Source organism: Bufo gargarizans, chromosome 9 (assembly GCF_014858855.1).
Source record: "Bufo gargarizans isolate SCDJY-AF-19 chromosome 9, ASM1485885v1, whole genome shotgun sequence".
Taxonomy (NCBI): domain Eukaryota; kingdom Metazoa; phylum Chordata; class Amphibia; order Anura; family Bufonidae; genus Bufo; species Bufo gargarizans.
This window is the reverse complement of record NC_058088.1, coordinates 175,786,210-175,908,105: the sequence shown is the minus strand read 5'-3', so window position 1 is coordinate 175,908,105 and position 121,896 is coordinate 175,786,210. Positions and strand designations below refer to the sequence as shown.

Below are 121,896 nucleotides of genomic sequence, written 5' to 3'. Positions count from 1 at the left end.
ACCTGTGACGTTATCTCGTGAGGGGGCCGCCCACGAAAACACAGAAGTGTAGACTATAATGTGCATACAGGCACGCAAATCCAGATTTACAGATATAATGATATAAAGTATATAAAAAGTTTGTGATTATATTACTTATCCTGTATTATACTCCAGAGCTGCACTCACCATTCTGCTGGTGCAGTCACTGTGTACATACATTACATTACTTATCCTGTACTGATCCTGAGTTACATCCTGTATTATACTCCAGAGCTGCACTCACTATTCAGCTGGTGCCGTCACTGTGTACATACGTTACATTACTTATCCATATAATACTCCAGAGCTGCACTCACTGTTCTGCTGGTGGAGTCACTGTATACTTACATTACTTATCCTGTACTGAAGCGGAGTTATAGCCTGTATTAAACTCCAGAGCTGCATTCACAATTCTGCTGGTTGCTACTGGTAAACAGTCAACGAGCTTGTTGTCGGACACAGCCCTAACAGCTTGTTTGTGCTCCCATAATGCAGGGAGAGAGCAAGGCCTCCCCAGCTCGTTTGGCTGGCTCCCCCATACACATGCATGCTTGGCTAAAGGGGAAAGAGCCACTCCCTCTGACAGTGGCTTATGTCCCCGAGAACAAAAGGATCAGGCATGCCGACATTCCACTGCCTGATCCTCATCTCCCGACGGCAGAGAGCTGGAGGTCCTCATCAGTTCAGCTGGACATTTATCTAATCAGGTCTTGTGCAGACACTGAACATGCAAGAAATGCTGGGAGATGTGAGCTCTAGCGTCTTCAGACTTGTGAAGGCAGCCCTGCACTATAACACAGAACGAACCTTTGGATCCGTACATCATAAGCAATGCAATATGTTCCTGTAAAAGGCACATTGGTCTGCATAGGAGCTGTATACACAAAACGGTAGGCTAGTTTATCAATTAGGACTATTGGCAACGTTGCTTCATTTAGATGGATTAGTGCAATTACCTGGCTGTGCAAAAGGACACGCCCTTCAAAGAAAGTAGATAAAACGAAGTGTGCTTATTGCCTGGATTAAAGTGGTAAAGACTAGGACTCCACAGCTCCACCTATGAGTTTGTGGTCAAATGGAGGCATTACAGCAATGTCTATGTTTTCTTAGTGGCAATGATCTAGTGTTAGCTTCCCTCTAAGGCATGGGGGGGGGGGGGGGAGAACACCCGCACGTGGGCTTGCATTGGGTGGCACATGCATTACGTGACCCTAGGATGCAATCCCTGCGTAAAGAACAGCTCTTCGCCCTCTTAGCTGTGAGAAATCTGGAACCAAGGAACTGGAAGGCTGAGGGTTTACCAAGCTGCACTGACACACTGGAGCAAACCCTCAGCAGAGGAGGCAGATTTGCATTCTTGCTGATGCGTTCACCTCATAGGAGGTCTGTCTACTCTGCGCGGAAAATCTTCAGGGCCGTACAGGATGTGTACTTCTAATATAGCCAGAATGCTTCCATGTGATGACAGCAAGCAGAGATCTTGAAACTGGCATGTTTTTCCATTTAAACCCTGCACTATGGCTACGGCGATAAATAAAGGAATGATAGTTAAGGTGCAGCGCCATTGATGAGGCGGGCACCAATTATCTGTATCATGGTCATGGAGCAGTGCCATCGATTAGGCGGGCACCAATTATGTGTAATCAGAAGGTGAAATTTACCATAAAATTGCCATTTTAACCCCAAATTGACATGGGCGTCCAAAGAGAGTCTGGGTCATGAGGTGGGTTTGGACTCTCTTGCTAATCTGCATAGGAGGAGCAAGAGTTTTTAGGGGCTGAATACTTTTGCAATAGAAGTCGTCCCGCACAGGTACTGCCACATGGCACAGCACAAGTCGTCTATACTCCCTTTGGAGGTACCTGTGCGGGACGCATCAAGGAAGGCAAGGGTAGGGCAAAAGTATTCAAACCCCCCCAAATTTAATTCACATTTTCTGGACTAAACCCTCAATATGTTTCGGAGGACAGAAAGGACTCCTACCTAAACTTGGCACCACATTCGGTGTCGGGGGGGGCTATAAAGTGCATGATTATCTGCGTTATTGTGGTTTGCTATATCCTAGCAAAAATTTATCTTTAAAAAAAATAAAATAAAAATCATAGAAATAAAAAAAATAATGGCTGAAAGGTGGGAGTGGGTAATAGGGGCTACCCTGCAGGTACTGGTGAGGCTGCGGGCTGGACACACCTTGACAGCCTGCGCAGTGATGGCTGCCGACCCTGCGCAGGAATGTCCTTACTCGGGCTGCTCAGCTTTCTGTCCGTCTTCGCCGCCGGACACCTCCGAATCTTCTCCCAGGATCTGGCACAGTTCGCCGAGCCGCTGCTGCATTTTCGGCATGCCGGCCAGCTGCTGCTCCAGCCTTTGCTTCTCCTCGGTGAGCGAGAGGCGAGCGGCCGTGTCCAGCTTCTCAAACTTCCAGCCTCCTTCGCCGTCGAACTGCAGCAAGTGAGTGTGGTACTTCCTACAGGGGAGAAGGTTAAGGAGCGGTCAGTGGCGCACAAATACGGTCGCAGGTACTGGCCGCCTGTCCATGGCTCAGCTCCATTCAAGTGAATGGGACTGAGCTGCAATACTACGCACGGCCTGTGGACAGGGGTGGTGCTGTTTTTTGGAAGAAATCAATTTAATAATAAAAAAATATTAAGAATAGTAAAATCAGCTATGTTTTTATAATCCTGGACAACCCCTTTAAGACAGGGCCTGTATCAATCTCCTTGGCCTATCGTTCCAGGCAATGTTAATAGAGTCATCAAGCGCAGAGACATGGGGATGTCAGAGGCGGCAGGACAGTGAAGGGCGAGAGGAAGCAACGCGGTAAATGCCCTCATCTTCCCTGGGTAAGGTCACTGTACGTACTGCAGAGGAGGCCAAGAACAAGCCTCCATTGTCCCTGCGTCCCCTTCGTGGAGGCCAAGGCTGGAGGCCATCCAAGTTCCCCATCTGTGACGATAGAAGGGGACAGAAGTGGGGCACAAAAGGGCAGCTGGGGGGGGGGGGGACCGCATCTCTGAGAATGGCCATACAACCCTTACTTAAAGCAGCAGTGATGCCGTTTAACCCCAGTGCTGCCTGACGCGCTCACCCCTCATAGTACTGTGATGCCGAGGCGCTGACTTCACAGGCTCCGCACATAATGGCGCCTTGTGCGTATGAACATCTATTATTTCCTAATTAAACACAAGTAGCGAGGGAGAAGGAAGGCACTGGACCTTCTCACATGCTCCGAATTCCTCCCAATGGTCCAAAGTTTTGCCACAAGGCCTGGAAATAATACCGCCTGCTGCGCTACATTGTGCATTGTATGAGCCAGTGCAAAAGCTGAATTACAGACGTACCCCATCTACCCTGGACCCCATTTCTTCTGGTACCAAAGTGACTATAAACTGTTTCTCCATGTGACTTAAGCAGACATTAGGAGGGTTGTCAGAGCTGCACAAAAAAATTGCCCAATGGGGAATAGATGTGATAAAACTAAAAATAAGCATTACTTCTAAGTTATGCCCCGCTGTTGTGGTCCTCGACATTAGTCTGTTTTCTTGGCTGCAGTGGTGACATGCCCATACATCCGTGAGACACTGCAGCGGTGGGCGGCCCGAGGATGCTCCTGCTGCAGCGGTGGGCGGCCCGAGGATGCTCCTGCTGCCGCGGTGGGCGGCCCGAGGATGCTCCTGCTGCCGCGGTGGGCGGCCCGAGGATGCTCCTGCTGCCGCGGTGGGCGGCCCGAGGATGCTCCTGCTGCCGCGGTGGGCGGCCCGAGGATGCTCCTGCTGCCGCGGTGGGCGGCCCGAGGATGCTCCTGCTGCCGCGGTGGGCGGCCCGAGGATGCTCCTGCTGCCGCGGTGCGCGGCCCGAGGATGCTCCTGCTGCAGCGGTGCACGGCCTTAGAGGCACCAGCTGTATGGAGCATGAAACGCGCCAGCTGTGGCGGTGCACAGCACGAAACGTGCCTGCTGCAGTGGCGCACAGCGTGAGGCACACCTGCTACAGCCGTCATGTGGCTATATAGGCACATCACCGCTGCAGCCAAGTAAACATAGACTGGCTGTAACAAAGGGGAATAAATACATGGCTACAGAATTCATTTTTTTTATTCATTTTTAATTGTTTTAACCTGCAATTTTAACCCAACCCAGGCAACCCCTTTAAGGCCGCTGTTAGGATAATTTTAGCCCTGACGCAAATATGTGCAATATCGCACGCCACACGTGGAGAACAGCCAGCTTACCACAGAGAAGGTCGGTGGGTGATGGACAGCAGGGCGATCCCGGCATCCTTTGCCGCTAGGAAGATCTTGCCTTCTACGTCAATGCTGACGGCGCTGGTGCACTCGTCCAGGAGGGCGTACTTGGGTCTGCAGAGAGAGGAGCATCAGATGGTTGATTGTCACAGGCAGCTCTCATCCCATCGACAGCTGACTGACCCCTGAGGTCGGGGCGCTCAAAACGCCAGGAACATCATGTTCTGCCTTCTCCAACAACCTTATTTTCACCATGTATGAATTGAGGAATGCATCTGGATTTCATGGTGATCGTATGACCTGAGGAGGTATGATCTACGCGGTCCTTGTAGTGGAGTAACAGAAAAATGTACCCCTCACTCCGCCTGACATGTCCGTTTTACATCCCCCATGTAAAAACTATACTGCAGCATCTATTCTTATGAGTCTGTGTTGGGCCATTCCTCTAGTATTCCTGCTAGAAGATATAAATTCATTTCCAGCAGTTTGCAATAATGGTCCAGGTGGGCGTTTCCAATTGGGAGTGTGTCCCTGCACAGTCAGACTCTGCAGGGACACCCCCCCCCCCCCCCAACTGGTAACACACATCTGGACCTTCATTGCAGACTGCTTCCACGTCATACATAACTTCTAGAAGGAATAACGGAGGAATGGCACAGCACAGAGTCGTAAAAACAGAATCCACAGAACTGTTCTTACATTGGAGGTGAGAGCTCCTCTTTACATTAGCTACTAGGTAAGGATGGGGCTTTAACTTTGAATACAAGTTCCACAATGGATCTCCTAAGGCTCTGTTCACATGGGTCTTGGTCACAGCGCTGGATCTACCATACAATGGAGTCCAATGGCAACTCGTATGCAATGGACAAGTCTCACTTGCATACATGAACAACGCCTTATATCGTTTATACACCTTCGATAGCCGCCATCCGACCTCGCCCTCTCTCATACACATGCAAGCTTGGTTCAGCTGGGGATGCACGTGTCCTGAATGGGGAGAGGGGAGTAAACCACTACCAGAAAAAAAAAAAAGGAACAGCCATGTAAAATTCAACATGCCAGGCCCTTCTTTGCTGGCATGAGAGTCGGGATACCCCCCCTACACATGACGGTTGGCCAGCCCCACTGAACCGATAGATAGGTCATCAATATCGGATCAGTGGGGGTCCGACTCCTGGCACCCCCACCAATCAGCTGTCTTCAGAAGCTGCGGTGTAGGACTTGAACAGCTCCACACGCTGTGTAGTGGTCGGGCCTGGTTACTGCATTTCGCTTGACCTTACAGCCCTGCAGTAACCAGGCCTGGAGTGTATGGACCTATGTAGTTCAGATGCTGTAGCTCCTAAAAATCACTGAGTCAGACCCCGGCCAACCGGATATTGATGACCTCTCTTATCCCTTTCAGAACCTTGTGATTTTCCATTTTTTATTCTCTGGCTTCCCGGGGTCATAACTTTTTTTTATTTTTCCGTTTACATAACCGTATTAGGGCATTTTTTTTTTTATGGTGTTCACAATGTGGTAAAAACGGAACAGTTCCCTTCATTCTCTTGAGCAGTACGATTACAGCCATACCACATTTATTTCGTTTTTCTTGTGTTTTAATACTGGAAAAAAAGGGGTTAAGGATAGCTCATCAATATCTGATAGGTGGGGGGTCTGACACCCGGGACCCCTGCTGATTAGCTGTTTGAGAAGCCTTCAGCAATCGCAGTAGCACCGTGGCCTTCTCTCAGCTTTCCCTAGGCCAAGTGACGTCACGTTCAATGGTCACGTGACCTAGGCGCAGCTCAGCCCCATAGAAGTGAATGCGGCTGAGCGCGATACCAAGCACGTCCACTATACAATGTATGGCGCTGTGCTTGGTAAGCAGGGAGAAGGCCGCAGTGTTTAAAGGAGCTCAGGTGCCTTCTCAGCTGATCGGTGGGGGTCCCAGGTGTTAGATCCTCACCGATGAAGGAAAATCCCTTTAATTCCAGCTCATCTATAGATAGGGGATGCAATCTCTATTTGTTCAAATATGGTTCCCAAGGGCAAGAATTGGAGCCATATTGAAAGGGATATCCTAATGATAAGCTGATCAAAGGGAGCTCCACTTCTGGGCCTTTCAGTGGTGGAAAGTGTGTGGTTACCCTGCAGTGCCACCGCAGGTGAAATGAGGTATTGCACGGTGTCCATATAGACAATAAAGGGGTTGTCTCATCATGGATAATGGGGGCATATCGCTAGTATATGCCCCCATTGTCTTATAGGTGCGGGTCCCACCGCTGGGACCCGCACCTATTCGAGAATGGGGCCCTGCAAGTGAAGGAGGGCGCAGCTGGCCTCCATTCATTTTCAATGGGGCCGGCGAAAATAGCTGAGCTCTGGCTCGGCTATTTCCGTTTGCCCCAAAGAAATGAATGGGAGCGGAGCCCGCGCATGCGCGGTATGCTTTCATTCACTTCTATGGGGAGCAGGCTTGGTGGTGGCCGGACCAGAGTCTTCCAGCCACCACCTTGCGGGGCTCCGTTCTCGATATAGGTGTGGGACCTGCCCCTAGTGAAATGCCCCCCATTGTCCATGATGAGACAACCCCTTTAATGTGCCTTTGGTGTGATACACGGACATGCCAGGTCCTCCAGCGTGAGAGGCGCTCTTCCTATAGGGTCCTCCTCAAAATTCCCCCAATAGGGCAGACAATCCACAAATCTGAGCCCCTAGTGGTGAAAGGTGCCATAGGGACTTTGGAATTTTGGAAAAGTAAGCAGCACAGAGAAGAGAACCTTGGTGCTCCATATTAGGCTACGTTCACATCTGCGGTTTCCTTTCCGGTTTTGAGATCCAGTAGAAGCTGTAAAAACCGGAGGAAACGCTTCAGTTTTGTCCCCATTCATTGTCAATGGGGAGAAAGCTGAACAAACCGGAATGGAGTGAGTCAGAATGCGTTCCGTTCCCGCGCCGGACGTAAAACCTCTGCAAGCAGTATTTTTGTGTGTGGTGTGAGAAACTGAACATGCCGGATCTGGCATCAAAAAACATTTAAGTCAATGGTGCCGGTCCGAAAAGAACGGTTTCGGCACCCATTGACTTACAATGGTATTTGATGAAGGATCCGGCACGTTCGTTTTTGATATAATACAACCGGATCCGTTCTGAACAGATGCAGCCAGTTGTATTATTCATACGGATGCCTTTCCCTAGGGTTTTGCGATCTTCTGGCGAATCTCAAAACCGGAAAGAAAAGCGCAGATGTGAAAGTAGCTTTAGGGCTCATGCACGCGGTCCGCAAAACATAAATATGCAAAAAAATTAAAATAATGTATGACATCCGAGTTGCATCCGTTGTAACAATGCCTGTCCTTATCCGCAAAACGGACAAGAATAGGCCATGTTCTATTTTTTTGGGGACATACAAATACGAAATGCACACAGTCATTTCCTTTTTTTTTTTTTTTCAAGCCCCATTGAAGTGAAGGGTTCTGCATATGGACCTGTAAAAAAAAAAAAAATATATATAAAACGGAACGGGAAAAAAAAAACAAAAAAAAAAACGTTTGTGTGCATGAGCCCTTAGACAGATGGAACACAGACGTGTGCGATGGGGACGTGTGTCAGAGAAATGGAGGATTCAGATGGGACTGAAGAGGACAGGTTACTTACTTGTGGTAAAACATGCGCGCCATTCCAACGCGTTGCTTCTCTCCCCCGGAGAGAACGTCTTTCCAGTCACTCACAGAGTCCCAGCCTGTACGGAAACACAAGACAAGTCACATAGATTTGATGCAACATATACCTTAGATTCAGTGGCTGGCGGCTGCCAAAAACGGTTGATCAGTTGGGGGGGGGGGGGGTGTACCGGTTGTCAGACGTCCCCACCAAGCCATGACCTACCCTGGTGATGGGTTATCAGCGTTGGCAGGCTGGAAAACTCCTTGAAAGTGTTCCTCTCCTATAGGGACCCCAGAGCAGGACTGACTATGCCCCCCCCCAGCGAAATTTTTATTAAAAATGGAGCATTTTTTTAATTTAAAAACAAACAAAAAATAGTAGAACAGGTGTTTCATAAGTGCGGCCCTCTTCCTGAACACCATATTTCTCAATGCCCAAGGGTCCATTCACACGTCCGCAATTTTGCGGAACAGGCGGGGACCCATTCATTTTCAATGGGGCCGGAATGTGCTGTCCGGATCCGCACTTCCGTTCCGCCAAAAAAATAAAATAATTTAACGTGTCCTATTCTTGTTCGCAATTGCGAACAAGAAAAGGCATTTTGTATGAGCGTGCCGGCGATGTGCGGTCCGCAAAATGCGGAACGCACATTGCCGGTGTCTGTTTTGCAGATCCACAAAACACATACGGACGTGTGAATGGACCCTTAATCAATACACTGATAAATCTCCCATATACGGCTCTAAATCCTCTGCTTCCCTTCATGTAGAACATGATAAAACGGTCTGCCGGCAGTCACCCCTAGGGGGAGCTCAGGGCATAGCGATGTGTGCAGTCACCATAGATATTAATAGAAGCTGTAAAAAAAAAAAAAAAAAAAAAATTCTTTGCCATGAGCTCCCCCTGGTGGTCAGTGCTGGAAAAATGCAGTGGATTGATGCCGGAATCAGAAGGAAGAGTTTAGTACATCAGTCGTGTGGTCTGCCTCCATGGTAAACTATGCCACAGGTCTGGGACTCCATTTTTCTGTTACAGAGCGACTGCCGGCACCCTGCCGATCAGATGTATGAAGAGGCCGTGGTGCTCAGGCCTCTTCCTAGACCAGTGACATCACATTAGTCACATGGCCTAGGCGCAGCTCAGCCCCATTCAAGTGAACAGGGATGAGCTGCAATACCAAGCACAGCCACTATGCAATTGACGGCGCTGTGCTGGATAAATTGTGAGGAGGCCTTGGCGCTCACTGGAGCTCTGCGGCCTCCTCAAGTAGCTGATCGGCGGGAGCTGGACCCTCACCGATCTCATATTAATGTCCTATCCCGAGAACAGGCCATCAATATGAAAATCCCGGAGAACCCCTTTAAAGGGCTATACCAGTTCTCCCCTATCCACTGGATTTGGGATAACTAATTGAGCACTGGGATTCTGACTATAGGCAACCACTCTGATCCTGGGGGGGGGGGGGGGGTCCCGTTTCCCCCGTTCTAATGGTCAAGCATGTGCCCTATTTCTCCATTCATTCTCTATGGGACTGCTGGTGACAGCCGAGGGCTGTACTGTCCCAGACTGGGGCCACCACCGATCATTTAGTTATGCCCCATCTAGTGGATAAGGAATAACTTGTAGTACCGGAAACCCCCTTTAAGTGAGAGCTGTGTATATCTGCAGTGAGCTCCCCCTAGTGGACCCTTATAAAAATGCATGATCAGCAACTGATTTTACACCTCCCCTATGGGTGCACATTTTTGGCCGATACTTGTCAATCAGCAGAAGGTAAACTAACAGTATATATGTGGAATTCCCCTTTAAATACATATCCCTGCCGTCACAGAATGCCCCTGTGGTTGCCATTAGCCTCTTCTACTAGAAATAGTGTGCAGAACCCCATACCATTCCAACCATGAGTGATGGTGACAAGAAGGCAAGCAGCGGACCCTCCTGTCCCTGGGTGAGGGGGTGCATAGGCCCCCCCTGGATTTAGTCACCGGCCTCACATATCATCTGCGGTCTCTTTGTTGTACGTGCCAAGACAGAAAGGCCCTGGCACGGGAACAAGAAAAAAAATGGATGACGTGATGGAATAAACAGGTTGTTGTTGATGCCTGCACAGATAAGACGGGCGAGACAAGCGGGCGTGAAAAAGACGGGGGCGCTCTCTGTGTCTAGACTTGAATGTTAAAGAGACTTAAAAAGGTGGACGGGAACAAATAAAATAAAAACTGGGCGCTAATGGGAGTCTGTCAGCAGAAACATCCCTATGCAAACAAGCCCAGTGCCAAAAAGGTCCTGCTCACCTGATAATGGAGCCTTTCTTTAATCCATCCATGGCGCCCTTGTAGAGAAATGCAACTATTAAGGAGTTAAGTGGAACAGGGGCGGCGCTGTTCTTCTCATTGCACACAAGCTCCTCCCCTTTCGCTGCCCTGTCCCTCCTTTGGATCGTTGATTGATGGGACCAGGCAGTAGGTAGGTACTCGCACCTGGCCCTGTATTCTCATGCATGTTCCGTCCCTTTTTATATCAGCGCATGCGCAGTGGAGCACCGATTCTCAGCCAGGATTAAAAAAACAATGCACTGTGCATGCGCCAATATCAGAATGAATAGTGCATGAGTGAGAATACAGGGACAGGCAGTAGGTAGGTACCCTCACCTGGCCCTGTGTTCTCGTGCATGTGCAGAGCAGCACATAGTCTCTGGAAGGATGAAAACAAGTGCACTGCGCATGCGCCGATATAAACACAAATGGTGCATGTGTGAGAATTCAGGGCCATGCAGTGGGTATGTAATCTTGCACCATTCCTTTTTATACTGGAACATGCGCAGTGCAGCATGGGGGTAAATAAGTGCACTGTGCATGCGCTGATATAAGAGCAAATTGCCCATGAGTGAGTAGACAGGGCCAGGCGAGATTACTTACCTACTGCCTGTCCATGTTAATCAAAAATTCAAGGGAGGGGCTGGGCAGATAAAGGGGCGGAGCTTGGGTGTGACAAGAGCAACAAATCGGTCCTTGTTGCAATAAATGCCTCATGCACACGGCCGTATTTTGTTTCCTTGTCCGTTCCGTTTTTTTTGCTGATAGGATGCGGACCCATTCAGTCTGCATCAGTATGTCCGTTCCGTAGCCCCGCAAAAATAAAATTGTGCATGTCCTATTTTTTCAGTTTGCGGTCAAGAATAGGCATTACAATGGATCCGCAAAAAAAAAAAAAAAAAAAAAAAAAAAAAAGCCATACGGACGTCATCCGTTTTTTTGGGCAGATCCGCAATTTGCAGACCGCAAAACACATATGGTCGTGTGCATAAGGCCTAAAACTTCATTGTGTATTTCACTGCGAGGGAGCAACGGATGGATAAAAGAAAGGCACCCCAATAACCAGGTGAGCAGATCTTGGTTACATAGGGATGTCATTGCCGACAGTCTCCCTTTAATATCCCATTTGTCTGAAGGTTGTGTCCCTTCACAGCCTGACACTGACAGCACTGATTGGACAGAGTATGTAGGGACACGCCCCTTTAGAATGACAACACCCAGCTAATTTAATTGCACATTTCCGGTAGGAATAACAGAGGGACGGCACAATGCAGAATTTTTTTTTAAAGAAAAGATGTTCCTGATTTGCTGTTTCAAGCCATGTCGGGTCCTCTGTAAGACATGCCCTCGCAGGCCTGAGGTTCAGGGCTTTAGGAAAGCTGGGTGACAACCTCATTGAGCGTTGCTATGGTGGCCAAATTAGAAATGGATAAGGGGACGTGTATCCATATGCCAGTCTTGATCTCCCTGCGCTGGGGTGCAGATGCCTCTTAACAAATCAGGCGCAGCTCTGCCCTGCCGTGCGCCAGAAACTGAAGTCTACGCCAGCTACAGGTTACGCCACTTACTGGTGAAAGTTAGGCTACTTTCACACTAGCGTTTTTCTTTTCCCGCATAGAGTTCCGTCAAAGGGGCTCAATACCGGAAAAGAACTGATCAGGCATATCCCCATGCATTCTGAATGGAGAGCAATGCGTTCAGGATGCATCAGGATGTCTTCAGTTGTTTTGACCGATTCGGCAAAAGATAAAACCGCAGCATGCTATGGTTTTATCTCTGGCCCAAAAAACGAAACACTTGCCTGAATGCCGGATTTTTTTATTTATTTTTTTTTACATAGGAATGTATTAGTGCCAGATCCACATAAATAAAAAAAAAAAGTGAAAAAAAAATAAAAATAATCGAAACTGATCCATTTGTCCGTATGACAAACGGACAGACTGATCCGTTCTTGCAATGCATTTGTAAGACTGATCCGCATCAGTCTTAAAATGCAATCAGTTGGCATACGTTTTGCCGGTTCCGGCGACGGAACTGCCTGCCGGATTCCTCTGCCGCAAGTGTGAAAGTAGCCTTATAGTAAATGCGGCGCAAAGGCCCGCTAAGCACCCCCCTTTTATAGGGGCACTTCAGAAAAGTGCAGAGAAGCTCAAAAAGCTCACACATGGCATGCACCATCTGCAACTTTTTTTTTTTTTTTTTTTTTTTTAACACCACAATAATGGCGTTAATAGCTTGATTAGTGTCCTTCATAGTTATTTCTTAATTGCAGCCGCTTTAACCTATTCAAGCCCGGAGTTTTTTTTTTTGCATTTTTGTTTTGCGCTCCCTGCCTTCTCAGGGCCATAACTTTTTTATTTGTCTGTTCACATAGCCATATTTGCGGGACAAGTTGTACTTTCCAATGCCACCATTTAATATTGCATATCATGTAGTGGGAAGCGGTAGAAAAATTCCAAATGGGGTGAAATTGCAAAAAAAATAAAAATAAATTCCACCACAGTTTTACGGGTTTTTTATTATTTACGATGTTCCATAAAACTGACTGGTTACTTTTAGGCTAGGTCTACACGACGACATTTGGGCGCAACATTTTGTTGCACTAATGTCGCACGACAATTTTTATAATGGCAGTCTATGGACACCATCTCGAATGGATTTTCTGCGACTGTTGCATTGCAGCCGCAGCATGTCGCTTGTTGCAGTGCGACACCATAGACTGCCATTATAAAAATTGTCGCGCGACATTAGTGCAACAAAATGTCGCGCAACAAATGTCGTTGTGTAGACCTAGCCTTATTCTACAGGTCAGTACGAATCCGGCGATACTTTCACACTTGCGTTCGGAGTGGATCCGTCTGGTATCTGTACAGACGGATCCGCTCCTAGAATGCAAACAATGGTATCCGTCTGCATTATATTTCAGAAAAAAGTCTAAGTGTAATTTACATTCAGACGGATCCGTCCAGACTTTACATTGAAAGTCAATGGGGGACGGATCCATTTGAAAATTGCACCATATTATGTCACCTTCAAACGGATCCGTCCCCATTGACTTCCATTGTAAGTCTGGACGGATCCGTTTGGCTCCGCACGGCCAGGCGGACACCCGAATGCTGCAAGCTGCGTTCAGGTGTCCGCCTGCTGAGCGGAGCGGAGGACAGACGGTGCCAGACTGATGCATTCTGAGCGGATCCGCGTCCACTCAGAATGCATTGGGGCAGTACGGATCCGTTCGGGGCCGCTTGTGAGAGCCTTCAAACGGAACTCACAAGCGGAGCCCCGAACGCTAGTGTGAAAGTAGCCTCATATGTATAGTTTTTCTTGCACTTTGATAGTGATAAAAAAAAAAACATTTTTTTTGTGGCTATATTTTGAACTCTATAACTTTTTGGTAATTATGTATACGGGCTCATTTTTTGCGGGGCGATCTGAACTTTTCATTGATATCATTCAGGGGTGTGTATGACTTTTTGATCACTTTTTATTTATTTTTTACAGAAAATGAAGCGACCAAAAATGGCAAATCGGCCATTTGGACGCTTTTTTCCGTTTTGCTGTGTAGGGAATATATTTTTATACTATGGGCATTTTCACACATCGCGACACCCATGATGTGTATTTTTATTTTTTTAGTTCTTTTATTTTGGGAAAAGGGGGGTGATTAGAATTTTTAGGTTTTTTTAATTTATTTATTTTTAAACTTTTTTATACTTCCCACAATGAACTATAACAATCAATCATTAGATTGCTATCATCATAGACTCCAATGCACTAGCATTGGAGTCTGAGGATTACACTACTTTCCTATGGAGCCCTATTACAGGCAAGGGCTCTATAGGAAATACTATACAGCAGCCTCCTGTCATTCACAAAGACAGGGGCTGCTGCACACACACTCCGGCTCCTCTGATAGCCACACGGGGGAGCCGGTGCACCACCGAAAGTGCACACTTTCGGTTTCAGCGTGCTCAGATGCAGTGGTCAGGATTGACCACGGCATCTGAGGGGTTAAATGTCCGCGATCGCCATTACATGTACGGCACTGGGCGTGAAGGGGTTATTAAAAGGGGCTGCCTCGCTTCAGCAAGTGGCATTTATCATGTAGAGGAAGTGAATACAAGGCACTTACTAATGTATTGTGATTGTACATATTGCCTCCTTTGCTTGCTGGATTCATTTTTCCATCCCATTATACGCTGCTCGTTTCCATGGTTACGACCACCCTGAAATCCAGCAGCGGTGATCGTGCTTGCACACTAAAGGAAAAAGCGCCGGCCTCTCTGGTGGCTGGGACCATGAAACGGCGCCCAACCCTTCCAACCATACTGTTTAAGGCATACTGTGATACAGTTGAATATAGAGAGATATTTCCACAGCCCTACCACCGCCCTCACTTGTCTCTGGGTCTTGCCGCCTGAGGAAATCGCCTCACCTGTCCTCATTGGTGGTGCACCCCTGATTGCGGGACTCCCATAGAGCTGAATGGACAGGTGCGCTATCCTTTGCTTCGAGAGTTCCGTTTCGAGACATAGGTGTGGGACTTGCGCCTGACATTAGTGGCATAGCCTAGCGATATGCCACCAGTGTGTGAGATGGGCCAACCCCTTTATGCACTTCTGCCCTTTTCATGTGAAAAATTTAAAGAGGTTCTCCAGGCTACTATCCTCAGGATAGGCCACCAATGTGAGGTCACTGGGGGGGGGGGGGTCAGTTACTTGGCACCCCCCCCCCCCTCCATCTACTGGTCAGCCGCGGCACCTAGTGAACAGAGAGAAGGCACCTGGCTCAGTACACGGTGTAGGTTTTGGTACCAGTGGACTGCGACTCAGCAAACATTCACTCCGGCAGAGGATCTCAATACCGGAATTTTTTTTTAAATATATACGCTTCCGTTTAGTCCTCATGCATTTTGAATGGAAAGAGATCCGTTCAGGATGCATCAGGACGTCTTCCGTTCCGGCAGCATTCAGTTTTGTGGCCGGACATAAATACAGAGAAAAACGGATCCAGCACTGAAAACATCCGTTTTATATGGAGCCTAAAAAACTGGATCCGTCACCCATTGACTTTCAATGTATTTAGTGACTGAGCCATTATTATTTTTTTTCGTTTTGATTTCACACAACCGCATCCTAACGGAACGGATACATCCTGATGTGCAAAATTAAAACGGATCCGTTTAATTCTGCCAGCCTTACCTCAGATTCAACAACTCAAAAGCAACTGATCATACAGCCAGCATAGGCCATGTATGGCCCACCAGAGAATTGATGACTGACCCCTTTAACCGGGACCAAAAAACGATAATTAATATTGTATAAATCTCATAATCAAAGTAAGAAAATGGTGGTCCTATAGCACCATCTGCTGGCGGTAGTGAGGTACTGCAGCCTATGCTTTTCGTATGGAAGGTCAGGCTACTGAATCCTGCTCACTCACCTCCCTCTCGCGGCACCAGATAGTTCAGATTGACGATATTCAGGATGGCTTCCAGGTCCTTGTCGGTGAAGCCTTTCACCTTCATGTCACTGGCTGTGTCAGGGTAAATAACCTGATCTCGGAGGGTGCCCACAGACATGTAAGGCCTGCATGCAAAGAAAAATGGGTCATCGTAAGCATGGGCACACGTCACATATGCAACATACAGACCTAATATTAGTCGCCGCTTTATATACTGTATGAGCAGCTCCTACAGCAGGAATTCAGCAGTGGTCGCTATAGAGCACGGCATCTAAGGGGTTAAAGGTCCCCGTTTGTGGACATTGGTGGTGCGCGTCTGCTGTGTAAGACATCAGGCACCGCTGTTTATGGTGCCTGCTCAGCTCCTGATCAGGCGCCAATTTTCGGCGGATTTCAGGAATGGGTTAAAAGGGTCTGTTCACTTCTCTTCCACGAACTTCCGTCGGGATCTTTTTGGGACATCCGTTTTTTTCTTTACAACGAAAGTCTATGGCAACAGGATGGAGTTTTTTCATGACAGTTTACAGGATGTTTTTAGGACTCATATACACAAAACGTATTTTGTTTCCGTGTCCGTTCAGTTTTTGTGGACCGATTGAACTGAATGGTTCGGCACCACCAAAATGATTCCATGTGCATTCCATTTCCGTTCCACAAAGAGATAGAACATGTCCCATTATTGTCCGCATTACGGACAAGGATAGGACTGTTCTATTAGGGGCCGGCTGTTCCGCAAAATACGAAGTGCACACAGAGGTCATCCACATTTTTTGCGGATCCGTATTTTGTGGACAGCAAAATACAGACGGTCGTGTGCATGAGCCCATAACAAGATGAAAGGGGTTGTCTCACCTAAACATGGTGGCATATCACCATCTCTAGTATGGAGCTCCCAAAGTGAACAAGAGCGAACCGCGCATGTGCAGTTACAAAGTAGTGAATGGAGCACTGGCCGCGCTTGCGCGGCACACTCTGAATTCACATCATTCCGAAAACAGCCGAGTGTTCAGCTATTTTTGGCACTGCGACAGAAATGGAGGGCGGCCACGCATGTGGGGGGGTGGGGGGGGGGGGCGCTCTCCTTCGCTTTGGGTACTCCGTGCTCTGCACCTATCTGACATTAGTGGCATATCCTAGCGATGAGGTGAGGCCACCCCTTTAGGAAAGCCTAATGGAGTGCTTCTAAACATTATATTCCTGAATGCACCACAGTGCCATCTACTGGCGAGAAACTGAATTGCGTCAGGAGTTGTCTCGCCACAACTTCTCATCACCTTCCCACGCTCAGGCGCCTGCGCTGCCGTTCCATTCATTCTCTAAGGGACTGCGGGTTTAGTTGAGCAATGTGCTCCGTTATTTGAGTCTCATCAAGAATGAATCAGTGGCAGTGCACATGCGCGGTCATTGCTCCATTTAACCAGGGGAGCACAGTTTCTATGATCGGTCGGACCTGCACTGATTGGACACTTTTGACCTACCTTATGGATAAGTCCCGGCTCTTACTTTATGTGAGAATAACATTTTTACCCAAAAATGTGAACAGGAGATAATGGAACCCCTCCCAGTAAGGAGTCACAGATGCTAAGGAGTTAAAAAGGGATATTCCGATAGGTACAAGTTATCTCCTATCCACTGGATAGAGGATAACCATCAGATCTTAAAGGGGTTATCAGAGACTAAAAAATATCCCCCATATGCCAGACCCTTCACACTGATTATACTTACCTGGCTCCCCGCTCCTGGTCCCCGCACTGCCGCTTCTCCCCGTGCGCGGATGAAAACATCCGGTGTTGGGGAGGAGCAGCCAATGGCAGGCGACGACACTAGGCAGGCTCGTCCACGTCCCCGCCACCATGTGCGCGGCCGCTCCATTCATTTCTGAGGGAGTTGCGGAGATATTGAAGCGCTGTACTCTGCTATATCCGCAACTCCCATAGAATTGAACGGAGCGGCCGCGTGTATGTGCAACCAGCTTCTCCGGTCATTTTAGGGGAGCAGCAAGAGGCCTGCAGGGGGTACGGGGCCCCCATTCTCGTGATCGGTGGGATCTGATAGTTATCACCTATCTACTTGCCGTATGTGCCATTCGAAGGGTCTGTTCACATTTACATCGCAGATTCCATCACAACCGACAAAATAAAATACTGCTGCGTGCAGCGCCATTTCTCCTGGCAAAATAGACGCCTCGGCGGACCCCATTATATATATATCAATGGGAACCACCAGGGTCCATCGTGCAATGGATCCAGCACGGTTGTGGTTTCTGTTACAAATGGAGGCCGCAACGCTGATGTGAACAGAGCCTTACGTGATAACTGTGCTCGTGAAACGCTGGGAACACGTCCAGATAAAATGGCTACTGTACCTCTGTGGTATGTAAAACATGTGCTGCGGAGGAGGCTTGTACAGCACGCCGCTATATGCAGGCCACAGACCTCCCAATATGCGAAACAGGGAGCTTTTCCCGCAGCCATTGGGTCCAGTGATGAGAAGGTGCATCCCCTCTTCTACCTACAGACAGATGGGGGACAGAACACGAGGATCATCAGTGACAACGCATTTGGGAACCCCCCAAAACATCCCGAAAACACGACAAATGTACGATTATTTGTTCTTAAAATAGACTTTCCACGTTCTAAATCTCGCCATCCAATTCAGACCACCAGCGCTCCCAACCCCTGATGGCCGAGCATGCATGTGTTCCGATGGGCAGACGACGATAAGCCGCTTGTAGAACACCTCTAGCGGGGAGTTATAGGCAAGGCCTACTGAAATCCATCTACCCGATCCTTCTCTTCCCCGACATCTGTTATCGGGAGAGAGTTGGAAGCCCCTTCACACATAAGGTGATGGGGGGCGGGGAGTGGGTTCACTGCAAAATGTATGTGTTTGGGCAACATTAAAAGGGGTTGTCCAAGTTATATTTATTGATGACCTATCCTCAGGAGAGGTCATTAATATCAGATCGGCACCCAGCACCCCCGCCGATCAGCTGTTTGAAGAGGAGGCGCGCGCCGTGCCAGCGCTGCCTCCTCTTCATAGTTTACCTCCTCGCCGTCGCCTCTGCAGCGGTGAGCAGGTATAATTACACCCAACCCGCCCCATTCATTTCAATGGTTAGGTTAGGTGTAATTACACCAGCTCACCGAAGGTAAACAGTAAAGAGGAGGCAGCGCTGGCACGGCGCGCGCCTCCTCTTCAAACAGCTGATCGGCGGGGGTGCTGGGTGTCGGACCCCCGCTGATCTGATATTGATGACCTATTCCTGAGGATAGGTCATCAATAAATATAACTTAGACAACCCCTTTAATCTAATGTACATGATCAGCTTGAAGGGCATCTGTCAGCAGTTTTGTACCTATAACACTGGCTGACCTGTTACATGTGCACACGGCAGCTGAAGAAATCTGTGTTGTCCCATGTTCATATGTGCCCACACTTCTGATAAAAATTATGTTTTAATATATGCAAATGAGCCTCTAGGAGCAACGGGGCGTTACCATTACTCCTAATGGCTCTGCTCTCTCTGCACTTTGATTGACAGGGCCAGACAGTAAAAACGTCATCACCCTGGTCCTATCAAAGTGCAGAGAGCGCGGCAGTTACAGAGAGAGCAGAGTCTCTAGGAGTAATGGTGACGCCCCCGTTGCTCCTAGAGGCTCATTTGCATATATTAATACATTATATTTCTCAGCAGTGCAGGCACATAGGAACATGGGACCAACACAGATGCCTTCAGCTGCCAAGTGTACATGTAACAGGTCAGCCAGTTTCACAGGTACAATACTGCTGACAGATGCCCCTTTTAAAGGGATATTCCAGGATTGTAATACTGATGTCCTTTCCTCAGGATAGGCCATGAATATGTGATTGGTGGGGTCTGACGGTCAACCCCCCCCCCCGATCAGCTGTTCTGCAGTAGCTCCAGCAGCAGAACTCCACAGCTCCATCCACTGTGTAACTGCAGTGCTGCTCCCATTCACTTTGATGAGAGCGGTGCCACAGTTGGCATCTCCATCCATTGGTGGTAACAGCAGCGGAGCTACTCAGAAACAACTGGTCAGCAGGGGAGGACCCCCACCATTAAAATTCTGAAATACCCATTTAAAAGAAATCGTCTGATCTGTAGGCAGCACGTTCTAGCGCTGGAGGAGCCGAGCAGATTAGATCCCGTATAACCTGGATTATATTCATTGAAGTCTCTGCTTAGGAGTCCAGTGGGCGTTCCCCCCCAGTGAATGAGTCTTCATGGCTGCGGATAGGACTACACGTGACAGGTTGCCTCTGACACTGGGCAGTCAGCACAAATGACATAGATAGAGATATCTCTATCTCAGACCTACTAGAAATGACTACGCTGCGGTGATTCGGTACCAAGGTCACAGCTCTTGTATAAGGGAGAGTCCTGCGCTGCCAAATCTACCGGGTCCTTGGACGTTTGACTTTGCCTCCTCCCTATCACTGGTTAATAGACGATAATAACAAGCCGCGACATTCCTCTATAGAGATACCGGATGGAGTCAGCGACGCGGCTAATTAAGTTCGTTAACCAGAGGTAAACTGAGTATCGGGTTATCTGCTTATCAAGATTTCAGGGAAAGTTATCTGCAGCGATGGGATAAGGGAAGACAAACATGGACTGTGATTACTGCACCGGGATCAATTCGGGGGAAAGGTCAGGGCAGCGGTATTTCAGATCATGGCTGAAGTACGGCGCTACGTCTCCATGGCTCAATGTAGAAAGCGTTCCCTCCCGGCAATCGCCTGCTCGTTAGCGGAGGAGACCACTGCTATTAAATGCAGCCATCTCCTCCACAGTACGGGGAGGAGCGATCACTAACGCCATTGCTTGTCCCCATACAGAATCATTGCTTGCCAGCAGCAGAGGATGTTTAGATGGCACAATCTGCCACCCGGCAATCGCCTGCTCGTTAGCGGAGGAGACCACTGCTATTACGTGCAGCGAGCTCCTCTGCAGTACGGGGAGGAGCGATCGCTATTGCCATAGCTTGTCCCCATACAGAATCATTGCCAGCAGCAGAGGATGTTTAGATGGCACAATCTGCCACCCGGCAATCACCTGCTCGTTAGCAGAGGAGACCACGGCTATTACATGCAGCGATCTCCTCCACAGTATGGGGAGGAGCGATCATCGCTATTGCCATCGCTTGTCCCCATAGAGAATCATTGTTTGCCGTCAGCAGAGGATGTTTAGATGGCACGATCTGCCACCCGGCAAGTGCCCGGTCGTTAGCGGAGAAGTGCTGCCAATTCATGCAACGATCTACTCCACAGTATGGGGAGGAGCGATCGCTATCACCATCACTCGTCACCATAGAGAATTATTGTTTGCCGGTGCAGAGGATGTTTAGGTGGCACGATCTGCCGCCGGCAAACGACGATTTAGGTGACCACAAGAATAATTTCAATGCTCGTTCATCAGGTAATCGGCGGCACACAGGCAGATTGTCGCTAACTACCATCCATACGACCTCTCGTTAGCGATAATCTACCTGAACATCGGGCAATATAAAGGGGCCTTAACTTTAGCGGCAGACTACCAGTGTGTCTTTCGCCCAATCATTTTGTTCTCCCAGAAGCAGGGTTGGACTGGCCTTAGAGACCCTATAGGGAAATTTCCCGGTGGGCTGCCCGAGCCCTCCTCATGGCCATTAGATGGGTTCATAACCATTTGACGCTCTAAGCATCAATTAATGCTACGCTCCTCAGGTACTTCCCACAGGAGCCCTCCCGAACTCAGCTGTATCACCGTCCTCAGGATTGTGATGAAGGCTTGCCTACTTGTGTTGCCCCCGCCTTCTATCAATTTGGACCCGCCTAGAGCTATGCCCCCATTGTCTCAGATGGGAACCCCCCTTTAAAAAGGTATGTGTCATCTCGTTTTAAAGAGACGTCTCTCTGAGTCTTGCTAAGGAGAGTCTGTCCTCGGTCTTCAGCGTTGTACTGAGCACTGAGGATGCCTGTGTGTAACACGTCAGATAGGCAGGGTGATCGATCGGGCACATATAGTGAAGCAGGGGCTGGGGGATTGACGAGATCAGTAAAATCCTGAAAACTGAAGACAGACTCTCCTTAGCAACACCGATAGAGCTTTCATAAGATGACTCATTACACCCAGTTTTCTAGTATGAAAAAGCTTATTTCTATATTACAAAAATGTTTAACATCCCTGTGCCTGCTCTATATTAAAAATAAACTGAAATGACAATTGCATCTGTCAGCAGTTTTGTACCTATGACACTGGCTGACCTGTTACATGTGCACTCGGCAGCTGAAGGCATCTGTGTTGGTCCCATGGTCGTATGTGCCCGCATTGCTGAGGAAAATGATGTTTTAGTATATGCAAATGAGCCTCTAGGAGCAACGGGGGCGTTACCATTACACCTAGAGGCTCGGCTCTCTTGAACTGCCGCACCCTCTGCACTTTAACAGGGGTTACCTGATCACAACTGGTCCTGTCAATCAAAGTGCAGAGGGCGGGGCAGTTGCAGAGAGAGCAGAGCCTCTAGGTGTAACGACAACGCTGTTATATTTGCATATAATAAAACAACATTTTTCTCAGCAATACGGACACAGATGCCTTCAGCTGCCAAGTGCACATGTAAACAGATCAGCCAGTTTCATAGGTACAAAACTGCTGACAGATGCCCTTTTAAAGGAATATTCCAGTATTGTAATACTGATGTCCCATCCTCAGGATAGGCCATTAATATGCGATTGTGCCCTTTAATATCATGAGTAAACCTATAAACTGCTGCTCTTCTAAGCACTTACCCGAATATTGAGTCTGGCAACGACCACATCGCCTGTTGGGGTGACAATGGGAATATCCTCACATATGATGCCGTTCTCCACATCCACAACTTTTCCTGTAGAAGAAGACAGAAAGGACATTAATATACAAGTGTGATAAGGGATAGGGACAACCCTAGGGCTCTATTACACTGCGAGATTTAGCGGATGATTGTCCGGAAGGAAGCGTTTTTTTCCCCCCAACAACCGGCTGCTCGTCAGTGACAGAAACCATTGTTATTATTACATTCAGCGATCTCCTCCACAGTATAGGGAGAAGCGATCGCTAATGCCATCATTCGTCCCCGTACAGGATAACTATGTGCCGGCCGCAGAGCGTGATTAGACGGCGCAATCTGCTGGCATGCGATGATTTTTGTGACTATATAAAAGATGTGATTACACAATTAACAAGCGTTTGCGCGTTCGTTGGGTAATTGGTGGCACCTCTACACAGGCAAATTCCTATGAACGCTTGTGAGAGATGATCTGGCCAATGCCACAGTACTAGTTCCAGACACAAAGCACCATGTCATGCAGCCACCACTAGAGGGAGCTAAGCACCTGACTGCACACTCTTACTATTGATGTACTACCATATCCTGCAGCCACCACTAGAGGGAGCTAATCACCGGACTGCGCACACTATTATTGATGTACAACAGTATGCCGCAAGCTCCCTCTAGTGTTGGCTGCAGATAGTATGTTTTTAACCCCTCCAGCGCTATTGTACTATGCATTCTGTATTCAGAATGCTATTATTTTCCCTTATAACCATGTTATAAGGGAAAATAATAATGATCGGGTCCCCATCCCGATCGTCCCCTAGCAACCGTGCGTGAAAATCACACCGCATGCGCATCACTTCTATGGGGCCTGCGTCGCGTGAAAAAACGCACAATAGAGAACATGCTGCGATTTTCATGCAACGCACAAGTGATGCGTGAAAATCACCGCTCACGTGCACAGCCCCAAAGGAATGAATGGGTCCAGGTTTAGTGTGGGTACAATGCAATCAACTCACTCATTGCACCCGCGCAGAAAACTCGCCCGTGTGAAAGAGGCCTAAGGGTTATCGAAATACTAGAGACGTGGGCATTAAATGTGTAGAATAATTTTTTGTGCATTTTTTATTATTCTTTATTTAACAGTTGCCAGACTTTCATTTGGCAGAATTATATTTTTTTTTTTCTATTGCAATATACTGGCAGACTGATCATATAGCGCCCCTGTGTATTGAAGTATGCATGGGCACCTGACCTGCTAGGGCTTGCCGTTGGCCCCCCGCCTTTGCTGAGATCAGGCACTGAGAGGGTTAAGTGCCAGGCGTTGCGGAGGGAGCACTGCCGTGTGTTAAAGCCATCCTCCCGCCTGAGCTGGTGCCACTGTGCCCAGGCAATCACCTTGACATTACATGAGGTCAGGGTGTGCCAACAAGCCGTTGAAGGTTCTATAACGTCAAGATGCCGGAAGGGGTTAAAACTCTATGCCCTCGCAGGGGATTTGGAACCCAGAGCTCCAGCGGCGAAAAAGATACTTTAAGAAAAGTAAAGTAATCGGCACAGAATTTGGGACCCGATGATGACCTACTGACAAAAGATGGCGATTCACTTAAAGGGGTTGCCCATGGCTCTTTGCTTCCAAAAACCAGCACCACACCAGTCCACAGGTTGTGTGCGGTATTACAGCTCTGCGCCCATGGACGTCAACTGAGCCAAGGTGCAATACCAGACACAATCCGTGGATAGGAATGATGCAGTTTTTGTGTAACCTTGGACAACCCCTTTAAAACTTTCCAAAAAGATGCGTCATAGGAAAGAAGGCCACTTCAGTGTGAAGAATCTCATCAGATCTCAGTGGAAGGGCCCTCACAGCACAGAAACTATTTTGGCATCGATCCTGCTTTCGATCATAGTTGCTCAGTGCCAGGCTCCGCACAGCCTGATGGCACTTCTTGTCCCCCGGGCACAGACCTCACTGATCACGTGTCCTGTCCATAAAGATGGTCATAAACTGCAATGGCCACTGCCACGTTATTTGGACACCTGGTCTGCACAAGTAATCCATCCCATGATTGATCAGCTAAGTGTCATCCTCTTTCTGTCTAGTGGGACGACATGTCACCCTGGTGGGCAAAGGCTGACCACCATGGTCAGAAGACATGTCGTCATGCAGAGGAGGATGCAAATCGCAATGGGGATCTGTCGTGGCGGGAACTGAAGGTCTCCATACACATCGGACTAGTGTTGGCAGCACCCGCCTTTTAGAACAAATGTTTTTTATTGCATTTTCCTTCAAAATACAAGAGTACATTAACATACAGAAAAGAAACAAAACTAAGAAAAGCTGTTAAACAACAGTAAGCTGTTCTAAGAGAGTTCCAGCAGTGTGAGTATAAAGTAGGAGCATCAACTACTTGGGATGATTGCATGGCTCGAAGCTAACCAAAGTTTCCAATGGCTTACATAAGAGCTATAAGAGCAGTTCATATATGCCATCGTTTTTTCGTACGCACAAGAAGTGTTCAGCAGTGTAACCACTTCCTGAGTGGGGGGGATAGCAGGGGATTTCCAATACCGCGTTAACACCAATTTGGTAGAGATTAGGATATGTCCCATTAGATACCTATCTTGCAACGGATGATCCGTTATACCCAGAAAAACTAACGCTAGTTCAGGGGGAAGGTTTTACGCTTCTTCCCAAAACAGAGGTAATGAGAGCAAAGCTTTCACTCCAAAAACTTGTAATTTTGGGGCAGGACCATAGGACATGTAAAAGAGATCCCCTGCCTCCACACCCCCTCCAGCAGAGGGGAGACGTTCCTGGATAAATGTGACTCAATCTATCCGGGGTTAAATACCATCTTAACATGGTTTTGATAGCTGCCTCGTAATGTGAAACACATATGAAAGTTTTGGAGATAAAAGAAAGTGAGGCGGACCAGTTTGGGGCGGTGAATTCCTGGCCTAATTCTTTCTCCCAGGATAAGAACGGAGCTGATTTCACAAATTCCTGTTTGGAATTAAGTGCGGCATATATAGGACGTAGGCCAGACGTGGCGTGGGATGGCGTGTTCCAAAGGTCAATAACCTCTTTACATGCATGCACCCGAAACGGGTCCTTAGAGTTCAGCAGGTGGCGTATTCTAAGATATTTATAAAATTCTCTATGTGAAATGGAATACTGCGAGGTCAAGGAGGAGAATTGCTTCAAATGGGGGCCATCAAAGAGAGACGCTATGCAGGAAAGTCCGCTGAGCTGCCATTTAGTTAAATTTAGATCGGGGACGAAGAAATCTAGTGTCTCTAAGGGAGCGACGTTCTTAGTCGAGAATTCCACCTTGGCGGCTCTGGAGTGAAATGACCTCCACGCAGATACCGAGGAGGATGGGAGACTTGGTAGAGATCCCAAAGAGAGTGAGGGGTCGAGAGCTGCTATAAGAAAAGCTTTCAAATTACGTTTCGGAGTCGTAACCGTCTCAATATGAATCCAGTGATGTGCTAGGTCTCCACGCCACCACTCCCTCAGGGAACCCACTTGTGAGGCTAAGTAATAATCGTATACATTGGGCAGGCCCAGACCACCAGCTTTCCTAAACTGGTTCAATAAATTGCCTGCAATACGTGGTTTTTTGGGTGACCAAAAGGTAAGTATTAAGTAGTTTATTAATTCGATGAAAAAACGATGTTGGGAGAGAAATGGGCACCGTTCTAAATACGTACAAAATTTTTGGGAGGGTCACCATCTGAAAGGTTGCTATGCGGCCTACCCACGAAATTTCGTGTTTGCTAAACTGAAGCAGATCCTTTCCTACTGTATCTAGCAAGGGGAGGTAATTGAGTTTATATAGGAGCTTGGTGCTTCTGGCCACTTTAGTCCCCAAATACTGTACCCCCTCAGCCTGCCAATCTAGTTGGAATGTAGACTGGAGATCTGATAGAGGACCTGCTCTAACGTTAATAGGTAGCGCTTGAGATTTCTTCTCATTAACTTTATAGTAGGAGTAGGTGCCGTATTGCCGAATTATATCCATAACTGCGGATAGAGAGGATGTCGGGGAGCTGAGTGTCAGTATGACATCATCAGCATATAAGGATAGTTTATGTGCTCTACCTCCAATTTCAACCCCCTTCACCTCCTCCGCATTGCGAATAGCTTGTGCTAATGGTTCAATGGAGATAATAAATTTGAGAGGGGAGAGGGGACATCCTTGGCGGGTACCATTAGTTATCTTAAATGGTGATGATAAAGCGCTATTTACATATACCCTAGCAGAGGGATTGCTATAAAGAGCCTTAACAGCTCCAAGGAATGGGCCACACAGTCCCATAGTTTGTAACACCGAGAAGGCGAAGGACCAATTAATACGGTCAAACGCCTTCTCGGCATCCAGGGTAACCAGCAGCGCCTCCACGCCCGATCCCTCTATGTAGTCCACTATGTTCAGAACCCTTCTCGTGTTTCCGTTAATTTGTCGACCTTTAATAAACCCAGATTGGTCACAGTCTATTAAGGAGGGAAGAACCGGGGCTAATCGAGCAGCTAAGGCCTTTGCGTAAATTTTTAGGTCTGTGTTTAACAGTGAAATGGGCCTAAAATTTTGCGGGACATCAGGCGTCTTGCCCGGTTTCGGGATGGTGACTATAACTGCTGAGAGCATTTCAGACGGAAAGGATCCATTTGAAAAACCTTCCTGCAGGGCATCTTTCATATATGGAAGGAGAATATCGTGAAACGTCTTATAAGCACCCGCCTTTTAAAGGGCATCTGTCAGCAGTTTTGTACCTATGACACCGGCTGACCTGTTACATGCGCACTTGGCAGCTGAAGACATCTGTGTCAGTCCCATGTTCATATGTGTCCGCAGTGCTGGGAAAAATGATGTTTTATTATATGCAAATTAGACTCTAGGAGCAACGGGGGCGTGGCTGTTACACCTAGAGGCTCTGCTCTCTCTGCAACTGCTGCGCCCCCTGCACTTTGATTGACAGGGATCACATTTTCACTACCTGTCCCTACCAATCAAAGTGCAGAGGGTGCAGCAGCTGCAGAGAGAGCAGAGCCTCTAGGTGTTAGGGCAACACCCCTGTTACATATATTAAAACATCATTTTTCTCAGCAATGCGGGCACATATGAACATGGGACCAACACAGATAAGTTCAGCTGCCAAGCGCACATGTAACAGGTCAGCCAGTGTCATAGGTACAAAACTGCTGACAGATGCCCTTTAATTCTCACCTTAGTGTGCCTTTGGAAATTAAAGAACAGGGACTAAAGTAAAAAATGCTGTCCAGCAGGGGACGCCGTGAGAAGATTACAGGGCTTTACCCTTTGGGAAATGTTTGCCTACGTCAGCTCTAATCAGGCTGAAGACATAACTGCACACGTGCTATAAGCCACTTAGCAGTCCATGTGATGCTTGTGTTATGCTCATTTATTCATGCCTGAGGGTTAAAAGCGTAACGTGTAGGCAGCAGCGATTACAGTTACTTTGCATGCCCTCAGATATACGCCCTGAGTCACGGGTCACACAAGAACCGGAGCGATGGCCTCCATTCAGTTTCTTGAAAAGCTGGATTCCCGGCAGATGTGTCAGCGGCATTCCCTATGTGTCAGCTTAGGACAAACTGGCGACCGAAAAGGACAACAATATAAAATTTGTCATTTATCGTTTCCAGTGTCACGTGACGGGCCCACTCCGGTATTAAAATAAAAAACCTCCAGCGGTCAGCAGAGAAACCAGGCTACAAGCCATCTACTTTCCCTACAGCACCTCCGCAGGACAATAGGAGTATTACATACATGGTGTCCACTGACATAATTGGGCTGGGTGCACATGAACATGCCTGGTCCTCCATTCTATGAAGTCGCTTGCTAATTGATGGAGGTTCAAATGAGAGACCCCGCTATTAAAGTACGACATACTTGTAGGAGACTAATTTTTTTTATTTTTTCAAGACTATTTCTTTTGCCACCATTTTGAGGTTAGTAATTCATTTACATTCTGATGGAAATTAAGTTTTTTTTATTTCAGTTTCCACTGGACCCAGAGCTATCTGCGTATGGGCACAGATATCCCGGTGATGCGATCAAAGGGGGAGTTCTCCTTTCTTTCCCCTTGTAGGTCATGGTCTGCTTTGAATGCGACACACGAGGGGTTAAATGACAGATAAGAGGTTGTAAGATGTCTGATAGAAGGTGGGACCCGCACCTATTTTGAGAGTAAGGCCCCTGCTCATAGAGGTAGTCACAGAATGCCCTCTATGGGACTTCTGAAAATAGGCGAGTAGGCTATTGTCTATTTTCAGAACTCCCATATAAATGAATGGACAGTGCGAGACAAGACCCTGTTCTCAAAATATCGGGTATATATGCGCCATAGAACGCCAGCTTTCTTCCAATCAGTAGGAGCACACAGAACATCTCCTTACCTTTTATCTCCAGCGGACCTTCAATTCGAATCCCATGCTGAATCATGTTTCTTTCGTTGGGATTGACTCCTTCAGATTCTCCGAGACGCTTGTAGACGCCATTCTGTACATCCTCAAAGACCTCGAACATCTCGTGAACTCGTGCCGTGTAACCGGCCAGTTCCGTCACCTGCCAATAACAAATTGGGGCGCGGTGAGCTAATGGAGGAGGGCAACACCCAGGAAGTCAAGGAACACTCACAAAAGAAGGAAATTGGAAACGGTCCATTTAGGGTCCATCAGCTGTATGAAGAGAAGGCACGCGCGCCGTACTCACTTGTCTCTTCCTGCCCACCATAGACATAGCAGCAGCGAGCAGGAAGAGAGACGAGGGACGGCACATGCGCACGGCGCGCTCTCTCTTCAAACAGATGATTGGCGGGGGTGCAGAATATCAGACCCCCACCGATCTGATATTGAACGGTCATCGATATTAAAATCCCCTTTAAATGCTTGATCTTACAGGCCAAAGCCTGAGGCTGCCCAACTGAGAGATTGTCATGACTATATAACCGCTTCTTTTCGTCTGACGAAATGCGACTCACCTCTTTGTAAGAAGACATCACTCTCTCTGTTGCGTCAGCCGTAGCAGTCAGCAGATTCCTTGCGGTGGTGAAGGCTTCGGCGCGTTCACTTATTAGTTCCTCTTCTTTCTTCTCCATCGCTGCCTTCTTCACTTCCTCTGAGTCTAAGGTCAAAAAAGGAGAACGTCAGCTTCAGTCTGTTATGCATTGAGCACCCTTCACCCACATTGAGCTAGGGTTGTTTCGATACCAACATTTTGATTCGGTTTCGATACCATAAAAAAGTATTGCGATACAACGCAAAAAAATGCCGCGTGCATTCCATGGAACGTCCGGCCCAAAATCGAACAGTCCGATCCAGATTTTTAGGGGGACAAGGCGCCACCAATGATAGTTAACGTTTAATACAAATACAGCCGGCGGCAGAAGCACATTGCCGGCACCCGACCTCTGGCAGGGGTTAATTGCCGCGGATCGCAGCGCCCTGTCAGAGGTCGGGTGCCGTCAATGTGTTTCTGCCGCCAGTATTTGTAATGTATTAAACTCCTCTTCGTTCCCATTGGTGGCGGCAACACAGGGGGAGGGAGAGACTGCTTCCTTCTCCCCTGTGCTGCTGAGGGAACATGGCTAGCACAGCCTAGTATCGATAAAAGGCAAATCCCGGTATCGTATCGATACCAGGACAAAAGTATCGATTGGGTATCGAAAATGCGATACCCGAAACAACCCTACATTGAGCGTATGCTGCCACGTTGCTTGCATGACGTCACCGGCCCAGGGGTGCAGAGATTCATCTGATGATAGGCCATCAATATTCTGATCCAAACCCCTTTAAGATGCCCAATGTCTATAGCCCTAATGTCGTGGAGATGCAACCTGGATGTCCTCCACAGAAGTCTACCAGATCCTTACCGCTCTCAGAATATCCAATGGCGGTGATGATGGGCACTGCCACCATGACAAGGCCAGACGCGCTCCACACGTACTTCATGAGAAACTGCTCCAGCATCACATACCACAGCCTCTCCCACAGAATGAGGTTAATCTGCGAGGACAAGTCCTTGTAGCATTGCTGCAGAAGGGATAACTCCACCTGCGAATGGAAAAGACAAAAGGAAAAAAACTGAAGCATTAGTGACCGGAGGAGAGGACAATAAAGGGTTCTTTTCCATGCCGACCGCAGAATATGTATAGAGATAACACCGTGAACTCACCTGAATATATTGAGATATATTGAGTGATCATAAATGGGGCCGAGACGCAAAAAAAAGTCAAACGGGCTGATCTGCAATACCAGGCTCGGCCCACGGACAAGAGTGGCGCCGTTTCTGGAGATAAAACCCCAGCTTTTTATTGTAACCCTGACAATCCCTTTAAAGGGCATCTGTCAGCAGGTTTGTTCTCCCTTGTATTAACATGGGGCGTTGGCCATGTGCTATGATGGTAGCGTGGTGACATATATAATATTATATTATATTATATTATATATGAAAAAAAATAGAAAATACAGCAGCACTCCTATGATGCCGGGTGCAATTCCTAAATTGTTCCTAGGACCTGGAACGATGATTATAAAGGAAAAAGGATAAGGCAGCACTTCGGTCTTCCAGCGAATAAGTGGATACTTTATTACACCCAACAGCCGGGGGTGTAATAAAGTATCCACTTTTTCACTGGAAGACCGAAGTGCTGCCTTATCCTTTTTCTAATATATATATATATATATTAGTGGGATCTCGCTCTGGTAGATAGGGTAAGCAGGCGCAGTACAGAGGCAAAATATAAGTTCTTAACTCAAAACGTCAGTGTTTATTCACACGACACAAAGCCTCAGATCCCCAAAAACAGAGACATCTCTGCTGAGCCCAGCTGCCTATTTAAGGACAGCCAGGTGCTGCCAAAACCTGGACTGGCACTTAAAATCCGGTCCAGTATTTAACCACACCTGGCTGGAAACCAGCCCAGCCGCACATGCCGGGAATAAATATAATATATATATGCGCTTCTAGGCAGCACCACCAAACCAAAGTACGACCGGAAAAGTAGTTCTCACTTGTTCCCAAGTTGCAATGGAAGCACGGATAATCGCCAGGAACTGAAGCTTCCAGACAACATATAGATGCTTTAATAAAAAAGTGCTAAAATCCAGACATGTACATCAGGTCTACCACCCGTACATCTAATAAAAAAAATAAGAGTACTGCGGCACTTCCAATAAAGTGACATGTGCTTTATTCACCAATAGGCACGACATTTCGGCATTTCGGTTCACTCCATGGAACCTCACTGCTTGAAAAAGGTTCCATGGAGTGAACCGAAATGTCGTGCCTATTGGTGAATAAAGCACGTCACTTTATTGGAAGTGCCGCGGTACATTAATATATATATATTTTCACACCTGGTAAATATTTTTATCACTTAGCCTGTGTAAGCCTATTTATTCTCATAATATGTTCAAAAGGTCAGGCAATGTAAACATGAACACACCTGGTCCTGTCGAAAGGGCAGAGGACGCGGCAGCTGCAGAGAGAACAGAGCCTCTGGGTGTAACGGTAACGCCTCCATTGCTCCAAGAGGCTCATTTGCATATATTAAAACATTCTTTTTGTCTCAGCAATGCGGACACATATGAACATGGGACGAACACAGATGCCTTCAGCTGCTAAGCGCACATGTAACAGGTCAGCCAGTGTCATAGGTACAAATCTGCTGACAGATGCCCTTTAATACTTACCCCCTCCATTCTTTAACACTGCTGTCATACAAGGAGGATATCACAGGCTTGTGAGTAAAAGGCCATATATCAGCATAGCACGACATGGCTGAAGGACTCCGATTCACATAATGTGACAATGCCTGTCACCAATGACCTGGATATTTCTCCCTCAGCAGTAACCTTGGATGAACATGGACACATCAAGTGCAGCGCTGCCATTTACTACATCCCCTCAGGGCCCAGGACTGGGTTATAAGTCGGTGCCAACTCCGTACACAGACACATAATATCCGCTATAATGAAAGGGGCATTTGGCATGCTCTAACTAGCTAAGCTACCACAGGGTGCACCACACTGCTGATCCAGAGCAATGATCTCTCTAAAGTAGGGGTCTGCTGCTCCTGCTCTGATCTCTAGAAGACAAGGGATGGGTCACTGGTCAGCGCTGCGCCTCCTAAGTGCCCGCCAGCACTTTGAGTAATGGTAGATCACTAGAACAGGGGTCAGCAACCTCCAGCACGCCTGGTGTTGCGAAACTACAATTCCCAGCATGCATGCTTAGCTGTTCCGTAAACTCCAATAGAAGTGAATGGAGCCCGCTGGGAGTTGTAGTTTGACAACAGCTGGAGTGTCTGAGGTTTCTGTCCCCTGAAAGCTACCATATTCCATCACTTTATGATTTGTGAAGGGTTAGGGTCCCCTCTAGTTTATCACTGGGTCCCTGCACAGTGGCACCCAGTCTCCCGCTGCTGCAGTTCCCTGTACAGCCGGGTGTGCTGGGACGGTTTAGAAGGGCGACTAGTGCCGCGGCCCCTACAATGTCAGGACCCAGAGGTCAGAACTCAAACAAACAAACAATCATAAAACGATGGCGCAGGGGTCAGCATCCATCTCTACAACCCTCAGCATGCCCCATTGCAACAGCGGCTGCTGTGCGCCGCTGTTCCCCTACTTACCACCGCAGTCCCGGGCACAGTGTTCAGCGGTGATCTGCGAACAGTGCTTTCCATTCACTGCTGCAGTCCTGGGCTCTGTCTGTGTGGGTGCTGTTGTTCTATGAGCCGCTCCAGTTTGCTCTCAGCCCTGGCCACAGCATGCTTGCTCCTAGTTTCCTGCAGCACTTCCTTAAGAGCTGGCGCACTTCACTTCCTGGGCTTTATGGGTTAGGTCATGTGATCTATTCTAGCCCACCTGCGCATATATAAGTGGCTCAGCCCCCTTCCCAGATGCCTCAGTGTCAAGGTCCTTGTGTCCTGCTAAGGTTCCTGGTTATCGCTAGTGTTCCTGACTCATATCTGTATTCCTGGATCCTGCTACCTGTTAGATCCACATGTGCGCTTGCCTTGACTCTCCTGTTGCCGATCGGGATTGCCTGACCTGTACCTGTGCCGACAGCGCTGACCTTTTGCCTGTCTGACTACGCCTCTGCCTCATCCTTTGGCCCTGCACATCTGGTACCTTTCTCAGGTACCGCCTGGACCAGCGTCCTCAAGAGGTAGCGACCTGGTGTTCCCCTCGGAAAAGTCTATCCCCACCATCAGGGGTACTGTGAAGATCCAGGGGTTCAATTAGACAACGTGCTTAGAGGAGGTAGGACACGTGGCACACTGGGTTCACACTCGCTGGTTCGTGACATCCATTCACTTCTATGGGGGTCTCAAGAACAGACAAGCAATTGTGCATGCTGGGAGTTGTGAAACTACAACAGCTGCAGGTTGGTGATCCTAGTCCTATACCACCACTTTATAAGATGGGGATACCCCTTTAATCCAGGAGGGATGCTGTTGGGCCTTAGCCATGGAGATGTCTACGAAGTTTGGAAACACACAACAAGAGTAAGGGTCAGCAAGCGCCAACACTCCAACTGCTGCAGAACTACAACCCTCATCATGCACCATTCACTTCTATGGGACTTCCAGGCACAGATGAGCAAGGGCGCACGCTTGGAGTTGTTGTTTCCCGCCAACAGGCTGCTGACCTCTAAGAGAGCAGTTAATCCCCTTTCTGCTGCCAGTCATGTGACCTGTTATCTGAGATCCCATACTGCCCTGCTAACCGGAAGCCTGAATTTAGCTTTAGACCTGAACAGAGAGCAAAAACCATCACAGAACTGAACCAGGACTAAAAAGAAGTAAAGGGAAAAGCTCAACACGTTATCCAAAATGTAAGTATAATTTTACTGTAGAGTTCCCCTTTAAATACTATGTCAAGTGCTTCTTTGTTTCCAAAATAACTTAAGGCACAGCTCCGCTTGCAAGTCACTCCCCCCCCCCCCAAACATGACAGCGTGAGAACTTTTGCATTAGCTTTTCTTCTTTTTATGCTAAATGGACGAGCATAGCAGATCGTGACGGCAGTGAACTGGTTAAGCAGGCCGGCGTCGGGCCTTTTTTTGCTTTTGTTTAGCGTCTTAGTAACCAAAACACATCTGCAGAAAGCCGTTAGAGAGCAATGTCCTGTAGTAACCTTCCCTCCGAGCCAGAATTGTTCCGCAGAGATTACAGGCTGCAAAATACCAGCGCTTATCTGAACTCTGCTGCAGGGAACAAACCTCAGGGCCTCGAGCGGCCGAACGTCAGCGCAAGAGAGCACTCCAGACCATGAGAGCGTCATGAAGAACAGTCAGCGCTCCTCGAGGCGTCCTCCTTCTGTCAAGTTGTTAAAATCAGTTCTTTTCTTAGTTATAGCTCTTAAAGAGTGATCACCAATATGGCCGCCACCGGGGGGGGGGCCATACGAGGGACAGATCAATGCGTCAAATGGTAGATTTGTCCCTTGGGAGTCTGGAAAAGTTGGGTGACAAGTCCAGGTGTTGGTGCCATAAAAATGGAGTTTACAAAACTGGAAAACTCAACTACTACTCCGAGGGTGGATTCTGATTTCCATCCACAAAACACGGACGTATCTGGGAGGTCTGTATGGCGGCAGTTTCCTTTTTCTCGATTCATTCATTTAAAGGGCATCTGTCAGCAGTTTTGCACCTATGACACTGGCTGACCTGTTACATGTGCACTTGGCAGCTGAAGGCATCTGTGTTGGTCCCACGTTCCTATGTGCCTGCATTGCTGAGCAAAATAAAAGTTTTAATATATGCAAATGAGCCTCTAGGAGCAACGGGGAGGGGGAGATCCCGCGCCTGCGCACTGCCTCGCCGGGCCATGCACACTGCGATACCCATTGTGGGCATGGCCTCAACCACTGCGCATGCCCCCTTGCCGCTGGTTTCGTGCCGTTCGCCGCTGCATGCGCAGTAGTTAGTGAGATTGGTGATATGAATATAGATTTGTCTCCCCCGAGATCAGCTGTCAGGAGCTCCCCACACACATGAATGTGTTGACCAAACCAGTGTTGGGTATGGCCAGCTTAAGAATGGAACTTCCAAAAGAATCACAAATAGAGCTCAGGAGCAATAAGGATCTGAATATGTCCAAGGACATTAAAGGGGTTCTTCATGAATACAAAAAATTTAACGCAATTATTCACCCCTCATGGCAAAATTTTCGAAGAGAGGGTATATTAGGAGTTTACAGCACATGCTGGATTCTTACCTGAAAGCTCATTTTTGCGGTACCAAAGGGGTGTATCAGCCGCCAGTCTACTTCCCGGTCCCTCCTGACACACATGACTGTTCACCAATCACTGACCGAGGCAGGTGACCTTTGTGGTCAGGGATAGGCTACATTGAGTCGAAAAAAGCAGTAGAGAACGTCAGCGGATCGGGGAGTCCCGAAATGGGAACAGCTGGGGGTTGGTTAGTTGAGCATGACTTATTTTCTCCTTATCCGAGTTAGTTTTTTAAAAAAAATTCACAACCCTTTAAGATAAAATGTGATGAGTCTGAACTAACCTTAATATCAATGTGTTACTAGTGGAGAGCAACTTCTACTGAACAACACAGTGAAAGGGATGGGCATAGCACTCACTGGATTACTGAGGTCCCTTAAATTTACTGGTTCTGGAGAACAAGGGGAAAATCGGACCCATATCAGAAAACCCTTAACATCCCTCAACTAATAGTCTTCACTCCTCAAGCTCAGATGTTCTACAAGGAACAAATGGTCAAGACGGTGGTGAATTCTGGAGGCTCCCTTGAAGCCGCTGTCTACTGATCGGTGATTGCTAAGGGCTTTTTCACACCTGCGTTCTTGTCTTCCGGCATAGAGTTCCGTCGTCGGGGCTCTATGCCGGAAGAATCCTGATCAGTTTTATCCTAATGCATTCTGAATGGAGTGAAATCCGTTCAGGATGCATCAGGATGTCTTCAGTTCCGGAACGGAACGTTTTTTGGCCGGAGAAAATACCGCAGCATGCTGCGCTTTTTGCTCCAGCCAAAAATCCTGAAGACCTGCCGCAAGGCCGGATCCGGAATGAATGCCCATTGAAAGGCATTGATCCGGATCCGGCCTTAAGCTAAATGTCGTTTCGGCGCATTGCCGGATCCGACGTTTAGCTTTTTCTGAATGGTTACTATGGCTGCCGGGACGCTAAAGTCCTGGCAGCCATGGTAAAGTGTAGTGGGGAGCGGGAGAGCAGCATACTTACCATCCGTGCGGCTCCCGGGGCGCTCCAGAGTGACGTCAGGGCGCCCCACGCGCATGGATGACGTGATCGCATGGCACGTCATCCATGCGCATGGGGGGCTCTGACGTCATTCTGGAGCGCCCCGGGAGCCGCACGGACTGTAAGTATACCGCTCCCCACTACTACTATGGCAACCAGGACTTTAATAGCGTCCTGGCTGCCATAGTAACACTGAACGCATTTTGAAGACGGATCCGTCTTCAAATGCTTTCAGTACACTTGCGTTTTTCCGGATCCGGGGTGTAATTCCGGCAAGTGGAGTACACGCCGGATCCGGACAACGCAAGTGTGAAAGAGGCCTAAGAGTAAACTGGTGAGTGCAGTAAAACGTTACATCTTCAACACTTACTCCCAAAGGTCAGCGCCAATTTCCGAGCCAAGTGGGTGAAAGGTGAAGCAGCTCTCAGCTTCTATGTGTGACAAGATGTTGCAAGTTTCATATCTTGATTTGGGCTCTTCTGCTGGTTACAACTGCTCCTGCATAGCTTGACCAAGAAAAGGCCTGGAATGGTTCCAACTATAGAAGGTCACTCAAGCCTCCAGGTCAAACCTCTCTACTTGTGAACTTCACCATGCCATCAACATGTTGTATGGAAGGAACGAGACATAACGCTACGACTATACATCACAAGAAGATATGATGATGTCATGTGTAGACATTGTATCCATCAAATGGCGCAGGTTACCATTTCACCCACCATGTCTACTCTAATTTTTTAGAAAGAGTATTCCCCTATCCACTGGATAAGGTAGAACAGCTAGATCGGTGGTCTGACAGCTGGGATTCTTCCTGAGCGGTCACTGTAAGGGTTCCAAAAATGATGGCAGGCAGGGCCAGCAATACCATATTGTGGCACATTATACCACTCCAACAGGGCAAAATACCACAGTCCATCACAAAATACATCCCCAAAAACTTCCACTGGCCGGCCCCCTCGGCATCGGCTCTGTAAGGTCTATGGCCAATCCACCCCCTGTCTGGGACACAACGAGGAAGAGTTGCTGCCGGAAACTTCAAGGAGAGCGAACTTGCTAGCTCAGCTTTCTCTGCCGCTTCATTGACCTGTTTGTTTTCCCCAAACTGCTCAACCTCACCTTCTGGGACACAAGGAGGAAGAGGAGCCGCTAGAAACTTAGAGGACACTGGCCTTGCCGGCCAGGCTCTCTTTTGCTGCTCCTCCACCCTTCTCGTACTCCATCAACTGCTTGGCCTCACCTTCTGACTGCAGGGAGTAGGACCTACCCAGAGATTTGGAGGCTACCCAAAGTAAAGCACAGGCACATGAGGCACGCTATACAAGAGGCTCTTTGGCATCCAAACTTGGTGGGGACCGATCAGTCGCTTTTGGTTGTAGCCATCTAAACAAATAATATATGTGGTGCTACTATAATGTGAGGTTTTATGACCCAGTAGACCACATGCTATAGTAGCACTCTACATGATCCCCACAAACAGCACCACTCTTGTCTACAGGCTGTGTCTGGTACTGAAGTTCAACCTCATTTATCTACTAAACCATAATGAGGGATAAACCCTGATCAGGACATAGTAACTACACAGATCGTCACTCCCATATACATAAACATCACTAATGTGGACCTATAATCTGCCAAGATGGTCATATTTCCGTCTTCTTTCGGCAGTCCAGACAGATGGTGATGGATGAGATATAAATGCAGAAAGTCAACAGACTCTGGCACTCCACAGAACGAGGGCAGCTTTCCAGACAGTGAGTCAAATAAACATTACTCCTATTCTTATCAGCCGAAGTAAAAGTTCTTGAAGATTCCTGTAATATCTTTTTACCTTGTAAATCACTCAATGCATGAACCCAAAAAAATAGTAAATGCACAATTAATTTTTGGCAAAAATGTGGTCGACAGGAGAAAAAAAAACGGTTGAGTATTCTGCCGCAGCTCGGCACCAATGAAGCTTCTGGCGATCTTGGTGTATCTAGCTACCTAATCAAAGGCAAACCATTTCAAAAGGCAACTGTGGAGGCAATCACCTGGTGGACTCATGTCCTGGGACTTCCAGAAAACAATGAATAATTCCACTATCCTCATTACCAGAAGAAGAGATTACAGTATTAATTGCTAAATGCTGAAAATACTGGAGCAAAAGGCTATATTCACATGAGGGATGAAACGTCCACGTTCCACTTGCTAAAGAGGGACGATTTTCCATCTGCATGGAATCGGTAATGTCTGACTGTGCGTAGAACCTTTTACCGAGAAAAGGGTTTCCGAGATTTTAATACAGATTACTTATTATCTGGATAGGTCATAGGTATCTGATGTGACACCCGGGACCCCACCAGCTGTTTGAGAAGGCACTGGCGCTCCTGTAAGCGCCACAGCCTTCTCCATGCTGACCAGACACAGCGCCGTACATTGTATAGTGGCTGTGCCTGGTATCGCAGCTCAGCCCCATTCACTTCTATGCGGCTGAGCTGCCCCTAGGCCACGTGACCGATGAACGTGTCCTCATCATTTCTTCTTTATATTTCTACACTCTGAAGCCAGGGGTCTTTAATATAGAGGTCAACTAGATAAGTGGCAGCAAGACTCGCCATATGTGGTTGGGCGAGTTCTACTATATTTTGCATAGTACCTGACCTGTCATCACTCGGCCTAGGGAAAGTTGCGAGAAGGCTGCGGCACTACTGCCTTCTCAAACAACTGATCGGCAGGGGTCCTGGGTGTAGGCCCCTACGGATCAGTTACTGAAGACCTATTCAGAGGATAGGTCATCATTATTAACATCTCAGAATGCCTCTTAAATGCAGCTGGGCGGCAAAGCTATAGCTTCTGGCAACGCCGGACACAGACGTTAACAAGCGCTTGTATGAAACTAGACTAAGGACTTCTTTTTTAAAATCTCTATTTTCTCTCATTTTGGGATGACCTTTTAGGGCTTTGGAACCAATTACTAGTTTTCCAAAGAGTTATGGACTCAAGTTACAATATTTTCAACTTACAATAGTTGTCCAGGAACCAGCCGTTTGACAGGGGGCAGAGATCCTTCAAAACAGCTGATCATCAGTGGTGCCGGTAGTTGGCCCCTTACCGATCTGATATTGATGGCCTATACTGGAAAACTACTTTAGGTGCCTTTCATCTGCTGCTTCTCGATCTTCTATGGTGCCTTGGTCAAGCTGTAGAACTTTCCTTCAGATACGTCAGCAACATAAGAAAACCAAACATGTATGCCGAAACATTTGGGCAGTCTGAGTGTTCCTGGCTACAAAAACAGCTTAAATGAACGACCTGGTGGTGGTGGAAAGATCTGACCATGGCTGAAGGCTATCACTATCTCAGTCGCTAATAATGGGATCATTTAAATTAGAAACTATAAAAGATTTCAGACTTTTAACGAACACAGAAGCAAATTATGTATCTACTAAAGATTAACGAGCGACATTCATTACCGCTGATAACCTCTGGGTTATATCTGGTCAATGCGTCACCTGAACTCTCCAAGAACATTCTGTGATCTTGTCCAGGGTCAAAGAGACCTTTCGTGGATCCAAGTTCTTTGCTTTTAAAAGTTTAAAAGGGGGTTGTCGCTTTTGTTACATTGCTGACCTATCCTCAGGATAGGTCATCAATATCAGATCGGCCAGGGCCCTACTGCTGGCATCACCGCTGATCAGCTGTTTGAAGAGAAGGCAAGGCTCGTCGTCATTGAAGGTCCCGGGTGTCGGACCCTATCCAGAGGAGAGGTCATCAGTAAAACAATCTGATAATAAACGCTTTTAACCCTTCCATCCTAATCGTTAAACATGTGTCTATCACCACCTAAAGTGGTTGTCCCCCAAAAAATATATTCTACAATTTTCACACCAGTACCTGAATCTGAATACTTTTGTAATTGCATGTAATTAAAAATGTAGCATAGCCACTGAGTTATACAATAAAAATGTATCTGTATAGCACCACTTGCTGCTTTTACTTATTTCCTTGTCCACCTCAGTGAGCTCTCTGAGGTGGTCGCACATGGCAGTTTTTTTCCTGCCACCAGCCATATCTGCTATTAGAAGCTGTAACAGTTACAGGGAAAGAGCTGCACCAGAAAAAAGACTACCCTTGAGCTGTGACAGTTACTGGGAGAGAGATGAAGGATACACCACCTAGGCTGTAATAGGAAGAGTGCTGAAGCAGAAAGGACACACCCAAGAGATGTGATAGAGAGCTGCAGCAAAAAGAACACCCCTCCTGAGAAAGGATGCGCCCTTAAGCTACAAACCCACAGAACTGAGCAGAGCAATGAATGCAGGGGGAAGGGGGGGGTGTGAGGTACAGGGCTGGCTCTAGCTTTGTAGAAAGATATTATCATGTACTATACCATTTCTGATTTTTATATATCAGGGGATAACCCCTTTAAGGGCTTGGGGAACCCATCCAAATTTGACTGAAGACATCTGCAATTGTATGGGTAAGTATGAGGTCAGTCTACCAGTACCTGACGCCTACTGTCCCTGGGTCAGCCAAGGTGGCCAAACATATCAGATAGCTTTTGGGTCATCTCTCCTGACTTCTCCATACACTTACAGGTGTCCCTATTGGGAAGAAATCTGCTGGCAGACATGTCTCGTGGTGACTCATCTTCCCAAGATTATAAGTATTGGGCCTGTTGAACTCCAACAGCCTGAACCTTTTCTCCCTCAACATGAGCCGTCAATGGAAGAGTCTAGAGGCCCCTATACTCTTTAGATGGTCAAAACTGGCCACCATTTATCTAATGGTGTATGGCCAGCATTAGACTTCAACCACTCTGACCCTTCCCCGTGACGTAGGCAGCTCATTATCTGCCTCCACCTGTTGAAATACCACGCTCATTCAGCCAGACCAAATGTGCATCGTATGGGCAGCTGGTCCTATCACAGCCTGGTCTTCCACAGTAATCATCTTTATGTTTCAGAGTGCTAAAGTTTATCGGTGATAACCTATTTACAATAACAGTCCTCTGCCAGAAAAAAAAAAAGATAAAAAGTTTACGAAATGGAATTTGTCCTTGGTAGAGAGATGAAGAATCAGCTTTAACCTGGAGCACAGGACATACAGTCCATGAAAACAGCTAAATGTGGCCAAAAGAGCAATAAATAATGTCAACTATAACCACCCCTGGTGATATGTGAACCTCACAGAAAGTCAGAGGGCAATAGGGGGTTATGATGAGACTGTGTGCCCAACAACCTTCTATGATGGTGTCTCTATGAAATCCCTGGGCAACTGAGGCATGGGCCATGGGTGCTGGCTGCTAAAGTGACATCAACAGGCCACTTTGCTTGGGCATTAAAATACAGAGTGAGCACCAGGGTTGCCAACATCTTAAATTTTTGGGGGAATTTTCTTTGGACAATTTAACCAAATAGCAAGGACAGACCAAAATTTTTATGGCCATACACCCCACCCATTTTAAAAAACAGAGGTAATTATATCCTGTCCTTAGAGGAGTTGACCGAGATTTTGATACTGATGGACTAGCCTTAGAGTCATCAATATCTGATCAGTGGAGGTCAGATTACCAGCGCATCCGGCGATCAGCTGTTTGAACAGGCCGTGGCTAAGCACAGCGCCATACATTTGAATGGGACTAAGCAGCACCTAGGCCACGTGACTGATGAATGTGACGTCACTGATCTAGGAAGAGCCTTGCAGCACTGGAGCGCAATGGCCTTCTCAAACAACTAATCATTGAGGGTGCTGGGAGCCAGACCCTCACCAATTAGATACTGATGACCAGGGCCGGTGCTACCATAAGGCAGACCAAGCGGCCGCCTTAGGGCGCACCCTGGGGGAGGGCGGAAAAATGTGACATGGAGGGGGAGAAATGTGACATTGGGGCTGATGGCTGGGGGATGATGTCTGACATGGGGTTCTGATCTGAGGTCTGATTAACATTGGGGGTCTGATTGCTGGTCTGACCTGAGGTGTAATGGAAAATATTTTTTTCTTATTATCCTCCTCTAAAACCTAGGTGTGTCTTAGAGGGCGAAAAATATGGTCCTTAAACCAGCCATTGTCTCAAGCAGAGAGAAGATACCAGGACCACAGAGAAGAGAAGCGTGGGGGGGGGGGGGGGTGCGCCAAAATGTTGCTTCGCTTGTGCTTGTATCCCTATCTACACAGTTATGGCATAGCCACAGGAGCTTTCAATTCTCCATCTCCTATGGTCTTAGCAATTCTTAGGTGGAGAATCTCTTTTATGAGACATCTTATTAAGGTGGCCATACGTATTAGATAAATGTTGATCAAACCCACTGGTTTTGGTGGGACTGGCCAACCACCTAAATGTGAAGGCTTTGTCCTGACTCTTCGGAGAAAATGAATGAATATGTTAGTTTTCAAAATGCTTGACCCTTTGTTCTTAAATTGAAAACACAGCCAAGCATGGATGTGTATGGTCAGAAGGAATCACAGTTGGTCACTCCAAGGTTATTACAGGGTCAGTGTGCTGACAGTATTGTGGTTGGATCAGGCTAGGACACCAAACTGGGTTAATTAGTCCTTAGACTGTAGCAATTTATAGCTTCTTTTTATTCATCAAAGCTTTCATATGGCTCCTCAGCTTCAGCCAGCTGCTGGTAAAGCCTGAAGACCCCAGCTGAACGCCACAAACGTTTCAAGTCTCCGGTTCCCACAATATTTCATTTCTATGAAGCCACCACAAGAGACATGAGCAAAAGGCTCTGACAAACGTCAAGCTACTTTCACATCGGCATCTGGATAAACACTCCCTGCTGTCTCCTGTTTTAGTCCCTAAAGGCACAGTTTAGAAGGTCAGAGGTTGGCATCGCTACAGTGGACTGGTTATGGAAGTTTACGAGATTGCACTGCAAAGTAATGAAGGTATAAGAACTTGATGGAGCAGCTAGAGGTTCTGAGGTTCTTCAATACCTACTGGAACATTAAGTAGCCGGCTTGGTCATTGCTAATGCGTTTTTTTAAAACATCTGGGCCTGACCAGAAATCAATTAAACTGGCCGTACATGCAAGTTACTCCTTGACCGAAGAGATGTATATATTTTATGGAAAGAGAAGAGACCAGCGGCTGATAGACACCTGGAGTTCCATCATGTTAGATCTTCTTCCAATAGGGACACCAAGAGTGTGACTATGACTGCAAACTTATGGTTAGACCGGTCTAGGAAATTAGGGCACATCTCCATGAGCAATCTTTCGGAAGTTTTCAGTCAAGGGCTTCTACGGTCAAAAGGCGTTTGGCGCTCTACAGAGCACCATGGCAGTCGATTAGGCAATCAAAAGTCGCCTGAGCTCAAAGGTCTGCAGTGATAACCCTTCTTGCGTGACACAGTGATGTGGTACAATATAAAATACTATAACAATTAAGATTCCTGGCTTAATTATTACAAATGCCTTTTTTTCGGTTTCCCTTTAGGACTTTTTTCACTTGGTTTACCGTTACAACCATTTCCTACAGACCCCAATGACTCCATTGACTTATAATGGGTCAGCCTTTCTTCGAGACCTTTGCTATGGGACTTCTGAAGATAGCAGAGCGCACCTGCTTTGCTATTTTTGAAATTTCCACAGCAGTAAATGGAGACAGCTGCGAATGCACAGTGAGCCCAGAGGCGAGACCCACACCTATTGGTCACTCATGGCATACACTATCGATATGACAGAAATGTCCAGATAGTACGACCCTTTTAAGATCTGGGTAGGTGAGGCAAAGGATTCTACGGAAAATTTTGCTATCATTTATTCGAACATTTGAAAACTCAAAGGGGCTGTCCCATCTCTGGCACTGATGGCATATCACTAGTATATGCCATCAATGTCAGATACGGGCAGGTCCCACCTCTGGTACCCGTTGCTATCTCCACAATGGCCCTCCACCCCGAAGGGAAAGTAAGCACACAGCGCATGTGTGGTGTACTCTCCAATCACTGCTATGGAACTTCCAAAAATAGCTGAGCGAGCATGTGACAATATTTGGACCTCCCATAGTGGTGAACGGAAGGTGGGCTTGCATTAGGGCTGCAATGAGTACTCGACTTAATCAAGTAATTTGACACAAAAAAAAAAATCCTCAATGCAAATTTTTTGCATCGAGGATTCGTTTGTGTCACGTGACCACAGAGCGGGAGTGAAGAGCTTGCTGTTACTCCCACTCCGCAGTCTCCCGCTGCGCTCTGAATACTCACCTTTCCAGCAGGGGGCCTCCGGACACTCCACAGCACGTCAATGGACCGACCTTCTGACATACACACGTCGTGACCTGACGTGCTGTGTGACGTCAGGCGCAGAGCAGTGCGCAACAATGGAGCGTCGGCGGTGGCCCTGCTGGAAAGGTAAGTTGGTGTGACTAAGGCCAGGCGCCTGGAGTGCACAGCGTCATAGCAACCAATGACGCTGTGCACTCCGGGTGTCGGAGGAGCAGGGGTGGGGGAGAGCTGATGGCACTGGTGTGGGGGAGAGTGGAGCTCATGGCACGGGGGGGGGGGGGGAGACAGCGGAGCTCATGGCACGGGAAGGGGGGAGATAGTGGAGCTCATGGCACGGGGGGGGGGGGAGATAGTGGAGCTCATGGCACGGGGGGGGGGGGGATGGTGGAGCTGATGCACTTGGGCTGATCAAACAGTGAGGAACGAAGGGTGTTGGGGACTGATGACAGGGGGTCTGATGAGTTTTTATAAAGGAAAACAGTTATTAATTCATTTTTTCTTATTGGAGTACTCGATTAATTGTAAAAAAATAATTGATAGAATACTCGACTTCTAAAATAATCGCTTACTGTAGCCCTAGCTTGAATGCCCGGCTGTTTCCCCTTCACTTCAGGGGGCTCCTAGACAAAAGATTGGGTCTCAAAGGTGGTATCCTAGCAAAATGCCATAATTGAGATTGGAATACCCCTTTAAAAATCAGTGAGGAATGTGCCTAGCGCTGTGGTCATTGTATATCCAAAGGCACTGAGCGCCCAATGGTTATGGCCGTATTCTTCTCATACGTCATTGGTGGTATCATTTTATAGGGAGTCTGTCAGCATTTTTGACCTCTGAAAACTGCTGACAGTGCCATATAGGTGATGGGAAAGGCAGGGCTTGTGTCCAGTCAGGAGACCCCTAAAGCAGTCACTCAGAGCAAAACGGAAGACCACCACTTTAGATATGTCTGTACTACTCTCCCCAGTCCCTACCTAATGCTGTCAGCAGTTCTGAGGAGTCAAAACTGCTGACAGACACCCTTTAAAGTGAGATCAATTCCTGGTAGAGTAACCCTGCTATGACAGAATATAATCTGGCATCTATAATGCTGTTTACCACCGTCATCGGTGCCACGTTCATTCTCACTTCCCAAAACTGACGGTGGTACAGTTGTCATAGAAACAAGACACATTCTACATCCCTCCTTAATTTATATTCTGTACCTGAAACACAACTTCCATACTACACAAAAGAAACATCTCCTATGGTGGAGGCTTTTTGTTTTATTGGAGGATTCAGCCCTTAAAAGGGGTATTTCCAATTTAGACATAAATGCTGATAGGGGTTCTACCTGTGGGACCCACACCTATCTCCATAACTCTGGTCCACTGACCTCCTTGGTGGCTGCTCGTGCACGGCTCTCTCTATTCACGAATGGTTCCATAATCCCAACCATCTCTTCATTCATTCACAACCTGGACTAGGCTACCTGGGGCTGCCTCACTGGGTGGATCGACTTCAGTTCTCGAGATAGGTGTGGGTTTCAGAGATGGAATCCGCATCTATCAGACACTTATGGCCTACTCTATGGATAAGATGGGAATACCCCTTGAAAGGGGTTCTACTGTTCCACCTGTCCTACTCAGAAACCCAAGGAATTTAGGTAGAGGTATGTAGGTACCCGTGTAGGCCACAAGCAATGGACACAGCTGGTTAACTCTGGGTGGACACTTATGGTTTATTCTTTGGATAGATGGGAATGCCCCTCGAACGGGGTTCTACTCTTCCACCTGCGTCCATTCTTGCATGTGTCCTACTCAGAAACCCAAGGAATTTAGGTAGAGGTACGTTGGTACCTGTGTAGGACATAAGCAATGGACACAACTGGTTAACTTTGGGTGGAATCAACCAAGGAGACAGACTTTTGAAGACGACCCCATAAACCACTGCCCATCTTACCTTATGACCTCCATAGAAGGCAATCTCTTCGGAGTTGGCCACCACTCTTGAGTGCATATACCGCAGCTCTCCTTTCCTTTTCGCTTCTTCTGCCACAAGCTTCCCAAACTTTGGCGAGCAGCTCCTCAACACTTTAGCTGTAATGACAACCACTAGTCCTGCAATGGCAGATGGCCACCTGGTACCTGCTCCCTTAGATTTGGCCGTATTGATCAATGTGTAAGTGGTCACGATTACGTCCAACACAGGTTTAGTCAGGTTGGAGTAGAGATGGGCCACGGAGGTGGCGAAGGCCACCACATCTTCCGTCAAAGACTGGTCGGGGTTCCGCAACCGCCCGTCCATGTTGCTGACCCGGTAGTAAGTCTGGTTTCCAAAGTACAACTTGTAAGCATGGGACACCAAACGGGTACGGAACGCCAAACAAAGCTGACCCTCCAGGTAACGTATGACGCTGTTGACGAAGGTGGCGGGTAGGGCGATCAGCAACCATTTGAGCAGCTGATATGCAAAACTGGCCGGCTGCTTCTTCACGATACATCGGGCCAATCGTCCGTCCAGCTGGGCCACATATACCGAGAGGAAAGTCCTAGAGATGAGGGCTGCCGAGTGCAACACCAGCAACCCAAACTCTTTGCAGGCCAACTTCGGGAAAAGAAGCCGAAGTAGACGGATCAGTCTACGGAAAAACACCTTGTTGACCGCAGTTTTCTCATACACGGCTTGGGGCGTGGAAGAAGACGACGCTTCTTTACCTTTTTGGAGTCCATTTGAATCTTTATGTTTCTGAGAGGAGTGAAGGCAGAGATGTCTCAAGATGGGGTACAGCCGGCGGGCTCCATAGGCTGCCAACGCCAAGGCAGCCACCCGCTTCAAGACAGCGGCCCGGGTGACAGGGGACGGGCAAACCTGGATCATTGTACGGCTGAGTGTATACCCTGTGATTTGTATGGGGGGGGGGGGGGGGGACTTTCTACGCCTCAGACTACAGATTTGTGTAGGTACACATAGTGCACACGAAAAATCTGTGAACATGCAAATCCTTCCCTGTGACTTTTACACAGGAAATGTTTGTGCCTTAAGTGCTGATCCCTATAGTATGTATGTTAGGGATGTATATACGCCCCCCCCAAGACTTCACATGTACTATATAGGTGTATATACAGACCCCTAGACTTCACATGTACCCTATGGATGTATACAGGGACCCCTAGACTTCACATGTACTCTATAAATGTATATACAGGCCCCTAGACTTCACATGTACACTACAGAGGTATATTCGGACCCCTAGACTTCACATGTACACTATAGGTATATACAGACCCCTAGACTACACATGCACACTATAGAGGTATATACAGACACCTAGACTACACATATACTCTAAGGAGGTATATACAGACCCCTAGACTACACATGTACACTATAGAGGTATACACGGACCCCTAGACTACACATGTACACTATAGAGGTATACACGGACCCCTAGACTACACATGTACACTATAGAGGTATACACGGACCCCTAGACTTCACATGTACACTATAGAGGTATACACGGACCCCTAGACTTCACATGTACACTATAGAGGTATACACAGGACCCCTAGACTTCACATGTACACTATAGAGGTATACACGGACCCCTAGACTTCACATGTACACTATAGAGCTATACACAGACCCCTAGACTTCACATGTACACTATAGAGGTACATGCACAGCCATAACCATGTGCATATAACCTATATGTTATAAACCAGCTGCCTATGTGAGGTATATTCTGTCTAGAACTGGACCAAAGAGCTTGCAATCAGTTGTCTAGAGTGCACTACATGTGACCTAAGTGCTCCCTATATACACTGTATAACATGCCACACACATGTCCCCTGCCAGGTCTGGCAGCTACAACTAGAGACATGCATGCTTGTAGGGATGGGTCTCAGTATACAACCTGTAGGTGAATGCAAGTCCTCCCGCTGGGTTACCTGTCCCCTGCCGCCCTCCTGCTCTCAGCAGCTCCGGTGTCTGGAGCCTCAGGTGTCACCACTTCCCGTTTTTGTCCCCGCGGCCGCTGTCACCGTCACTCACTATTGGAAGCGGTAAGCAGGAGCAGGCAGCTGGCCACGCCCACCCAAGCAGCTGACAGGAGGACTAGCGGATGAGAAGCGTCGAGGGGGCGGAGTTGTGGGCGGGGCCTCCGTGACTTCTGCTTGACCGGGGTGCAGATAAGAAAACAGTCCCGCGGACTTTGCCAGTCAACATGGCGTCGTGTTTGGCTTCAAAGGCTCCGCCCAATTATTCCAGGTCTTGGGGGGTGAAAACACGTCACTTAACTTTATTGAACAGAAGTGTTGAGCAACAGGTGACGTCACGGTGGAGGCTTGCAGGCAGTGAGTAGTCCTAGATAAAAGTCTCAGAATCATCTGGAAATGGGAGAAATTGTCTCTGGCTGAAGGGACGTTCTAGAAATGTCGCAGGTGGAAACACGTGGTGCTACAGAGACTGTAAGCTGAGGGGGTCCACCCTCTGCATCCCACTTGCACCATTTGCAGGGGTGCACTTTTCACTTTAAAGGGAGCCACATGGTGCCTCTATGGGCGCCATAGATTTCACCATCTCTCAGAATGGGGGCGCATGCGCAGCATCCTCTTTATTCACTACTATGAGGCTTCAGAAAGTAACGAGCGTCGACGCCGCCATTCACTTCTGTAGGACTTCCGAAAATAGGCCATTTTTGGAAGTCCCGTGTCAGTGACTAGAGAAAGCATTCATGGCGGGGCCCATGTCAGATAGGAGCCGGGCCCAGAGGTCCTGAGGATAGGTCATAAGTATGAGATTGGTGGGGTCCGACTCCCAGCGCCCGCGACAATCAGATGTTTTCAGAAGCTCTGGACGGGTAGGTTATCAGTTAGTCCTGGGCAATCGCTTTCACTTGTGATTAGGGACGAGCGAATCGACTTCGGATAAAACGAGTTCGGGAAATGTTTTTTTTTTTTTTTTACAGTACAAATTAATTTCTGAAGTTATTGCGTGAAGTCTCATCGGAGCCAATACTGTACGGAACTCCTGCTCCGTGCAGTATTAGAACAAGGTTTTATGCGAATCGACTTCGGATGTTTCATCTGAAGACGATTCGCTCATCTCTAATTGTGATGTGTGAAGGCTTTGGCCTGGATTTGTGGTCTGAACTTTGAGAGAGAGAGAGAGAGTCACTTGTGGAGTTAACTGAGAGGTTACTTACGAGTTGCTGTTTTTTTTCTGAGGTTCGTTGCTTGCGGGTCCAGGATTTGGAGCTTTCCGGTTCCATACGTCCGACTTCACCTGGTTCCTTGCGGGTCCCGTTTTGCCCGTTAAACTGTGAGTCTTGTCATACGGTACAGCACAGGGCCTCACGGCTGCCCCTGTACCAGCTCGTTCATTTCACCTTTTTCTTGTCAACCATGTCACAGTTTCACTCCAAGTCACGGTTTTCATGTTTGCTACATTTTCCGATCATGCATGCACACGGTCACCACACCACATCCCCACTCCCAGCGCTGCCAAAACACGTTGTACCAGGTTCCCATGGCAGCCACCAACGCCGTTCCCCTCCTCACCATCATCCCACACTTTCCTTCCCCTCACACCCCTCGCCCAGCTCAGCGGCACGCCCGCCCTCTCACTGTCACCAGTTGCTCGCCGCAACCCGGCCGCTCCACGCTCCCCCTCCACATACTACACCAGTGCCACGGTCCCCCTCTTCCCCGCGTCTCCGTCCTCCTGCCGCGCTGCCAATGGCGTCCGTCGCGTCCCGACGCCCGGTTTGCGCATGCCGAGGGGTGCCGCATACACACCCCTGCACCAAGCACCACAAGATCCAGCACCGCTCCCCTCCATCAGCCAGCACATTCAGAAGGGGGGCGCAAGTCAATCATCCCAAGCCTGCGGCAGGGAACACACCCGCCACGCCACATCCATGTACCAAAAATCCACCGCAATAAAAGCCTTCAAAAACGCTTCACACAAACCACCTGTACGACCCGCATGGGAAAATAGAAAACCATGTAAAGAAAAAAAAAAAAAAAACAAAACCGCCATATGGGAAAAAAAAAAAAAAAACGCCACATAAAAAAGGTAATCCGCCATATGGAAAAAAAAAAAAAAAAACAAACCGCCATATGGAAAAAAAAAAAAAAACGCCACATAAAAAAAAAAAAAAAAAAAACCCGCCATAGAAAAAAAAAAAAAAAAACCCGCCATATGAAAAAAAAAAAAAAAAAAAACGCCATATGAAAAAAAAGGAAAACCATGGGAAAAAAAAAAAAAAAAAAAAAAAGCCACATGGGATAAAAAAAAACCCCGCCATATGGAAAAAAAAAAAAGGAATCATCAAAATCAAACTACCCCCGGTTTCATTTCTACATTTCATACTACATCCACCATACCGGGTCACCATTGCAACTCACGGCGCAATCCTCTCAGGTCATGCTAACGTTCAGACCGCTGTCAACTCTCGTCATAACACTTCTGTCTACCCCTCTTTTAGGCGGTCAAGCTCATTCTTATTTACGCTGCACGTATCCTGTGATTTTTCTTGCTACCAAGTACGTACACCTGCTCAATCGTTTATTTTTCCTACATTTCACTCCATCCCGTTAGGGTCAGCGTGCTGGCATTAGGGGCGTCGGAATCCCACTAGAGTATCCCCCTCTTGGCTCCGCCATCAGTCAGTGGTCCGCGAGGCCAACACCCCGCCTCACACGCTCGGAGGCAGCCGCCCATCGCGCCACTCGTTAGTAAGCCGCCTCGCTGTTGCATAGAGAGGGCCTCACCTGTCACTCCCTTTCCCTAGTCCTGTCTTACAAGTCACCGAGAGGCCTCACACTCCTGCCACCACGTCAGTGGCCTCATCAACCCCTCGCGCCAACTCATAGATGGTGCCTCTCAAGCCGCTCGGCAATTAGCAGGGCCTCATCTGTCACCATCTTAGGCTTAATTATTTCGCCATCCGGCATAGCTAGCTTGCCAGCACGATCCTGTGTTTCCCCACACTAACAAACTATTCTGTTTTAGCATGTCTCTGGAAGGAATTGAGAACTTTTCCCTTCCGGGCACTCCGGCCAGATCCATCACCTTAGCCCAGGGAGACGATCTTGCCAGCCCAGCATCCATCAGATCCTGGACAATTCCGCGTATCACGACGGAATTGAGGAGACGGCAGATTCCCTTCCCCGCCACGGCAAGGAAAGCGGAGCTTTTCCGACTACTGCGCACGTCAACCAGTAACGCGGAGGCAGGGGAAGGACCCAGCCAGTCCAGCACGGGGGACATACACGCCATGCTGGCCTCTTTGACGTCCATGTCCAGGGTCAACGACAGGTTAGAGAGGCTGGAGTCGGTCACCACATCCCTCTCCTTGGCAGTGCCACCACCGGCAGTGCCACCACCGGCAGCGCCACCGGCACCATCCGGTTTGCCAGTGGGTGTGCCATCCATCAACCCAGATGACCAAGAAGTCAGCCCGGCGCACATGATACCGGAGCACTTGAAAAGGGACATTCTGGAAGGTAAGGATGTGAACCTGGCCTCCCTCCTGATTGCCTCTCAAGACATTGTCGAGAACAAAACGTATGCCTACGACGATGTCTCGGTTGTGGTCAAATCTAGGGATGCCCGCCTCAATAGAAAACTGTCTATTCCAGAATTTGTGTTGGCTTTCGGCATCTACAGGGAGGTCATCTGCACGGTCTACCCTAACAGAAGGGAGGAGCTCGACCTCTACATGCACAAGCTGGTGGACCTGGGCAACAAATATGGAGGGTCGGCATTCTATGACTACCATAGATCTTTTTCGGCAAAGGTGGCAGGGGCTTTCTCCCAGTACGGAGTCCGCTCCAACTGGGCTAGAATCGACACTGTCATTTTTTGCCGACACTTCGCAGGCCTGAGGACGCCAGCTTGCGTGCACTGCTCCTCCACGGCCCACACCACCAATTTCTGCCCGAACGCGGCGGACAGACAATCCCCCTCTCAAGCGGCCGGCCCCTCTGGGGTCACGGAGAAATCAACCCGGGACAAGCTGGGGCGGCCAATCAAGTTTCTGGGCAAGTCCCAGATCTGCAACAATTTCAATATGGGATCCTGCAATTATAGCGGGTGTAGGTTGTTGCACATTTGTACCAATTGTTTCCGGGCACATGCTAAGTCAATGTGTCCAAATAAAATGTTTTCCAAACAGTATCTATCGACCATAAATATGCCGGTTTTTACAGCATTCATGTCTCAGCACCCATCCAGACATCTCACGGATTTCCTCGTGGCGGGTCTGACCGAAGGCTTCCACACGGGCATCCTGCACATGCCGACAGGTACCCTGGAATGTCCAAATCTCCTATCCGCCCAAGGCAACCCCACCGCAATTGACGCCCTCATAGCCCTGGAAGTCGCAGAGGGCTTCGTGCTGGGACCATTCAAGACACCCCCATTCACCACATGGCGCACCAATCCCATTGGCATCGTCACCGGGAAGTCTTCCCAGAAACAGAGGCTGATCATCGATTTATCGGCACCACACGGTTCAGCCGACCCCAGTCTCAACTCCCTCATTCCGTCGGAAGAATTCTCACTCCAATACACCACCATAGATCACGCCATCACCGCCATCAGGCAAGCAGGGGTCGGAGCATGGCTCAGCAAAACCGACATCGCCAATGCGTTCAAATTGCTACCAATCCACCCGTCGCTGTGGCACCTTCATGGCATCAAGTGGTCCGGAAACTATTATTTTTTCTCCCGGTTGACCTTCGGATCCAAGAGTAGCCCGGCCATTTTTGACACATTCGCGGAGGCACTATGCTGGTTGCTCTTGAACGTAGCAAGATGCCCGATGGTCTTGCATTACCTTGATGACTTTCTACTCGTGGAGGAAAACATCTCCCCTCCCGCCAGCCTCAGGGCCACCATCAAGCTGTTCGGGGAACTTGGGGTACCCATCTCCTCCGAGAAAACAGAGGGGCCGGACACAATCATCACCTTCTTGGGCATTCAGTTGGATTCGGCCTCCATGCAAGCCAGTTTGCCACTCGGGAAGATCCAGGTTATTCTCAACCACATAGACAATTACCTTCAACTCGGCAACTGCAATCGCAAGGAGTTACAGTCCCTATTGGGTTCCCTGAACTTTGCCATGCGCATCATTCCCCAGGGTCGCTCGTTCATTTCACGGCTTCTGCACCTTTTTCTCCACGACTCTCACAGGCTGCCCCTGGATGCCCACGCCACTGCAGATCTGGGTATGTGGAGGAGATTTCTGTCCGCCTGGAACGGCAGGAGCATGTTCCTCCCTCAGCTATCGGACTCTTCCCCATCTATCTGGTCGGATGCGGCATCCACCACAGGCTTCGCGGCCATTTTTGGGAACGATTGGCTGTGGGGTAGCTGGCCTCCTGCGGTCCAGGGTTTGGAAGGATTCTCCACTACCTCGGCTCTGTTCGAGATCTACCCTATCGTGGCGGCCGCCGTGGCGTGGGGTCATTCATTGGCAAACAGGTCGGTCCGATGCTACTCAGACAACCAGGCAACCTGCCAGATCATTAACAAGGGTCGGTCCAAATCCCTCACAATCATGAGGTTCCTGCGCAAGCTTACTTGGTTGGCAGCTTGCAACAATTTCTTCATACACTGCTTCCACGTCCCGGGAAGGTGCAATACGGCAGCTGACAATCTGTCTCGTTTCCAATTTCAGGCATTTCATCAGGCTCTCCCGTCAGCGTCACCCACGGCCTCCATCACCCCGTCATTTCACCAGCTCATTTCTGGATTAGATGTCATCATGCGCCATAGCCAGTCATTATCCCATTCTGCACTATCAGACAACACACGCAGGTCATACAACAGAGCATTCGCACTGTTTAACAAATTCCTGTTGGAACACAACATCACGCACCCATTTGTCATGACTTCCCTGCTGGGGTTTGCTTCCTTTTGCCACCTCAAGCTCAAACTGTCATACAACACCATCAAGCTCTATCTCACCGGTATCCAACATCACATGCTAATCATACTCCCCAACAACATCAGTTTCATGGCCTCACACCAGATCAAAACCATACTCAAGGGCATTCAGAAGACAGAACCCGCACGGCCGACACAGAGGACTGCCCATTAACAGTCACATTTTCAAAGCACTATCCGACTTATTAGACTCCAGTCCTTTTGAAGCTGATACCAACTCCATCATCAAGACAGCGATGTACCTGGCCTTCTACGGATTCCTGAGGCCCGGGGAATTCACCACGACCTCGGCGACCCAAACCACACATTGTCTGCTAGCCTCCCACTTGACGAACACGTGGGATCATTATATCCTAACCTTACCTCACTCCAAAAGCAGTCAGCTCTCACCCGTGAACATTCCATACTACCCTACGCAGAACATATGGTGCCCAGTCGGGGTTCTGGACGCGTACAAACAGCATCACAAGTTCCTACCCTGTCAGCCACTACTTCAACTGCGTGGGTCTGTACTCACCACCACCACCTTCATGACCTATGTCAGGTCATCCCTCACTCAACTAGGCCTCAACGCATCCAACTACTCTGGGCACTCCTTTCGGATCGGGGCCGCGTCCACGGCCTCCAGTGCCAACATCCCGGCTCATGTCATTAAGAAATTGGGGCGCTGGAAGTCATCCGCTTTCGCACGTTACATCCCCAATCCAACACGGGAGTTAAGGAATGCTTTCCAAAACATGTCGGGTTGAGTTTTCCTGTATATCGAATACAATAAACGGTTTATCTCATTTTTGCCCTCTTCTTTCTCAGGCCTACCTCATCCTCGGTTTCGGCACACCACAACCGACTACGCTTATTCCCTGTTTCCTAGGTTCTTCACTGTACTACCGTAAGTGCCTCACAAGTGTGAAGGCTTTGGCCTGGATTTGTGGGAGGGGCTGAGGTCCGCCTCCAGCCTATTTAGGGCACCCCTCTACCTGACTCCTGCACCGTCCGAGGTCTGAACTTTGACCCTCCCACCACTCCACTCATTTAATAACTCATTTCTTCCACATCTCTTTCCTTGGGTGGGCCCTCTTCTTTCTCAGGCCTACCTCATCCTCGGTTTCGGCACACCACAACGACTACGCTTATTCCCTGTTTCCTAGGTTCTTCACTGTACTACCGTAAGTGCCTCACACAAATATACAAACATCGTAATAGTCAGCCATAGATGCAGGACACGGTTGCCAACATCATTCAGGACCCCCCAGCTGTCTCGGTTCCTGAGTTATGATACTTTTTCTTAATATATAAATTAGGCCGTTGGTGCAATGAGGGCGTCATCATTGCTCTTGTACGGCATACATATTAGGACATCCTCAGACATCATCCACAACTTCCTCCTCCCTCAAACCAAACTCCCTCGTCCCTCAGACATCAGTAAACAAAATACCTCCTCCATCAGCCCTCAGCCTAAACTCCATCAGGTGTCAGCCGTCAGACATCAGGTGTCAGCCCTCAGCCCAAACTCCAGGTGTCAGCCCTCAGCCTAAACTCCATCGGCTGTCAGGGGTCAGACATCCGGTGTCAGCCCTCAGCCCAAACTCCATCAGCCGTCAGACATTGGTTGTCTGGGGGAGGGGGGGCGGCACAAACAGTGGCGTACATATAGGGGTCACAGTTGCGACTGGGTCCGGCCGCCTGTTGACTCCTCTGGCCCCTGCAGTCAGTGTTCCCTCTAAGGTGCGCGGGTGGGCGGCCGTGCAGCAATTATTGTGGCCCCCACTCACAACTTTATAATCCCCGCTCAGCTACATCGCGCCGCTCAAGCTGCAGTGCAGTGACAGTGTCAGAAACGTGGCAGCAGACTCGTCGCCGCGCCGGCAGCTTGAGCCTAACATCTCTCCCTCCGTCATGCGCCTCCTGCCCTGTCTGCCGGCTCCTCCCACTTTATGAATGAAGCAGGCAGGCGGGCAGGAGGCGCATGACGGGGGGAGAAGCTGCCGGCGCGGCAACGAGTCTGCATGCCACGTTTCTGTCACTGCACTGACTGCTGGCATTTTGGAGTGCCGGGCCCGGTCGCAACTGCGACCCCTGTATGTACGCCACTGTTTATGCCTCCCCCTCCCCAGACAACCAATGCCTGACACCTGACCCCTGACGGCTGATGGAGTTTAGGCTGAGAGCTGACCCCTGACGGCTGATGGAGTTTAGGCTGAGGGCTGACCCCTGACGGCTGATGGAGGAGGTATTTTTTTACTGACGTCTGAGGGACGAGGGACTTTTTAGTTAGGGGGAGGGAGTTTTGGCTGACGTCTGACGGAAGAGGGAGTTGTGGATGATGTCTGAGGCCGTCCTAGTCTTTTCTTTACCACTGCCTGTCCCTGTCAGTCAATGCAGAAGCAGTGTGTCCACCATAGATGCCTCCATAACAGTGTGTCTATCACAGATGTCCGCATAACAGAAAAAAAAAAATGCCGGATCCGTTTTTCCAGATGACACCGGTATTACAATGCATTTGTCATACGGATCAAGATCCTGATCCGTCTGACAAATGCCATCAGTTTGCATACGTTTTGACAGATCCGACAGGCAGTTCCGGCGACGGAACTGCCTGCCGGAATCCTCTTCCGCAACAGTGAAAGTACCCTTATCTGGATCGGAAAGTGCTGACATGTGTGGGTTGGCCCTAAGCCCTCATAGCACTTCTGACTGACACCTGGACCCCTGGTGCGAAAATACTGCAGCTCCAAGAATAATAGCACCCTGGGTGTCATCCAGCTCTCCCAGAAGATGAGAAATAGAAAAGTTTTCTGTTACCTTTGCAGGTGATGAGACCTCACTGAATGCATTGGAACTACTGTTTTCTACAGAGAGCTTAGCGCGCCACCTGGTGGCTTACTGAAGGTAATACAATTCTTTGTCAGCCACTGCATTGGATTCATGGAGATGCTAGATAGTGGCTCATCTCTCTTCAGAATAAAGGACAGGACATTCTGGAAATCAAGATGTCAGCAGATGTTGGGGAGTGATGTCAGGCTGCCCCCCCCCACAGATCAGATGATGATGACCTATCCTGAGGGTAGATCATCCATATTTAAAGGGGTTGGCTTATCTCACACTTGTCCCATAGGTGCGGGACCCACACCTCTCTCTAGAACGGGACCCCCAAATCAAAGGAAAGCGCAGAGCACACGCATGGCGTGCTCTCCATTCACTTCTTTTGCAGTCCCAAAAAAAACTTCCATAGACGTGAACAGGTAGCGCACTGCGCAAGCGCGACCACCTCTCCATTCACCTCTATGGGAGTTCCAGAAGTAGCCAAGCCACAGATTGACTATTTTTTCGGCCGTGCTTCCTCGTTCACTTTGAGGGCCCCATTCTAGAGATAGATGCGGGTCCCAGAGGTGTGACTCAAAAGTTACTCAACTGGGAGGCAAGGTCCCCGAATTGCGTGATTTTGTGACAGGCGCCCCGATCCTACCCAGATCAGCCTGATCGACAGGTGTATAGGGAGAGAGACATATCAGTCTTAGGCCTCTTGCACATGACCATATGGCTTTTTCAGTATTTTGCAGTCCGCAAAAAACGAATCCGCAAAAAATACGAATGACGTCCGTGTGCATTCCGTTTTTTGCGGAACGGAACATCTGGCCCCTGATAGCACAGTACTATACTTGTCCTTTATGCGGGCAATAATAGGACATGTTTTATCTTTGAACGGAACAGAAATACGGAAATGGAAGGCATACAGAGTATTTTCAGTTTTTTTTTTGCGGATCCATTGAAATGAATGGTTCTCTATACGGAACGCAAAAAACCGGAACATAAACGGAAAAAAAAACCGTTCCTGTGCAAGAGGCCTCTTTTACACATCTGTGGACTCCACGTCACGTTCACTCTATCGGGTTTTCCGTGGTCTGTGGGTCTGTGATGCCATGCCAACACAGAAGCACCCCCTATTTTGTCCGTGATTACGAATCCCGTATGCACATTATAGTCTATGGGTCCGTGAAAACCACCTACACAACACGGATGCCATCTGTATTTTGGTTCGTTGCTAGGAGAGGCTCTGGAAATTAGTTTGCAGCCTAGCAGTGTCGATGAAACACGGACTGAAAATCACGGATCCAGGGATGAAACACGGACATACTGCAGACACAGACACGCTAATGAGGCTTTAGTCTAATAGAAGTCATATCGCGCATGATTGTACTGACAGGCTCCCTTTAAAGGGGTTGTCCAAGAATTTGATACTAATGACCTAGCCTTAGTGGTGGCGTCTGACACCCGGGACCACCGCTGAGAAATACTGTGGTCTCTTCACAGCGCTGTCCATTGTATAGTGGCCGTGCTTGGTATTGCAGCTCAGCTCCATTCACTTGAATGGAACTGAGCTGCGCCTAGGCCATGTGACCAATGAACGTAACGTTGTTGGCCTAGAATGAAGCCTAAGTGCTCACGGATGATCAGCACGGGTCCCCAGAGTGGGACCCCCAACGATACGGTACTTATACTGAGGATAGGTCATCCGTATCAAATTCCCGGATAACCGCTTTCAGCGCTGAACCCGGACATACCCTTATTTTCACCCAGGCAGCCCCCCTGATGTTGGCATCAGAGCATCTCATGCTCTGATGCGCTCCCTTGCCCTGCGCTAAATCGCGCAGGGCAAGGTCTCTTTTGTTTTCAATAACACACTGCCGGGCGGAAACTTCCATCCGGCAGTGTGTTCGGTGACGTCAGCGGCTCTGATGGGCGGGCTTTAGCGCTGCCCTAGCCGTTTTACTGGCTAGGGCAGCGCTAAATCCCGCCCATCAGTGCCGGTGACGTCACCGGGCATCCTGGCAGCCCCATGGAGAGCCCCGGTACGTCATCGGATCTCCAAAAAGAGCCTGAACTGCTCCGATGCTCAAGTCAGGGGGGCTGCCGGGGTGAAAATGGAGGTATGGACAACCCCTTTAACTGAGAATATTTTAACCATGGAAAAAAGTGGAGTTCCCCTTTTAAATAGACACACTCAGGCACTACACGCACAATGGCATCGCTGAACACTTTATTGTCAGTTGACGTGTGAACATCTCAAACACACCCGCATGGCGGTCCGTCCATTATATGCAGATAATACAGAGATCCTACCATCTGAGCATGAAATAAATTACTGCAGAAGCGTGATTATAAGAGGTAATGATATACTGCAGCTAATAGTGCCAGTCCACTAAGGGTTAAGCTGGCCACGCACATTAGACGTATGCCGTCCGAACCTGCTGTTTGTGGCAGGAGCGGCCGAACATTCAATGTGTGTGGCAGCTTCTCAGTTGGAGGATTGAGCATGTTGGATTTCAACATGCCTGATCTTTTCCTTCTCGGGGAGAGGAGTCTGGCAGCGTCTTCCTCCTCTCTTCCTACCCATGGAGGTGCAACTGAGTCAAGTGGATTGGGAGAGATTGCTTGGTGAAATGAGTGTATGTCCAGTCTTAAAGGAGTTTTCCGGGTTACAGATATTGAAGGACTATCCTCAGGATCTGATCGGTGGGGGTCCGACACCTGACAACTCCACCATCAGCTGTTTCAGGCTGCAACGGATGGAAGCAGAAGGCTCCGTCTACCATGTAGTTGTCCAGTACCCATTCAATTGAACAGGAGCCGGGCCGCAGTACCTCTGCACGGCCACTACACAGTGTGTGGCGCTGTCTGCCTCCAGCTCTGTACGCTGTATAGTTTCCGTCTGCCCGAAACAGCAGATCGGTAGGAGGGCCGGGTGTCGGACGCCCAGTGATCTGATATCCTGAGGGCAGGTCATCAATATCTGTAGCCCGGAGAACACCTTTAAGCTACCCAGCAGATTCTGTTGCAGTGATATTATCATCCGTGGCCCAGGCTAGGTGCCCAATAGGGAGGGTGTGAAAACTTTTGCACAATGTCACTTTTTTCTTCAGCTGCATGCTGCTAGTCAGTGTAAGGGTCCATTCACACGTCCGTGAATGTGTCCACACCTGTTCCGCAATTCAGCGGACCCATTCATTCTCTATGGGGCAGGAATGGATGCGGACAGCACACAGTGTGCTATCCGCATTTCCGGAGAGCTCCCCCGATCTTCCGGTCTGCAGCTCCGGAAAAAAATAGAACATGTCCTATTCTTGTCCACAGTTCTATGGGGGTGCGGCCGGGTGTATTGCGGATCCGCAATACACTACGGACGTGTGAATGGACCCTAAATGTCAGGTTATAGTTACACTGACTTCCACGATATCGTGACGTATACTGTACAATGGATGTGACCAATACAAGCTAATGGGCTATGGCTTCCGCCGGCGAGAAGCATCACATGGCCAGTCCCCGGCTAGTCCAGGCCTATATTCTGCACTGACGATTTCTGTGACATCATCAGTGCAGTGCAGTGACATCATCACCACAACAGACAGCTGAGTAGTTAGCAGTTGAATACTTTGGTATTAGACATGTAGACGGTGTGTTGAGGCTCTCCCTGCAGGCTTAGGCGTACATGGTGATGTATTTTGGCTCCATGTTTCCAAAGTATGTTCGCTCCCACTCACTCATCAGGTCAAAGTGCAGGGGGCGGTGGCAGAAGTTGCATTCGGCAGCGGATGGCGACTGCAGTGGCATCCCAACTTCCTTCCATGTTTCAACCAGACACTCTGCGGAAGAAGAATGTGAGCGTTAGGGCTTATGCACACAAACGTATTTTTTTTCCGTTCCGTTTTTTTCCGTCTGCATGCAGAACCATTTACTTCAATGGGGCTTGAAAAAAAACGGAGATGACTCCGTGTGCATTCTATGTCCTCATGTCCCTTCCGCAAAAAAATAGAACATGGCCTATTCTTGTCCGTTTCGCGGACAAGGACAGGCATTATTACAATGGATCCGCAAAGAAAAAAAAAACGGATGTAACATGAACGTCATACGGATGTCATCCGTTTTTACATGCAGTCGTGTGCCTGAGCTCTTAGCCTCATGCACACGACAGTTGTTTGGGTCCGCATCCAAGCCACATTTTTTGCGGCTCGGACGCAGACTCATTCACTTCAATGGAGCCGCAAAAGATGAGGACAGCACTCCGTTTTTTGTCTGCATCGGTTGCTCAGTTTCGTGGCCCCGCAAAAAAAAAAATAGAACATGTCCTATTCTATTCGGCATTTCTATTATGGGCATTCCGCACACAGACGGCATCTGTCTTTTGCAGATCCGCAATTTGAGGACGGCAAAACTCAGCGCGGTCGTGTGCATGAGGCCTTAGTGTAAAGGTGCCTATACACCTTCAGTAGCTGCCGGGTAACACCCCCGTCCCATGGGGTCAGAGGAAAAAGCCACTGACAAAAAAACTGGCGAAAAAACACCCGATCCCGTCAGAGGAGATTCGGGAGCTTCCTATACAAATTAGATTGTTAGCTGGTCTATGAGTTTCCATGGTTACAGACTACAAACAAATCCAGTGTGTAGTCTGATCCTGCAGTCACACTTCCTTCCATCAACCAGCCAAGGCATTGGTGATCATTACTTACCCACGAAGAAATTCATCATGTCAGGAGTGTGGTGTGGGGAGGGAGCCAGCCTCAACAACTCCTCTCCGCGGGGAACGGTCGGGTAATTGATGGCCTGGACGTAAATATTGTGTTCAGACAGAAGGATGTCGCAGATTTTGGAGTTCAGTGCGGCATTGCCAACCTGGCGGGGGACAGAATGAGTTATTGATCCGTACATGATGGAGATATACAGAGCACCATACGTATCATTGTGTGTAGGTCTCTCTCTCTCTTACCCGTATAGGGATGATGTGGCTGGGGCAATTGATGACGGGCAGCCCAGCATCCATGAGCAGTTGGCGCATGTGCTTGACATTGCGCTGGTGGGCACGGCGCAGTGCTTGCCCTTCCTCACTTTTCAAGACGCGCACAGATTCCAATGCTCCGGCGAGCACCATGGGGGGCAGGGAGGTGGTAAAAATGAAGCCGGCAGCGTAGGAGCGCACTGTATCTATGAGGGCAGCTGTGCTAGCCACGTAGCCACCCACGCAGCCGAATGCCTTCCCTAGTGGTAAAAGAGTAGCGAGTCAGTGAAGAAAACAGATGACAAGTCTAAAAGTCTTGGGAATAGTATGCAGTATGATTCATCATGGTTAAAGGGGTTGTCCAAACTTGGTGACGTCAACCCTTATAGTCTGGACCTGTGCACCTGAACATAAAAAAGCAGACTCATCTGCATGTGGTCTGACCGCTGCCCCATACCCGGACGCTTTCCAGTCCACCTGGGACCAGGAAGCGGCTGGGTCCTGTGACGGCTGCGGTCAATCACAGGCCTCGGCGGTCACAACATCTTGAAGGTTACATCACGGCTGATGTGACTGCTGACTGGTCACAGAACGGACCAGAGTCAGGACCACAGGCAGGTGAGACTGCTTTTTTAAATTTTTATATCCAGATGATAGGGGTGGTCGGCTCCAGGGTCTCGGGAGGGGGGAAACTTTTTCTGATTGTGGAGACACCAGCTGGGAATCGTACAGGCAATGCTCCCTGGGAAACGGTATGCAAAATAGCTCTCCTCCAGAAGAAGGAACACTGTCTCTCTAGTGCCCCCTATGGGTAGGTCCCCTGTAAGTCGGTGTCCAACCCATAAAAGAGCCTGGAGCAGAGCTATTTGCATAAAAGGGTTATCAGATAGACTTTTATGACAATGATTCAGATGCGTCCTACAGGCAATCAGTATCTCTGTATAGAGAGTCCATATTCATATCTTATAGAATCTCCGTAACTCACCCAGTGTTCCTGAGATGATGTCTATCTTGTGCATGACGCCATCTCTTTCTCCTACTCCCGCACCCCGCACCCCATACAGCCCCACTGCATGCACTTCATCAACGAATGTCAGGGCGCCATATTTGTGTGCTACATCACACATCTCCTCCAGGGGGCAGATCGCACCTGTAAAGGATATGAAAAATGTGGATTTACCAAACCAATGAATGCAAACTCGCATGACTACCACAAAAGTGTATGATAGAAATATGGATAGACTCCCATCTTAAAGGGGTTGTACAGGAAGTAACCGCGCATATGCTGACACCCCTCGGCTGGGGCTGGGGCTGGGGCCTGGGATGGAGACTGCAAAGACTTAAAGCAGTTAGCCCTTAGGATACCGGAGTTTTTTTTCATTTGTCTATGTTTTTTTTTATTTTTCTTCCCTATCTTAATGGAGCCATAACATTTTTTTTTTTATTTATTTTTTTTAATTTTTTTTCAGTTCACGTATCCATATGACGACTTGTTTTTTGCGGGACAAGTTTTACTTTCTAATGCCACCATTTAATATGGCATACAATGTAGTGGGAAGCAGGAAAAAAAAAATTCCAAATGGGGTGGAATTGAAAAAACAATAATGCAATTCCTTCACCGGTTTACGGATTTTGTCCCTACAGTGTTCCCTTTGCGGCAAAACTGACCCATGCCCTTCATTCTCTGGGTCAGTACGATTACAAGGATACCCCATATGTATAGGTTTGTTATGTCTAAATACTGTAAAAATAAATGTAAACTTTGGGGGGAAAAAAAAAAAATTTAAATCACCATATTCTGACCCCCATAACTTTTTATAGTTATGTCTACTGAACTGTGTGGGGGCTCAATCTGTAGTTTTTATTGATACCATTTTGGAGTGTGTGTGACTTTTTGATCAGATTTTATTACACTTTTTGGGTAAGAGACGCAATGAAAAATGGTGAAACTTCCGTTACACCATACGTCGTATTGGAAAAATATTTTTTATATTTTAATAGTACGGGTGTTTTTGGACGCAGTGATGCCCATGATGTTTATATTTTTTGTTATTTTTTTTTATTCTACGGAAAGGGGGGTGATTTAAATTTTTATATATATATATTTTTTTTTATTCTATATTTTTTTCCTTCCCTTTTTAAAAAAAATGTTTTTGTAGTTAGTATTTGAGGCTCACTCAAAACACTCACAAATTTTTCAATATTTCCATGTTCCATACAGGAGCATGGTAATATGTGAATTGCTCATTTCTTATGTTGGCCTGCCATCTGCTGGCCAACATAAGAATTGCAGCTCTAATACGCTGGGTCTCTTCAGAGAGACCCAGTGTATTAAAGTCAATTGCTGGCATCCCCTTTGGCCACAGGGGGATGCCAGTTTTTGAGTGTTTAGATACCGTGATCACACCTGGTCATGGCATCTATAGGTTGTAAGGACCGCAATCGGCATTATTGCCATGAGCATTTAGGCCTCTTCCTATGCCAGTGGCGTCACCGTGTATCGGTCACGTGACTTAAGCACAGCTCAGTCCAATTCAAGTGAATAGGGCTGAGCTGCAATACCAAGCACAGCCACTATACATTGGACAGCACTGTGCTTGGTTAGCTGAGAGGAGACCACAGCGCTCACCAGAGCTTCATTTAGCGCAGCGGCCTCTTCCAACGGCTGATGAGTCAGGAGTCAGAACCCCACCGATCAGATATTGATGGCCTATCCTGAGGCTATGCCATCATTATCAAATTCCTAGATAATCCCTTTAAACTTAAATGGCTGCTGCATGAAAAGCCATGCAGCTTTCTCATATACTATATGTTTCAGTTCCTCACCATTTCACGATCTCTGTTTACTGCCAATGAATGAGAATGTTTTTATTTACACCAAGGGCAAGGGACGGATTGGCCATAGACCTCACAGGGAAATTTCCCAGTGGGCCGCCTGGGCTCTTCTCATGGCTGGACTGTCTTGTTCTTGGGATTGGTGGAGTGGGCGGAGGAGGTGGCGGTCCCAGACCGTGGACATCTACAGGTCATTTATTTACATCGTCCACCATGTTTGAGTGGACAGTAGGAGAGTATGAGGACTTACCATCCATAGAGTGGACAGTCTCAAAGGCAACAATCTTGGGTGTTTTAGGATCTGATTTACGGAGCTGTTCTTCAAGATGGGCAGGGTCATTATGACGGAAGACATATTTTGCCACACCACTGTTCCGGATGCCCTGGATCATAGAGGCATGGTTTCCTGCATCCGAGTAAATCTCACAGCCTGGAAATAAAGACAAAAGATGATTACAAGCAGCCATAATTAAAGGGACACTATATTACTATACGGAATGAACACCAGGGGGCACCATTATCATGACATTTACAGAATATGTCACAACTGGAGTATTTCTGTAGTAAACTTCAAAAGCAACTCATTTTTATGCTGAATGATAATAACCAAACATTTAATGATGGCACAGCCCTTTAAGCTTCAAAATTTACATTTAGTGACCCTTTTATTTGCATATTCAATTTACATTTTGGATAATTAAGGAGAGCAGCAACAAAGGGATCTGCTAACTTGGTGTTGCAGAATGGCGACCACTTGCCTAGCACACCTGTGTATGGGGAGAGTATAATAGCTCTTATAATGTGCTAAAGGTGAAGATACCAGCATATCCACATTCACTCCCCTTTATTCTTTCCTCCCATCCTATGCCCTCTCTCCTCCTCTGTTCCCTCCTCCATTCTTCTCTCTTCTCCACTCCTTCCTTCGCTCCTGTACACACTTCTCTCCTCCCTTCTCCTCGCTACTCTACTCCATGCATCCCTGTTCCTCTATTCTCCACTCCTCCCTTCTCAACTCAACTCCTCCTCTCATTTCTTCTGTCTTCTCTCCTCATTTCTCCTCTCTACTGCACTCCTCCCTCTCCTTCTCCTCTCTTCTCTCTTCTCCACTCCTCCCTTCTCCTCTCTTCTCCACTCCTCCCTTCTCCTCTCTTCTCCACTCTTCACTTTTTGGTTCTCCTCTCCTCCCTTCTCTTCTCCTCTGTCCTCCCCTCACTTCCCCCCTCTTCTCTCCTCTCATCTTCTCTCTAGCCCACTCACTTATTTTCTCCCCCTTCTCCACTCCTTCCTTCTCCTCTCTCTTCCCTTCTCCTGTCTTTTCTATTCCTCCCCTCCCTTCCTCTCTCTTCTTGCCGCTCTTCTCTTCACTCCTCCCCTCCCTTCTTTTCTCTACTCCACTCCTCGTTTCCCTTCTCTCTCCCCCTCTTTATGACACTCCTTGTTTCCCTTCTCAACTCCTGCCTTACCCCCTCTTCTCTCCTCCATCGCTGTCCCACCCTTCTCCTCTCTCCTACTCTACTCTACACGCCCCTCCCTTCTCCTCTGAAGAAATTTCAATGTAGAAAATACCTGAAAAGTATGAAGAATGCATTGTCACTACTTGTCACTGCCATTGCATAAATAGGATATCGGTAAGGGGGATAACGGTAAACAGTGTTTGGGTGCAACACCTTTCATTTTACACTTTGCTGTAAACGAGAAACCGCAGCCCCCAAATCTTTCCTGCTGCCCCACAGAGAAGTCCCATTCTGCAAATGTACTTTACCCACCTGGTAACATCTTTGCCAAAGTGAAAAGAGTGGAGTCGTTGGCAACAAAGCAGGAAGAGAAGAGCAGGGCCGCATCCTTGTGGTGCAGATCTGCTAATTCACATTCCAGGTCCACATGGTATTTGCTGGTGCCAGAAATGTTCCTAGTTCCTCCTGCCCCTGCTCCGTTCTCTTTAAGAGCCTCCCTGATAAGAAAAACATGGAGGAGATTTAACAATATTACAGCTATCATTACAGATCACTTGCTTTCTGGCACTAAAGGGGACATACAAAAACGAACACACGCTCCTGAATGTTCTACATTTCTTAGTTTGTACAGTATTTTAATTGTTAGTGCATCAGATTGTACTCCAGAGCTGACCTTCCTGTGTGTATGTTTGGTCACCTGGCCAATGCACACATTTTGTATCAAACATATAAATCAAAATTCTTGACAATTCCTCCTGCTCTTTGTTGCACCTCTGTCAATTTTGGATATGTTACTTCCATTGTACAAAAGTACCTAGGAAGATGGCTGAATTCACAATTCTTCTGGATGCAGAGCTGAAATCTTGGAGCAAACGTTTACATAAATCTTAGTTTGGTGATATGTTTTTTTTATGGAAGTTGGAGATATGTTTTTTTTAATGAAAGTGTGGTCTTTAGATGAGGTTCTCTATACTTATCTGATGTAGAGGAACCTAACTTTTCCACCTAATTACAAGAGCTAAGCTCTTATGGGCATGTCTGTCAACAAGCTTGTCGACTGTTCCTGTTGGCAATCAGCAGAATTTTGAATGGACTAGAATACAGCCTCTCATGGCCACTTTTTATGTACAGTCTTCTTGTGTATGGATTGGGAACTGGCCTTCAAGGGCCAAAATACACTTTTGTCTTTTTGTACTTACGAAATAGCTTTAATCACCCGAGGGTGCCTGCTCATGCCCAGGTAATCATTGCTGCACCAAACGGACACTTCCTTCTTTTTTCCCTGGAGGTCAGAGAAATCCTCAGCAAACGGGTAAGCGCTGGCCTTACGGTTCACAGTCTTGAACACCCGGTATGTGTAGTCCTGTTTCTTCTCCTCAATCCTCCGGTTGAAGAACTCATCGTAGCCAAAGGCAGCTCCACCTGGGGAAGTATATGAAAGGGTCTTCAAGACCTGGATACTGTAACTTGACAACAATAGAACAATTTTTTTAGAAGACCTGTAACGTACCTGACATGTTTTCTTTAATCAGATGAGTTGGAATGAGAGGAGCTCCAGTTCCAAGGTTAACTTTTTTAGGGGAGTCACCACAGAACTTCTTCTTCAGGTTTGACTTGACTTCATACAGCAGAGAACTAAGAGCATCTGATAAACAGATAATTATATAATGATATAATTACATTTTGACCTAATCGGTTCAATTTGATCTAAAGCCCAAGAACTAGATGTCCTTGAACGTTTGGATCGCCGGTCAGCTGTGTGAAGTTATAGGAATATTTTCTATTGGAGTCAGACTAGGGTTCCTTAGGCCAAACAGAGATAATCAATCTTAGGCTCTACTGACTCTTTGTATAAATACATACAGTTAGGTCCATATAAATTTGGACACTGACACAAATTTTGTCTTTATTACCTGTTTACTAAAACATATTCAAGTTATAGTTATATAATGGACATAAAGTCCAGACTTTTAGCTTTTATTTGAGGGTATCCAAATTGGATGAAGGGTTTAGGAGTTGGACAAAGTAATTGGACAATTGACTCAAAGGCTGTTTCCTGGGCAGGTGTGGGCAATTCCTTCATTATTTCATTCTCAAGCACATAAATGGCCTGGAGTTGATTTTAGGTGTGGTGTTTGCATTTTTGCTGAGAAGTAAACATGCGGTCAAAAGAGCTCTCTATGCAGTTGAAACAAGCCATCCTTCATCTGCGAAAACAGAAAAAACCCATTCGAGAAATTGCTGCACTATTAGGAGTGGCAAAATCTACAGTTTGGTACACCCTGAGAAAGAAAGCACTGGTGACCTCAACAATGCAAAAAGACCTGGACGCCCACGGAAGACAACAGTGGTGGATGATCGCAGAATAATTACCATGGTGAAGAGAAGCACCTTCACAACAGCCAACCAAGTGAACCACACTCTCCAGGATGTAGGCGTATCAATATCCAAATCTACCATAAAGAGAAGACTGCATGAAAGGAAATACAGAGGGTTCACTGCACGGTGCAAGCCACTCATCAGCCTCAAGAATAAGCAGGGTAGGTTGGACTTTGCTTAAAAAAAAAAAACAACTTCTGGAAGAACATTATTTGGACAGATGAAACCAAGATCAACCTCTACCAGAATGATGAAAAGAAAAAAGTATGGCGAAGGCATGGTACAGCTCATGATCCAAAGCATACTACATCATCTGTAAAACACGGCAGAGGCAGTGTGATGGCTTAGGCATGCATGGCTGCCAGTGGCCCCGGGGCCCTAGTGCTTATTGATGATGGGACACAGGACAGAATCAGCCGGATGATGTCTGGGGTTTTCAGAGACATACTGTCTGCTCAAATGCAGCCAAACTGATTGGTCGGCGTTTCATAATACACATGGACAATGACCCAAAACATAAAACCAAAGCAACCCAGGAGTTTATTAAAGCAAAGAAGAGGAATATTCTTCAATGGCCGAGTCAGTCACCGGATCTGAACCCAATAGAGCATTTCACTTGGTAAAGACTAAACTTCAGACAGAAAGGCCACAAACAAACAGCAACATGATAACCGCGGCAGTAAAGGCCTGGCCGAGCATTAAAGAGGAGGAAACACAGCGTCTGGTGATGTCCATGAGTTCAAGACTTCAGGCAGTCATTGCCAACAAAGGGGTTTCAACCAAGTATTAGAAATTAACATTTTAGTTACAATTATTTAATTTGTCCAATTACTTTTGAACCCCTGAAATGAAGGGATTGAGTTTAAAAAAATGCTTTAGTTCCTCACATTTTTATGCAATCATTTTGTTCAACCCACTAAATTAAAGCTAATGTGTGAACTTCACCTGCATCTGAATGGTTTTGTACAAAATCCATTGTGGTAAAGTACAGAACAAAAATTAGAAAAATGTTGTCTGTCCAAATATATCTAGACCTAACTGTATAATCCATAAAGTGTTGGTTATTTGTAAAATAGACCCTGGTGGCAAGTGTTTGTGGTCATAGTTGGGAGACACCACCCGATCTTCATGTCCTTATAGAGATCTGGCATTGTCACTTACTACACTAGATCTAATCAGCAGCATTATTATGTCCCACCATTCTCAGCTTATTGGTCAAGTATCAACCATTAACCAATCAAGAGGACGTGCATCCTGTTTTGGATACAGCCATAGCTGACTATGAGCTACATCCAGTCTCCACTTGCAATGTTTGTACCTTTCTTGAAGGCCTGTAGATCCTCTTGAACTTCAGGACCAGCCTTCTGGACAATGAAACTGCCTTCTTTCTCCATCTCTGTCTCGATGAAAGGGCACTTGGTATTGGCCGTGGCAGCTTGAGGAGCGGCTTGTGCCAAGGTGCGCCTACTGGAGGCTCCAGAAGAGACTGGAATGGTAAAAGTTGCATTATATCCCCAATCATGGAACATTCAAATGTGGATGCATCCTAAAGTACTATGAGATGTCTTTAAAAGAGTTGTGAGACTGCAGACAGTCATCTGAGTACAATAGAAAGAGTCCCAAATGTGCATTTTCAGAATGATAAGTCTTACCTCCAGGCGACAGTGTGGTGTCCTTGACTTTCTGCTGAATATTGGTAGAAGTAGCCAAGGCGCGGGTCACCATGACTGGACAGCGCTCCGCACTGCGCAGAATCATTGGGTGGGCGAACCGCAGGAACACCGAGGGGTCCCGGGTGTAGAAGGGACAGAGTTTGATGAGAGAAGTCATGTTCACACGTTACGGTGTCTGCAATGAGAAGCAGTGACAACATTGGAATCCTTCAGTCACTTGCAGACTTTTTGGAGTCTTGAGTAATTACAACCATTGAGAAAACACAAACAGTAGTAGAGGAAATGCCTCTATTGCTCCATAGCAGCTCATGGCCACACATCGGGGGTTATTAGACCGAAAGATAAACTACTCTGTTTCACAGAAAGAGTTTGAAAGACGAGCTGGGCATAGTGAGAAGTTTCCACTGGGTAGTCCTCCTCCAGCTTCTCTCCAATGAGCACGGCAGGTCTTTCCCTATACGCAAACAGAGAAAGACCCATCACGCTGGCTGGGGAGAAACCAGAGGTGAGCTGCCAACAGACTTCTCCCCGAGCCCAGATCGTTGTTGTGAGATGAGGGACCCTGCCTATGGTACAGACAGCATGATACTGCTGACAGGTTCCCTTTAAGATCTCACTAATATAGTGTCCTCTGGCAGTGGCTTATCTCACACGGGATCGTGCATGTTGACATCCAACATGCCCAATCATTCTTGCTCCCAATATCTGCCATCAGGAGAGTCCGGACACCCACATATACTGTACATAAGACAGGTTTGGACAACTTTTGTGTAATCATGAATTATAATATGTAAAAAAGAGTTACCCAAAGAGGACAACCCCTCGAAATTTGTAATATACCAAACACGTGCATTCCGTAGTATGCTGTGTATTGTCTATGTATATATCTATAGATGTGTATGTATAAAAGCATTACCCCATGTGCTTCTCTGCACTCCGAGATTCACACTCATCAGTGTTGGCCTTATGTCAATAAGCTGGAGGACAAGATGTCTGCTCCTTGAATTTCTTGGGTCATTCGCTCAGTAGGCTGGGACTATCTTAATGGCAGAGGCAGCAGTTTTCACTCGGCTATAGAGAGTGTCCATAAGAGATAACGTACTCTAGTGGTGTTATCTGTGGCACTACCAAGTCACACCCAGCAGATCACGGGCGGTTCTGTACAAGATGCTCCATGACCAGACGTGAAGAGGATGGAATACTGGAGACCAAACACTAAAGCGTCAAACCAAGATAGCAGGCTCCATCGGTTAGGTGATCAGCACCAGACAAACCTTGGCAGAACCAAGAACCATAATAATCTTAGGGAAATCTTCTCTATAGAGTGTGATAGACAGGAGACCCACTGTGACCATTCATGAGGGAACATACACCTAGATCCAAAGGATTCCAAAAGCATGGCTGCTTTCTTCTAACAGCACCACACCAGTCTACAGGTTGTAAGTGGTATTGCAGCCCTCAATGGCCATTCATCACCCATCCACAGGATAGGAGATAAATGTCTGGTCGGTGGGGGCCCCACCGCTGTGCCCCCCATTGATTACTGCCCAGCCACAACGAGGAGGAGTCTGCATGCAGTGGCGGTTGGGCATTTATGCTGCTCCTTCATTCAGGGTTTGGCTACATGGTAATTTTGGACCCGACAGCTGTTGAACGACCAAAGATCACAGAGTAGTGGGACTGCCATGGAGAAGAATGGGGTCTCAGCGGGCGTCTCGAAATGCAAATTACCAAAAATTCAACACTGCTGCATCTTTTGCTATTTGAGTTTCACGGTTGCAGCAAACATGCAAGTCGTGCTGCAACTTCCATTAATTCATTCGTCAGTCCTGCTGCAGTATTTGGGTGGGATGCGATCACGTGACACATGTCGCGCCCAAAATGGCCATGTAGCCGTACCCTCAACGTTCATTGGACTAAGGGATGTAATCGAGACAAGGTCTCCACCTCGTAGACTCTAAATGGAGAAGAAGGGTGCACGTTTGACCACTGCTGCATTCAAACTCCTCCTCACTGTGGTCGTGGCGGAGGAGTGGATTCCCTTCAACTGATCATGGGGGTCCCAGCCCCTATCCTGTAGATAAATGACGATTTTGAGACAATCCATTTAAAGGGGTTTTCCTGATGACCCTTACTGAGGATAGGTCATCAGTATATGATCAGTGGGGGTCCACACGAACCCCCCGCGATCAGCTGTTTGAGAAGGCATCGGGGCTTCTGTGAGCACCACAGTCTCATAACTTTTCCTAGGCCAGTGACGTTCATCGGTCACATGGCCTAGATGCAGCTCAGCTCCATTGAAGTGAATGGAGCTGAGCTGTAATACCAAGCACAGCCACTATACAATGGACGGCGCTGTGCTTGGTAAGCAGGGAGAAGGCCGTGTCTCTGGTGCTTTCTCAAACAGCTGATTACAATAATAGGACATGTTCTATCTTTGAATGGAAATACGGAAACGGAAGGCATACTGAGTACCTTCCATTTTTTTTGCAGATCCATTGAAATGAATGGTTCCGTATATGGAACGTAAAAGGGGGAAAAAAAACGTTTGTGTGCAAGAGGCCTAAGAAATGAGGGTCCTGATGCCGATAATAGGAAATTTGTAAGTTTTGGGGAATTTTAATGCCATAATCCCTCTGCCCAGTGTACGTATAATGTCAGAGGTGACTAATCCGAGCCGCGATCTTGAGTGTTCAGTTTAATCCGGTACCTTGCTCAAGAGGAATGCGGCCACAACTTACTTCCAGTTACAATGACGCAAGAGGCTCCCACCCCCCATGTGATTACGGAGCTGACAGCACAAGAACCCTTCTAGACGTGACAGAGCGTTGCCACCCAAAATGGTCATATGGGTGACAACCTACTGTATATGGTGACCATTGTCATCACCCAGCTTTCCCAGTGTCCTGCATCATTCTGCTCCAGAACTGCAGTACCATCCTCCCACACATGCGACGTAAACACAAAGTACATTATGATTATGCGACATTTAATAAATTTGTCGCAATTTTCAACATTTTTGTTAAATCAGGCCTTCTTTTGATTCAGTAGATAAATCTCAATGCGGTTAGTTTTCATGTGTTTTAGGGTCATGCACACAAACGTATTTTATGTCCGTGTCCATTCAGTTTTTTTTGCAGCCCATATGCGGAACTGTTTATTTCAATGGGGCCGCAAGAAAACGGAAATCACTCCGTGTGCATTCTGTATCCGTATGTCCGCAAGTCTGTTCTGCAAAAAAATAGAACAGGTCCTATTCTTGTCCGTTTTGCGGACAAGGACAGACATTGTTACAATGGATCTGCAAAAAATACGGATGTCATCTGTTTTGTTTGCAGATCCATATTTTGCGGACCGCTAAATACATACGGTCGTCTGCATGAGCCCTTATGTGCATTTTTAGGACATGGGGCTTTTTCTGGATACTTTTCCACCTATAGGGCTATTTATACAGCATTTTTTTGCAGGCAAAATTTGGTATGGATCTCACCACTTTCCATTGTTTTCAATGGTTTATAGACATGACCACAGCACTGCCGCAGCAACACACACCGTGTGGAATCCGTACCAAATCTTTTCTGCAAAAGACGCCACGTGAAGGGCCCTAAATAACAAAAATGCACAAAAAAGCTGTAGGATTTTTATTGCATAAAAAAAAAAAAAGCAAAAAAACGCAATCCTCTAAATAAAGCATTTTCGTGATAGATTCTCCTATGGCTTTCTGACTTAATTTGCGTTTCAAGATCTGTGCTTGCAGTCAGTGACTAGAAACAGCCATTGCTTACATTCAGGTCCTGTTATCTAGCTGGAAACTCTGATATGCTGAAAGGAGTCTTGCACCTGCAAGAGCAGCATGTGGCTTAGGTGTCATTCACTGACAGCAAGCAGAGATCTTGAAAACTGCACAAAGTATGTTGGAAAGTTGCACATGTTCTATTGGCATCTCCGTTAATGTGCTCACAAAAGCCTGCTGGTCCCTGTGGATCTACATAATGTATGTAGATGTAGTGGGCATAATAGGTAATGGATACTATAAAGGGGGGGACAATTGCATCCTAGCAATTACTCCTCGAGACCAGTCCTTACGACATCCAGGGCCAATTGCCTATTAATATATTTTAATGTATTTTTGTATGCAGGTACTCTGCTAAATGACAAGTCGCAATTTCAGGCATCGGTGCAAGACCTTAAACGCGTCATGCGACTTTGATAAGATCCAAGTTGCAGGATGGTTCCCACCCTGAGGGCTTAGGGTTCGGCTACATGGCGATCTTGGATCCAAGGATCGTGGTGCTAGCGCACAAATGAATGGGGCAGCAATGTGACTTGCACGCGACCCCAGAATCTAAAAAAATCCAGCAGTTTGGCGCATATCTGGTATTATAACCTAGGCCAGGGACGCCCAACCTGCGGCCCTCCAGCTGTTGTAAAACTACAACTCCCACCATTCCCTGCTGTAGGCTGATAGCTGTAGGCATGCCCGGTCAGGCTAGGAGTTGTAGTTTTGCAACAGCTGGAGAGCCGCAGGTTGGGCATCCCTGGCCTAGGAGGAAAAAATGGATAGTATAAAAATATATCACAGTGCCCTATATAATACATTATTAGAAGCTCCTGCACCCAATGCAAACCCCCCCACCTACCCTGTGCCATTTATAATACCGGTGACTTCTGATATGGTAGAAGGACCTTTGGGCCCCTGCGGACACCAGGGCCTGGGTGCGACTGCTACCTGTGCAGCCATTACAGCATCACCCCCCATATAGCCCCTGGTTTGACATTCTGGTCTGATGCGTCGGTTACTGTTTATGTTACTATAGGGGAAGGACTGGCCTCTCGGTAAAATGTTGTATCTGGTCGCGTCTGATTCGACATTTTTACTTGGAAGAGCGTCTTTATCAGCAGAGGAGGTACATATGATAACAGGCGTCCTGCTCAGGAGGAGATACAGGAGTGTCGCTAAGTCTGCTGATGTCGACAGCAACCAGTGACATCACCACGCACACCGCCCTATGTACAGGGCTGGAGATAGTGCTGGTGATAGATATCACCCTACGCAAGAAAACAACAGTACCCCCCCACAGCCATTTTGTACAGAATTTGTGAACTGCTCGTGTATTGGGACTCAGGGCCTTTTGTATAAAACAGGTCTGAAAGGAGAAATGGCCTTGTAGTCCCTAGCGACCAATCAGAGCTCAGCTTTCATTTCTTTAACTGCTCTGGAATAATAAAAGCTGCTCTGTGATTGGTTGTCATGGACAAGCTTTGGTTACCAAGGGAAACTTTGAAAAATAAGGCCCTGGAGCCTCTGAGCTTCTGCTCAACTGAACTCAGGGGGGCGGATTTGACATTTCTTGGGCCCCAAGCAAAGTTATGTCTGGGGACCCCTGCTACTCTCCACCCTCTTGTCCAACTAAGCTCCTCGCTGTTTGCCCACTGATCCCCACTCTCAGCTTAGCAGTGCAGCCTGGGCACTTCTGCTAGCGCTCTACAGCTGGGAAGGGCCCCTCCACCCTTGGGCCCCTGTGCAACTGAACGGGGTAGTCATTTTTTTCCAGGGGGCTCTCTGATCTCTGGGGCCTCAATCATTTGCTTGGTTTGCATGCTGGTAACGTCCGCACTGATGGTTCAGCAACGGGGTGGACCCTTAAAATCTGCCTAATAGCTACCCTTGGAGTATGACTGCAGTAAACCCCAATATCTCATTTCCTTTTCTCTCTGCCACACTAATAGGGGTTAAGGAAGCTGAGATATGGTGAGCTGTTTGTTTGGAGCCCCCCACCAAAGACTTGGAGGACTAAAACATGATAAACATTGCATGGTCACTGCCGTCACATCGGAATTTTCATTTTTTCAAGGGGAGGAAGGTGTTAATAAAACTGGCATTGGTCAGGTTACGACCACATGGTGCGGCTGTGTTGCAGCTGCAAAGCGACTGCGTTGCGGTCACGTACCTGCGGTGGCTGTACGGGCCACAGGGGACTCTAATTAAACTAAGGAGACTGCACTGATTAGACGGTTTGCATTGTTAATGGCCGTGCATCACCTGCAATACCGTGCAGCCATTAAGGACTCATGCACACGAACGTATTTTCATTCCATGTCAATGGGTCCGCAAAAAAAAAACTGAAATTACTCTGTGTGCATTGCGTTTCTGTATGTCTGTTCCGCAAAAGAATAGAACATGTCCTGTGGTCCGCATTACGGACAAGGATAGTACTGTTTTATTAGGGGCCAGCTGTTCTGTTCCGCAAACTACGGAATGCACACGGACGTCATCCGTATTTTTTGTGGATCCGTGTTTTGCAGACCGCGAATTACATACAGTCGTGTGCATGAGCCCTAACAAGGCAGACTGACTGAACAGTGCAGTCTTATTAGTTTATTTGGACCTAATACTAAGGTTCTGTTCACATCAGCGTTTAGAATGGAAATTACAACGCAGTGCCTGATCCGATATACGACCGACACTACTGTCGAGCCCCGTGGACCCCAATGACCCATTAACTTATATTAAGGTCCACTGGATTAAAAAAAATAGCGCTGCACGCAATGATCTCGGAAAATCTGATGGAATTTGAATGTAACCCTCAACTCATATGCGAACAGAGCTTTTGGGCTACATGCGGATTTTGACATCGATTTGCCCCAGATGTCACCCTTTGCACTGAAAATCGGCACAAACAATTGACTTTTACTATTGAGTAGATGAGATGTTCACAATCTAATTTTCTGTGGATTTTAGATGACATTAAAAATAATAGTAATACATAATTATAAAAATTATAGATGACAAAAAAGACAACATGCTAAAAATAATAGTAAAAAATAATCATTCCAAAAAATGAGATAATAATAAATACTAAATATATTAAAAATAATAGTAATAAATAATTATTAAAAATAAAAAGAGGAGAAAAAATATGAATAAATATTTATAAAAACAAAATAATAGATTATAGAAAGACAAAATATATTAAACATAATAGTAATAAATAATTATAAAAATAATAGATGATAAAAAGACAACATGCTAAAAATAATAGTAAGAAATAATCATTTAAAATAATGGTATGATAAAAAATACAAAATATATTAGTAGTAATTAATAATTATTAAAAATAATAGCTACAAAACAAAATATATAAAGAATATTAATAAATAATTATAAAAAAATAATAGATTTAAAAAAATATATATTAAAAATAATAGTAATAATTATAAAAATAATAGATGACAAAAAGACAACATGATAAAAATAATTGTAAAAAATAACCCTTCAAAATAATGAGATATTAAAAAAATACAAAATATATTTAAAAAAAGTTATAAATAATTATTAAAAGTAAAAGATGATAAATACAAACTATATTAAAAATAAAAAAGTTGATAAAAAGACAATCTGCTAAAATAAATGGTAAAAAATAATTATACTAAATAAAAGTAATAGAAATCGATTATAAAAACCAGTACAATTTTGTAGCAGTAGATAGCATATTTTCTAAAGCTAATCACATGATGACTGGACATTGTTTTATGTCCACAGTTAATACATCGGTAAGTATAGTATTAGCTTATTAGTTGCTACTATTTGCACGACTGTCCGTAGTAAGCCCTGTGGTGCCAATAAAAGTCCTTACCTGTTGCCCTGCACTGAGGACGAACATGAAGTGCTTATCATGACTGGTGCAGATAGTGAAGCCTGCAGGAGGACACACCCGCTCACTTCTCATTGGTTCAGTGTCACAAATTTAAAGGAATGAAAAAAAAAAAGGAAGAAAACACTTGTGAAATTACAAGCAGTGAAGTGAATCGTATGAACAAGAACTAATGAGACATAAAATTGTCAAATTCAGGCCCATATTTGAAAGGAGAATTTCCACGTGCTGGAGCTCCCCTTTAAGGTCTACATCTGGTTGATAACTGAAATGTCAGCCAATGTTTTAGTTTTCTAGGTCCCCATGTGATTGTCATTCCCAGCAACTTGTATGATGTAGGATGGGTTTAAAGTTGTTCTTCTGGTCCTCTTCCTCCTCTTGGTGTCACTAGCACCAGGGACATACTATAACGTATATACTTATGTGCATCCAAAAATCAGCTATAACAATAAAACCATTTGTCTAATGTTTGACCCCCCCCTCCCTTCCCCAATGCTGCCAAGTCAGCCCTGACCCCTGGTATCTAGCAACACGGTATTAGCAGATCCTCTCTAAAGCTGGCCATACGCATTGGATGGCCAACAGTCCATATGGAGGCGAAAGATGTCAAGGGAGGGAGAAGGGTTGGCCATATTGGATTTCAACATGCCTGATCCTTTTGCTCTCAGGAAGTTAAAGGGGTTGTGCCAAGTTTGTGAGCTATCCCCTTATCCGCAGGATATGGGATTAGGGTTGTAACTAGAGATGAGCGGATTTCCACTTATGAAATTCGTTTGGTGGTAAAAGGTGAATTGCGTGATGGAGTCTGTTACCACGGACCATAACGCAATTCTATGACGCAATGCCTTTGGAGGCATTCTGCTATTCATTCCGTCATAATGGAAGTCTATGGGCTGCATAACGGATCCGTCCCGTTTCCGTTATGCAGGATTCCGTGGTAACGGAATACATAACGCAATTCACCTTTTACCACCAAACGAAGTGTGAAAAAATTTATTTTTACGGCGTTCACTGCATAGGAGATATTTTTTAATATTTTAATAGTTTGGACTTTTTTGGACGTGGCAATATGTAATATGTTTATTTATTTATTTTTGTTTATAAATTTTATATGTAAAATTAGGAAAGGGGGTGATTTTAAACTTTTAATATATATATTATTTTTTAAACTTTCTTTTTTTACTTTTTATTTACTAACTATTATCCTTGTCCTATTCACCCTAATAGATCTCTATTGGGGTGACTAGGACTTCACAGGCTCCCTGCTGCCCTGGGCTTTGTGCACACAGCAGCAGGGAGCTAACCATGGCAGTCATGGAATGCTCCAGTGGCATCCTGGCTGCCATGGTAACCGATCAGATCCCCACAATTTCACTGCTGGGGCCACGATCGGAAGCTGCCACTGCCACCAATGCAAACACTGAGGGGGGGGGGGGGCTGTGGCCACTGCCCCACCAATGATTATAATATTGGGGAGGGAGGCCACTGCCACTAATAAATATAATACTGGGGGGTGAGGTGGGGGCACTGCGCCACCACTGACTTTAAGGGTCCATTCACACGTCCGTAGTGTATTGCGGATCCGCAATACACCCGGCCGGCACACCCCATAGAACTGCCTGTTCTTATCCGCAATTGCGGATAAGAATAGGACATGTTCTATTTTTTTCCAGAGTCGCGGCTCGGAAGTTTGGGGACAAGCCCGGAAGTAGTGTGCTCTCCGCATCCATTCCTGCCCCATTGAGAATGAATGGGTCCGCACCCGTTCCCGATATTGCGACACGGATGCAGACCCATTTGCGGACGTGTGGATGGAAGGGGCTGTGGCCACTGGGCCTCCAATGAATATAATTAACCCATAAATGCAAATGTACACGCCCGGTGGCGACTCTATCTTCACAGCCAGCAACCGGCCTCAACGACAGGGATCCCGCCTAACCGCATCAATTAAGCCCTCAGGTGCCGCACCCTGTCATTGAGGCCGGATGCCAGCTGTGAAGATAAAGCCAGCACCCACCGTGTACATTTGTATTTATGGGTTAATTATATGCATTGGTGGCGCAGTAGCCACAGCCCCTCCCCTCCTCTTCCCCTCTCTTCTTATTGGTGGCAGTGGCATAGTGGGGAGGGACTTCCTCCTTCTCCGCTATGCTGGCTCAGGAGAACATGGTGCGCGCCAAGGGTGGTGCGCACCATGTTCTCTAACGGCTACTAGGCTGTGCAATAGTGGAGCCTAGTATCAGAAACGATCAAATCCTGGTATTGGATCGATCCGGGTACAAAAGTATTGATTGGGTATCGGAACTCCGATACCGGGTGCAACCCTATATGGGATAACTAACTGGTCGCTTGGGCCCCCACTGATTCTGAGAAAGTGAGGTCCTGTTCTCCCCATCTCATAGAGTGAAAGGTCGAGCATGCACGCTCCACTATCTCCAATAGTCCTATAGATAATCAATAAAGCGGCAGGGCACAAGCTCGACCATTCGCTCCATCAAATCGGGGGAATGGGACACCCTTTCTTGGGATCGATGGGGGTCCCACCAGTCGGACACCCAGCGATAAGTTAGTAACTGATAACTTGCAAACTTGGCACAATCCCTCTCCTATTCACATATGCAAGCTGAGCATGCATGTGCACGGGAGAGATATTGGCAGGAATAGCTTCTCAATACCCCTATCAGCTTGCCTTCTTCTCATAGACCATCCTGGTGTCATGTCTTCCCAACCTCCTCATGCCACATTGTTTCCAACAAAGTAACTATTGCATCCACACGCATCCTGCTGTCCGCATGTGAAAGATTCATCAGACCAGGCCACCTTCTTCCATCGCTCCATGGTCCAGTTTTGATGTTCTTCTGCCAATTATAAGCTCTTTCGACCATGGGCAGGGGTCACCACGGGCACTGATTGTCTGTGACTATAGAGACATTTATACAGCAAACTGAGATGTCCTGACACCTTTTCATCATAGGCAGCAAGAATTTTTTCAGCAGTTTGTGATATATTATTAGTTCTTCTGTGGGTTTGGACCAAATGGGTTAGTCTTTGCTTCCCAGGTGCATTAATGAGCCTTGAGCATCCATGACCTTATTACATTTGTTAGATATTAACCACTGCATATTGGAAAGACCCACAAATCCTGCCGTTTTAGAGATGCTCCGACCCAGTTAGTCGGAGTCGCTCAGATCCTCACAGTTGCCTATTTTTCCTCTCTGTCACAATTGGTCTGGCAATGATTAGACTACAGTGTGGAGTCTAAGGAATCTACCCATTCTTCACCCTTAACATGTGTAAGGAGATATGGACTTTTCCATAAAAAAAAAAATATATATATACACTACTCACAAAAACTTTTTTTTTCAGGGATATTTGGCTTGTGGGTGAAATTTCAGGATGAACCTAAAATGCACTCAAGCAAACTTAATGTGACCTTCTCTAAACTTTTGAATGCTCATGTCCAACTGTTCAGCGTTTCAGTACTTTTTGCTGTTCTCTAACAAAGAGCTTAATGGCAAACAGGTGTTTGATCGATGAATCGCCCAATAAATTTCCTGGTCAACTTAGAATTGGTATTTAAACAGTCCTCCTTTTCATGCTGTTCACATTTTGAGATCATGAGACCAAGATGACACCTAACAATTGATCAACAGTACCTGGCCATCATGAGGCTTCAAGCAGGATGTTCTCAGGTGGAAGTGGCCACTGAGCTTAGAGTGTCACAGAGTGTCATCAGCAGGTTGTATCAGAGATACAGAGAGTCTGGAAGAGTCACAGAAAGGCAGAGAAGTGGACGTCCTTTGGCCACATGCCACACTAATGACCGCTTCATTGTGAACAATGCCCTGCGGAACCGGATGATGAATGCCACACAACTCCAGGCACAGGCACATGCAAGGGTACCTGACCACACCACACAGGTGTAATCAGACAAGCCTTTGGTGGTGGTGGTGTTACAGTGTGGGCAGGAGTGTCTAGTCAATACAGAACTGCCCTACACTGTGTGAATGGTCCAGTGACAAGCCCATACTACTTGAATAACATCATTAATCCAGTCATTGTGCCTCTGTATGACCAACACAGGCCTAATTTTATCTTCATGGACGACAATCCACCAGCTCATCGAGGTTGCATCATTAGAGAACGGCTGCTGGTGATTGGGGACCTCAAATAGCGTGGCCTGCACTTTCTCCAGATCTAAATCCTACTGAAAACCTATGGGATCAGCTTCTGTGTGGAGGCTCGTAACTCTGTACCCCAGAACCTCAATGACAAGTTATTGAAACAGTGACATTTTGTGGGGGTATACCGAGGCTCGTACTGGGCCCACAGGGGTACAGGTGAATCCTCCGGTGGGCCCCTAAAAAAGGTGGGCCCCTAGTCTCCCACCCCCTGCACAAGTGGCACATAACACAGTAGACTTACTGCACTACATATAAATATTCAATGTACAGCACCTCACCCAGCCTATGTTCATATAAAAAACTTAATAGATTATTAAAGAAACCTCCAGATTATTATTATTATAGACACGATCAGAGCTGAGAAGACTTCTAGGTATAGAGGAAAGCTGCCAGTATCCTCTTCTCCCCAGGACCTACCTTCTCAAAGTTGATGCAGGGACCCCATATTCAGTCATCTGGTAGCATCTTGCTGCTGTCTGAGCAGGTAATATTTGAATGTATCCGTATGGTGGGCCTCCAAAATTAATTTTACCAGTAGGCCCTAGGCACCCCAGTCCGACACGGTATACCCAGTACTGGGGTCAGCTTTTGTTTCAATAAATTGTTTGAGATGAGGAAATCACCATTGCTGCTTCTACTTAAAGGGGAATAAGGAGATGGCGCACGCAGTGTGCACGTGCCGTCTCCCATATCTCTTCCTGCTCACCTCTGCCATAGACATAGCAGGAGCAGCAGGAAGAGAGACCGCACATGCACACTGAGTTGTCTCCTCACGACCCCGCCGATCTGATATTGATGACCTATCCTTAACCCCTTCCCGACTGCAATCCGTCTATATACGTGATAGCTGCACATACCCCGTGCAGCTACCACGTGTATAGACGTCAGGCAGTTCTTTAATCAAAGCGCTTGGATTAAAGCTTCTTCCCCTTCCCTGCTGCTGTCACGGACAGCATACAGTCTAGTAATGCCGGCAAGGGACCAATCAGAGTGGTCCCTTGCCGGCAATCGATCCTATTGGTTAGTTTGTGCAGACTAACCAATCAGATCGCAGCAGTGTTAAAATGCCGGTTTCAGGCTCTGATCTGCACTCTGCAGATCAGAGCCTGAAATCAGGTAGTGTGCAATGAAGCCCCCTGATCTTTGCCCCCTTCCTGTGTCCATTCCTGAGCCGCCGACATAAGCAGCGAGTGTCAGCTGTATGCTGACACTTTGTTGTAACCCCTTAGATGCCGCAGTTCCCATGGGGTTAATAGAGGGAGGGGGCTCCCTCTCTCAACCATCGGGGCTGCCGCGCTGTGATGGCAGTGCCCGATGGTCGCCATGGCTTTGCAAAAGCGCCCGGTGTTGCCATCTACAGGACATTTGATAGTATTGTACTTTGCAATGCAAAAGCATTGCAAAGTATAGTACAGCCATCAGTCCCACTGGATCTTCAAGATCCAAGTGGGACTTGATAAAAAAAAAAGTAAAAATAAATAAATAAAAATTTTATTTAAAAAAATTGCCTTTTCCTTAATGAAAAAGAATAAAAAAACTACACATATTAGGTATCACCGCGTCCGTAACGACAGTCTTTATAAATATATCACATGATCGACCCTGTACGATAAACACCATAAATAAAAACTGTGTAAAAAAAAGCAATTTTTGTCACCTTACACCCAAAAAGTGCAACACCGAGCGATCAAAAAGGCGTATGTCCCACAAAATGGTACCAATAAAACTGTCACCTCATCCCGCATAAAATGAGACCCTACATAAGAAAATCGCTCAAAAAATAAAAAAAATATAGCTCTCAGAACACAGAGACACTAAAACATCATTTTTTTATTTCAAATATGCCATTATTGTGATAAAGTGAAATAAAAAAAAAAGTGTACATATTAGGTATTGGCGCGTCCGTAACAACATGCTCGATAAAAATATGAACACCGTAAAAAATAAAAGCAATTTCTTTCACCTTACATCACAAAAAGTGCAACACCAAGCGATCAAAAAGGCATATGCCCCCCAAAATAGTACCAATAAATCTGGCACCTTATCCCCAGTTTCCAAAATAGGGTCACTTTTTGGGAGTTTCTACTGTAGGGTGCATCAGGAGGGCTTTAAATGAGACATGGCATCTAAAAACCAGTCCAGCAAAATCTGCCTTCCAAAAACCATACGGCGCTCCTTTTCTTCTGCTCCCTGCCAGGCGCCCTTACATCAGTTTACGACCACATGTGGGGTGTTTCTGTAAATCGCTGAATCAGGGTAATAAATATTGAGTTTTGTTTGGCTGAAATGTATTCTCCATTTTCCTTTAATTCTTGTGGAACACTTAAAAGGTTAAGGCTGAGTTCACACGAGCGTGACAGATTTGGTCCGGATGCGTTCAGGGTGCGTTCAGTTAAACTCGCACCATTTTGCAAGCAAGTTCAGTCAGTTTTGGCTGCAATTGCGTTTAGTTGTTCAGTTTTTTCCGCGCGGGTGCAATGCGTTTTGATGCGTTTTTCCCGCGCGTGATAAAAAACTGAAGGTTTACAAACAACATCTCCTAGCAACCATCAGTGAAAAACGCATTGCATCCGCACTTGCTTGCAGATGCAATGCGTTATTAACGCAGCCCCATTCACTTCTATGGAGCCAGGGCTGCGTGAAAAACGCAGAATATAGAACATGCTGCGATTTTAAAGCATTGCAGAAGTGATGCGTGAAAAAAAATGCTCATCTGCACAGCCCCATTGAAATGAATGGGTCAGGATTCAGTGCGGGTGCAATACGTTCACCTACTGCATTGCACCAGTGCGGGAAACTTGCCCGTGTGAACGCAGCCTAACAAAGTTTGTAAAATCTGTTTTGAGTAACTTGAGGGGTGTAGTTTCTACAATGGGGTCGTTTATGGGGGTATCCACTTTGTAAGCCCCACAAAGTGACTTCAGATCTGAACTGGTCCTTAAAAAGTGGGTTTTAGAAATTTTCTTAAAAATTCTAAGAATTGCTTCTAAACTTCTAAGCCTTCTAACATCCTAAAAAAATAAAATGACATTTCCAAAATGATGCCGACATAAAGTAGACATATGGGGAATGTTAAGTAATAAATGTTTTACGAGGAATCACTTTCTGTTTTAAAAGCAGAGAAATTGGATTTTTCAAACTTTTTGGTAAATTTGGGATTTTTTCATAAATAAAGGTGAAATATATTGACTCAGATTTATGACTATCATGAAGTACAATGTGTCACGAGAAAACAATCTCAGAATGGCTTGGATAAACAAAAGTGTTCCAAAGCTATTACCATATAAAGTGAAGCATGTCAGATTTATAAAATTTGACCTGGACACTGGGGCATCAATGACCCTTGGCCATGAAAGGGTTAAGGATAGGTCATCAATATAGGAGACCCCGGAGAACCCCTTTAAACGTATCAAAGACAGCCATAAATTTGTATTCCCAAACTCGCCTATCCCTTTGGAATTTAAAGTTACCCTTTAATATGAATACTTGGATGTCTGTAATGCTATGGCTGGTATAATCCAAATGTTTGTTCTCCAAGACCATTTGTCACTACCAGAGCTTTGAGACGTTCTCACAGCTCTGTGTCTCCACCCCTGTGATGATGTCACTTAGAGTTTGGAGGTGTTCTCACTGTTCTGTTTCTCCGCCCCTGTGATGAGGTCTTTACTCCCAGCTGTCTCTCCTGCGTTTGATTTCCCTGCCTTTAAATCACCCCTCCTCCTATTGCATGGCGTGGATTATATTTCTCTTTTCAGTTGTAGCTCTGCCTTGAGTATCTTCACTTCTTAAGCTACTAGTTCTCTGGACCTGTGTTCTGCTGCTGCAAGCACTCCGGATATTGCCAGCGGCCCTTGGATCCGTCTTCTCTGCGGCTGCAGCTCCATCAGCTAAGTGTGCAGACTTTGTTGTGTACCTGGTGATTTCCTGACTGGATCTGAGGTGGCCACGGTTCCCTCCATATTCTGAGCAGGGCATCGGTGGCCGTGCCCCTTCCACTATTGTAGGGGTTACAGGGCTCATCGGTCTAAGGTACGCGGGCATGCCTCGTTCCATCATTTGGATCCGGGCATGTTCTTTAGCAGCATAGGGAGAGTGTTGAGGGTCTGACAGGGGTCACCCTTTCTCTTCCCTAGTTTGGGTCCGGTCAGTAGCTCTTCTTACTGTGTATGCTCTGGTTACCCTTAAACGGCCGTGACATTATAATCCACCAAAACCGTCCTTGTTGACATGGATCCGCTTTCTGGCTTGGTTGACCGCATGCAGGTTCTTTCTTTGGAAGTAGCGGATCTCCGTCAATCTGTGACTCAGCTACAAACATTGGGCTCTGCTCCGGCTCATGGAGTCTGTTGCGAGCCAAAGGTCTCACTTCCGGAAACGTTCTCCGGGAGCAGTGAGAATTTTGTTCGCTTCAGAGAGGCATGTAAACTCCATTTTTGTTTGTGTCCCCACTCCTCTGGTAATGAGGAACAGAGGGTGAGGATTGTCATCTCCCTGCTCAGGGGTAATGCTCAGACTTGGGCTTTTTCGCTGTCATCAGGGGATCCCTCCCTTCGATCCGTGGAAAGATTTTTTGTGGCCCTGGGGCAGATATATGATGACCCGGATCGTGTTGCTCTGGCAGAATCGAACTTACGTGTTTTATGCCAGAACAAACTGTCTGCGGAGCTTTATTGTTCTGAATTTCGGAGATGGGCAGCTGATTCAGGCTGGAATGATGCTGCACACTCGAAGTCAGTTCTGTCATGGTCTCTCAGAGGGTTTGAAAGATGCCTTTGCTTTCCATGAGAGACCAACGTCCTTAGAGTCTGCCATGTCATTGGCGGTACGCCTTGACAGGCGTCTAAGGGAAAGAAACAAGACCTCTCCGTCCAGCCATTGTCAGTCTAGGGGCAATGGTGCGGACTCATTCAGTATGCAGGGGTCTCATCCTGTCTCGCTCCCCTCTGAGGAGGAGCCCATGCAGCTAGGCCGACTTGCCCCTGATAAAAGAGGATTTAGTCCTCAGAATATGGTGTGTTTTTGTTGTGGGGGCATAGGTCATTTGGCAAATGTTTGTCCGTCTAGGAGATTCCTGAACTGTACTAAGAGCGATAATAAGAGAAAAACCTCAAGAGGTAGATCATCAAGTTCTGCTTCATCTGCTACTTTGGGCAAAGTTGATGTGGGAATTGATGCTATTCCTCTGACCTGCAGTTCCCGTTTTCTCCTGTCTGCCAGGGTGGCGCTAGAGAGCAAAGTCATTCCTTGTGAGATTTTTGTCGATAGTGGAGCGGCCGTCAATCTTATTGACACTCAATTTGTAGCCTTGCATGGTTTTCAGGTTTGTACATTAGAAAAGGATATACCTGTTTTTGCTATCGACTCTGCTCCACTCTCGCAGAGATCTCTGAAGGCATTGTTCACAATATCCGGCTAGCTGTAGGTGACACTCATGTGGAGGAGATATCTTGTTTTGTCCTTAACGGATTGCCTTCTCCTCTAGTTTTGGGGTTACCCTGGCTCACTAGACATAACCCCACTATTGATTGGCAAGGAAGGCAAATAAATGAGTGGAGTGACTTTTGTAGAGAGAATTGTCTCACAGCGACTTTTGCAGAGGTGTCTACTAAAACTGTGCCATCATTTCTCTCTGATTTCTCGGATGTGTTTTCCGAGAGCGGTGTTCAGGAGCTACCTCCTCACCGGGAGTTTGACTGTCCCATTAACCTCATTCCCGGCGCCAAGCTGCCAAAAGCACGCCTCTACAATCTCTCACAACCGGAAAGACTCGCAATGCGAACCTATATCTCCGAGAGTCTCGAGAAGGGGCATATTCGTCCCTCAAAGTCACCTGTTGCCGCGGGGTTTTTTTTTTGTTAAAAAAAAAGATGGCTCTCTGAGACCTTGTTTAGATTTTAGGGAGCTGAACCGTATCACGATTCGCGATCCCTATCCCCTTCCTCTGATCCCGGACCTCTTCAACCAAATTGTTGGGGCCAAGGTGTTTTCCAAATTGGATCTGAGAGGCGCGTACAACCTGGTCAGGGTCAGAGAGGGGGATGAATGGAAAACGGCCTTTAATACCCCTAACGGGCATTTCGAGAATCTCGTTATGCCTTTCGGCCTGATGAATGCTCCGGCCGTCTTTCAGCATTTTGTTAATAGTATTTTCTATCATTTAATGGGGAAATTTGTATTGGTGTATCTTGATGATATTTAGATTTTTTCCCCTGATGTTCAGACCCATCAGGATCATCTTTTTCAGGTCCTGCAGATACTGCGGGAGAATAAACTGTATGCCAAGCTGGAGAAATGTCTTTTTATGGTATCGGAGATTCAATTTCTGGGTTTTCTCCTCTCTGCTTCTGGTTTTCGCATGGATCCGGAGAAGGTCCGTGCCTGTGCTGGAGTGGGAGCTTCCTGAAAATCAGAAGGCATTGATGCGCTTTCTGGGTTTTGCTAACTACTACAGAAAGTTCATTTTGAATTATTCCTCTATTGTCAAACCCCTTACTGACATGACAAAAAAGGGGACGGATTTTTCCTCTTGGTCGGAGGAGGCGCTTGCAGCCTTTTCTAAGATTAAAGAGAGTTTTGCGTCTGCTCCCATCTTGGTGCATCCCGATGTTTCCTTACCTTTTATTGTTGAGGTGGATGCTTCCGAGGTGGGTGTGGGTGCAGTTTTGTCCCAGGGCCCCTCTCCTGCCAAATGGCGACCTTGTGCCTTTTTCTCTAGAAAACTCTCCCCGGCAGAGAGAAACTATGATGTGGGAGATAGGGAGTTGTTGGCCATCAAGTTGGCTTTCGAGGAATGGCGCCATTGGTTGGAGGGGGCCAGGCACCCTATCACCGTTTTTACCGACCATAAGAATCTGGCGTACTTGGAGTCGGCCAGGCGTATGAATCCGAGACAGGCCAGATGGTCTCTGTTCTTCTCCAGATTCAATTTTGTTGTTACTTTCCGCCCTGGGATCAAGAATGTGAAGGCTGATGCTCTCTCTCGCTGTTTTCCGGGAGGAGGAAACTCCGAGGACCCGGGTCCCATTTTGGCGGAGGGGGTAGTTGTTTCTGCTCTATATTCCGATTTGGAGGCCGAGGTCCAGGCTGCCCAGACTGAGGCACCTGCCCGTTGTCCCTCCGGGAAGTTGTTCGTGCCTCCTGAGCTACGTCACAAACTCTTTAAGGAACATCATGATACGGTTCTTGCTGGTCACCCCGGGAGTAGAGCCACGGTAGATCTCATTGCTCGGAGATTTTGGTGGCCGGCTCTTCGTAAGTCTGTGGAGGGTTTTGTGGCTGCTTGTGAGACGTGCGCTCGCGCTAAGGTCCCTCGTTCACGACCTTCAGGTTCCCTTCTCCCGTTACCCATACCTTCCCGTCCTTGGACACACCTGTCCATGGACTTTATCACGGATCTTCCTCGTTCCTCGGGGAAGTCGGTGATCCTGGTGGTCGTGGACCGTTTTAGCAAGATGGCTCATTTCGTTCCTTTCCCTGGTTTACCCAATGCTAAAACGTTGGCGCAAGCTTTTGTCGACCATATTGTTAAATTGCACGGCATTCCCTCTGATATTGTTTCCGATAGAGGCACGCAGTTTGTGTCCAGGTTCTGGAAGGCTTTCTGTTCTCGCCTGGGGGTTCGGCTGTCCTTCTCTTCTGCTTTTCACCCGCAGTCGAATGGTCAGACTGAGCGCCTCAATCAGAATCTGGAGACATATTTGCGCTGTTTTGTGGCGGAGAACCAGGAGGATTGGTGTTCATTTCTCCCTCTTGCTGAGTTTGCTTTGAACAACCGTCGTCAGGAATCTTCTGATAAGTCACCATTTTTTGGTGCATATGGGTTCCATCCGCAGTTTGGGACATTCTCGGGAGGGGCTCTTTCTGGTTTACCTGAGGAGGAGAGATTTTCCTCGTCTTTGTCTACCATTTGGCAAAAGATTCAGAGTAATCTCAGAAAGATGAGTGAGAAGTATAAGCGTGTGGCTGATAAGAGACGTGTGCCTGGTCCGGACCTGAATGTGGGTGATCTGGTGTGGTTGTCTACAAGAAATATTAAACTGAAGGTTCCCTCCTGGAAATTGGGTCCCAAGTTTATTGGGCCTTATAAAATTTTGTCAGTCATCAATCCTGTTGCCTTCCGTCTTGATCTTCCACGGGTTTGGAAGATACATAATGTATTTCACAGATCTCTCTTAAAACCATATGTCCAGCCCACGGTACCCTCCTCTTTGCCTCCTCCTCCGATTTTGGTTGATGGCAATCTGGAGTTTGAGGTTTCCAGAATTGTGGACTCTCGAATTGTCCGCGGTTCTCTTCAGTACCTCGTTCATTGGAAGGGTTATGGTCCTGAGGAGAGGATGTAGGTTCCGATGTCGGACATTAAAGCCACTCGCATTTCATAGGGCTCATCCTGGGAAGGTGGGTCCTGGGTGTCCGGAGTCCACCCGTAGAGGGGGGGGGGGTACTGTCACTACCAGAGCTTTGAGACGTTCTCACAGCTCTGTGTCTCCACCCCTGTGATGATGTCACTTAGAGTTTGGAGGTGTTCTCACTGTTCTGTTTCTCCGCCCCTGTGATGAGGTCTTTACTCCCAGCTGTCTCTCCTGCGTTTGATTTCCCTGCCTTTAAATCACCCCTCCTCCTATTGCAGGGCGTGGATTATATTTCTCTTTTCAGTTGTAGCTCTGCCTTGAGTATCTTCACTTCTTAAGCTACTAGTTCTCTGGACCTGTGTTCTGCTGCTGCAAGCACTCCGGATATTGCCAGCGGCCCTTGGATCCGTCTTCTCTGCGGCTGCAGCTCCATCAGCTAAGTGTGCAGACTTTGTTGTGTACCTGGTGATTTCCTGACTGGATCTGAGGTGGCCACGGTTCCCTCCATATTCTGAGCAGGGCATCGGTGGCCGTGCCCCTTCCACTATTGTAGGGGTTACAGGGCTCATCAGTCTAAGGTATGCGGGCATGCCTCGTTCCACCATTTGGATCCAGGCATGTGCTTTAGCAGCATAGGGAGAGTGTTGAGGGTCTGACAGAGGTCACCCTTTCTCTTCCCTAGTTTGGGTCCGGTCAGTAGCTCTTCTTACTGTGTATGCTCTGGTTACCCTTAAACGGCCGTGACACCATTCCTCTATTTGTTGGTGTTTTGCAATTTGTTACTCCATCTCTCTGTTCTTTGCGATGTATATGTATTGTGGTAATGTGGTAAGAAAAAACCCAGGAAGATGGCGATGACTTCAGAAAACTAGTTGCTGGAGCTATTTGTTTATTAAGTACAAGGGCTGGATTTTATTTGGACTGGGAAGGTAAGTTTGGTAGTGGGACCTTCCCAGTCCAGCCCCATTCCAGGGCATAAGTCAGGGAAAAGTACTTTGTATTAGAAAGTGCCTAGACGGGCAGGTGTTTATTTTGATGTTTATGTTTGTGTGGGTGTTGAAGTGCCAAAATAAAGCACCAGTTTGGACATTAACTCCTGTTGTCTGCGAAGAAGTCTTTGATTGAGACGCCCTGAGACCCCCTGAGAGCGAGCGATCCCTTACAATTGGTGGAGGATGCGTGCAAACTAGCATGTGTCCATGCTAAAAGGGCACAACGTTGTTTCTAGGGGCAACAGAAAGTGAAAAGGCAAAGGGGCAACAACCTGACAGAAAGAACCAGTGCTGCTGAATGCTGCTGGGCTACGGTTTTGGAGTTAAATGGCCGAAAGCCTGTTTGTCTGGTGAAGCTGTTGCTGTTGAAAATCTGAAGCTGTGTTGCAAGGAAATCTTGCGGTGATTTAAAGGGCAAAAAAGATTTGGGGGGTCATTATGAAGTCCTATGTGTAAGTTGCTGCGGCTTGGTGGAGCCCATTAGGTGCAACAAAGTATTGCTGGGAGTGTTTCCAGCTGTAGGACTGTGCAATGGAGGATCGTTTGATCGGGAAACATGACAAAACATTTGAGAGATCCCGCGAGTTGGTGATTGGGGGAAGCCAGGTGTGAGTCACGCTAGATTCCGGCCAACAAGTGTCTCGGTTCATGACCGAAACTGTAGACTTTTTAAAGTTGGGGCCAGAGAAAAATACCACTGTGTCTCTGACCTTTGTAACGGACTATGGCCCTGTGCAATGAGAGCTCTTGAAATGTGAGACCCTGGAAGTGGAATTTGTGCTGGGCAAAGACTTTCCATTGTTTTGGCAGCTATGGAATCGAGAAAGTGCTTCATATCATGTGGCTGGAGAATCAGAGGAAAAGTATTTAGAGTGTGTGGCTCACCGTCTGGGAAAAGATTGGATTCAAGGCCAAGGCGTTTCCCATGGCAACCACTACCTTGAGGAGTCTGCGAGTGATAGTGGCACCAGGAACCAAGGGCCAGAGTTTCCTAAGATCCAAAAGAAGGATGATGACCTTGGTGGAGATGTTCCTGGAGTATCCTCATCTCCCAGGAACACCGAACCTGTGACATCAATGGGTAAGAGCGTTCCTGTTATTATTTGTGTAGCAGACAAAGTGAGCAAGGCTTTGGAGGTTGGGCATGTTGCTGACCCGTGCCCTGGTACCTCAGAAGCCATGAACTGTGATGTAAGAAAGCGGTAGTTGCTATCTGCCGAGCCGGTAGGTGTTAAGACACCGGGACTAGAGACTGCAACAAAAATGTGTGACATTGTGGTGGATGGCAGTCCAGTCTAAGCATTGTTGGACGCAGAGAGCCAGGAGAGCCTGGTACATGCCAGCTTGGTAGCTGGGGACTATGTGTTAGACAAAAAGCTAAGTGTTCTGGACATTCATGAGGATAACAAGGACTATTCTTTTGCTCTCACTGAGTGCGAGACTGAAGTGAAAACTGGGACTTATGAACTTGGAGTTGTAACTCCCGTGATTTCCTCTTGTTCCTGGAGTTGTGGGGAAATGGAGACAGTTCTGCAGCAAGTGACGAAACTTCTCCAGAACTATCCCTGCCTATCCCTTTAAATGAAGGTGTGAGAGAGATGCATATTGAACACAATGTTTTAAGTGAAATAACCATTGAAAACAATGGTGCAGATAAGGTGCAAAGTAAACATGTCATGTTAACTGAAATGTCTAATAAAAATGTGGGGCCAGATGATGATGACACCCCTTTTCATTTGCAGGTTGTGGTCAAGAAAGAAACTCCCCCTGCTGGTAAAGTTATATGTGATTTAGAAATGCTGATCAATGTTGAGAACATACAGCTGGGGGAACTCATTTCATGCCGCACTTTGTATTAAATTGGGTAACCCAGAGCTTGTTCCTCTCATCCTAAGCACAAGCCGAGGACTGCTTTATTCGAAGTAAGGGGGAATGTAACACCCCAGAGTTGTGTTACTACACGCCTCTACCCTGCTACTATCTTCTAAGAGCCTTTACATTGTCATCTGATATAATTTATATTATGTCTTCACAAATGTGCATATAAAACCATGTTAAATTCCATTGTTCTTGTAATTTTCCAGGTTCACCAGCGGGTGGCAGCAATGCATTGGCCAGGTACTAGTCCCAGTTTAATACATCTAGGCTGGAATGGATTATTCCAGCTTAGCTCGCCCTCTGTGAGCAGAGTGGGCTGAGCCCACATCCTGCAGCATGGGTGGAGAAGGAAGTTAGAGTTAGTGTAGCCCACCCCCTGCTAGGGGTAGGGTGTGTGTAGGAGATCCCCTGCATAGGGAAGACAGCAAGGATCTCGTCTCGGCTGAGACCTGATCATATTCCCAGTCTGAGCACCTTCAGCCTAAACTGGATGAAGAAGCAGAAACTGCAGACAACCTCCAGAGATCCCGGAAGAAAGCATCCCCTGAAAAATCATCTGAGAGATAAGTCCAGAGACCTAGGAGAAGCCATTCCTTCTCAGCTAGTCTGCCCCTATACAGCAGAAGTTACAGAAAAGTGCAGAAGATTCATTTCTGTCACAATTACAGAGCTGCCAAGCAGACAACTTATCCTGCAAGCTCCAAGTTTAAAGCAGAAGCATTTATTCCTGCCAATCACTGCTAAAACCTGCTGGGACCAGAGACCAAAGCTGTATACTGCTTGGATACAAGTTATCTTCAGTAAGGAAACGTTTGAACTTCATCTAAAGGTCTAGACATAATTTCTGCTGCAAAATTCCTCTATTACTCCTACTATCACTACACTCAAATTTATTGCAAGTGTGCCAGGAGTCCAGCCGTACCCAGGTAGGTGACACCGTTGACACAGTTATCACCACCCTATAGAGATATTATCAGCCATTACACCACTCTGGCATTCCTAATCTGGGACGTGCATTATAATACCTTGGAAGGGCCCTGGGGTAGTACCCTGCGCACTCTGCAATTGGCGTCATGACAAATACAGAACATTACCAACACGTATCCTGGCCATTGCACAACGTGAAAAGGCACATGAAAGAGAGCCTAAGTGGGTTCAGGACATGAACCTGATTAAATGGGGAGAAGTCAGCACAGTGTCTGAGAACTATACCCAGGCAGCAGAAGACTTCCTTGCAGGTCTGACCATCCCGAAGGAGCATGTAGATGAGCCTGCCCGACTGCTGGCAGAGACTTGCTACTAGCTGGGCTTGGCATATCCGTACAGCTGCAAACGTGAGGATGCTTTCTCTCTCTCCACACAGTCCCTAGATACGCTAGCGGTCCTCACAGAGCAACTGGAGAACGCAAAGCAATCTGAGATCTTTAAAGATACAGATCGAGAAACATCGTCAGGAAGTCCTGAGAGAGAAGAAGAAGTATGACGATCTCCAGAGCCATTACCAGCGCAGGGTGAAGGAGCACCAGCTGGATCTAGAGCCGATAAGCAGCTAAAAAAATGGCGACATTGATCGTCTTCGAGAAGAGTATGAAAATGTAAAGCGTCAGCTGGAAAGGAAAATTGAGGAGGTGCAAGGTGACCTGAGCCTGCAGAGACAGGAATTGTCTTTGGGGTTTAATTGTGAAATGATGAAACGTGAACACGAGTTTCATCAACGTCTCGATGAGATGAACACTGTGGTTCTTTCCCATGAACTCAAGATGAAGTTACTTGGAAGTTATGAGAGAAATGGAACTGAAAGGCGCAGAAACAATTCAGGAAGCAGAGTCCACCAACCAGAGACTGCAAAAAGCTCTAAAGCTAAAGGAGTTTAAAATAAAGGAGCTATCAGCAGTAAAATATGCACAAATAAAAGAAGTGGAAGAGAAGCTAACGTCATTGCAGCATCAGATGAAAAAGCAAGAGGAGACATTTCAGAGAAAACATGTGCAGCTAGACCGGCTGGCTCGTGAGAAGGAGTCGGTGCTGGGATCTATGAAGGAAGCTCATGCTGAACGGGTACAGCAGCTGGAGAAGCAGATGATGGAGCTGCAGGTGTGCGTGGAAATCATATAGGTGGAGCAGCAAAGAGCTCAGTGCAGCCAGCAAGCAATGCTGGCAGAAAAAGACTTCTCCATTGAGAAGTTGAAAGATGAAGTAGCAACGCTGAAGAACGCCTGGGATTCGTACGTTACCCAGGTATCTAAAGACACTGTGACAAAAGACCTCCAGATTCAGGCCTTACAAGAAGAGGAGCAGAAGATTAAAGGCTCCAAAGAAGCACAGAAAACTGTAGTAGACACAGACAAAGTGCTTAAAAAGGTCCTGGGTGCCCCTCTGGGGGGAAGGACAGAAGGAGAAGAGTCTGATAAGGGCCCCAATATCCCCAATCTTGATGAGAAAGAAAAGGAGGAATTAGGAGTACAGGTATATGATGCCATTTCCGAGAAGGATGAGAAGGCTATCCTAGAAAATGGAGACTCCAAAGAGACAAAGACTGAAGAAGCTAAGGCCGATGAGTTGGAGTGGGAGAAATCCTCAGATGCTGTAAAGCCCAAAGAAGAGGCTGAAGGAGAATCTGCCGAAGTGGAAAAAGCCACTGAAGAAGCAGAGGACCCTGAAACTGCCGCCAAACCTGAGGAAACCACTGGTGAAGAGAAGGAAGAGCGTGGAAATGGAACTTCTGATCGTTTCAGAACTAGCAAATCTGAAAGGAGTGAACCAGATGCATTTAAAAGAAGCGAGCGGGGGCAAGCATGCTCTGCTGAAGGACCTCCACAAAGTAAAGGAGAAAGTGTCTTGACACGACCATGGCTGGAAGCAACTTTGTGAACAGTTCAGTCAAGAGCTGCTACAGTCCAAGAAAGGGACGAGCATGTGCAAGAGCCAGAGAAGTTAAAGGGAGAGCCTGATGTGGGGGAAAAAATATCTGCTGAAAGAAGTTCCAGAAGCCAAGATCAAAGAAAAAATAAAGATGCACGCTTTTGATGAAATAGAAATACAAAGAGTGCGAGAGTGCGAGAGTGCATCATCGTCGCTCATGAAAGAGTAGAAAGAGAGTATCTGGCCGTTAGATGGGCACCGGTGTCCCTTAGGTATTATCTACTAGGTAGAAAGTTGGTGTTTGTGACAAACTGAGCTCTGCTGGCCACATCTTCCAGAGGGCATGGTATGATGTGTTAAAAATGCCCAGACCTCCAGTCTGGAGAAGAGGAGGGGGGGGGGGGGGGGGAATAAGTGGTCATGTGTACGGTAAAAGTCCTGGAAGGGGTGTATATCTCACCCAGGTTCCCCAACTGGGTGAGATAAGTAAAACCCAGGAAGATGGCTCTGGCTTCAGCAAACTAGTTGCTGGAGCTTTGTTTATTAACTACAAGGGCTGGATTTTATTTGGACTTCCAAGGTAGGTTTGGTTGTGGGACCATCCCAGTCCATCCCCATTCCAGGGCATGTTTTCCCCTAACCTGAGGTCATTGCAGGTGAAGCCTGCTGTAATCAATGAGGGATAAAACCAACCCTCCGTGTGTCAGTCTAAGAAGAGAGAGAACTTAGAAACAGAGGCCTGCAGAGGCTCTGGTTGGTCTCAGCCAGGAGGGCTGAGGGGCCACGGGGCTGTGTGTTGCCGGATCTCTTCCTTGTCTGGATTTGTGTTTGGTGAGCAGACCTGCTAAGAGTTGGAGCCTGAGACCCTGTGTATAAGCTGTGCTTAGAGGTGAGTCAGGGAAAAGTACTTTGTATTAGGAAGTGCCTAGACGGGCAGGTGTTTATTTTCATGTTTATGTTTGTGTGGGTGCTGAAGTGCCAAAATAAAGCACCAGTTTGGACATTAAATCCTGTTGTCTGCGAAGAAGTCTGTGATTGCCACCCCCTGAGAGCGAGCGATCCCTTACAGTATGTATGTATATTAGGCTACTTTTACATCTGCATTTTCCGTTCCGGTTTTGAGATCCAGTAGAGGCTGTCCAAACCGGAGGAAAATGCTTCAGTTTTATCTCCATTCATTGTCAATGGGGACAAAACTGAACAAACCGGAACGGAGTGCGTCAGAATGCATTCCCTTCCTGTTTTGCTGCGTTCCCATACTAAGCACAAAACCGGTGCAAGCAGCATTTTTGTGCGCAGCATGGGAAACTGAACATGCAGGATCAGGCACCAAATACCATGTCAGGCAATGGTGCCGGACCCGTTTTGTTTTTTGTTTGTTTTTTGGCATGTTCATTTGCGATATAATACAACCGGGACGAGACAGTTTTATTATTCAGACGGATGCATTTTGCTGTGGTTTTTGAGATCCCCTGTCGGATATCAAGATCGGACAGCAAAAATGCAGATGTGAAAGTAGCCTTAGATATTTTTTCATTGCTGGCCTGAAGAAGTGACCTCAGAGTCTCTAAAGCTTGCCTTATAACAGCATTTATTTTAGTTAAAAAGGTATCAAATTATATTTTATATTGTCTCTCTTTTTGAGATCATCAGGACGTCTTACTACTGCTAACACGGTACCAAAACTTTTTCTTTTGATGGAAAACTAAGAAACATGAATTTAATGATTAAAAAAAGAGTTAAAAAGGCCTGGTTATTAAGGGGTTAAAGGAAGATGACTGTAAAGTCTTGCATGGTATGAAAAAGTTTGCAGGAAAACCTCTTACAGTAGAATTGTGCTTTGACTTTGGTGCCCTCTAGTGGGAAATAGTTGGTATAGCAAGGAGGTCTGATTAAACAACCCTGGGATGAAGAATAGAATTGGAAATCACTAGACTCCATGGCAAAAATCTGTCAGCTTTCAGTTCTGCTATAATATATGTTCGTGATGGTGGAAGGGTATGTTATGGAGCAGAGAAGGATAGAATCGTTTTTTGCCAAGTGTCTGAAATGTTCCATTATCATCTTGATTCTCGGCTTTGGCTCTTCAGTGTTATCTGCCTGTGAAGAAGGAAACCCAGCAATGCGTCAGGATTCTCCGTTTTATCACCCAGCCTCCTAATGCTACATTGTTTTCAGCAAAGTAACTATTGCAGGACGCAGGGGATTATGGTGGATTATACGGCATATTCTCTTATGCTGATATATGTTGTTAAAGGTTTCTACAGTTTTAAAACCAGCACCTTGATCTGAATACTTTTGTAATTGCATGTGATTAAAAATTTAGCATAGCCACTGAGTTATTCGATAAAATGTATCTGTATAGCGCCACCTGCTGTTTCTTTTTTTCTTCTTATTTCTTTGTCCTGCTCACTGAGATGGCCGCACATGCTCAGTTTCATCCTTCAACTGCCTCCTGAGCTGTGATAGGAAGAGTACTGCAGCAGAAGGGGCACACCCCTGAGCTGCATCAGAAAAGACACTGCCCTTAAAGGCTATGTACATCTTTAGGGGCAATTGTTTTTTAAATTATTGCATTGTCCTCATTTTGAGCTAAATAACATTTTTTTCAATTGGTCTATATAAAAAAAAATATAGAGCCCTTTTTTCTGTACAGAGCTGAGATCCTCTAGTAGCACCCTCTGGTCTTTTCCATCAGACCAGAAGCTGACGGGCTCCTTATCTCTGCTCTTTGACCTCCTAAACACTCATTATAGCTCAGCTGTTATCTTACTGATATAAATGTGGCTTAAATAAGTGTTTATGACCTCTTAGTAGTTCAGAGATAAGGTTTGTTAGATGACCAACAAAGTGAAAGTACCAGTCATTCAGCTAGAAAAACTGTTATTTCTTTGTGACAGAACGGCTTAATAATTTTAATAAAGGCCAATTGAAAATATGATTTTTAGCCAAAAATGAGTAAAATGCAATCATAAACAAAAATTGCCTCTGAAGGCAGGGCCGGCGTCAGCACCCGGCATACCCAGGCCCACTGCGGTCTATGCAGAAATACCAGGGATGTTACTGAACAGTCAGGACTCTAGTTCCCACCTTAGGAGTCCCTGCTCTGACTCCATATATGGAATCAATGCTATGAACATAAAGGGGGTATCCCCAAGCATTGTCAGTATGCTTGGGGACACCCAGTGTATTTAAATCTAATTTTTTAAATGTTTCTGACAGGATTTGCACTCACTACCTTCTACATTAGAGGCAAGAACCTTAACCACTGAGCTATGGAGCTTAATGCTAAACCATACTAGAAAAACCTCATAGTAGTGTCACATGTATTAGGTATTCCTATACAGCAGAAGTATAATTTGATATCTTTTTTAGTAATTGTAAAAAAATGTATGGCACAAAATAAATGTGTAATTCCAAAAAAAAAATAAAAAAAAAAAATATATATATATAATATCATTCTTCTGCTATATATGAATTCATCATATGTGGGAAACTACTACTGAGGTTTTTAGCCATAATATATGTACTGCAGGTTAACATGAAGCTCTATAGCTCAGTGGTTAAGGTTCTTGACTCTAATATAGATGGCTGTGAGTTGGAATCCCAGCAGAATCAATTCAAAATTAGAGGCTAAATAAAACTTAAATAGACACACCAACCTTTTTAATTTGTGTAACTATTATTTTTTGTTGGGAAAGGTGGCAAACCTAACAGAACCCCTGCTCCCCGGTGACCCCCATAATTTTTTTTATAGTTATGTCTACGGAGATGTGTGGGGGCTCATTTGAGAGAAATCTGTCTTTTTTGACAATACCATTTTGGGGTGTGTATGACTTTTTATTCAATTTTCTTGGGAGATAAAGTGATGAAAAAACAGCAAATCAGCCTTTTTTTTCTGTTACATCCTTCACCATATGGGCTAACTTTTTTAAATATTTTAATAGTATGGGTGTTTTTGCATGCGACGATGCCCATAATATTATTCTTTTTTTTGTTCATTTTTATTTTGGTGAAAGTGGGGTGATTTTAGGTTTTAATTTTATTTTTATAAACTTTTTATTTTTTACTTTTTCTAAATTATTTTTCATCAGATTGCAACTTATATAGAATAGTGGAAATTGCTCCATTATTCTCTATATAAATTACTATATCACAGTTTAGTGCTGCCACCTAGTGGCCTGAACTGGGATATACTAATAATGAGCCTGGAAGCCTAGTACAGGCTGTGGCTGATTTTTAGAACAGGGTGCTTTCTCTGATCTCTGCTGGGGAAAGGTGCGTCTGAGCAGGAAGCCCGCACTAGCGGTTTTTAACACTCTCAGATGCCGTGGGGACATAAGACAAATGCCACAAGGGGGCCCACAAAGATTTATCGCCCAAGGGCCAGATGAACCTGGAGCCAGCCCTGTCTGAAGGCGTACTTGGCCATTAAGCTACCAGCTTGATATAAATCTAGCAGAGCAATGAATGGGGAGATCTCTGTATCCATGTGAGGTACAGGGCTGGTTCTAGCTTTGTTAGAAAAGAGGTTGTCATGTACTATGTGATGTCTGATTTTCATATTTTATATAAGTTAAGTCATGAGATAACCCCTTTAAATGGGGTCTGTCACCTCCCAAATCAGTTTTAGAGTAAGCATACCGCCATATAGGGTAATTTTTGCCCCAACACGTAACCATATCTTTCATGTGAACATCCAGTTCTCTAATCTGGCAAATGCTTATTTTTATGCAAATAAGGTTTTCGGTGCACTTTGTTCGGTGCACCTGTATTTTCCTGCATTATTACAACTGTCGATCAAAAAAGAGGGCGACGTTATGTGGGGCGATGGGGCTCCAAATAGAGTTGAAATATTAATTGCTTAAAAGTAAAAGGAAGCATTTCTCAGGATTAGAGGAGCGGATTTTCACGTGAAAGCTATGGGGGAACCTAACCTACATGGCGGCATGCTTACAGATTGGAGGTGACAGACTCCATTAGAGGCTTCAGGGCCACTTCTGTTCTTCATCTTTTAGGAGCTGCCGAGGAATGGCATAGCATTACTTGAATTTGGCACCATGACTGGCACCTGGGCTAGGTATTGGGCACTATGCCAAACTAGACTTTATAAGAGCTGTGGTGGGCACATAGTAGATGGTCATCTTCTAGTAGACCTCAAAGTGAAGATCATGATGATAGTTCTTCTTCTGGCTTCTCAAGCAGACGAGATACCATGCTTACTGGTGAGCTCCTATGGGCTTTACTGGTTATAGTCCCATGAGCAGCACCATCTATATTCTGCGCCTCTCCGACCTCTTGTTATGGCAGTTTTTGATGCCAGCTGCGGTGCGGGTGTTGTGTCTCAGCCCCAGGGTGCACTTGTGTCTTGCAGATGGACACATCCTTCCTCCATGGGAAGACCCAAGGGAGCAGCATGCAGTTATAAGCAACACATAGGACATGATCGTACATGAAGCATCAGTCAGAGCCAAATATTATATCACGTACAGAACTTCCTGTTCCTGTTGTCTGAGGTCAAGAAAAACGTCCCCAAAGCCAAGATTTGGGCAAAAATAATAAAAGATCCTATACTCGCCAATCTAACTCCCCGTCTCCACTCAGGTCTTTACCTCCGATGTGTCTATTCGATTATCAGTGATGTATACAGTGTCCAGTGCCTGATGGTCAGTGATGTATACAGCATCTAGTCCCTGATGGTCAGTGATGTATACAGCATCCAGTCTCCACTGATCAGTGATGTATACAGTGTCCAGTCCCCGATGATCAGTGATGTATACAGCATCTAGTCTCCACTGATCAGTGATGTATACAGTGTCCAGTCCCCGATGATCAGTGATGTATACAGTGTCCAGTGCCTGATGGTCAGTGATGTATACAGCATCTAGTCCCTGATGGTCAGTGATGTATACAGCATCCAGTCTCCACTGATCAGTGATGTATACAGTGTCCAGTCCCCGATGATCAGTGATGTATACAGCATCTAGTCTCCACTGATCAGTGATGTATACAGTGTCCAGTCCCCGATGATCAGTGATGTATACAGTGTCCAGTGCCTGATGGTCAGTGATGTATACAGTGTCCAGTGCGTGATGGTCAGTGATGTATACAGCATCTAGTCCCTGATGGTCATTGATGTATACAGTGTCCAGTCCCTGATGGTCAGTGATGTATACAGCGTCCAGTCCCTGATGGTCAGTGATGTATACAGTGTCCAGTCCCTGATGGTCAGTGATGTATACAGCGTCCAGTCCCCGATGATCAGTGATGTATACAGTGTCCAGTCCCTGATGGTCAGTGATGTATACAGCGTCCAGTCCCTGATGGTCAGTGATGTATACAGTGTCCAGTCCCCGTTGATCAGTGATGTATACAGTGTCCAGTCCCTGATGGTCAGTGATGTATACAGCGTCCAGTCCCCGATGGTTAGTGACGTATATACGTATATAGCGTCCAATCCCTGATGGTCAGTAATGTATACAGCATCCAGTCCTTGATCGTCAGTGATGTATACAGTGTCCATTCCCTGATGGTCAGTGATGTATACAGCGTCCAGTCCCCGATGATCAGTGATGTATACAGCATCCAGTCCCTGATTGTTAGTGATGTATACAGCATCCAGTCCCTGATGGTCAGTGATGTATACAGCATCCAGTCCCTGATGGTCAGTGATGTATACAGCGTCCAGTCCCTGATGGTCAGTGATGTATACAGCGTCCAGTCCCTGATGGTCAGTGATGTATACAGCATCCAGTCCCTGATTGTTAGTGATGTATACAGCATCCAGTCCCTGATGGTCAGTGATGTATACAGCGTCCAGTCCCTGATGGTCAGTGATGTATACAGCGTCCAGTCCCTGATGGTCAGTGATGTATACAGCGTCCAGTCCCTGATTGTTAGTGATGTATACAGCGTCCAGTCCCTGATGGTCAGTGATGTATACAGCGTCCAGTCCCCGATGATCAGTGATGTATACAGCATCCAGTCCCTGATGGTCAGTGATGTATACAGCGTCCAGTCCCTGATGGTCAGTGATGTATACAGCGTCCAGTCCCCGATGATCAGTGATGTATACAGCGTCCAGTCCCTGATGGTCATTGATGTATACAGTGTCCAGTCCCTGATGGTCAGTGATGTATACAGCGTCCAGTCCCTGATTGTTAGTGATGTATACAGCGTCCAGTCCCCGATGGTCAGTGACGTATACAGTGTCCGGTGCCTGATGGTCAGTGATGTATACAGCGTCCAGTCCCCGATGGTCAGTGATGTATACAGCATCTAGTCCCTGATGGTCAGTGATATATACAGCGTCCAGTCCCCGATGGTCAGTGACGTATACAGCGTCCAGTCCCTGATTGTTAGTGATGTATACAGCGTCCAGTCCCTTATTGTCAGTGATGTATACAGCGTCAAGTCCCTTATTGTCAGTGATGTATACAGCGTCCAGTCCCTTATTGTCAGTGATGTATACAGCGTCCAGTCCCTTATTGTCAGTGATGTATACAGCATCCAGTCCCTGATTGTTAGTGATGTATACAGCATCCAGTCCCTGATGGTCAGTGATGTATACAGCGTCCAGTCCCTGATGGTCAGTGATGTATACAGCGTCCAGTCCCTGATGGTCAGTGATGTATACAGCATCTAGTCCCTGATGGTCAGTGATGTATACAGTGTCCAGTCCCTGATGGTCAGTGATGTATACAGCGTCCAGTCCCTGATTGTTAGTGATGTATACAGTTTCCAGTCCCTGATGGTCAGTGATGTATACAGTGTCCAGTCCCTGATGGTCAGTGATGTATACAGCGTCCAGTTCCCGATGGTCAGTGATGTATACAGCGTCCAGTCCCTGATGGTCAGTGATGTATACAGCGTCCAGTCCCTGGTCAGTGATGTATACAGCGTCCAGTCCCTGGTCAGTGATGTATACAGCGTACAGTCCCCGTTGATCAGTGATGTATACAGTGTCCAGTCCCTGATGGTCAGTGATGTATACAGTGTCCAGTCCCTGATGGTCAGTGATGTATACAGCATCCAGTCTCCACTGATCAGTGATGTATACAGTGTCCAGTCCCCGATGATCAGTGATGTATACAGTGTCCAGTCCCCGATGATCAGTGATGTATACAGTGTCCAGTCCCCGTTGATCAGTGATGTATACAGTGTCCAGTCCCTGATGGTCAGTGATGTATACAGCGTCCAGTCCCCGATGGTTAGTGACGTATATACGTATATAGCGTCCAATCCCTGATGGTCAGTAATGTATACAGCATCCAGTCCTTGATCGTCAGTGATGTATACAGTGTCCATTCCCTGATGGTCAGTGATGTATACAGCGTCCAGTCCCTGATGGTCAGTGATGTATACAGTGTCCAGTCCCTGATGGTCAGTGACATATACAGCCTCCAGTCCCTGATTGTTAGTGATGTACACAGTGTCCAGTCCCTGATGGTCAGTGATGTATACAGCATCCAGTCCTTGATGGTCAGTGATGTATACAGCGTCCAGTCCCTGATGGTCAGTGATGTATACAGTGTCCGGTGCCTGATGGTCAGTGACGTATACAGTGTCCAGTGCCTGATGGTCAGTGATGTATACAGCGTCCAGTCCCTGATGGTCAGTGACGTATACAGTGTCCAGACCCTGATGATTCAGTGTCCAATCCCTGATCGTTAGTGATGTATACAGCGTCCAGTCCCTGATGGTCAGTGACGTATACAGTGTCCGGTGCCTGATGGTCAGTGATGTATACAGCGTCCAGTCCCTGATGGTCAGTGACGTATACAGTGTCCAGTCCCCGATGGTCAGTGATGTATACAGTGTCCAGTCCCTGATCGTTAGTGATGTATACAGTGTCCAGTCCCTGATGGTCAGTGATGTATACAGTGTCCAGTCCCTGATGGTCAGTGATGTATACAGCGTACAGTCCCCGATGGTTAGTGATGTATACAGTGTCCATTCCCTGATGGTCAGTGATGTATACAGTGTCCAGTCCCTGATGGTCAGTGACATATACAGCCTCCAGTCCCTGATGGTCAGTGGTGTATACAGCGTCCAGTCCCTGATTGTTAGTGATGTATACAGTGTCCAGTCCCTGATGGTCAGTGATGTATACAGTGTCCAGTCCCTGATGGTCAGTGATGTATACAGCATCCAGTCCCTGATTGTTAGTGATGTACACAGTGTCCAGTCCCTGATTGTTAGTGATGTATACAGCATCCAGTCCTTGATGGTCAGTGATATATACAGCGTCCAGTCTCCACTGATCAGTGACGTATACAGTGTCCAGTCCCTCATGGTCAGTGATGTATACAGTGTCCGGTGCCTGATGGTCAGTGACGTATACAGTGTCCAGTGCCCGATGGTCAGTGATGTATACAGTGTCCAGTGCCTGATGGTCAGTGACGTATACAGTGTCCAGTGCCTGATGGTCAGTGATGTATACAGCGTCCAGTCCCTGATGGTCAGTGACGTATACAGTGTCCAGACCCTGATGATTCAGTGTCCAATCCCTGATCGTTAGTGATGTATACAGCGTCCAGTGCCTGATGGTCAGTGATGTATACAGCGTCCAGTCCCCGATGGTCAGTGACGTATACAGTGTCCAGTGCCTGATGGTCAGTGACGTATACAGCGTCCAGTCCCTGATTGTCAGTGATGTATACAGCGTCCAGTCCCTTATTGTCAGTGATGTATACAGCGTCCAGTCCCTTATTGTCAGTGATGTATACAGCGTCCAGTCCCTTATTGTTAGTGATGTATACAGCGTCCAGTCCCTTATTGTTAGTGATGTATACAGCGTCCAGTCCCTTATTGTCAGTGATGTATACAGCGTCCAGTCCCTGACTGTTAGTGATGTATACAGCGTCCAGTCCCTTATTGTCAGTGATGTATACAGCGTCCAGTCCCTTATTGTCAGTGATGTATACAGCGTCCAGTCCCTGATTGTTAGTGATGTATACAGCATCCAGTCCTTGATGGTCAGTGAGTGACGTATACAGTGTCCAGTCCCTGATGGTCAGTGATGTATACAGCGTCCAGTCCCTGGTCAGTGATGTATACAGCGTCCAGTCCCCGATTGTTAGTGATGTATACAATGTCCAGTCCCCGAATGTCAGTGATGTACACAGCGTCCAGTCCCTGATGGTCAGTGATGTATACAGCATCCAGTCCCTGATTGTTAGTGATGTATACAGCGTCCAGTCCCTTATTGTCAGTGATGTATACAGCATCCAGTCCCTGATGGTCAGTGATGTATACAGCGTCCAGTCCCTGATTGTTAGTGATGTATACAGCGTCCAGTCCCTGATTGTTAGTGATGTATACAGTGTCCAGTCCCTGATTGTTAGTGATGTATACAGCGTCCAGTCCCTTATTGTCAGTGATGTATACAGCGTCCAGTCCCTGATGGCCAGTGATGTATACAGCGTCCAGTCCCTGATGGCCAGTGATGTATACAGCGTCCAGTCCCTGATGGCCAGTGATGTATACAGCGTCCAGTCCCTGATGGTCAGTGATGTATACAGCGTCCAGTCCCTGATGGTCAGTGATGTATACAGCGTACAGTCCCTGATGGTCACAATGTAATATAACGTGTGGTCCTGATGTTTATATTTGGATGTAGCATCCGGTCCTTTATGTTCTGTGGGTTGTCCTGTGTGGACTTCAGTATCCAGTGCTAGGTCCAGTCCTCTGCACAGCTGTATATGTAATCATTTATATATTAGGATATCTAGGTCGGAGCCCTCGCCCATGGGACACGTTTACATTTAGCGGATGAGTCACTACTCTTCCTGTTATGTGCTGTGTCCATGATAAAACCGCATGTGACAATAAACGGTCATTATAGGAAGTGCAGCGAACCTCCCGGGACGCGGCATCAACGTGTACATTAAGAGGAAAGTGATTCATACCAGCGTATCATAAAAACACTTTATTAACTTACAATACAATGCTTGTGAAATACATTGCATAAAGTAAAGCGCTGAGAGTCCTTATAATCAGAAAATATGCAGTATAGGAGCTCCTGACGGTTTTCCAGGGAATTTTTATTTAAGAATATGGGTCAGAAAAAATCATTACTCACCTCCGCCGACAGGGGCAGACCCTACAGGTAAATTTTCTCATGGGCTGATGTCCATGTGGCCACCTGATCCCTTATCATGGCTGCCAGCTGGGTACATAACGATCTGATGCTCTGAGCATTAATTAATGCTAGGAGCACCAAGTACATACGCAACTGGCCAGCTGCCACAAGTGCCCTCCTGAATTCAACTCTATTGTTGTCCTCGGTAAGGTGATGTAGTTGAAAACTGTGGCGAGGGTAGCAGTATTTTATGCTGCACTGTGGTATTGAGTTCCTCTGGGGCGGGTTTTTGTGCTGCACTGTAGTATTGCTGACTCCTCCTACTTGTGTTGCTCTGCCTTCGCCTACAACTAAAGACTTAGTTTTTTAAGGTCACTTTAACTTCTCAGTCCGCCCCTGTCCACCGATTCACTGCTGCTGCCCTGGTCCCAGCCTGACTGCCGGTTTAGCCCCCTACTCTGCCTGTGATTGGCTGCGTAGGCATTTCCGATGTGTTGAGCCAAGACCAAAAAGAAAGTGAAAAAGTAAAAAGCAGCTGGGGGACTGGAGCAGCTTCGGAATCGGTGGAGATAATTTTTTTTTTAACCCTTTCTGACCAATATTCTTAAAAAAAAATTCTCCCTGGAAAACCGCTTTAATGTTTTGCATAGAGGGTCTCCACCAACGTTTATATGTGGTAGGTGGTGGTTATGTGTACATAGGTTTTATCTCCTCCCATGTTTTGTAACATGGCTCCTCAAGTATTTGCCTCGCTTGGCAAATGAAGACCAGGATTAGGGTCAGCACATCCCCTTCTGCGTAGTGAGAATGATTTGGTTCCCTTCCAAAGCTTCGCCTGTATAATTCGGGTAGGGTATGTCTCCCCTTGACATACTTGGAAGTTGGATTATCCAGGCGTCGGAAAGCTTGGAGAGAATCCAGACACAACATGGTGCCGGGAAAGTCTCCATTTTGTTGCAGGAGCTCAGTCTTCAAGAGCGGAAAGTCGTAAAAGAATCCATTATGGGCAACCAGACAGACCGGTTTGGCCTGACGATTGATGAATTCGTTGACCGAGTTGATGAGGCTCGTATCAAATTTTTGCTTCTCGCTGTTGCTGAGGTTTTCATTGTTGAGGCCGGTGATACTAGAAGCTCCTTCACTGATGGGTTTCCCTGGGTCCACGCACAGACAGAGCTTGTCCAGAACCCGTGGGAGCTGTACCTCCCCCGAATCATTGGTTGCTGGGTTCTCCAGCGAGGACACATGGACGGCAATCAGACAAATCTCTGTGATTTTTGGTAGGTCAGCATTGAGACCCGTGGCTTCCAGGTCCAAGAAGACAAAGGTTTTTGCCATTTCACCCATAATGGAGGCCTCTGATGGGATATTCTAGAAAAGATGAAATAATAGGCCATGTTAGCTACACGTTCATGGCTTGCTCATGAATCTGATACCACAAATATTACAATCCCCCATGAAACTGGACCTTTTGCCGTTGAATCCTGAATGAAGCTAGATCCTTATGAAGAGATCCAAAACAAGTCAGTACAGCATGGAGGGGCAGTGTACAGTAAAGATGATGGAATGTCCGGTGACCACCACCAATGTGTAGTACCCCAGAGCGGGCACTACCATTCATACTCCCTGCTACTGTCTCTAACGGCTAACAGATAATGTCATCAGTATATCTGTTTCCAGGTCCTTTGATATTGTGCCTTAATAACAATGTAATGAAACCTAATATATTGTTATTTCATGCACTGTGCCTGGTTATCCAGCAGGAGAGAGATCTTTAGATAGACTAGAACTTACCATTCCATTATCTCCCTTTTGGGCAGAAGTGGGCTAGTTCTGCTTCCTACCAAGGGAGAGGCTGTAGGAAGTTATAGGGAGTCTAGAGTCGATAGTGGAGCTGAAAAGCCACGAGATATGGTGCAGTGAGGGGAATGGCCTCCCCCTCCTGCCACAGGAGTTTTTCAGGACAAGCAGCTTGCAGAGCACCCCAACTCCTTGCAGTTCATAGACAGAGTATTACGAGGGGGTCAATAGCCAAAGGCACCCTATTCAAAGGTACCAGAACTATCATAAAGTCCAGTAACCAGACTGAAGCCAGAGATTAGCACAGCAGAAAGGGATAAAGTAGAGTATTCAAGTTTGCCTGCCAGTTTACCCTAAAATCTGCTGGCACTAAGAGAAAGACCACTGATTGTCTGGATGCAAGTTTATTTAAGTAAAGCTGTTGAACTTTTACCAAGTCTGGACTCTTACTCCACCAACTATCACTCTCCCCTTTATTGCTATGGAGCATAACACTGGGGAGTGACGGCATCCAGGTAGGAGCACCGTGACTAATAAGGCCGCATTACCACTCTGTATTCCTAAAAACCTGGGACACGATCCGCCCTTGTGGGGCAGCACGCTGCAAATGTATGCAGCTAATGGTCAGGTAAAGAAAGAGTTGCTAGGCAACTAGTATTTATGACTAATTATAACCTATAATTCATTATCCCATAAAGTGTGTGTAATAAAACCATTTGCTTATCTGCCCAGTGTTACGACATAAAGTGGAACGTCCCGTAAAAAATAAACAAATCAGGTAATGCGTGTTCATGTTGGGTTTGGTCGAGCATGAATATTAATATAGGTAAATTATTGGGAGTAGTTTTATGTAAATCATGCCGTGTGATCTCGGTATAGCACTGTGGAGTATAGTGGCACGGTGTAAATGAATAAAAGGAATGAAGAGGTCATAAACACTCTTGAGTTTCTTAGGACTGATCCTGGGGAGCTCAGCTAGGGAGGGATGTCGCCCCTGGGGTTGTCCAGGAACATGCCAGACTAAACTAGCCGACCGTAGAGTCTGATTAAAACAAAAAAAACAAAAAAGGCAAACAATTGCCTGAACACGTCTATTTATGACCTACATACACAGCTTTGGCTGACTGTGGCTGATACTTTACAACTTGGCAGATCACATTTTTTTTTAAATCTGCCATCGGCCATCATTAATGCTCACTCGCACTACTTTCTCAAACAATGGCTGGCCACTGACTAAAAGCGCTGTAGTAACACGCTCCCTCCACCACATGGTTGACAGTGCCATTTAGTTCCGTCGCCAATGTCCCGCGATGTAGCTACACCCAAACAGCTGATCGGCGGAGGTGTGGGGTGTCAGACCTCCGCCAATCAGCTAGCGATGGCCTATCCTCTTCATAAAAGCTGGACAACCCCTTTAAAGGCTATGGACACCTTCTTGGGAATTTTTTTAATGATTGCATTCTACTCATTTTAGGCCAAAAGTATTTTCTTCAGTTGGTCTTCATTAAAAAATGATCAGCCATTTCTGAGATACAGGGTTAAACATCAGTCTGTTTGCAGGCTGTCAGTTTATGTTTTCTTGCTCTTCTCTTTGAACTCTTGACCTCATAAACACTCATTATTGCTCAAGTCTTATCAAAGTGATAAGACTATGGCTTAAACTGAAACTGACAGTCTGCCAACAGACTGATTTTTAACACTGTATCTCAGAAATGGCTGATCATTTTAAATAAAGACCAACTGAAGAAAAGACTTTTAGCTCAAAATGAGTAGAATGCAATCATAAAACATGCCCCCAAAGGTGTCCCCATAGCCTTTAAGCCATAAATACCTTGTAGATGAAGACAAGGAAGGCACTTAGGACACATCAGAAGTTTTGATTGGTGTTGAGCCCCCCTGACGATTGCTGAAACGACGGGCCAGAACTGCTTAGCTGAGAGCTGTGGTCGACTCTCCTTGGCGAGGTCTGGACTCATAGACCCCCTAAGGTGAGACTAGCCCTTTAAAGACTCTACAGAACATCGCATCCTCTGTGGGCTGAACCAAATAGAGTAGGAATCAACAACCTCCGTCACTCTAGCTGCTGTGAAACTACAACTCCCAGCATGCACATTTATTCGGCTGTTCTTGAAACTCCCATAGAAGTAAAAGGAGGATTCTGGGAGTTGTAGTTTTTGAACAGCTGTAGGTTGCTGATACCCGAATTATTGTATATTGGAGTAGATACTGATGTAGCAGAGCTAAAAAAATCATTAACTTCTATAGGGTTGCACTGTCCTGACTCTGAAATCCTGCAGTCCCATGTAAGCACACTGTCCATGATACCACTGATGCCCTAACAACTATACGTACGACTTTCATTCACTCCCAGAGAACAAAGCTGTGACCCCGCTGTCCGGCTGACTGACACTATGGATGTTCTAGATAATTTTGCACAATGCCTTCCAGCCTGAAGTGACCCTGTGCCATCTCCTGGGATCTGTTAGTTAAGCAATTTCCTAATCTATCACGAGCAGAGAATATAGCTTGTTGTACGCCGCCGTCTATCTGCTGCGGAGCAACTGTGAAAGATTTGAAGTTTCTCCTTATTACAGGAAAGCTCTAATAATGGTACATGTTTGGAATTGCTATTTATGCGATTGCCTGCTATCTTTTTATATAATAGGAGACATGATCAGACAGTCTCAGGGGTAGGATCCCCAAGTTACTATAACATATAGTTAGGATCTTACCTGATAACGATCTTGGTGACAGCCCCGGTTATGTCTTGGGACAAGTATGGACAGGTTTATATAGTGTGTGGTCTACTGCTTGTACGCGTTATGTCATCCAAAGAGCTGTGTGTGCACACCCTCCAGCATGTGTCACTGCTGAGGAGGAACCAGTCAGAATGCAGGCTGCAGCTACTTCCTGCTGGAGCTTCACTGTAGCAGGAGTTTCGTTTTAGCTTAAGAGACGTGACCAGCCTGATAATAGAAAATAGAAATTTTGGAAACTCCCTGACTACTGTGGGTTCTCAATCTCCTGGTCCCGATGGAAAGGTGTCTGAAATAAAAATGGGTGTCCCGTAAATGGTTCAAAGAAAAGTGGAGCAATAGATTAGAGTCTAGATCTCGTTTTCCAGAAGCTCCAGTGACCGCAGCATCTATCCTGCATGGTCAAGGAGGATTTAAAGGGGTGTTCTGACAACAGCAAGTTATCTGCTATACCCTGGGTATTTGATAACTAACTGGGACCCCCTTCAATCTTGGAAAATTTGGGATCAGAGTCTCTCATTGGAATGGTATGGTGGTCAAGTATGCACACGACCGCTTAGGACTGAAGATAGATGGGTGCTCTCCTGTGCAGTGTGCATGCCTGACAGTCGCTCTATTTATTGTATATAGGGCTGTCCTGTGCGCATGCTCGACCGTCGCCCTATGTATTGTATATAGAGCTGTCCTGGGCAGTGTGCATGCTCGACCGTCGCCCTATGTATTGTATATAGAGCTGTCCTGGGCAGTGTGCATGCTCGACCGTCGCCCTATGTATTGTATATAGATCATCAGCATCTGATCGGCGGGGGTCCGACACCCAGGACCCCCGCCGATCAGCTGTTTGAGAAGGCAGCAGCGCCGCGGCCATCTCACTGTTTACCACCGGCCCAGTGACGTCACGACTAGTATCAACTAGCATGGGCAGGGCTAAGCTTCATTCAAGTGAACAGAACTTAGCCCTGCCCAGGGCAGTGATACTAGTTGTGACGTCACTGGGCCTGCGGTAAACAGTGAGAAGGCTGCGGCGCTGCTGGAGTGCCATTGCCTTCTCAAACAGCTGATCGGCAGGGGTCCCGGGTGTCAGACCCCCGCAGATCAGATGCTGATGATCTATCAAGAGGATAGATCATCAGTTTAGGGTACTTTCACATTAGCCTCAGGGGACTCTGGCGGGTAAACAGCCTGTTGGATCTGTCCTGCCGGTAGTTCACGTGTGCCCCCGAACTGCTGCTCTGTCCCCATTGACTATAATGGGGGCGGGGGCAGAGTTCCGGCAGCACACAACCGTGCAACGGGCCAGACCCATTCAAGTCATATTTATTTGCGGTGCGGAACAATGGAAAGAAACACCACGGAAGCACATTCAAGTGAATGGGTCAGCATCCGTGATGCATGGTGCACACAGCCGGCGGCCGTGGATTGCCGACCCGCCGTTTGCCGCCGCAATACCGCATGCATGAGGCCTTAAACAAACTGCAGAACCCCTTTAAGCTAGGAGGCTGAAAATTTTCAGGTTAGTAAAACTACTTAGGCCTCTTTCACACGGGCGTCCCGGATTTGCGCTGGATTCATTGCATGTGCATTGCGGGAAACCCGCACAAGTGCGCACGCAATTTCAGTCAGTTTTGACTGCGATTGCGTTGTTCAGTTTTTATCGCGCGGGTGCAATACGTTTTGCACGCGTGTGATAAAAAACTGAATGTGGTACCCATACCCGAACCCGGACTTCTTCACTAAAGTTCGGGTTTGGGTTAGGTGTTCTGTTAATTTTATTATTTTACCTTATAACAGTTATTGACGAAGGACCATTATTATTTTGACCACCCACTGCTCCTGACATGCGATATATCTTAAAGTGGCTGCGTCGTAGGAGACGCCTGCACCTCCAGATAATGGTTCACTTACTTAAATGTATGAATGAAAACCTGCCCTTCAGTGTTATCGCTGCTTCGGAGAATTTAGCATTTTCTTTTTATTAAAGGGTTATTCCCATCTCAGACATTGGTAGAATATCGCTAGGATAAGCCCCCAATGTCTGACAGGTGCAGGTCTCACACCTATACGTGGAACGGAGGACACACAGCGCATGCATGGCCTCCCACATTCATTTCTATGGATGAACCGAAAATAGCTGTGTGCAGGCCCCCATAGAAGTGAATGAAGCAGTGGCTGCACTTCCCATTCATTTCAATGGGACTTCCGAAAATAGTGGGGCGCGCCGCTCTACTATTTTTCAGTGCTCCCATAGGAATGAATGGCGGGTGGCTGTGCATGTGTGGTGCGCCCTCCTGCACTCTGCAGGACCCAAACCTATCAAATACGGGGGGCATATCCTAGCGCTATGCCCCCAGTGTCTAAGATGGGATACCCCTTTAAGGTGATAGGTCTGATTTCCCTGCCTTATTCGGTGTTGCCAGCTGTACCTATGGTTTCTGTTATGTGACCTCATTATATCACCTTGTACACACGCAATGATTTAGCGGACTCTGTACATGCCTGGTGCATTTTCAACACGTGTGTGCTTTCCATGTCCGATAAAAATATTTTATTCTAATGTGAATAGATAAGAACATTCCTAGACGTAATTACACGATGACGTCGGTTATAATTCCCGCAGTCTTCCTCATGCCTCAGCCATCCTGCTGATGATGATGATGATTCAGGTCTACAGACAGGCCTGGATTTGTGCCCTGGAATATTCCCTTATAGTGATCTCCTATGACTTTACTATACAGGTTGACCCCTTCCCGTATCATCATGTACATCTATAGGGTGGAAATGGTTCCTGTTCCTCATCCCAATGTACATCTACAGGATGGTGATGGAAGGACTCTATAGAACTCTGATCCAGCCGATTAACCCTTTCTGACAAAGGGAGGCGCTTGCTTTGTCCTGTCTCATTCAGTCCCGGCAATCAGATAACTAGGTCCAGGGCTAAGTACTCAGGGCTGTCTATTGATGCCTGCACATTTTACATCTATTCATACCCTATGAAAGTACATTATGTATTACAACATTTTAAATGGGAGGGAAGAAATGCAAATGAGCTCTTAACAAGCTCTGCCTCTAATGCCACCAGATGTAAGGCAGCTATCCTATAAGTCAATATTCAAAACAGGCCTTGAGACATGACTGATATTAAATAAGCCAGCACCTCATCTGCAGACAGCTGTTTCAGGGTGATTGCCCCCTCATCAGTGCAGAGCAGAGAGTACTGGGTAGGAGGCCTGTGTCCGAGCGAGGGGGGAACTAACTCTCCTTAGGGAGAGAGCACCTTAAGTGTGAGGAGACTTATAGGCCATACATGCTCCTCTGGAATTCTGGGAGGGAAGAAACAGAAATGAGCTCTTAACATTTTAAATTGGATTACAGATTGGTGGGGAATAACTACAACCCAATATCCCCCTGATGAAGCCGCGTCTACAGTGAAACATGTTGGGAGGGTTGCGCCAGTTCTTTTAGGCTAGCTGACCTTTATGCAGCGACTTACAATTGAGAGATAATATCTCATATATCCATGCATGAATGATATTGCAGGGAAAGAAGGGTGTTTGAATGATGGATGTGTGTTGTGCTGGAGGGAGCAGGAGGTAACAATGTGACGGTGTAGGTTACCGGCTACGGCAGCTTGCTGGATATTGATGGAACCTAAACAATGTTACCGAGTGCAACAAACTGCTACTGCGGATCTGTGGTTAGCTACATTGTGTGTACTCCGGAATCTAATACACCCTCCTGATAGTGTACGGTGTATGCTTGCATCATTGATGGTCTCATAATTATTTGCTTAAATAAGTCAGCTGATCCTTTTAACTTTTTATTTCCCTAAGGCCTCTTTCACACAGGCGTTGCGGGAACATGCACAATTTTTCTACGCGAGTGCAAAACATTGTAATGTGTTTTGCACGCGCATGAGAAAAATCGGCATGTTTGGTACCCAAACCCGAACTTCTTCACAGAAGTTCGGGCTTGGGATCGGTGTTGTGTAGATTGTATTATTTTCTCTTAAAACATGGTTATGAAGGGAAAATAATAGCATTCTGAATACAGAATGCATAGTACAATAGCGCTGGAGGGGTTAAAAAAAATAAATTATAATAATAATTTAACTCACCTTAATCCACTTGATCGCGCAGCCGGCATCTCTTCTGTCTGTCTTCTGTGCAGGAACAGGACATGTGGTGACGTCACTCTGGTCATCACATGATCTTTTACCATGGTGATGGATCATGTGATGACCGGAGTGACGTCACCACAGGTCCTTTTCCTGCACACAGCAAATAAGCAGGGCCGTCTTTACCAAGGGGCAAAAGGGGCAGCTGCCCTGGGCCCAGTTGCTCCTGGGGGGCCCAAGGCAGCTGCCTCTTGAGCCCTGCTAGCTACTGCCCTGGGTGTCAGGCTGTCGGCTACACAGGCATCATGATCGTGGCTGTGCTAATGATCTTAATTCTAGGACCTTAATGAGTTTTGCTTTAGGACCTTAATGACATCATTACCATGTGACCAGTAACCTAGCAATTACTGGTCACATGGCTATGAGGTCATCACAGGTCCTACAGAAGTTAAAGGGAACCTGTCACCCAAAAATCGCCTATTAAGCTGTTTACAGTACCTTATAGTGCTGTATAGTCGTTTCCTGATGCACTTTTTGTTAGTTTTGCAGCATGTATGCTCAGTCAGAAATCGATGTTATATTCAGCTGCTGCCCCGTGCTTCAAGTCAGGCTTGAAGTCACGGGGGCAGCGGCCTCGGCGTCTTACATGGCCCTCTCCCCGCCCCCTGCCTCTGTGACTGACAGCCGAAATCCGATTCCGGGACCGCGCTCAACGGCCGCATGCGCAGTAAAGGGCGGCAGGAGCGCGGTCCCGGCTGCCGCACGTACTACGCGCCGTCTTACTTTCGCCGCACTGCGCATGCGCCCGACATCCTGTATCAAACGCGCCCGCGCCCAGATGCCGGGCGCGTTTGATACAGGATGTCGGGCGCATGCGCAGTGCGGCGAAAGTAAGACGGCGCGTAGTACGCGCGGCAGCCGGGACCGCGCTCCTGCCGCCCTTTACTGCGCATGCGGCCGTTGAGCGCGGTCCCGGAATCGGATTTCGGCTGTCAGTCACAGAGGCAGGGGGCGGGGAGAGGGCCATGTAAGACGCCGAGGCCGCTGCCCCCGTGACTTCAAGCCTGACTTGAAGCACGGGGCAGCAGCTGAATATAACATCGATTTCTGACTGAGCATACATGCTGCTAAACTAACAAAAAGTGCATCAGGAAACGACTATACAGCACTATAAGGTACTGTAAACAGCTTAATAGGCGATTTTTGGGTGACAGGTTCCCTTTAACTGTGGAGCTTTTTTGTGTGAAGATTACATCAGAAAAAGGTGACAGGGGCTGTTATGTTAATATACTGTAAACTACTGTATAGTGGGGTGCTGTATATTGTGTGGTGGGCTGTATACTGTGTGGGGGGGCCTGTATACTGTGTGGGGGGGCCTGTATACTGTGTGGGGGAGTGCTATACTGCTGTACTGTATACTGTGGGGGTCTGTATACTGTGGGTGCGGTATAGTGTGGAGTGCTATACTGCTGTACTGTATACTGTGGGGGTCTGTATACTGTGGGTGCGGTATAGTGTGGAGTGCTATACTGCTGTACTGTATACTGTGGGGGTCTGTATACTGTGGGTGCGGTATAGTGTGGAGTGCTATACTGCTGTACTGTATAGTGTGGGGGGCTGTATCGTGTATAGTTTGGGGTGCTGTATACAGTGGTGTTGTATACCGTGAGGTGCTGTATACTGTGGGCTGCTCTACTATATACTGTGGGGTACTGTATAGTGTGGGGTGCTAAACTGCATACTGTGTGGTGCTGTATACTATAGGGTGCTATACTGCATACTGTGGGGTGCTGGGGTGCACTGTCACACTAGGGTGAGCCGAGCCCTGGTCTCCTTCCTGCAGAGCGGTGCCCACTTCCAGCCTGAGCCCAGCTGCCCAGAGCACTGATCCTGAGCCGCTGGAGTCTTCAGAACTGGAAGTATTTACAGTCATTCACTGGACTCTACCAGATGTGTGGATTTTTTGTGTGTGTGTTGTGGTGGAGGGCGTGATTGCCTGCTAAGGTGTGGGAAGGTGGGATCCAGGGGGCCCAAGTAAATTTTTGCCCGGGGTCCAATCAATATTAAAGACGGCCCTGCAAATAAGAGGAAAGAAGAGAAGCCGGGCTGTGCGATCAAGTGGATTAAGAATTTTTTAACCCCTCCAGCGCTATTGTACTATGCATGCTGTATTCAGAATGCTATTATTTTCCCTTATAACCATGTTATAAGGGAAAATAATAATGATCGGGTCTCCATCCCGATCGTCTCCTAGCAACCGTGCGTGAAAATCGCATCGCATCCGCACTTGCTCGCGGATGTTTGTGATTTTCACGCAGCCCCATTCACTTATGTGGGGCCTGCGTTGCGTGAAAAACGCACAAAGGAGCTTGCTGCGATTTTCTCTCAACGCATAAGTGATGCGTGAAAATCACTGCTCATATGAACGGCCCTATAGAAATTAATGGGTCCTGATTCAGTGTGGGTGCAATGCGTTCAACTCACAAATTGCACCAGTGCGGGAAACTCGCCCGTGTGAAAGGGGCCTAAAGCTCATTTAACATGAGCGAGTGCAATACGTGACATGAGCGCAGAGCACTTTCACTGAATCCTGACCCATTTATTTCAATGGGTCTGTGTACATGATTTTTTTCACGCATCAGTTCTGCGTTGCGTGAAAAATGCAGCATGTTCTATATTCTGTGTTTTTCACGCAGCCCTGGCCCCATAGAAGTGAATGGAGCTTCAGTGAAAAACGGATTGCATCCGGAAGCAAGTGCGGGTACGATGCATTTTTCACTGATGGTTGCTAAGAGATGTTGTTTGTAAACCTTCAGTTATTTATCACGTGCGTGAAGAACGCGTGATAAAAAAACTGAAGGTTTACAAACAACATCTCCTAGCAACCATCAGTGAAAAACGCATCACATCCGCACTTGCTTGCGGATGCAATGCATTTTTTTTTTACTAAAGCCCCATTAACTTCTATGGAGCCGGGGCTGCGTCAGAAACGCAGAATATAGAACATGCTGCGTTTTTCACGCAACACAGAACTGATGCGTGAAAAAATAATAATAATTGTATTGAAATGAATGGGTCAGGATTCAGTGCGGGTGCGTTCACGTCACGCATTGCACCCGCGTGGGAAAACTCGCTTGTGTGAAAGGGGTTGGTCAGTTTATATGACTAGCTGTACATTCGCTGGGAACAGCACATGCATACAAGCTAGTAAGGGACATTACTAAACCACTGGCACTCATGACGAAGACTCAATCATTACGCACAAGTCCGCTCATCTGCTTTTAGACGCTGCTATCCAAACATGGCCGCTGACGGAGGGTCCCATCCATCAGCGGCCTCTATTCACTGGAGACAGACAGTAGAACTAGCACACGGCAGTATGTCTCCAGTGCAAGTGAATGGAGACCGCTGATGGACAGGACCCTCCGTCAGCGGCCATGTTCTCCCAAAAGCAGGTGAGCGGAGCTGCAAGTAAACATGAATTACACTGGCACTGAATGGTAATTACTAGCTGTATGCATGTGATGTTCCCAGCACATGTGCAGCTAGTAATGTCAGCGGTCCAACCTCTTTAATGACAGGCCATTAGTGTTATATCATGGAATACCTCTTTAGGATGGGGCTGCACAACAACTTCACTGTGCAATGAGATCGCAATCACAACTAGTGATAATGAACCTGGGGTCATGGCGCCATGTGTGTCACAACGTGACTAGATTGCCCATCATTGGTCCGATTTTAACAGTGCAGTCTTATGTTGCATGCCCAAAAGTTGCTGTAACCTTAAAGGGGTTCTCCAGGATTTACATATTCATGGCCTATCCTCAAAATGAGATTGGCAGGGGTCCGAATCCCGGTGATCAACTGTTTTGAAGAGGCTGCGGTGTGGCCTCCTCACAGCTTACCAAGCACAGCACCGTCCACTGTATAGTGGCTGTGATTGGTATTGCAGCTCACCCCCATCCAATTGAATAGGTCTGAGCTGCGTTTAGGCCACGTGAACGATGAAGGTGACGCAACTGCTCTAGGAAGAGGCTTAAGTGCTCACGGAGCTTACAGCTTGTCGGCAGGGGTTGCCAGGAGTTGGAACCCTACTGATCCAATATTGATGACCTATTCTGAGGATAGACCATCAATATCAAAATCCCAGAGAACTCCTTTAAAAGGGTTAATCTCATGCCAGCCATTTAGGGCTTGTCCACCTCTCTCTAGAACGAGGGTGGTCCCCTGAATCTGTCCTGCTGGTCACAGCACCCAGACTGAGCGGTAACCAGGTTTATGGAAACAGCAGAGCTCACTGTGCTACGCCGTTTCCGTAACTCCATTCACTGCTATTGGAGATAAGGAAGCAGAATTGCACACTGAAGGCAGCTGCTTCCTTAAAGCTGGTCACTTCTCAAAGCGGCGGCCAATGGTACAGAGTGGGGGTACTCAGATTACAGAGACAGGTGCAAATCATAGAGGTGAGACATTTATGGCCATATATTGTGGATATTCCATAAATGTCTGAGATAAGAAGACCCCTTTAATAGTGCTAGCAGAAAGGGATGTATTCAGCTTACTGGGATATACTGCAGGTTGCCATTTCCTCAGCATGGTTACATGGATGAAGCAGACTCTGTAAATGGATATTTTACATAACAAAGTTTATAAAAAGCATACGGTACATGAGAACAATGAAAACAACATCTTTGTATGAAAATATTACCTTTATTTTAGCTATAACAGGCAATCCGCATGTTTGGTCTGGTCTGTGTCTTCACTGCATTTAAAGGGGTTATCCTGGAAAAGATAATGAGGACCTAACCTCAGGATAGGTCATCATCACATGGGTAGGGGTCTGACTCCCAGCACCCCAGCTGGTCCTGGAAGCAGTGACGCTCACCAAGGCTCCAGTGAGCACTGTGGCCTCAGCGCCATATAGTGGCTGTGCTTAGTATTGCAGCTCAGCCCCATCGAGTTGAATGGGGCTGAGCTGCAACTAGGCCACGTGACCGATGTACTGTGACATCACCGGCATGGGAAGAGGCCATGGTGCTTACGGAGTGCCCGGCTTCTTCTAACAATTGATCGGCAGGGGTCCCGGGAGTTGGACCCTCGCTGATTTGATATTAAAAAACCTATCCTGAGAATAGGTCATCAATGTCTTTTCCCAGATAACCCCTTTAACTATGCATAGA

General features: G+C 46.9%; 3 protein-coding genes across 4 annotated transcripts; all 3 read right to left on the bottom strand.

The window, feature by feature from the left end:
- Positions 1-266: 266 nt before the first annotated feature.
- ABCD1 (ATP binding cassette subfamily D member 1) lies at positions 267-48,614 on the bottom strand. Its single transcript, XM_044306262.1, has 10 exons — positions 46,932-48,614; positions 30,414-30,594; positions 29,523-29,665; positions 28,939-29,107; positions 22,489-22,583; positions 18,059-18,204; positions 15,673-15,818; positions 7,907-7,991; positions 4,253-4,378; positions 267-2,488 (listed from the first exon to the last, which is right to left on the bottom strand). Exons 1-10 carry the CDS (start codon positions 47,964-47,966, stop codon positions 2,260-2,262), a joined length of 2,355 nt encoding a protein of 784 aa, XP_044162197.1. The 5' UTR covers positions 47,967-48,614; the 3' UTR covers positions 267-2,259.
- A 12,444-nt stretch (positions 48,615-61,058) lies between these two features.
- Positions 61,059-78,785, bottom strand: LOC122946106 (5-aminolevulinate synthase, erythroid-specific, mitochondrial-like). 2 transcript variants are annotated; one of them, XM_044305455.1, is made up of 11 exons: positions 78,679-78,785; positions 71,021-71,216; positions 70,687-70,854; positions 68,500-68,634; positions 68,189-68,411; positions 67,302-67,486; positions 65,786-65,965; positions 63,686-63,850; positions 62,692-62,960; positions 62,435-62,597; positions 61,059-61,570 (listed from the first exon to the last, which is right to left on the bottom strand). In XM_044305455.1, the coding sequence occupies exons 2-11, from the start codon at positions 71,196-71,198 to the stop codon at positions 61,407-61,409; spliced, it is 1,830 nt and encodes a 609-aa protein (XP_044161390.1). In that variant the 5' UTR covers positions 71,199-71,216; positions 78,679-78,785; the 3' UTR covers positions 61,059-61,406. The 2 variants fall into 2 exon arrangements, with proteins under 2 accessions (XP_044161390.1, XP_044161389.1); XM_044305454.1 differs by lacking the exon at positions 78,679-78,785 and adding an exon at positions 71,958-72,073.
- Positions 78,786-107,878: 29,093 nt separating this feature from the next.
- Positions 107,879-112,716, bottom strand: TREX2 (three prime repair exonuclease 2). Its single transcript, XM_044306157.1, has 2 exons — positions 112,579-112,716; positions 107,879-109,417 (listed from the first exon to the last, which is right to left on the bottom strand). The coding sequence occupies exon 2, from the start codon at positions 109,391-109,393 to the stop codon at positions 108,734-108,736; it is 660 nt and encodes a 219-aa protein (XP_044162092.1). The 5' UTR covers positions 109,394-109,417; positions 112,579-112,716; the 3' UTR covers positions 107,879-108,733.
- Positions 112,717-121,896: the final 9,180 nt, after the last annotated feature.

Excerpts from the sequence above, each read along its gene's own strand:
- LOC122946106 (XM_044305455.1), bottom strand. The coding sequence starts at position 71,198 with ATGACTTCTCTCATCAAACTCTGTCCCTTCTACACCCGGGACCCCTCG. Across the intron at positions 63,851-65,785 it reads GACTGTCCACTCTATGGATG|GTGCGATCTGCCCCCTGGAG; the intron begins GTAAGTCCTCAT and ends TATCCTTTACAG. Across the intron at positions 62,961-63,685 it reads CATCATCTCAGGAACACTGG|GGAAGGCATTCGGCTGCGTG; the intron begins GTGAGTTACGGA and ends TTTTACCACTAG.
- ABCD1 (XM_044306262.1), bottom strand. The coding sequence starts at position 47,966 with ATGTTCACAGATTTTTCGTGTGCACTATGTGTACCTACACAAATCTGT. Across the intron at positions 29,666-30,413 it reads CATTGGATATTCTGAGAGCG|ACTCAGAGGAAGTGAAGAAG; the intron begins GTAAGGATCTGG and ends TTTTGACCTTAG. Across the intron at positions 4,379-7,906 it reads GCGCGCATGTTTTACCACAA|ACCCAAGTACGCCCTCCTGG; the intron begins GTAAGTAACCTG and ends CTCTCTCTGCAG.
- TREX2 (XM_044306157.1), bottom strand. The coding sequence starts at position 109,393 with ATGGGTGAAATGGCAAAAACCTTTGTCTTCTTGGACCTGGAAGCCACG.